The sequence below is a fragment of the Coregonus clupeaformis genome, chromosome 7, assembly GCF_020615455.1.
Source record: "Coregonus clupeaformis isolate EN_2021a chromosome 7, ASM2061545v1, whole genome shotgun sequence".
Taxonomy (NCBI): domain Eukaryota; kingdom Metazoa; phylum Chordata; class Actinopteri; order Salmoniformes; family Salmonidae; genus Coregonus; species Coregonus clupeaformis.
This window is the reverse complement of record NC_059198.1, coordinates 38,914,511-39,058,689: the sequence shown is the minus strand read 5'-3', so window position 1 is coordinate 39,058,689 and position 144,179 is coordinate 38,914,511. Positions and strand designations below refer to the sequence as shown.

Here is a 144,179-nt window from a genome sequence, read left to right as displayed (position 1 = left end):
CACAACAGCTACCGGTGGTTCCATGATGACTGAAAACACAACTGTGGGACGAACGAGTGACAAATTTCCGGCCAAGGGCGGTCCATTTAAAATTAATTAATTATTCCCTCGCCCTTTGCCCTGCAAACGTCAACTCATAATATGTCATGATAAGTCATCAGAAGCGTCCACTTAATTTGAGGGCTGCGGGTGTCTTTTATGCATTTGGAATGCAGCCACGTGTATATGTCAATGTTATTCTGAGGCAACCTGGAACATACAGTGGGGGGAAAAAGTATTTAGTCAGCCACCAATTGTGCAAGTTCTCCCACTTAAAAAGATGAGAGAGGCCTGTAATTTTCATCATAGGTACACGTCAACTATGACAGACAAATTGAGAGAAAAAAAATCCTGAAAATCGCATTGTAGGATTTTTAATGAATTTATTTGCAAATTATGGTGGAAAATAAGTATTTGGTCACCTACAAACAAGCAAGATTTCTGGCTCTCACAGACCTGTAACTTCTTCTTTAAGAGGCTCCTCTGTCCTCCACTCGTTACCTGTATTAATGGCACCTGTTTGAACTTGTTATCAGTATAAAAGACACCTGTCCACAACCTCAAACAGTCACACTCCAAACTCCACTATGGCCAAGACCAAAGAGCTGTCAAAGGACACCAGAAACAAAATTGTAGACCTGCACCAGGCTGGGAAGACTGAATCTGCAATAGGTAAGCAGCTTGGTTTGAAGAAATCAACTGTGGGAGCAATTATTAGGAAATGGAAGACATACAAGACCACTGATAATCTCCCTCGATCTGGGGCTCCACTCAAGATCTCACCCCGTGGGGTCAAAATGATCAAAAGAACGGTGAGCAAAAATCCCAGAACCACACGGGGGGACCTAGTGAATGACCTGCAGAGAGCTGGGACCAAAGTAACAAAGCCTACCATCAGTAACACACTACGCCGCCAGGGACTCAAATCCTGCAGTGCCAGACGTGTCCCCCCTGCTTAAGCCAGTACATGTCCAGGCCCGTCTGAAGTTTGCTAGAGTGCATTTGGATGATCCAGAAGAGGATTGGGAGAATGTCATATGGTCAGATGAAACCAAAATAGAACTTTTTGGTAAAAACTCAACTCGTCATGTTTGGAAGACAAAGAATGCTGAGTTGCATCCAAAGAACACCATACCTACTGTGAAGCATGGGGGTGGAAACATCATGCTTTGGGGCTGTTTTTCTGCAAAGGGACCAGGACGACTGATCCGTGTAAAGGAAAGAATGAATGGGGCCATGTATCGTGAGACTTTGAGTGAAAACCTCCTTCCATCAGCAAGGGCATTGAAGATGAAACGTGGCTGGGTCTTTCAGCATGACAATGATCCCAAACACACCGCCCGGGCAACAAAGGAGTGGCTTCGTAAGAAGCATTTCAAGGTCCTGGAGTGGCCTAGCCAGTCTCCAGATCTCAACCCCATAGACAATCTTTGGAGGGAGTTGAAAGTCTGTGTTGCCCAGCGACAGCCCCCAGACATCACTGCTCTAGAGGAGATCTGCATGGAGGAATGGGCCAAAATACCAGCAACAGTGTGTGAAAACCTTGTGAAGACTTACAGAAAACGTTTCACCTGTGTCATTGCCAACAAAGGGTATATAACAAAGTATTGAGACATTTTTGTTATTGACCAAATACTTATTTTCCACCATAATTTGCAAATAAATTTATTAAAAATCCTACAATGTGATTTTCTGGATTTTATTTTCTCATTTTGTCTGTCATAGTTGACGTGTACCTATGATGAAAATTACAGGCCTCTCTCATCTTTTTAAGTGGGAGAACTTGCACAATTGGTGGCTGACTAAATACTTTTTTCCCCCACTGTATCCCAGTCCGCGTGATCAAAACAATCTTAAAGCATGGATTCCGATTGATCAGACCAGCGTTGAATAGACCTTAGCATGGGTACTTCCTGTTTGAGTTTCTGCCTATAGGAAGGGAGGAGCAGAATAGAGTCGTGATCTGATTTGCTGAAGGGAGGGCGGGGGAGGGCTTTGTAGCCATCCCGGAAGGGAGAGTAACAATGGTCGAGAGTTTTTGAAGCACGAGTACTACAGGCAATGTGTTGATAGAACTTTGGTAGTGTTTTCCTCAAATTTGCTTTGTTAAAATACCCAGCTACAATAAATGCGGCATCAGGATATGTGGTTTCCAGTTTGCACAAAGTCCAGTGTAGTTCCTTGAGGGCCATCATGGTATTGGCTTGAGGGGGAATATACACGGCTGTGACTATAACCGAAGAGAGTTCTCTTGGGAGGTAATACGGTCTGCATTTGATTGTGAGGTATTCTAGGCCGGGTGAAGAAAAGGACTTGAGTTCCTGTACGTTATCACAATCTCACCATGAGTAGTTAATCATGAAACATACACCACTGCCTGTCTTCTTCCCGGAGAGTTCTTTATTCCTGTCTGCGCGATGTACTGAGAACCCAGCTGGCTGTATGGACGGGGACAGTATACCCGGAGAGAGCCATGACTCCGTGAAACAGAGTATGTTCCAATCCCTGATGTCTCTCTGTAAGGAGATCCTCGCCCTGAGCTCGTCTACTTTATTGTCCAGGGACTGAACATTAGCGAGTAATATACTCGGAAGCGGTGGATGGTGTGCACGCCTCCTGAGTCGGACTAGAAGTCCACTCCGAATACCTCTTCTCCACCGGCGGCATCTTGGAGCAGCCTCTGGGATAAGTTAAATTGCCCTGGGGTGTACGAACAAAGGATTCAATTCGGGAAAGTCGTATTTCTGGTTGTAATGCTGGTGAGTTACCGTCGCTCTGATATCCAATTTTTTTATCCGGCTGTATGTAATAACACAAAATACGTTCTGGGCTAAGAATGTAAGAAATAACACACAAAAAAACAAAATACTGCAAAGTTGCTTAGGAGCTAGAAGCAGAGCTTCTATGTCTGTCGGCGCCATTCTAATAAATGTTTGTCTATGGAGATTGCATGGCTGTGTGCTTGATCTTATACACCTGTCAGCAACGGGTGTGGCTAAAATAGCCAAATCCACTAATTTGAAGGGGTGTCCACATACTTTTGTATATATAGTGTACTTTAGAGCTCTTTTTGTGAGAAATGACCATAATATATGCTGTATTTTCAGCGCAAGAAGAGCCTGTTAACCCAATGGTTTTGGGGATTGTAGGAGCAGGAGGAACCTTGGGAGTAATTTTGCTAATCATCCTGATCGCTTTCTTTGGATGGTAAAAACTATTCCTAGCCTCAATGCAAAACTGTGTATTTATCTTGTGTTTGTGCTTTTGTATATGAAATCCTTCTCAGTGCATTCAGAAGACCTTTCTAAATGTCTTCCAGGAGGAGAAAATCTACGCTCCCTGATGGACTTGAAAGGAAACAAAGTGCAATGAAGGCAGTACAAAAAAATTATTTCATAGGAAGTTTAGGGTGATAAGACCACACTGATAGCAATGCCAAATCCTGTAAAAACAACAAATAATAACAGCATAGTTGTTGAACTTTGTACTTCTGTCAGTTTACAGCAATTGAAATCAGTATGTTACACATCCTATGTGTAATGTGTTGTATAACTTGATGCCTTTAAAATGATCAGCTCATTATTCTTACAAAGTATGGTTCCTGACACCTTTTCCTCTCTGTTCTCTCCACAGAACTCCCCAGTTGGGATGGTGCACACTAACCAGGCCACGGCTGGAGAGGAACCAGAAGAAGACCAGCCTGAAGAGATCTGTAGTGTCGAGAACGATGCTGAGATGCTGTGATAACAAGAAATCCGCTGACACTGTCCTCGATTATGATAGTTTATTACATCTTTACTTTCAGTGTCAATTTACAGATTTCTGCAGAAAATCCGGAGAACAACCAGCCCAATCTCTAATATGTTGTTTTCTCCCCATCCTTTGTCCCAACCAAGGTATATATATCCTATGTAACCTGATATGGGTGTTTTCCCCCTGTTAAGTTGCGTCAATTCAAATCTGGTATTAGGAACAAAAGAGGTCAATACACGTCTTCTAAAATAGACTAGTATTTTAATTAATGCAAAACACTTCAATGGTAAATATGATGTTCGTATATACGGGTCCACTGAAATACCACGCAGGGCACTCAGAGAACTGATCCATTGTTCTAAGTTCTTCTTCAAATACTCTGACAGAGATAGATCCCTGCTGGGCCTATCAGAGTAGAGACTGAGCGTGGTTTAGACTTACTCAGCCTATCCGTTGGCGCACAGGCTGGTCCCAGGCCCTTGGCGCTCCACTGTTGCACACTGTTGCCAGGCATAAGTTGTTATCATCACAACCTGTAGAGTCAGCACCCATAGACACTGTTCCCCTGTACTCCTTGTACCTACGTCCTTGGACGGTTCACAGATCACAAAGAGGCAGTGTTCGTGTCTTTGAGAAATACAAGTCTTATCTCATCCTACCCCCTAACGTTCCTCACATGAATCACAGCTTGTTATGTGAAACAATTTATATCAGTACAGTACAAACCCATTATGTTTAATCATTAATGCATTCCTTCTAAGCTAGTCATCACATCTAGTTATGAGAAAATAGATCCCCACACCCCACAGACCAATCCCAGGACGCCACATAACATACTTCCTCTGTTTTAGGGTGCCCCTATAGAAATGCTCTCCAGATGCTTCCTCAAGCTGAGTCAACTTCCTCTAACACACCATTTGCAAACATCAGCAAAGTCATAAATTGTCTAGATACTACAGATCCACTACGGTGAGATAGAGTTCTCCAAACTACAGCCCAATGAGACCCCAGCTGCAGCCCAGGACAGGGACCAGGGGCAAGAGAGTGAGTACGCTGAAGTCAGTGTGACCGGGAGAGGGGCCCAGGAACCTAGATGGGCTTTACGCTCAAGTGAATAAGAAAAATGCGTTTGAAGTATTTTGCCAATGGGTATTAAGTGTTTTTATGGACAGTATTGGTATTGGTATTTAGTTGTTACATTTATCATTTTGAGCTCTTTGATTATCTGCATATTTGTAGAATTTTCTGGGATGCAAAGTGTTTAACTATAACTACAGTGCTTTGCAAAGTTTTCATCCCCCTTGGCGTTTTTCCTATTTTGTTGCATTACAACCTGTAATTTAAACTGATTTTTATTTGGATTTCATGTAATGGACATACACGAAATAGTCCAAATTGGTGAAGAAAAAAAAACGTGTTAAAAAAAATTCTAAAAAATAAATAACGGAAAAGTGGTGCGTGCATATGTATTCACCCCCTTTATTATGAAGCCCCTAAATAAGATCTGGTGCAACCAATCACCTTCAGAAGTCACATCATTAGTTAAATAAAGTCAACCTGTGTGCAATCTAAGTGTCACATGATCTGTCACATGATCTCAGTATATATACACTTGTTCTGAAAGGCCCCAGAGTCTGCAACACCACTAAGCAAGGGGCACCACCAAGCAGAAACTTTGAACATCTCACGGAGCACCATTAAATCCATTATTAAAAAATTTAAAGAATATGGCACCACAACAAACCTGCCGAGAGAGGGCCGCCCACCAAAACTCACGGACCAGGCAAGGAGGGCATTAATCAGAGAGGCAACAAAGAGACCAAAGATAACCCTGAAGGAGATGCAAAGCTCCACAGCGGAGATTGGAGTATCTGTCCATAGGACCACTTTAAGCCGTACACTCCACAGAGCTGGGCTTTACAGAAGAGTGGCCAGAAAAAAGCCATTGCTTAAAGAATTTTTTTAAAAAAAAAGCCATTGCTTAAAGGCATGTGGGAGACTCCCCAAACATATGGAAGAAGGTACTCTGGTCAGATGAGACTAAAATTTAGCTTTTTAGCCATCAAGGAAAACGCTATGTCTGGCGCAAACCCAACACCTCTCATCACCCAGAGAACACCTTCCCCACAGTGAAGCATGGTGGTGGCAGCATCATGCTGTGGGACTGGGAAACTGGTCAGAATTGAAGGAATGATGGATGGCGCTAAATACAGGGAAATTCTTGAGGAAAAACTGTTTCAGTCTTCCAGAGATTTGAGACTGGGACGGAGGTTCACCTTCCAGCAGGACAATGACCCTATGCATACTGCTAAAGCAACACTCGAGTGGTTTAAGGGGAAACATTTAAATGTCTTGGAATGGCCTAGTCAAAGCCCAGACCTCTGTAGCTCAATTGGTAGAGCATGGCGCTTGTAACGCCAGGGTAGTGGGTCGATCCCCGGGACCACCCATACGTAAAAATGTATGCGCACATGACTGTAAGTTGCTTTGGATAAAAGCGTCTGCTAAATGGCATATTATTATTATATTATAATCCAATTGAGAATCTGTGGTATGACTTAAAGATTGCTGTACACCAGCGGAACCCATCCAACTAGAAGGAGCTGGAGCAGTTTTGCCTTGAAGAATGGGCAAAAATCCCAGTGGCTAGATGTGCCAAGCTTATAGAGACATACCCCAAGAGACTTGCAGCTGTAATTGCTGCAAAATGTGGCTCTACAAAGTATTGACTTGGGGGTGAATAGTTATGCACACTCAAGTTTCAGTTTTTTTGTCTTATTTCTTGTTTGTATGCAGTTGCCGGAATAACAATATTATTTATTTTTAATGTATATATCTATGTTGGACTTATCATGTCAGTTTTTATGTTGAATGTTGAGCAAGAGAAGAAATTGAGGCTGTATTTGAAGTTGTTTATTAATTGCATTGTAATAAAAACCTTCACATTAAACGTCCATGAAATCTCTTGCTCTTATTGGTCCAACATTTCACATACAGTATCTCATGTCTAAACATAATATCATAATTAAACCATGTCATGATTAGAGATTATTCTTTGGGCGATAGCTTGTAAACATCCAATGCCTTTATACTTCATTACAAGATGTCAGTAAGGCAAGGCTACACGTTGGTTTTGCTCTATCACCTAATACCAACTCACATATCCACTGACAGTGTGTGGTGGCCTGACTGCATACAGTCATTTAAAGGGGAATTTCAGCCTGGGTGAATCTGGGCTTGTTTTCATCATGCCCGATGCATTTCTAGGACAGTGAGATGTGTTTCACACATAATTGCCCAGCAGAAACGCAGGTCTGGGCTTCGCACGCTGAATGATACACCCTATGACGGCTTCGGGTGTATTGATGGGGGGGGGGGGGATCTAAAAATAAATGTAATCCTGCTTTGTGGCATTTCACGATACTGTTCGCATCATACGTTTTTGTGCATGTAGATATGATTGTCCTTGTTCGGTAAGGCCATTGGACGTCTTTCAGCAATGTTCCTATCAGCGAATTCATTGCTAAATATGCAAGCAGACACATTTTTTCCAGTATCTGAAAGACTACAACTTGTGTTGGGCGGTGCTTCGTGCTCTTGCCCTGTCCCTCCCCAAGGCAGTCTTTTTTGAAAAGGAGGCATACACCAACAACTCAAGCCTTTGGGCAAAACTAAAAGAACTGATCAGACACAATGACTTAAAGTGATTCCTCTCATCAACACAAATTCGACCATTGAGCATTTTTGTATGTTCTATTAACTACATGGTGACATTCAACCATACATGTTTCAACCAGAATATAGCGAAGAAGATTTGAAACCAAAAGTTGGATTTAGCTAACGTTAGAAGCTCAGCTACAGTCGATGCCAGCACCAAGAGGGCAGATGACAAATATCGTGCCTAGCTAAGTACTGTAAGATATTTTTCCTTTAAGCCACCTAACTGTTTGCTAACTTAGCTAGGTAGCTAAGTTAGCTACCCTAATGTTGATGTTATGCTTGCACAGTCCAACTGTCGTTCAAACTACAATAGAGTATATATTTTTATTTGTTTTTGTCTTGCAGACAATACCGTGGTGGGCTCTTCCTAGAGTGAATTCTAGATACAGAAACAGAATACCTTTGCCTGCATGTGTCATTGTAGCAGAACTGTATCCCATGAACTGTATCCCTCTCCAGGGATTAGACATTACGCTGGATTTCAAGCAGATGACTCATGAGGAGCTGACTGGCAGTTTGATTATGACAACACTCCTCCCACAGCTTTACAAGTATTCCCTGACCTTACTGTACTTACTGTATGACCACCTCTCCCATCATCTGCTGATCACCAGTTCTCTTAGCTACAGATTGTTACACCAGATAATGTGATTTAACCAAAGATTGTTGGTATCCATTACTGGGAGTTACAGGATAGGTACTGTTTGGTGTAGCACAGATACTTTTTTACCAACCTTAGCAATGCCTACCTTTTTCTTCCTCGATTCGGGCAAACAGGAGTCTCATAAAATATCTGTGTCCAGTTGCAGGGGGTCAGTTTAAATTGAATTTAAAATAAATCGTTTTTTTTGCTCCATGAAGTAATCCAACAATGTGTACGCTGCCATCTTGTCTATTTCAAGTCTTCTCTCATTGATCGAGACAGGTCTCTGTCATCATGACATGCAGCACTTTGGGGTGGACACCCACTTGTCTCGATCAATGAGAGAAGACATGAAATAAACAAAATCTTTGGGTAAATCACATTATCTGGTGTAACAATCTGTAGCTACAGTTCTCTGCACTTATATGTCTCTACACCTGAGACACACTCGAACACACTGAACTGTACTACACTGTTCATAAAAAAAAAAGTGTATGTTAATTTTATCATATAAAATGTTTGTTGAATATACAGTTCTCTTGAGTTAGCATTAAATAGTGTCCTGTTTAGATTTGGACAAATAAACGTTATTTGGATATCTGAAGGTCTAGCATCTGTTTGATGCTACAGAGCCCTTGACAGCTTATATAAATATATTCTGTGACTCCATAAATGCAGAAAAATGTAGAAGATTGATAGAAAATATCCATATTTATTTTATGGTGGCTACATCAGGGCTCTCCAACCCTGTTCCTGGAGAGCTACCGCCCTGTAGGTTTTCACTCCAACCCTAATCTAGCACACCTGATTCTAATAATTAGCTGGTTGATAAGATGAACCAGGTTAGTTACTGGGGTTGGAGTGAAAACTTACAGGAGGGTAGCTCTCCAGGAAGAGGGTGGGAGACCACTGTTCTACATGGTCTTATGCTGAGCCAGACTAGCTGCGTTTACACAGGCAGCCCAATTCTGATTTTTTTCCCACTAATTGTTCTTAATATAGATGATTTTCAAGTACATATGTTGTAGAATTAAACACCTATATGCCTTAAAATGTTTATGGATTGAGAACCAGTTGAAGGGTTAATACAGAGCAGAGACATTTATGTGTTTTTCATAACTCCCTGCAGCTGGTCTGGGTATGTCAATGACATGTGATGGAGATACAACTCCTCGTGGTGGCTGTGTGGAGATTGGAGTAACAATGGAACTAGTGTTATCATTTGTTTGTGCTTATGACCTGACACATAGCCACATGCACATAATCTCAAGGGCCAGGGAGGATGGTAAATGATAAATGCTTAAATGTATGTGGTTGAGAATGGGTTATGGATGACATGTTTAAACCATGTTTAAGTATTAATTGATATGTTTTATAATGTGTTATGAAATGATAAAGGTAAAACAGAATGAACATGATTGATACTTTGTACTTCAGATATATGTCTGGATAGTGAATATAGTCAATACAGAGTGTGATTGTTCTTTAATGTACGTATGTACATAATTTTTTGAGTCACGCCACTAATAAGATACAGAGGCCCCATTTAGAGAAGCGCAAGTAGCCCTCGTGAGTAGCCAACATGTGATACTGAAATATGTTATTCATTCACATAGAGTGGAGTGACTATGTATGTTGTATCAGTGTGACTATGCATTTGTGTCTGTATAAAAGGACAGCTCCGGTTCAGGGCAAGCAGTTGCTCCATGGAGCAAGCTCGGCTTTGTTTTGCAAATAATAAAAGTCAAATTTTTGAATTCACAAGTTCCAGTCTCTTGAGAAATATTTTTAAGTTGACTACTTTTTGAGTCAAATATTTCTACGACATTAACCACGTCAGATATTTTTCAGAACTGATCTGATTGGTCAAAAGACCAATTAGTGAAAAGAATATCAGAATTGGGCTGCCTGTGTAAACGCAGCCATAGTCCTTGATCCGGCTTCGGTACACTGGCAATGGTGTTCGGCATGGTGGGCTGGGGAAGCTGAGACTCTTTGTGCTTACGGCGAATGGTCTTGTCCTGTCTGCGGTGAACGGCCAGCTGGATAAGACTGACAAAAGTGGTGTAGAGCTTCTTAACCACTAACTGTTTGGTCCTCTTGCAGAAGATTTGCAGGTACTGCACGTCTCCTGGAAAGACATGGTTGTCCTGTTAGCATTTTACACTTTTTGTGGAAGGGACGTAGGGCAACACGCCTTTGTTGGTAATCAACCGAACGGGACCGGCTAGCGTATTGTTTAGGGACAATGAGAGGACATCGGGAGCTGCTTTTGAGAGGAAAGATCAGTCAACAAAGAGAATGGGCTTGGCGGCTGCAGAAGGTGTGAAAAGTCTTAGGAGGGCAGTTCTTACACAGTATGAATTGTTGTGTATAGGAGATTGAGGAGAAATGGCACCTCAATTGCTCTCATACACAACAATACATTTACTGTCTAAGCCAACGTTTCCCAAACTCGGTCCTGAGGACCCCAAGAGGTGCACGTTTTGTTTTTTGCGCTAGAACTACATAGCTTGATGAAGAGTTCATTATTTGAATCAGCTGTGTAGTGCTAGGGCAAAAACCAAAATGTGCACCCCTTGGGGTCCCCAGGACTGAATTTGGGATACGCTGGCTTAGACAGTAAATGTATTGTTGTGTATGAGAGCAATTGAGGTGCCATTTCTCCTCAATCTCCCAAGCGCTGGTCTAACACAACCCTGCACAACCGTAACCCCCTTCCTCATCTCAAAGTACTGTCTATAAACCTCCCCCAGCCCATTGACTTTGACAAATCATTCTTGTCAATAGTAGCCCTTTGCAGGGGCTTTTTGTAGACATATCTGTATTGTTTTTTGAGAATCTGCAGAGAGAAGAATGAGGTGGTTGTGTCATTACTGTTGTAGTCTTGATTTTATACCTTTCAGTGTCCCTTGCTGGTTTCTGTCCCACAATCTTGTTGTGCTCCATAACTGCAAGGTGTGTCCACTCCCTCATGCTTGTGTACCCAAAATTCCGCCACTGGAGTGTTCTTCAGCAGGGCACTGTGGAATGACTCCAGATAACCAGAGTTTTACAAAGAGAAAAGGTAAAAAGAGAAAAGGGGTAGACTAAATTGATTACATGGTCTGGAAGGTACTCCGTGGTCCTCAGGCTACCTCGAACCACCTGTAACCCCATAACACAAACACAAACCATACAAACACTACCCAATTCATGTTTATACAATGCTTACTGTAAATTGAGCTTTCTTAGCCGTCAGCTTGTAAATATTTTTCCCAAATCTGTCACGGTTTACTAAGCCAGAACCCAGAAGCAGACCAGGACAAGGTGAGTTGAAACGAAGGTGAGTATTTATTTAACAGATTCAACAAACGATGCAGAATAATCCAGGGGACAGAGCAGGCGGCGGAGATGAGTTGGTGGAGGTGCAGTGGCAGATCCAAGAATGGCTCGGCAGCCGCCGACAACCAGGCAGGGGTTGGGTGAAGGTTCCGGGAGATTGACTGCAGATAGAAACAAAACGGAGGTAAGTACACGGCAAGCCAACAAGGTGCAAAACAACAAACTAACGCTAGAAAACTCCAAGGCTGATACACTGACAAACATACTGTTCATGGCTAACGATCCGGCAGGGAATGGAAGTCAGGTCAGGGCTTAAGAAGGGTGATGATCAGGACCAGGTGTGCAGACCGCTGATGAGATGCAGGTGCGGTTAATTGGGAGATCTCCCGCCTAGCAACGTCGCCCGGCAACCAGGCCGGGAGCGTTCACGAACCCTCAGGAAATTGGAGATTCCGAGCAGAAAAATGGCAACACAGGCAGGAACCGACTCAGGATGCAGGGTTCGTGACAGTACCCCCCCTCCGACGAACGCCACCGGGCGGACTACCCGGAGCGCCAGGATGGAGGCGGTAGAAGTCACGAAGGAGGTCAGCATCAAGGATCTGGCACCGAGGAATCCAACTCCTCTCTTCAGGACCATACCCCTCCCAGTCCACGAGATACTGGAAACCCCGGCCCCGCCGTCTGGAATCCATAATGCGGCGCACCGTGTAGGCAGGATCACCTCCGATCATCCGAGGGGGAGGAGGAGGAGGCGGAGGGGGTAACAGAGGACTGAGGAGAACAGGCTTGAGGCAGGAGACATGAAAGGTGGGATGGACTCTGAGCGTTCTAGGTAACTTGAGTCGAACCGCAACAGTATTGATCACCTTCTCCACCACAAACGGACCAATGAACTTCGGTGACAGTTTCTTAGACTCAGTCCGCAGAGGAAGATCCCGTGTGGCCAACCAGACCCTATCTCCGATGGTATAGGTGGGGGGCGGGAATCCGGCGCCGATTCGCCTGGAGCTGATACCGGTCAGAAACTCTAAGGAGGGCCTTTCTGGCCCGATGCCAGGTCCGGTGGCAACGACGAATGTGGGCCTGAACAGAGGGCACTGAGAGATCCTTCTCCTGAGAAGGAAACAAGGGAGGTTGGTAGCCATACAGGCACTGGAAGGGAGACATCCCAGTGGCAGATGTAGGGAGAGTATTGTGGGCATACTCAACCCAAGGCAACTGAGAGACCCAGGAGGTGGGGTTGGAGGAGACAAGGCAGCGTAGCGTGGATTCCATCTTCTGGTTGGCTCTCTCCGCCTGACCATTAGATTGGGGGTGAAAACCAGATGTGAGACTGACTGTAGCTCCAATGGCCAAACAGAAAGACTTCCAGACAGCAGAGGTAAACTGAGGGCCACGGTCGGAAACTATGTCACTGGGCAACCCGTGGACCCTGAAAACCTCCCTAACCAGGATCTCGGACGTCTCAGAGGCCGAGGGAAGCTTGGAAATGGGCACAAAGTGGGCGAACTTGCTGAACCTGTCCACGATAGTCAGAATGACCGTGTTCCCCTCAGAAGAGGGCAACCCAGTGACAAAGTCCAGGGCCAGATGCGACCATGGTCGCCGGGGAATAGGGAGGGGGTGAAGCAGTCCAGAGCTGGGCCGGTTGGCACTCTTATTCTGCGCACACACTGGACAGGCAGCAACAAACCTCCGAGTGTCTTCTCCCATGGCCGGCCACCAAAATCGTCTGCGAAGTAACGCCATCGTCCGAGCCACGCCAGGGTGACAAGCCATCTTGCTGGCGTGGGACCATTGGAGGACAGCAGAACGAACCGACTCCGGCACAAACAAACGACCGGGTGGACCGTTACGGGACCGGGCTGCGTCCGAAGGGCCGCCATAACCTCCTCCTCAATCCTCCACTAACTGCTCCCACGACACAGTTCCGGGGAAGAATCGTCTCGGTCTTGGCCCCACTCTCCTCCGTCTTGGAGAACATCCGGGACAAGGTGTCCGCCTTGCCGTTCTTAGACCCAGGTCGGAACGTCAGGGAAAAAATTAAAGTGTCCGAAAAACAAAGCCCACCTGGCCTGGACGGGAGTTGAGACGTCTAGCCGATTGCACGTAAGCAAGATTCTTGTGGTCGGTCCAGACAATAAACGGTTGCTCCGCCCCCCTCCAACCAGTGGCGCCACTCCTCCAAGGCAAGCTTCACCGCGAGAAGCTCCCGGTTACCCACATCGTAGTTCCTCTCCGCAGACGAAAGACGACGAGAGTAGTAGGCGCAGGGATGGAGTTTCCCGTCAGTGGAGCATCGCTGGGACAGGATGGCGCCAACCCCCACATCAGACGCATCCACTTCCACGACGAACTGACGGGCCGTGTCAGGTTGAGAGAGAATCGGTGCGTTGGTGAATCGCCTCTTCAAATCCAGGAACGCTCGGTCCGCCTCAGGATTTCAACTGAAGGTCCTGGTACTGGAAGTCAGGGCAGTTAAAGGAGTGGCCACACGGCTGTAATCCCGGATGAATCTGCGATAGAAATTTGCAAACCCCAGAAACCTCTGGAGCTGCAATCTCGTACCGGGCTGGGCCCATTCCAGAACCGCCCTAACCTTCTCCTGGTCCATCCTAATCTCTCCCCTGGAGATGATGTACCCGAGGAAGGATGTAGTGTGGGCGTGAAATTCGCACTTCTCGGCCTTCACGAACAGGCGATTCTCCAACAATCGCTGCAGAACCTGCCTGACATGCTGGACGTGGCTGGAAGGTTCCTTCGAGAAGATAAGAATGTCATCCAGGTAAACAAACACAAAGAGACCGATCATATCTCTCAGGACATCATTCACCATACTCTGGAACACTGCTGGAGCATTGGTCAGTCCAAACGGCATCACCTGATACTCGAGTGACCCATCGGTGTATTGAAACCCGTCAACCACTTGTCCCCCCTCTCTGATCCGGACCAGGTGATACGCATTGCGTAGGTCTAGCTTGGTGAACACAGTAGCACCCTGTAAGGAGTCGAAGGCAGAGCTCATCAAGGGCAGGGGATACTTGTTCTTGACCGTGATATCATTCAACCCCCGATAATCAATACACGGTCGAAGAGAGCCATCCTTCTTACCCACAAAGAAGAATCCTGCCCCCAGGGGTGATGACGAGGGACGAATGAGACCAGCAGCTAGGGACTCCTTGGTGTAGGTCTCCAAAGCCTCACGTTCAGGTCGGGAGATGCTGTATAACCGTCCCCTTGGGATAGACAGCTCCAGGGAACAGGTTTATGGCACAATCATATGGTCGGTGGGGAGGGAGTGACAGAGCCCTCTGCTTACTGAACACTTCCCCCAAATCGTGATATGTCTCGGGAACCAGGGACAAATCTGGGGGTTTAGCCTCAATCACCTGACTGGGAACAGAATGGGAACAGGCAGTCTTGAGGCAGTTAGCATGACAATCAAGGCTCCAACTAGTTACCTTGCCAGTCACCCAATCGAACGTGGGATTGTGTTCTTTCAGCCAGGGGTATCCAAGGACCAGAGGAACATGGGAAGAAGGCAGAATGGAGAATGAGATCACCTCAGAATGATTCCCTGACAACAGCATCTTGACCGGTTCAGTCCTCATCGTGATACGTGCCAGACTACTGCCGTCCAGAGTGGTAGCTTCAATGGCTTCCGGTAATCGCTCCTTGGAAAGCCCCAGCTGTTCCACCACTTCGGCATCAATAAAGCTTCCATCGGCACCTGAATCGACGAAAGCGTTAATCGCTAAACTCTGATTCCTGTTCATGAGGGTAGCCGGGAAACGGGGTCTGACAGAGGTATTGAGAGGTTGAAACTGGCTCGCTAAAAGTCCTCCCAACTTTAACGAGCCGAGCAGTTTGACGACCGCCGGGAACAAGTGGAGATGTAATGTCCCGAACTACCACAGTAGAGGCAGCAGTTGGTCTTACGTCTATGTTGGCGCTCCTCCTTGGTTAACCCGTGCCGCCCCACTTGCATGGGTTCAGAATCTGGAGGCAGGACCTCGCCACTAATCCTGTGTGGTGGACAATGATCAACGTATTCTGGTCCACCCCCTGACCCGACTGGGAACTGAGAAGCTGATTGATTGGACGGGCCCCATTGCTTCTCCCTCCTTCTCTCTCGAACTCTGTTATCCACCCGAATAGACAAGGCTACCAAGCTGTCCAGGTCACTAGGCTCCGGATAGGAGATCAACTCATCCTTGAGCTGCTCCGACAGCCCCTGGTAAAAGGCCGCTTGCAGAGACTCCTCATTCCACCCACTCTCCACAGCCAAAGTCCTGAACTCGATCACGAAGTCGGCAACGCTGCGAGTTCCTTGGCGAAGCGAAAACAGGCGCCTAGCTGCGTCCATACCTCGGACGGGATGGTCAAATAGCTTCCTCATCTCGGCCGTGAACTCCTGGTATGAAGCCATGCAGGTGTCCTGTCGTTCCCAAACGGCTGAAGCCCACTCCAGAGCTCGACCACGCAGCAACTCAATGACAAAGGCTATCCTAGCCTTGTCTGTGGCATAAGAGTGGGGCTGTAGATCGAACACTAAACCACACTGCATAAGGAAAGAACGGCATCTTCCCAACTTCCCCTCATATTTATCAGGCGTCGGAACCTTGGGCTCACAGAAGGGCACAGCTCCAGAAGCGGCAGGCGAGATGGGTGAAACCGGTCGTGGATTCTCCACCGGCAAACTGAGCTGAGCCTGGATCTTCGTCAGACTGGTAGAAAAGTTCCGAACGGACAATGCTATCTCCTGTAGTGCCGTGCTATGTTGTCCCAACATCTTCTCCTGATGGGTAATGGCATGGCGAACAGAGTCCAGGTCCGCTGGGTTCATTTCTGGCCGGATCGTTCTGTCACGGTTTACTAAGCCAGAACCCAGAAGCAGACCAGGACAAGGTGAGTTGAAACGAAGGTGAGTATTTATTTAACAGATTCAACAAACGATGCAGAATAATCCAGGGGACAGAGCGGGCGGCGGAGATGAGTTGGTGGAGGTGCAGTGGCAGATCCAAGAATGGCTCGGCAGCCGCCGACAACCAGGCAGGGGTTGGGTGAAGGTTCCGGGAGATTGACTGCAGATAGAAACAAAACGGAGGTAAGTACACGGCAAGCCAACAAGGTGCAAAACAACAAACTAACGCTAGAAAACTCCAAGGCTGATACACTGACAAACATACTGTTCATGGCTAACGATCCGGCAGGGAATGGATGTCAGATCAGGGCTTAAGAAGGGTGATGATCAGGACCAGGTGTGCAGACCGCTGATGAGATGCAGGTGCGGTTAATCGGGAGATCTCCCGCCTAGCAACGTCGCCCGGCAACCAGGCCGGGAGCGTTCACGAACCCTCAGGAAACTGGAGATTCCGAGCAGAAAAATGGCAACACAGGCAGGAACCGACTCAGGATGCAGGGTTCGTGACAAAATCACCTTCACCTTGTGCAGAGCTAGGGGTTGGAAGCGCATGTTGGTGGAATCAGATTCTGTACCACCTACAACAAAATACAGAACAATACAACATTTATCCACCCCACTTGTATTGATATCTATTACACTGGCTAGCTTACCATACCTAACATGGACATTTTAATACTGTCTGCTTGCTGTTAGCTAACTAGGGTGACTAATTTGGCTGAGACTGGCTGAGAAGCAACTAACCAACCATAGACGATTCATACTCATTTTCGCGCTTGTTTGTAATTAGCACAGCCAGGCACAGAACACCACACAGGCAAAGACAAACATTAGTGAAAAACAAACATTGTCCAAAAACATCTTGTCTACAGAAGTTCTGAGATTGCTATGTGTTGTTCGTTCGAAGTACACAGTGCCGTCGTCCAAGTTTGTGGGCATGCCCCATCTACCTTAGCGGGTGGTATCTGCATTCGCTATGAATGCTGGACTGTGATTCACTATGAGCAGAAGTCGAAACTTCCCGATTCTACCAGTGAAATGAAAATGTTCTAGATTGTGGTTTGGATAATTGTGATGTTTTTGATAAAAACTTAATGTTTTTAATATAGTAATGACTATATGCTGTGGCAGAGCCAGGGTGAAATTCCCCTTTAATTGTATTTTCTTACATTTTAGAATCTTTAGTTTACATATACCTACATATGCACAATGCAGTTTCCACAAAACTGCTATGAGCTTGTCAGTCACTGTTTTTGTCAGACCCACCCTAACCCCATCATAATGCAGCATGAGCATAATGTAGTGTCCAATAGTCCTAGCTTTCTCTCTTCAAACATCCCTGTCTGATTCAATTATTTTCCATTCCTGACCCTGTCCTCCAGAGCCTTCAGCTCTCCCTCTAGCTAAGCCTTCAGCTTCCTCCACCTAAAATTGGGGCACTATGTTCAAAAAGTGCTGTAATTTCTAAAAGGTTCACCCGATATGGATGAAATACACTCAAATTAAAGCTGACATTCTGCACTAACCTCATAGTCATTGTTTGATTTCAAATCCAATGTTTTGAAGTATAGAGCCAAAATAATAAAAAATGCTTCACTGTCCCAATAATTATGGAGGGCACTGTAATGTAACATTCAACCTCATAATGACACATCCATGGCCACATTTTGAGGTTACTGTAACTATACATTTCTTCTTATTTAATCATATAAAGTGTGCACTTTGAACATAGCATGCTGATATGAAGAGTGTTTGATCCAATATTATAAAGATTGTAAATTTTATGAGAGAGCGAGGAAAGCCATGTGTTAGTGGTATCACGAGTGAGGAGCAGAGGGTTGGTGTGCCAAGATAGATTGGGGGCCACTAGTGCTAATTTTAGGATTGGTGCGTTATGGAATGGCCTGGCTAGGATGAGATATGACACCAAGGAGAGGAATGATATGTGGGAAGTGAGTGGCAGCTAGTAATAGTTAGCAACTGGGTAGGATAAAAGTAGACTGGAAGAGCACTATATAGGCTTAGAGAGAGTCTATGTAATTCAGTCATATGATAAGAGGCAAAGCACGTTAATCTTATTATGTGATCCAGTACTGAATTACATTTACATTTACGTCATTTAGCAGACGCTCTTATCCAGAGCGACTTACAGTTAGTGAATGCATACATGTTTTGTTTTTTTAAATATATATTTTTTAATTGTTATATATATATATATATATATATATATATATATATATATATATTTTTTTCATACTGGCCCCCCATGGGAAACGAACCCACATCCCTGCCGGCCAAACCCTCCCCTACCTTGGACGACGCTGGACCAATTGTGCGCCGCCCATGGGTCTCCCGGTCGCGGCCGGCTGCGACAGAGCCTGGACTCGAACCAGGATCTCTAATGGCACCACTGCGCCACTCGGGAGTCAATACATGTAAATAAATGTAAATCAAACTTCCATCTGAGTGTCTGCTGCTTTCTCTTACATCCTGCACTTCTTCATACCAGAAACCCATCATAACACATGCATAGGCCGTTGCAGGTCTGTGGAGAGCTTCACAATTGCTGTATTAATCTGTGCAGAATTTCGAATGGCATTGATCAATTGCACCATATACTTTTAATGTAATCTCAACTGCAATCCAGATAATTTGGTTCTGCTATTAGAGGAAGAACAGTCATAACACATTAATCTGTTGTATAACTACAGTAAATAAAATATCTGACATTGTATTTCCATTTGTTAGACATTTGGGTGACAGTGATAGACATTTGCGTGACAACTAAACCCAAATCAGACATTGTTTTTTCCATTGAAATGTTGTTGTGCTTTTAGATTACATTTACATTTAAGTCATTTAGCAGACGCTCTTATCCAGAGCGACTTACAAATTGGTGCATTCACCCTATAGCCAGTGGGTTAACCACTTTACAACAAATTTTTTACTTTTTTTTATTTTTATTTATTTATTTATTTTTATTTTTTTTGGGGGGGGCTAGACGGATTACTTCATCCTATCCCAGGTATTCCTTAAAGAGGTGGGGTTTCAAATGTCTCCGGAAGGTGGTGAGTGACTCCGCTGTCCTGGCGTCGTGAGGGAGCTTGTTCCACCATTGGGGTGCCAGAGCAGCGAACAGTTTTGACTGGGCTGAGCGGGAACTATGCTTCCGCAGAGGAAGGGGAGCCAGCAGGCCAGAGGTGGATGAACGCAATGCCCTCGTTTGGGTGTAGGGACTGATCAGAGCCTGAAGGTACGGAGGTGCCGTTCCCCTCACTGCTCCATAGGCAAGCACCATGGTCTTGTAACGGATGCGAGCTTCAACTGGAAGCCAGTGGAGTGTGCGGAGGAGGGGGGTGACGTGAGAGAACTTGGGAAGGTTGAAAACCAGACGGGCTGCGGCATTCTGGATGAGTTGTAGGGGTTTAATGGCACAGGCAGGGAGCCCAGCCAACAGCGAGTTGCAGTAATCCAGACGGGAGATGACAAGTGCCTGGATTAGGACCTGTGCCGCTTCCTGTGTAAGGCAGGGTCGTACTCTCCGAATGTTGTAGAGCATGAACCTGCAGGATCGGGTCACCGCCTTGATGTTAGCGGAGAACGACAGGGTGTTGTCCAGGGTCACGCCAAGGCTCTTCGCACTCTGGGAGGAGGACACAACGAAGTTGTCAACCGTGATGGCGAGATCATGGAACGGGCAGTCCTTCCCCGGGAGGAAGAGCAGCTCCGTCTTGCCAGGGTTCAGCTTGAGGTGGTGATCCGTCATCCATACTGATATGTCGGCCAGACATGCAGAGATGCGATTCGCCACCTGGTTATCAGAAGGGGGAAAGGAGAAGATTAGTTGTGTATCGTCAGCGTAGCAATGATAGGAGAGGCCATGTGAGGATATGACAGAGCCAAGTGACTTGGTGTATAGGGAGAAAAGGAGAGGGCCTAGAACTGAGCCCTGGGGGACACCAGTGGTGAGAGCACGTGGTGCGGAGACAGCTTCTCGCCACGCCACTTGGTAAGAGCGACCGGTCAGGTAGGACGCAATCCAGGAGTGAGCCGCGCCGGAGATGCCCAGCTCGGAGAGGGTGGAGAGGAGGATCTGATGGTTCACAGTATCAAAGGCAGCAGACAGGTCTAGAAGGACAAGAGCAGAGGAGAGAGAGTTAGCTTTAGCAGTGCGGAGAGCCTCCGTGACACAGAGAAGAGCAGTCTCAGTTGAATGACCAGTCCTGAAACCTGACTGGTTTGGATCAAGAAGGTCATTCTGAGAGAGATAGCAAGAGAGTTGGCTAAAGACGGCACGCTCAATAGTTTTGGAAAGAAAAGAAAGAAGGGATACTGGTCTGTAGTTGTTGACATCAGTGGGATCGAGTGTTGGTTTTTTTGAGAAGGGGTGCAACTCTCGCTCTCTTGAAGACGGAAGGGACATGGCCAGCGGTCAAGGATGAGTTGATCAGCGAGGTGAGGTAGGGGAGAAGGTCACCGGAGATGGTCTGGAGAAGAGAGGAGGGGATGGGGTCAAGCGGGCAGGTTGTTGGGCGGCCTGCAGTCACTAGTCGCAAGATTTTATCTGGAGAGAGAGGGGAGAAAGAAGTCAAAGCATAGGGTAGGGCAGTGTGAGCGGGACCAGCAGTGTCATTAGACTTAACAAACGAGGATCGGATGTCGTCAACCTTCTTTTCAAAGTGGTTGACGAAGTCATCCACAGAGAGAGAGGAGGGGGGGGAGGATTCAGCAGTGAGGAGAATGTGGCAAAGAGCTTCCTAGGGTTAGAGGCTGATGCTTGGAATTTAGAGTGGTAGAAAGTGGCCTTAGCAGCAGAAACAGATGAAGAAAATGTAGAGAGGAGGGAGTGAAAAGATGCCAGGTCGGCAGGGAGTTTAGTTTTCTTCCATTTCCGCTCAGCTGCCCGGAGCCCTGTTCTGTGAGCTCGCAATGAGTCATCAAGCCACGGAGCTGGAGGGGAGGACCGAGCAGGCCGGGAGGATAGGGGACACAGGGAGTCAAAGGATGCAGAAAGGGAGGAGAGGAGGGTTGAGGAGGCAGAATCAGGAGATTGGAGGGAGAAGGATTGAGCAGAGGGAAGAGATGATAGGATGGAAGAGGAGAGAGTAGTGGGAGAGAGAGAGCGAAGGTTGCGGCGGCGCGTTACCATCTGTGTAGGGGCAGAGTGAGTAGTGTTGGAGGAGAGCGAGAGAGAAAAGGATACAAAGTAGTGGTCGGAGACATGGAGGGGAGTTGCAGTGAGATTAGTAGAAGAGCAACATCTAGTAAAGATGAAGTCAAGCGTATTGCCTGCTTTGTGAGTAGGGGGGGACGGTGAGAGGGTGAGGTCAAAAGAGGAGAGGAGTGGAAAGAAGGAGGCAGAGAGAAATGAGTCAAATGTAGACGTAGGGAGGTTGAAATCCCCCAAAACTGTGAAGGGTGAGCCATCCTCAGGAAAGGAACTTATCAAGGCGTCAAGCTCATTGATGAACTCTCCAAGGGAACCTGGAGGGCGATAGATGACAAGGATATTAAGCTTAAATGGGCTAGTGACTGTGACAGCGTGGAATTCAAATGAGGAGATAGACAGATGGGTTAGGGGAAAAATTGAGAATGACCACTTGGGAGAGATGAGGATTCCTGTGCCACCACCCCTCTGACCAGATGCTCTCGGGGTATGCGAGAACACATGGTCAGACGAGGAGAGAGCAGTAGGAGTAGCAGTGTTTTCAGTGGTAATCCATGTTTCCGTCAGCGCCAGGAAGTCGAGGGACTGGAGGGTAGCATAGGCTGGGATGAAGTCAGCCTTGTTGGCGGCAGAACGGCAGTTCCAGAGGCTGCCTGAGACCTGGAACTCCAGGTGTGTGGTGCGTGCAGGGACCACCAGGTTAGAGAGGCAGCAGCCACGCCGTGTGAGGCGTTTGTGTAGCCTGTGCGGAGAGGAGAGAACAGGGATAGGCAGAAGCATAGTTGACAGGCTGCAGCAGATGGCTACAATAATGCAGAGGAGATCGGAATGAAATGAACTAAACATCTGGGAAAGGAGAGAGCAGGCCTCCCTCACCAAAAAAAATATAACTCTCCCAACTTCCACCTCAGAAACTATAATTGTTTCACTGAACCACCCGAATAAAACTCTCCCAACTTCCACTTTAGAAATTAGAATTGTTGTAAACTACAGCAGACTGTTATCAGTAGCTGTAATTAAGTACAGCAGCTACCAACCACCTAACGTTAATGCCTCGGATAATGAGGTTAGAAAAACAGCTGAATGGTGGCAGCTAGCTGGCTCAATCACAGGTACTCTTAAGCATGAAATAACATTGGAAACAACTAACCACAGTTGCTAAAAGTTACCAGTAGCTACCCGCTAGCTAGCTAGCTAGCTTTGTTGGTCCAAGTAGTGGGTAAGCTAGCCTCGTGCTTCGCGGGGTCCGCCGAATACAATACTTACCTACAATAATTACCTACAATAACCTACAATAACTACCTGAGTAAGCTACCTATAATACCTAACTACAATACCTACCTACAATCTAAATACATGGTTTAAGCTTTACTCAACACCATATAAGAAGCCAAGCTTACCTTTCATAACGCAGCAATGATTAAACGTTGGGTAGCTAGCACAAAGATATTGTATTTAGCTACTACAGTACAGCCAGCTGGTAGTGTTGGCTAGCTAGCAATGGCTGCTGTGTTGACTTTGTTTGAAAAACGGCGTCGGTGCTGAACGAATGTAGCTGGCTAAAAGGATATTGTTTTTAGTTGCTACCGTTGCTAATAGCTACTCGCCAGCTAATCCAGGAGGTGAGTTAGCTAGCTAGCTTCGTGCTACACCCGGCACCGCCGAATACAAAAGTAACCTACAATAACTACACAACAACTACCCACAACAGCCCACGATGCCTACCTATACTACTTAATAATATACAGCCCACGATGCCTACCTATAATACCTAACTACAATCTAAATACATAGTTTAAGCCTTACTCGACAAAGCCCAAGCTATGTATAAAGCCAAACTGGCAGACTGCAATCAGTAGCCGTAATTAAGTACAGCAGCTACCAATCATCTAACGTTAATGATAATGAGGTTAGAAAAACAGCTGAATGGTGGCAGCTAGCTGGCTCAATCACAGGTACTCTTAAGCGTGAAATAACATTGGAAACAACTAACCACAGTTGCTAAAAGTTACCAGTAGCTACCCGCTAGCTAGCTAGCTAGCTTTGTTGGTCCAAGTAGTGGGTAAGCTAGCCTCGTGCTTCGCCGGGGTCCGCCGAATACAGTCCTTACCTACAATAATTACCTACAATAACCTACAATAACTACCTGAGTAAACTACCTATAATACCTAACTACAATACCTACCTACAATCTAAATACAGTCCTGCTGCTGGATTGTTGCCCTCCTACGGCCTCCTCCACGTCTCCTGATGTACTGGCCTGTCTCCTGGTAGCGCCTCCATGCTCTGGACACTACGCTGACAGACACAGCAAACCTTCTTGCCACAGCTCGCATTGATGTGCCATCCTGGATGAGCTGCACTACCTGAGCCACTTGTGTGGGTTGTAGACTCCGTCTCATGCTACCACTAGAGTGAAAGCACCGCCAGCATTCAAAAGTGACCAAAACATCAGCCAGGAAGCATAGGAACTGAGAAGTGGTCTGTGGTCACCACCTGCAAAACCAGTCTTTATTGGGGGGTGTCTTGCTAATTGCCTATAATTTCCACCTGTTGTCTATTCCATTTGCACAACAGCATGTGAGATTTATTGTCAATAAGTGTTGCTTCCTAAGTGGACAGTTTGATTTCACAGAAGTGTGATTGACTTGGAGTTACATTGTGTTGTTTAAGTGTTCCCTTTATTTTTTTGAGCAGTGTATTTTAATTTTAGTGTTCAAATTAAATGAAGGAAATTCATTACAAGTAATGAGATTCAAAATTTTCAAAGTACTGCTGTTAGTTCATGTATTTGCTTCACAACTGAAATACCTATTTGCTATTTGATATGGGCAATGGTGTAAAGTACTTAAGTAAAAATACTTTCAAGTTCTACTTAAAGTAGTTTTTTGGGGGGTATCTACTTTACTATTTATATTTTTGACAACTTTTACTTAACTACATTCCTAAAGACAATAATGTACTTTTTACTCCATACATTTTCCCTGACAGGCAAAAGTACTTGTTCCATTTTGAATGCTTAGCAGGACAGGAAAATGTTCCATTTACGCACTTATCAAGAGAACATCCCTATTGCCTCTGATCTGGCGGACTCACGAAACACAAATGCTTTGTAAATGGTGTTGGAGTGTGCCCATGGCTATCTGTAAAGAAAAAAAACGAAACGTGTGTTGTCTGGTTTGCTTAATATAAGCAATTTGAAATTATTTATACTTTTACTGTTGATGCTTAGGTATATTTTTGCAATTACATTTACCTTTAATACTTTTAGACTTTTACTCAAGTATTTTACTGGGTGACTTTTACTTGAGTCATTTTCTATTAAGGTATCTTTACTTTTACTCATGTATGACAATTCGGTACTTTTTCCACCACTGGATATTGGGATGGTTCAATGCAGTACACTAACCTCCCTAATCCTGATAATGCCACGATTAAGAATGAGTCATGAATAATGATGAGTGAGAAAGTTGGAGGCTACAACAAAACACCAACATGAAAAAATACTATAGTATTCACTGTAGTGTTTGCGCAGACTACTGTAGTATGTCATGTTTTTGCAGACTAAAGTCTTGAGGAAACCTACCGGAGATCAACTGTTCCATAACCTGTTGGTCGGTAGGACTGGGATCTGAACAGATAGTACAGCACTTCTGCCCTTTTCTATAACCTGTAGAGAACACAATATATGGTCTATATTGACATGTTTTTTTATTTCACCTTTATTTAACCAGGTAAGCCAGTTGAGAACAAGTTCTCATTTACAACTGCGACCTGGCCAAGATAAAGCAAAGCAGTGCGATAAAAACAACAACACAGAGTTACATATGGGGTAAACAAAACATAAAGTCAAAAATACAACAGAAAATATATATACAGTGTGCGAATGTAGTAAGTTATGGAGGTAAGGCAATAAATAGGCCATAGTGAAAAAGAGTTACAATTTCGTATTAACACTGGTATAAAAGATGTGCAAAAGATGATGTGCAAATAGAGATACTGGGGTGCAAAATAAATAACAATATGGGGATGAGGTAGTTGGGTGGGCTAATTTCAGAATGGCTGTGTACAGGTGCAGTGATCGGTAAGCTGCTCTGACAACTGATGCTTAAAGTTAGTGAGGGAGATAAGTGTCTCCAGCTTCAGAGATTTTTGCAGTTCGTTCCAGTCATTGGCAGCAGAGAACTGGAAGGAATGGTGGCCAAAGGAGGTGTTGGCTTTGGGGATGACCAGTGAGATATACCTGCTGGAGCGCAGACTACAGGTGGGTGTTGCTATGGTGACCAGTGAGCTAAGGTAAGACGGGGATTTGCCTAGCAGTGATTTATAGATGACCTGGAGCCAGTGGGTTTGGCAACGAATATGTAGTGAGGGCCAGCCAACAAGAGCGTACAGGTCACAATGGTGGGTAGTATATGGGGCTTTGGTGACAAAACGGATGGCACTGTGATAGACTACATCCAATTTGCTGAGTAGAGTGTTGGAGGCTATTTTGTAAATGACATCGCAGAAGTCAAGGATCGGTAGGATAGTCAGTTTTACGAGGGCATGTTTGGCAGCATGAGTGAAGGAGGTTTTGTTGCGAAATAGGAAGCTGATTCTAGATCTAACTTTTGATTGGAGATGCTTAATGTGAGTCTGGAAGCAGAGTTTACAGTCTAACCAGACACCTAGGTATTTGTAGTTGTCCACATACTCTAGGTCAGACCCGCCGAGAGTAGTGATTCTAGTCGGGCGGGTGCAAGCAGCATTCGGTTGAAGAGCATGCATTTAGTTTTACTAGTGTTTAAGAGCAGTTGGAGGCTACGGAAGGAGTGTTGTATGGCGTTGAAGCTCGTTTGGAGGTTTGTTAACACAGTGGCCAATGAAGGGCCAGATGTATACAAAATGGCGTCGTCCGCATAGAGGTGGATCCGAGCTTCACCAGCAGCAAGAGCAACATCATTGATATAAACAGAGAATAGAGTCGGCCCGAGAATTGAACCCTGTGGCACCCCCATAGAGACGGCCAGAGGTCCAGACAACAGGCCGTCCGATTTGACACATTGAACTCTATCTGAGAAGTAGTTGGTGAACCAGGCAAGGCAGTCATTAGAGAAACCAAGGCTATTTAGTCTGCCAATAAAAAATGCGGTGGTTGACAGAGTCGAAAGCCTTGGCCAGGTCGATGAAGACGGCTGCGCAGTACTGTCTTTTATTGATCGCGGTTATAATATCGTTTAGGACCTTGAGCGTGGCTGAGGTGCACCCATGACCAGCTCGGAAACCGGATTGCATAGCGGAGAAGGTACGGTGGGATTCGAAATGGTCGGTGATCTGTTTGTTAACTTCACTTTCAAATACTTTCGAAAGGCAGGGCAGGATGGATATAGGTCTGTAACAGTTTGAATCTAGAGTGTCACCCCCTTTGAAGAGGGGATGACCGCGGCAGCTTTCCAATCTCTGGGGATCTCAGACGTTATGAAAGAGAGGTTGAACAGGCTAGAAATAGGGGTTGCGACAATTTCGGCAGCTAATTTTAGAAAGAAAGGGTCCAGATTGTCTAGCCCAGCTGATTTGTAGGGGTCCAGACTTTTCAGCTCTTTCAGAACATCAGCTGTCTGAATTTGTGTGAAGGAGAAGCGGGGGGGGCATGGGCAAGTAGCAGCGGAGGGTGCAGAGCTGGTGGCCGGGGTAGTGATATTCAGGTGGAAAGCATGGCCAGCCATAGCAACATGCTTGTTGAAATTCTCGATTATTGTAGATTTATCGGTGGTGACAGTGTTTCCTAGCCTCAGTGCAGTGGGCAGTTGGGAGGAGGTGCTCTTATTTTCCATGGACTTTACAGTGTCCCAAAACTTTTTGGAGTTAGTGCTACAGGATGCAAATTTCTGTTTGAAAAAGCTAGCCTTTGCTTTCCTAACTGATTGTGAATATTGGTTCCTGACTTCCCTGAAAAGTTGCATATCGCGGGGGCTGTTCGATGCTAATGCAGTACGCCATGTAGGTTTTTTCACTTATGGGTGGCACAAATTGGGATATTGGAGAGAGGAGTGGGCAGGGTATATGCAAATTAAATAATGTAGTATTTACTATAGTTAAAAAACTACTGTTTTTCCGGACTGTAGTGATTTTGGGGAAATTATTGTAGTATTTACTACAGTGTTTAAAAAAAAGAATACACACACACACAAAAAAGGTGACATTCTCTACTGTCACCTCATATGAAACATTTTATCTAAAATAGAGCTAAATGTAAAATTTTAGCTTCGCTGTCCAAATACAGACAGGGGAGTGCATGTGTGGTCCTCTGTAGCTCAGCTGGTAGAGCACGGCGCTTGTAACGCCAAGGTAGTGGGTTCGATCCCCGGGACCACCCATACACAAAAATGTATGCACGCATGACTGTAAGTCGCTTTGGATAAAAGCGTCTGCTAAATGGCATATTATTATTATTATTATAAAGCGTCAAAAGAGTCCAGTGTGCCAAATAGGCGCACTGAAACCAAGAAGGCACACAGGGAAAATAACCCGGTGATACAAAATATAAGGAGCTCCACCGAGCTTCACTAATCTCACAATATACAATCACACACAAAGACAAGGGGGCAGAGGGAACACTTATACAGGTACTGATGAAGGGATATGATCCAGGTGTGTGTAATAAACAAGACAAAACAAATGGAATGAGGAGCGGCAGTGGCTAGAAGGCCGGTGACGACGAATGCCAAAGCCTGCCTGAACAAGGAGAGGAGGCAGCCTCGGAGGAAGTCGTGACAAGATGTTTCTACAACTTGATTGGAGTCCACCTGTGGTAAATTCAATTGATTGGACATGATTTGGAAAGGCACACACCTGTCTATATAAGGTCCCACAGTTAACAGTGCATGTCAGAGCAAAAACCAAGCCATGAGGTCGAAGGAATTGTCCGTAGAGCTCTGAGACAGGATTGTTTCGAGGCTCAGATCTGGGGAAGGGTACCAAAAGATTTCAGCAGCATTGAAGGTCCCCAAGAACACAGTGGCCTCCATCATTCTTAAATGGAAGAAGTTTGGAACCACCAAAACTCTTGCTACAGCTGACCGCCCGGCCAAACTGAGCAATCGGGGGAGAAGGGCCTTGGTCAGGGAGGTGACCAAGAACCTGATGGTCACTCTGACAGAGCTCTTGAGTTCCTCTGTGGAGATGGGAGAACCTTCTAGAAGGACAACCATCTCTGCAGCACTCCACCAATCAGGCCTTTATGGTAAAGTGGCCATGGGGGTGGCAGCATCATGCTGTGGGTGTTTTTCAGCGGCAGGGACTGGGAGACTAGACAGGATCGAGGGAAAGATGAACAGAGCAAAGTACAGAGAGATCCTTGTTGAAAACCTGCTCCAGAGCGCTCAGGACCTCAGACTGGGGCAAACGTTCACCTTCCAACAGGACAACGACCCTAAGCACACAGCCAAGACAACGCAGGAGTGGCTTCAGGACAAGTCTCTGGTTGTCCTTGAGTGACCCAGCCAGAGACCGGACTTGAACCTGATCGAACATCTCTGGAGAGACCTGATATAGCTGTGCAGCAACGCTCCCCATCCCACCTAACAGAGCTTGAGAGGATCTGCTGAGAAGAATGGGAGAAAGTCCCCAAATAAAGGCGTGCCAAGCTTGTAGCGTCATACCCAAGAAGACTCAAGGCTGTAATTGCTGCAAAAGGTCCTTCAATAAGTAGTAAAGGGTCTGAATACTTATGTAAATGTCATATTTCCATTGATTTATTCTCATAAATTTCCAAACATTTCTACAAACCTGTTTTTTCTTTGTCATTATGGGGTATTGTTTGTAAACAATTTAATCCATTTCAGAATAAGGCTGTAACCTAACAAAATGTGGAAAAAGTAAATGGGTCTGAATACTTTCCGAAGGCACTGTATGTCACTGATGAGATGTGAGATGTGACACATGAATTTCAGAACTTTAGTTTGTCAGAGCACAGTATGGGTGTGTGGTAGTCTTTCCTGTGGACCGTTTACATGATTGTAAGGCAAGTGTCCACTTCTACACTATTTTTAATTTACATTTTAAATCTTTAGACTACATTTTTTTTAAATGCTGAAGTCCAATCAGACATGCTCACAATGATTTTAACCTAAAAGTCCACAGTTACTTTTTTTATGCAACAAAAGACACATCAAACCACACGTGCAATTTCAATACAGGACTAAGATACAGGACTAAGATCGAATCGTACTACACTGGCTCTGACGCTCGTCGGATGTGGCAGGCTTGCAAACTATTACAGACTACAAAGGGAAGCACAACCGCGAGCTGCCCAGTGACACGAGCCTACCAGATGAGCTAAATTACTTCTATGCTCGCTTCGAGGCAAGTAACAATGAAACATGTATGAGAGCATCAGCTGTTCCGGACGACTGTGTGATCACGCTCTCTGTAGCCGATGTGAGTAAGACCTTTAAACAGGTCAACATTCACAAGGCCGCAGGGCCAGACGAATTACCAGGACGTGTACTACGAGCATGCGCTGACCAACTGGCAAGTGTCTTCACTGACATTTTCAACCTCTCCCTGTCTGAGTCTGTAATACCAACATGTTTCAAGCAGACCACCATAGTCCCTGTGCCCAAGAACACTAAGGTAACCTGCATAAATGACTACCGACCCGTAGTACTCACGTCTGTAGCCATGAAGTGCTTTGAAAGGCTGGTCAAGGCTCACATCAACACCATTATCCCAGAAACCCTAGACCCACTCCAATTTGCATACCGCCCCAACAGATCCACAGATGATGCAATCTCTTTTGCGCTCCACACTGCCCTTACACACCTGGACAAAAGGAACACCTATGTGAGAATGCTATTCATTGACTACAGCTCAGTGTTCAACACCATAGTCCCCTCAAAGCTCATCACTAAGCTAAGGACCCTGGGACTAAACACCTCCCTCTGCAACTGGATCCTGGACTTCCTGATGGGCCGCCCCCAGGTGGTAAGGGTAGGTAATGACACATCCGCCACGCTGATCCTCAACACGGGCCCTTCAGGGGTGCGTGCTCAGTCCCCTCCTGTACTCACTGTTCACTCATGACTGCATGGCCAGGCACAACTCCAACACCATCATTAAGTTTGCCGATGACACAACAGTGGTAGGCCTGATCATCAACAACGACAAGACAGCCTATAGGGAGGAGGTCAGAGACCTGGCCGTGTGGTGCCAGGACAACAACCTCTCCCTCAACATGATCAAGACAAAGGAGATGATTGTGGACTACAGGAAAAAGAAGAGGACCGAGCACGCCCCCATTCTCATCGACGGGGCTGTAGTGGAGCAGGTTGAGAGCTTCAAGTTCCTTGGTGTCCACATCACCAACAAACAAACATGGTCCAAGTACACCAAGACAGTCGTGAAGAGGGCACACAAAACCTATTCCCCCTAAGAAGACGGAAAATATGTGGTATGGGTCCTCAGATCCTCAAAAGGTTCTACAGCTGCACCATCGAGAGCATCCTGACTGGTTGCATCACTGCCTGGTATGGCAACTGCTCGGCCTCCGACCGCAAGGCACTACAGAGGGTAGTGCGTACGGCTCAGTACAAGCTTCCTGCCATCCAGGACCTCTATACCAGGCGGTGTCAGAGGAAGGCCCTAAAAATTGTCAAAGACTCCAGCCACCATAGTCATAGAATGTTCTCTCTGCTACCGCATGGCAAGCGATAGCGGAGTGCCAAGTCTAGGTCCAAGAGGCTTCTAAAAAGCTCTAACCCCAAGCCATAAGACTCCTGAACATCTAATGAAATGGCTACCCAGACTATTTGCATTTCCCCCCCTCCCCCACTCTTTTACGCTGCTGCTACTCTCTGTTTATTATCTATGCATAGTCACTTTAATAACTCTACCCACATATTACCTCAATTACCTCAACTAACCGGTGCCCCCGCACATTGACTCGGTACCGGTACCCCCTTTAATTATTTGTTACTTTTATCTTGTATTATTTTATATTGTTTATTTTTGTGTGATTTATTTTGGTATTCTTTCTTAACTGCATTGTTGGTTAAGGGCTTGTAAGTAAGGATTTCACTGTTGTATTCGGATCATTGTGACAAATAAAATAGGTGCAATAACTGGGCTACTGTATGTGCAATATTTGGATTATGTGTTTTACAACTAAAATATGATCAGGTCCAATAGCAATGAGTGTCATGTGCAATGTCTTGACTTCTGTATTGAAACACGTCTGTTTGTCCTGACTTTGTTTTTTTACATGTCTGACAAAACATTAGGAACACCTGCTCTTTCCATTACATAGACTGACCGGGTGAATCCAGGTGAAAGCCATGACTCCTTATTGATGTCACTTGTTAAATCTACTTCAATCAGTGTAGATGAAGGGGTGGAGACAGGTTAAATAGACATGGATTGAGACATGGATTGTGTATGTGTTCCATTCAGAGGGTGAATGGGCAAGACAAAATATTTAAGTGCCTTTGAACGGGGTATGGTAGTAGGTGCCAGGCACACCGGTTTGTGTCAAGAACTGCAGCGCTGTTGGGTTTTTCACGCTCAACAGTTTCCCGTGTGTATCAAGAATGGTCCATCAAGAATGGTCCATAATATTGCAACTCAATATTAGGAAGATGTCCTTAATGTACACTCATGTTTTGTATGTTGTCTGTTTGTATGTGTTCATGTTTTCACGTGCCTGGGGACTGCAGATGGAAATGAGCTGTTTGTCACGCTCTGGCTCCGGGACTCTGTAATTTGAGCCAGGGTGTGTTCATTCGTTGGGTGTATTTCTATGTTTGTATTTCTGTTGGGTTTATTTCTATGTTTGGTCAATGACTCCCAATCGGAGGTAACGAGTGTCAGCTGTCGGCTCGTTATCTCTGATTGGGAGCCATATTTAATCTGTATGTTTTCCTGTGGGTGTTGTGGGTTTTTGTTCCGTTTCGGTATGTTTAACCGTTGGACTTCACGAGTCGTGTTTTGGTTTGTTCGTTAATTAAAATAAAGTCATGTTTGTATCACACGCTGCGCCTTGGTCCGCTTCCTGTAACGACGATCGTGACAGAAAAACCCACCAAGATGGGACCAAGCAGCGTGTCCAGGAGCCATCGCCGGGGAGATCCCTCACAGATCTCCTTCACCTCCTGGACTGGGTCAAGCCGAGTGAGGAAGAGAGGGGCTTGACATTATGGCAGAAGGGCGAGAAGCTGGCGAGGGACATGGAGACCTGGGCCACGGGTAGGAGAGACGGCCCGAAAATTTTTAGGGGGGCTCACGACGGCGGACCAGCAGGAGGCCGCGAGTAGAGCGGTCCAGTGGGTTGCCGGAGAAGGCCGCCGGGTTACGGGGGCCACTGGTCAAAGAGGGGATGGAGGAAGTAGAGGCACGGCGAGAGGTACTGGCGTGTGTTGCCAGTCCGGTCCGGCCCGTTCCAGATCCCGGTGTAGGGCCAGTGGTGTGTGTCCCCAGTACAGTCCGGCCCATCCAAGCTTCCCGCACCAAGCCAGTGGTGTGCGTCGTCAGTCCAGTCCGGCCCATTCCTGCTCCCCGCATCAAGTCTGTGGTGCGTCTCGTCAGCCCGGCTCTGCCCGTTCCTGCTCTCCGCACCAGGTCTGTGGTGCGCGTCGCCAGTTCAGCCCGGCCTGTCCCTGCTCCCCGCATCAAGTCTGTGGTGCGTCTCGTCAGCCCGGCTCTGCCCGTTCCTGCTCCCCGCACCAGGTCTGTGGTGCGCTTCGTCAGCCCTGTCCGGCCCAGTCCTGCTCCCCGCACCAAGTCTGTGGTGCGTTTCGTCAGCCCTGTCCGGCCCGGTTCCGCTCTCCGCACCAAGTCAGGGGTGCGCCGTCAGCCCGGTCCGGCCCATTCCTGCTCCCCGCGCCAAGGCAGTGGTGCGCGTCGTCAGCCTGGTAAGGCCCGTTCGTCCTCCACGCACCAAGCCAGGGGCGCGTGTCGTCAGTCCGGCTCCGGCCAGCGGGGCTAGACAGGACCAGGGGTACTTTGGGGGGTGGGAGAGGAGGTGGGGATCAAGGCCAGAGCCAGAGCCACCGCCGAGGAGGTATGCCCACCCAGCCCTCCCTTGTTTAGCCCGTATTGAGGCGCGGTCGCAGTCCGCGCCTTTAGGGGGTACTGTCACGCTCTGGCTCCGGGACTCTGTAATTTGAGCCAGGGTGTGTTCATTCGTTGGGTGTATTTCTATGTTTGTATTTCTGTTGGGTTTATTTCTATGTTTGGTCAATGACTCCCAATCGGAGGTAACGAGTGTCAGCTGTCGGCTCGTTATCTCTGATTGGGAGCCATATTTAATCTGTATGTTTTCCTGTGGGTGTTGTGGGTTTTTGTTCCGTTTCGGTATGTTTAACCGTTGGACTTCACGAGTCGTGTTTTGGTTTGTTCGTTAATTAAAATAAAGTCATGTTTGTATCACACGCTGCGCCTTGGTCCGCTTCCTGTAACGACGATCGTGACACTGTTAGCTAAATCTGGTGCAACACACCTCCTCTCTCTGTTCTGAGAAGTATGTTTTTGTTATACAGTACATTGTCCCTGTACAAATAAAAAATACGAATAAAATTCAAGGAAATTCATAACAAGTAATGAGATTCAACATTTTTTAAGTACTTCAATAGTTCATGTCTTAGCTTCACAGCTGAAATACCTACAGTTGAAGTCGGAAGTTTACATACACTTAGGTTGAAGTCATTAAAACTTGTTTTTCAACCACTCCACAAATGTCTTGTTAACAAACTATAGTTTTGGCAAGTCGGTTAGGACATCTACTTTGTGCATGACACAAGTAATTTTTCCAACAATTGTTTACAGACAGATTATTTCACTTATAATTCACTGTATCACAATTCCAGTGGGTCAGAAGTTTACATACACTAAGTTGACTGTGCCTTTAAACAGCTTTGAAAATTCCAGAAAATGATGTCATGGCTTTAGAAGCTTCTGATAGGCTAATTGACATCATTTGAGTCAATTGGAGGTGTACCTGTGGATGTATTTCAAGGCCTACCTTCAAACTCAGTGCCTCTTTGCTTGACATCATGGGAAAAGACCTCAGAAAAAAAATTGTAGACCTCCACAAGTCTGGTTCATCCTTGGGAGCAATTTCCAAACGCCTGAAGGTACCACGTTCATCTGTACAAACAATAGTACGCAAGTATAAACACCATGGGACCACGCAGCCGTCATATCGCTCAGGAATGAGACGCGTTCTGTCTCCTAGAGATGAACGTACTCATCTTGCAAACTCCCGCCCTTCTCTGCTAAAAGCATATCGAGAGCCAACCTATTCTGCGGTCATGAGTGAGGTGGCGGATAGTTGGTCTGAGATTCTCTTCACTGCATCCCTTGTCTAATTAACTAACCTTTGTAGATGTAATTAATCCAGTCAACATTTTTATCAATTGTAACCCACCAGAAAAACGTTGTTGTAAACCCTTCTCCAATTTGATCTGTGATTCGCATTACTTTGGTGTCTATAACATTGATAATCTCCGGGGGTCATGGTGAATTGGGGTGCCTTAGTATTATCCTTTTTAAGAGTGGTTATTTTAATATCAGAACAATTAGGTGAGGTTTGGTTTGATCCCAAATCTATCACACAAGAGAACATGGTCTGAGGCATAGGTGCAGTTAGAAGGGTTGGCCTACCTGTTGAACAGGCATAACAATTAGCTTGACCCAACGCCCTAGATGTGTATTTCATCCACCTTACCCAGAAGTTCTCATTTGAAATTCCTTCTACTTCTCCTTGGCTCATTTCCTGCAAGAGGAAATATTCTACCCTTGGTGGTTTAGTGCTATTTAGGATTCCTTCTGAGGGCCTTCCAAGGGGTATTAAACTATTTTTTGATACCTCTGGTGATAACATTAGATCTACCTGCTGTTCTGTCTCGGGGATGGAAGATTAATTTCTCTCCTGAAAAATGAGCCTCACACATGTATTTGCCCCGACATCATCAACACAGACCCAATAGTTCCTTGCTATGTCATCATAATTGACTTTACCGTTATTACCAGTTCCGTTTTACATTTATCATGGGTTTGTTTAATTCCCCATCGGTGTGCTGCGTCCATTCCATTCTCATAGTATGTTCCCCAGGTATGTTTAAACACCCGTGCCCAAGGACATGAGCGTTCCCCAGTGCAAATGTATTTACCATACCTTCTAGGACCTAACTTTCTTGTACACGCCCCCTTCTTACCAAAGCCCCCAAAACCTCCTATCTCTTCATGGGAGAAGTCGAATGGTATCTTGAATCCCCCATCTTGTCCTAAACTGACTTTAACTATAAAATAATAATTCCCCCAATAGTCTTTCTTGGTTTCAGTATTTCTACGAAATCGAATCAGTGCCTTGGTATTATTTTGTTCATCATTTCCCTGTTTAGGTTGACCTGGATTAATCCATAATATGGTTAACACGATGATGCAGCTCAGAGTCCCCCAAAATCCCAAAAACCGCCATCCCAATCATGTCCCTGACCCACCTGCCTGGTACTTCCCCATACCCACACCTCTATAAACACCCCACAGTGATGAAAGGTTGGGGTAGGGTTTCTTCGTTAACAGAGTTTACCCCCGAACCCTAGTGGTTCAGTTCTTCTCTTTAACTCTGTGTGTGTGTTCAACGGGGTTGGTATGTGGGCCTACCTTTTTGCAGTGGGTAACGTGGACCCAAGTGGCTCTCTCAGCTATTCTTATAGCGAAGGCAGTTACCAATAGGACTTGGTATGGTCCCTCCCAGCATGGCTGCTTTCAATCCTTTTTCCTCAACGATTGGATCCACACCCAGTCTCCAGGTTGTATACTATGAGTCACCTTCTCCTTTAATTCTCCTGTAGGACACAAATTCTTAGACATACGGGTATGGTTAACAAACAATTTTCTCATGTGTTCTGCTAGTGTATTCTCTAGTTCTATGTCTGTCTGTTCTGGTCCTGCCAACTGTGGCATTCTGTAAGGTCTTTCAAACACTTTCTCAAAGGGGGACAACCCAATTTATTTGGTGTTACCCTAATCGTCATTAATACTATCGGTAGACATTGTACCCAATTTCTTCCTTTCACTCCGTGATAACTCTATAAAATCAATTTCCAATTGCTGGACTGGATATTTTGACAGGGGGATATTCCCCCTGGGGTGCTCTCTGTCTATCTTGGTGATTATTTTGCACACAGATGACACATCTGGAACCCAAACATTTTTTTTTTTTTAGTAATTCATTATACCATAGGCCACAAAGTGTTTCCTAACCTGCTCTACCATCTAACCTGCTCTACCATCTAACCTGCTCTACCATTCCCCCTATTGACACATTGTTTTACCCATGTGTCAATATTTCTGCCAGACATTATCTCGTAGGATTGCCCCTTTCTTTACAGTATGAAAATGTATGCACTCACTAACTGTAAGTCGCTCCGGATAAGAGCGTCTGCCAAATGGCCAAAATGCTAAATGTAATCAAGAACATAGGAAATATCTGTTTCCTCATATATTGTTCCTGTCACCCTTCTTAATGTCATATTTCACTCATTTGTCAATATAATCCCTTACTTCATATAAGTAAGCAGTGATATTTTATACCAGGTATCTATTTTTTTTTTTTATGATACGTTGTCTCCTACTGTCCCTTAACATATACTGTAGGGGATTTTCCTCAGTCCTGGCAAATAAAGAAAAAACTAAAGAACTCCCCCCTCAGAACACATCGGATAACTCCATGTTTCATTAAATTCACAAACCTATAAATAACAAGCCCATAACCACCTTCCGGTAATCTACTGATTTAAACCTGTTGCATTCATTTATTAAGATATAAACCTATTGTTTACTTTGGGGCCCTAGTTCCACTTCCACTGCTGCGTGGGAGTTCATAGTGAAACCATTTTAGTGCATCTCTGGTCTGGCTCGGGTTTGCCATTGTTTGCGTTAAACACATCTTTAAGCCTCTCTAAGTACTGGCTAATAGTCTCACTATTCTCTTGTTTACACTCATGTACTTTAGAGAAGTCTGCATGACGATGGTAATGTTCTCTGAGGCTATTACACAATTCAGTTATTTTCCCAACATACTCTCCGTGATCGGCCCATGGAAAAAGTGCCCTCTGGGCATCCCCTGAAACCCACTGCCCTCTAACGGCAGCCCAAACCTTACTATTCCTGTTTTGGGGTGGGTCATTCCTTCTACCGCTCGGGCCACGTCCCTCTGTGTTCATGGCCTGTATACATCTAAGGTTGCTGGGGCCCCTTCATTCCCTGCCAATAGATTAGGTAAGGCTATCAGTGGGTACTGGCCCCCTCCTACTCTCTCATCTCCTGACTCATACTGACTCCCTCCTGAGCTCAGCTCCTAACTGGACTTTTGATGTGGGGTTCAAGTCTCCTCAGGGACCTGGGTCTTCCACCCTTCGGTCCCTTGACCCCCCTATTGTACCCTAGTACTCTAGTTACTTTCTTAGCCTTCTCTTTCTGGCTTTCTGCTCTTTAACTTCCTTTTTCTGTCTCTTCTTCTCCCTTTCTCTTGGCCTCAGCCATGTACCTCTCTAGCTTTCTCCTTGTCTCGTCTTTCTCTCTTTTCAACTCCTGTCTGACTTTCTCTGCCCTTGTCCTGTACTCCTCTACCTTTTGCTCTTCCTCACCTTGGTCTTCCCTTCCTCCTCCAGCCCCTCCTTCCTCATAGGGAGGTGGGGCCGGTGGGGGGGGCGACGTTGTTCCCCTGCACTCTCCTTCTCCTCACTACGTACTCATCATCTGGATTTTCTCCCCATGCCTGGTCTGCCAAGTTTGGATATACCCTTTCTTGCTCAGCTTTTAAAGGGGCTGGCAAGATCTTAAACTCTTCTTCACTGCTCTTCCTACCCCCTTCTATTTTCTTGCTGCCTTATTCCCGCTTTCTAGCTTCTGCTAGCCATATCCTGGCTGTTTCTAAGCCCTCTCTTTTCTGTTTCTCTAGATCAGTACCACAATTTACATGCATTTGTTTAATAATGGATTCCAGTTTAATTACATCAAGACGCCCAATAAATCCATATTTCTTTCTCCAAATAGGTCCATAATACACATTCCGTTTGTCTCGCATTTCCATACATTTCTCATCCCCAGTTAATTCTGGGACCTCTTGTGAGGATTTGCCTCCCATGGCTGGTACTGTTAAAAATCCCTTAGCCACCTTTTTTATATAACAAGTTGTTCAAAACAGTTTCACACAACAATTGGAATCACCCCTTCCTGTATAGGTAGTCTTGACTAGTCCCCCAGAATTATCTCATACTGTTACCGAGGAATTTATCCCCTCAAATGTAATGTTGACAATTCCGTCAGTCTCATACAACAGAAATGGGTTCTCCCTCCTCTAGCCACCTCTTCTATATAACAAGTTACTCAAAACAGTTTCACACCACACCTGGAATCACCCCTTCCTGTATAGGTAGCCTTGACTAGTCCCCCAGAATTATCTCATACTCTACGGAGGAATTTATCCCCACAATGTAATCTTGATAATTCCTGACAGTCTCATACAACAGGAATGGGTTCTCCCTTTCCTGGTGATCTTAACCGTCCAAATTTACTCAATTATATCCTCTCTTTTACTTTTTGTATTTGTTTAACCCAGATTATTTGTTGGACATCACTGTTCTATAATCTACTACAGGTTCCATCCCTTAGGTGTACTTTTAATAGTTCCTTCTATTTCAACACCGGGTAGTTTCTTTTGGTAATGGCCTATTACTGTGAATCGTTACGGACCCACCAACATTTCACTTTAAATTGGCTACGCATTGATCAATTTGCTACTTTAAATTATGACGTTTAACCTTCAGTCAATATTTTAGCAAGTTCTCAAATCAATTTCCCCAATTAATGAATAAAGTCTACCGACCTTTTCCTTGCAGCCGAGATTCAATGTAGGTTTGGATTCCGTCACCGTCTCTGTCATTAATCAGGTGTCCTCTGGCCTGTTTTAACCCTTAATGCCAAAGGGCAGGTCTTTCTATTTACGAATGTATCATTCGCCCGTCGACGGTTTTCAGAGTTACCTGGAATGACAGAGGCAGGTATTGGAATCCGTCTCGTAAGGACCAAGTTGTTATGAGAATGTTTTACTCTCAATGGTTGAACTCAACTATTTCAGTGTCTCTGTGCGTCTCCCAAAAGGTTGTAAGGCTTTTGGATCAAGAAACGGACAGAGCTCCCAGTTGCAATAGTCAGAGATCTTTATTCATTGAGAATTCTGTTATCACAATTTCAGAGTCCATCTTTTATACACACACGTCATACAAAATCCCACCCCGCTTTAGGCGGGTTGTAGTTTTCCACTTGAAAACTGCTCTCCTGACCATCAGGTCACACACACACACACACACACACACACACACACACATACACATACACATACAGTGGGGAGAACAAGTATTTGATACACTACCGATTTTGCAGGTTTTCCTACTTACAAAGCATGTAGAGGTCTGTAATTTTTATCATAGGTACACTTCAACTGTGAGAGACAGAATCTAAAACAAAAATCCAGAAAATCAAATTGTATGATTTTTAAGTAATTAATTTGCATTTTATTGCATGACATAAGTATTTGATACATCAGAAAAGCAGAACTTAATATTTGGTACAGAAACCTTTGTTTGCAATTACAGAGATCATACGTTTCCTGTAGGTCTTGACCAGGTTTGCACACACTGCAGCAGGGATTTTGGCCCACTCCTCCATACAGACCTTCTCCAGATCCTTCAGGTTTCGGGGCTGTCGCTGGGCAATACGGACTTTCAGCTCCCTCCAAAGATTTTCTATTGGGTTCAGGTCTGGAGACTGGCTAGGCCACTCCAGGACCTTGAGATGCCTCTTACGGAGCCACTCCTTATTTGCCCTGGCTGTGTGTTTCGGGTCGTTGTCATGCTGGAAGACCCAGCCACGACCCATCTTCAATGCTCTTACTGAGGGAAGGAGGTTGTTGGCCAAGATCTCGCGATACATGGCCCCATCCATCCTCCCCTCAATATGGTGCAGTCGTCCTGTCCCCTTTGCAGAAAAGCATCCCCAAAGAATGATGTTTCCACCTCCATGCTTCACGGTTGGGATGGTGTTCTTTGGGTTGTACTCATCCTTCTTCTTCCTCCAAACACGGCAAGTAGAGTTTAGACCAAAAAGCTATATATTTTTGTCTCATCAGACCACATGACCTTCTACCATTCCTCCTCTGGATCATCCAGATAGTCATTGGCAAACTTCAGATGGGCCTGGACATGCGCTGGCTTGAGCAGGGGGACCTTGTGTGCGCTGCAAGATTTTAATCCATGACGGCGTAGTGTGTTACTAATGGTTTTCTTTGAGACTGTGGTCCCAGCTCTCTTCAGGTCATTGACCAGGTCCTGCCGTGTAGTTCTGGGCTGATCCCTCACCTTCCTCATGATCATTGATGCCCCACGAGGTGAGATCTTGCATGGAGCCCTAGACTGAGGGTGATTGACAATCATCTTGAACTTCTTCCATTTTCTAATAATTGCGCCAACAGTTGTTGCCTTCTCACCAAGCTGCTTGCCTATTGTCCTGTAGCCCATCCCAGCCTTGTGCAGGTCTACAATTTTATCCCTGATGTCCTTACACAGCTCTCTGGTCTTGGCCATTGTGGAGAGGTTGGAGTATGTTTGATTGAGTGTGTGGACAGGTGTCTTTTATACAGGTAATGAGTTCAAACAGGTGCAGTTAATACAGGTAATGAGTGGAGAACAGGAGGGCTTCTTAAAAAAAAACTAACAGGTCTGTGAGAGCCGGAATTCTTACTGGTTGGTAGGTGATCAAATACTTATGTCATGCAATAAAATGCAAATTAATTACTTAAAAATCATACAATGTGAATTTCTGGATTTTTGTTTTAGATTCCGTCTCTCACAGTTAAAGTGTACCTATGATAAAAATTACAGACCTCTACATGCTTTGTAAGTAGGAAAACCTGCAAAATCGGCAGTGTATCAAATACTTGTTCTCTCCACTGTACATATGTTCTTATCATAGTCTCTCTCCTCCCTAAATTGGGAGGCCTCTTTATCTTGGTTTCTCAGTTGTCTGTAGACAGTTCTCCTTGTCCTTTGTTGTCTGGTCTAACTCCTACTCACATTGCTAAATAGTAACACAATGTCATAATCTTTACTGGTCCTACACTCACACATTACCAGGTAGTAGATTCTAACACATCTCACACAGTTTCGGAGTGTAATAATTAGTCACTACTAAGAAAGTACTAATCATACTTAAAACAATAACATTTCACGACTATATTTAAGGGTGGAACATTTAGTCATTACTTTTAACCTGTATATATTTTAATTTCTATATCAGCAAGGAAGAAGCCACTGCTCCAAAACCACCATAAAAAAGCCAGACTATGGTTTGCAACTGCACATGGGGACAAAGATCGTACTTTTTGGAGAAATGTCCTCTGGACTGATGAAACAAAAATAGAACTGTTTTGCCATAATAACCATTGCTATGTTTGGAGGAAAAAGGGGGACGCTTGCAAGCCGAAGAACACCATCCCAACCGTGAAGCACGTGGGAGGCAGCATCATGCTGTGGGGGTGCTTTGCTGCAGGAGAGACTGGTGCACTTCACAAAATAGATGGAATCATGAGGAAGGCAAATTATGTGGATATATTGAAGCAACATCTCAAGACATCAGTCAGGAAGTTAAAGCTTGGTCACAAATGGGTCTTCCAAATGGACAATGACCCCAAGCATACTTCCAAAGTTGTGGCAAAATGGCTTAAGGACAACAAAGTCAAGGTATTGGAGTGGCCATCACATAGCCCTGACCTCAATCCTATAGAACATTTGTGGCCAGAACTAAAAAAGCGTGTGTGAGCAAGGAGGCCTACAAACCTGACTCAGTTACACCAGCTCTGTCAGTAGGAATGGGCCAAAATTCTGCCAACGTATTGTGGGAAGCTTGTGGAAGGCTACCCGAAACATTTGACCCAAGTTAAACAATTTAAAGGCAATGCTACCAAAAACTAATTGAGTGTATGTAAACTTCTCACCCACTGGGAATGTGATGAAAGAAATAAAAGCTGAAATAAATAATTCTCTCTACTATTATTCTGACATTTCACATTCTTAAAATAAAGTGGTGATCCTAACTGACCTAAGACAGGGAATTTGTACTAGGATTAAATGTCAGGAATTGTGAAAAACTGAGTTGAAATGTATTCGGCTAAGGTGTATGTAAACTTCTGACTTCAACTGTATGTGATTTCTTTAGTGTATCATACTTCTGTCAGTGCCATCACACATCATTTAAAAGCTCACTTCATAGAGAATGTTACAAACTGGGACTATATGTAGTAAGTTACTTTGAAGAGATGGTGATTAGGTCTAAATAGGCGTTTGGTGATTGGTAGGCTAAATTCCGTTTACTTCTCTTTAACTGCCATTTCCCAAAAGTTAGAGGTTGCGTTCCCCTGCTCAGACATTGCATGCATCAACCAATGGTTGCTTACCACATCATCGACTGTGCCGTCGGGCACCAGATTGCTATAATATATGTGGTTAGCTGATACGTAAAATACCTATCCAGGCGGTATAAGATCTGGCATGCATCTGCAACGCCTGAGCAAAGGATATCTCTTCCCACACGCCAACAAATAATTTATTTTGGCTTTAAAACATCTAAATTCACCAAAGTTTGTGTGGTTATCCTTAGATATATTATCCAGACTTTTACTGAGGGAATTGTTGATATGTTGTCAATTTAATTTTTCTAGATAACATTTTATTTGGAAAAATGTGGCCAAAATTAGTATTTTAGAGATAGAAAGATGAACAAGTATTTATCCATAATCTGCTCTGTAAAAGTCAGGTCCTAAAGTGTCTTAACAAAATGAACATAATATTTAGATTGACTTCTTCCAGTGTCCAGAAAGATGGATTTGCAGTATATGCGCATAGTGAATGCATTTCTACCTAATTTGCATATTTTTATGTAATATTTCAACAACAAAAATCATTTAGAAAAGTATTACATTTGTGTTTACATTCAACTGGTAAAAGCTGATTGTAATATGATTAAGGGAAAAAAATGACTCTATTAGGGTATGGTGTTTGACCTTAGTCTGAATTCAAATACTATTATTATTTGCTCCAGATATGTGTATGCTCCAGTCTAGGGCATGCAGTCACGACATATCATGAATCACCCGTACATTGAAATAAATTCATATTTTGGGCTGCAGAGGCAGGTTATTGGGAGAGACTGTACTGAAAGATCACATAACCTCAGGATATGACCCAGATGCAGACACTGGAGGTGTATGGTTTGGTTCTCTGAATATTTATTATCACAAAGGGCCAGGCAAACAGGCAGGTCGAGGGCAAGCAGAGGTTCACAATCCAAGGGAGAGTCAACAAGGGACAGAACGGCGATCAGGGCAGGCAGAAAGGTCGGAACAGGGAAGACTACAAAACAAAACTAGAGCGACGGTCACACATGGAAAACACGCTGGGATGACTTGACAAGACGAACTGGCAACAGACAAACAGAAATCGCAGGTATAAATACACAGGGGACAATGGGGAAAAATAGGAGACACCTGGTGGGGGGTGGAGACAAGCACAAGACAGGTGAAACAGATCAGGGTGTGACACCTCCCTGATGTTGACCTTGATGTTGCAGGTGTTTTGGCCTGTTTTGGCCAAAGACATTTGATCACCACAATTCCAGAGAAATTGGATGTACTGAGTGGCTCCTGTGTGAAAATCCCATGTGCATTTGATGTTCCTCAAGATCGCTATACATTTAACAGCACAATACTTACCCCCGGAGTGAGGATTAAAGAATCACCGTACTTTGGTGTCAGTCCGGACAATGTGATATTTAACAATAGTAAGACAGACAACAGCTATCAAGGGAAGATAACTGGAAACATGTCCCAGAACAACTGCACCATGGTCTTCTTCAATGTAACCACCAGTTACACTAATAGCTACTTCTTCATAATTGAGAGTAAACCATTCAACGCAACGGACCATGAAAATTCTGTTCGTATAGCTGTCAGGGGTAAGAGACAATTTAAAAATGTGTCAACTATTTTTTCCAGTTTAGATTCCAGTCCTTGCATCAAATGATAAAAGTATGATAAGAACAAGTGGACAGTTTGGCTGTCAGTATAAAATATGTTTACAGTATGTGCAGTGTATTACAGATTTGCCTCCAAGTCCCATCATTACTGTCTCAGGTGAGGTGAAGGAAGGGACCCTAGTCAGTTTGAACTGCTCTGCTGTCACATCTTGTCCCGACTTGGACTGTCCCAACCCTGTTTACACCTGAGCACCAACTGCAGGAGAATCCAGACCAAACCAAATCAGTTTTATCCACGGTGACCTTCACTCCTTCATCAGGAGAAGAAAATCACTTGTACTGCAGTCTATCCAGTAGGGGCAAGCTACAAGACATCTGAACATACCATGACGCTTCACGTTTTATGTAAGATTTATGTCATAGCTTAGTTTATTAGCATCCCCATTAGCTACAGCACATGTAGCAGCTACTCTTCCGGGGGTCAACATAAAACGTACAAATAAATGACAAAGTACAGAACAGTAATAGACAAGAACAACATAAGACATTATATTAAAGAAAAAAAATTACAAATGTAAAAAAATACGAGTTCTATATATAGGAAAGACACAGAGACAACAAAAATACTATATACAGTACAGTTAAATGAGAACATGAGAAAGAGGAGAGGCGCTGTGATACAATATGTTTTTTATCTGTTTTTTAAAGCTAAACTTGCTTTTTGCCTGAGTAACCTCTTGTGGCAGAGCATTCCACAATGACATGGCTCTATACATAACTGAACTATGCATTAAATCAGTTTTTGGTTTTGGTGTCTGGTGGGGTGTCTGGTGTGGTCTGTTTGAAGTGTATGCAAATAGATTATACAAGTGGTCAGCCATTTTCAACACACAAATGTTTCTTAAAAAGACTAGAAAATAAGTAGTGAATTTCTCCTCAACCCTCAACCATTAAAGACTGTCATGCATGTTGTTGATGTTAGTTCTGTGTGTACAGTTAAGGGCAAGGCGTGCTGCTTTGTTTTGAGCCAGTTGCAGCTTTGCTAGGTCTTTCTTTGCTGCACCTGACCATATTACCGGACAGTAATCAAGATGGGTTAAGATCAAAACCTGAACAACTAGTACACTTTGTTGAAGCACCTTTGGCAGCAATTACAGCCTCGAGTCTTCTTTGGTATGACGCTACAAGCTTGGCACACCTGAGTTTCTCCCATTCTTCTCTGCAGAACCTCTCAAGCTCTGTCAGGTTGGATGGGGAGCGTTGCTGCACAGCTATTTTCAGGTCTCTCCAGAGATGTTAGATCGAGTGCAAGTCCGGGCTCTGGCTGGGCCACTCAAGGACATTCAGAGACTTGTCCCGAAGCCACTCCTGCGTTGTCTTGGCTGAGTGCTTAGGGTGCGTCTTTCTTTTTCCCAACGCAGTTAAGCCAAAACCATGCCCCGTTATTCAGAGGGGCGTTCTACAACGCTTTGAGCGCTCTCCAAGTCTCCAAGTCTGGAAGTGAATATCACGTAGCGCGAAATTTCAGTCACTGATTAATAACATTTGCCCTTGTATTTCAAGATTGAAAAATATTTCAGTCACTGATTAATAACATTTGCCTAAATCCTTAATACATACCTATTTTTTAAATGCCAGTGGCTAACCACTCCCCTTGAGCATTTTGTATTTTATTGAGACAGTAGGAACTTCAAGGGGAACATAATTTTACTTCATGTGCTTTATTCACTTTGGGTGAGAACTATTTGCATACACTGAGTCAGACAACTTGTGATGTCTAATTTCTGAATGCCTTTTCCTTTTAGCATGTGAACAGTATGGGTGCTCAGAGCCACTATTCTGGCCTTTTGGTCATCCAGTCGTGAGACACCGTTTTGTACCAGCCTTGGTGGAACGATGGGCATCAGCTGTAGGCTGACAGGAAATCATAGGGCCTGGTCGTCTGGCAGCTCTTCAGAGTGCTACTGCGCTGTTGGCCACTGGGCTGATGTGAGACTTCCCAAAGCAATGGATGGCTGACACAAGCCTTGATGGATTGCCTTTAATTGCATGAAATTGCTTCGCCATTGCCACCAGTGCCTCACTGAAGTTGTCATCGATACTCAGCCTGTTGAGGTCATCCAGCATTCCAGCAACCAGGTCAGTTGGTGATAATTCAAAGGATATGTCTGTAAAATAAACAAACATATTTTTTTGTGCAATGTAAAAGTCTAGTAATTCATCCCTTTGTTAGGGGACAGACAACTGAAATTACAGAAAATGTGTCACTGTCAAAGTAATTTCAGTGCTGAATGTGAACGGCTTAGATGTACAATTCACTTACCCTCATCATTGTCACTGGGCACAGGCTGTTCGTCAGTAGCACTTTGTTTGTTCCTCCTGCAAGTGAACATAGAAACTACTAAGATATGACAACTAAGGTACAATGAAGGTTGTATATTTGGATGGTTCAACTGCACTCAATATGGATGACAACACCATATACCATTATTTGAAAACAACAGTGGAAAACGATAACCCAAACTGAATTCAAGTGCCAGTCTAAATACTTTTCCTGTATTAATTCATGAAGTGCAGATGTACTGAACATTGATGTTTTATGCTTCATACCTTTTACTGGTGAGCTTGAATCCTCAAGTTGTTGATTGGAATGAGCTGTAGGTAATAGTTAGAATCATGCTGGTAAATGATATGACAATCTATTTTAGTGGTTGTGGTATGTCTGTGAAACAGTGTAAGTACATGTTGAGTACAGGCATGTTACCTGTGTCTGACTTACCTCTTAGTTGATTTTGCTGACTTTTGTCCCTCAGGGGTTGCAGGAACTCCCGGAAAATATTAGCTATAACAGGTATTCAAAGTACATACAATGAACACTGATGCATGTATTTATGTACATTAACAGTACATTAATTTCATGTTGTGTTTTATAATGTTTTGTTAGCACTGTATTACCTCCTGATGTTATTTTAAAGAGCTCAGCCCGCATCTCCGGTGTTATGGGAAGGAAGTTGCTGGAGAAGCATCCAAAGTTCTGCATCACTGCAGCCTGGTGCCTACATGGTGCTGCTGTATGGCCTACTGGGCAGGTACACAGCTCCACCTCCATATCAACTGTGTAGACAGTGTCTGGAGTGGTGCCCTTCACACTAAACTTCTTCTCTTCAATCTAGGATATGATATCAAAATGTATATGAGAAGATATCAATCAAATTTGGTAAGATATGTATAAGGCCTGTGATAGTAATATGCTTTTATTTACCTGGCAGATGGCTGACCGTTGAAGATTGCTCTACAAAGCAAGGAATCTAGACTTATGGAAAGCCTCCCAACGTCCAAGTGCCACGTCTGTCACCTTGGCTTCATAGTAGGTCTCCAAGCGGGATGTGAGGAGATCAAACAGCTGCGGCAGGTTGAAGGCTTTGGTCCTCTGAAGGATTTTGTCTTTCAGGACTCTCATGGCAGCTTCCACGTAGTTGTTGGTGTCATTCCCACGGGTAAGCATGTCCTCTCTGAAACTCAGGGCCCAACACTCCCTACGACCATAGAGTTTCTCCAGGTAAGCCAGTGTAGTGTATTAGGATTATGTCTTTGTTAATGTTTTTCATGTGGAACTGAACAGATGTTTATTTTAGTTCAAAAGTAGCCATTTGTAGGGTGACGCCCCAGGGGAGACAGGTGATTGGACAGCAGAGGGAGCAACCCATATTTTTGCATTGTTTATAAGTATATGCTGGAGGCAGGGGGGGTTAGAGCGGCCATTGCAATTCGGGGGATGCCGTTCTCCGGGTGATCTTGACACCTGTAACTCATGCTGAAAGCTTGTGATATGAATAAACTTATGATCAAGGTTCAGTATGAGCGGACTCCTTTGTTTATCAGCAATAATTTCCAGCATTTACTCGATACTACAAATGGCGTCACGAAAAGGGAAGGACTGCATCTCTTTGTTCCATTCAAGCGCCAAGCTAACTCCTTCTGAAGTCATGGCCAGATAAGGGTGAGTTTTTCCTCACCGCTTTGGGAGTTTGTTAGTTTGGATGCTATTTGGGTGTACTGGAGAGATGTACCGTTAGAACCGATGTGCTTTATGTTGCTTTATTGCTGAGAACTGGGGGTCTGGCTAATCATTATAAATTTCTTTGCACTGGTAGACAGTGCAAAAGGGGGGAGAGTAGGCTTGGAATTTTAGAGCAATCGATGGTAGTGATTAAGGCAGATATTGGCAGATATAATACAAGGCAGATGTACAAGGCAGATATACGTATACAAAATTAGGGCATTGCATCTTGTAAAGACCCCAGATGGGGCCATCCAGGATGGGCCGAAAATCCTCATAACGCGTTAGGTGTTTTTAGGTCAGTCTAAAGACTGGGGTTGATGGGATTTATTTGATTGTGGTTACTGCTCATCTTTTATTCGACGGGATATCTGCGTGGGGGAACCTCTCAGTAGATAGCCATTGAACTCACGGCATCATAAACGGTAGAGAATAAGACAAAGAAAAGGGCAATGCAGGTTACTGGTTACGTGTTGCAAGCCACAGGTTAGATACATGCTAATGCTAAATGCTAATGCTAATTGTGTTGCATGCTACATGCTAACGTGTGACCTTAGAGGGCCATTGCGATGGAATAAAGCCTCTTAAATTATGTTTGTGTGTGTAGAATTCAGGTTCTATGCGATTGTGAGCTCTGTTAAGTGTTATTGTTTGACTATAAGGGGAAAAGAGAGGAGCTGTAGCAGAATGCTAACGTTCTGTTGTCTGGAAATCGTATCGTTAAATGTATTTGCGCATGCGTTTAATTTTACGACACTACACTACAAAACGGGGGATTATGGCACGAGATTATGACACGTTTGATTTTACGGTACTAAACTACAACACGTTGTTTACTAAAACTACAACAAGGGGGATTTTGGGTAAATTGGTCATATTTCTGTTAGACTGTGCTGCAGGGGGAGACAGAGAAACAGACGAGAGGGAACAAAGAGAAAAGATTTGAAAATGAATGAAATCTTCTAGTTGTTAAAGCGGCTGTTGGTTAAAGATGAAACTGGTTTTGTGACCTATTGAATTGATAAATGAGAGAGATATATGTTGACTGATTAAAATAAATAAAATAAAATGACGGATTAAAATAAAATAAAAATGTTATTGAGCTATCTATATTTATTCCTGAGTTGATTCTTAGAGCGAATGTGAACGAAGGAATATTGAATGCTGGAAGTAACTCAGTGATTGCATAAACTACTAAAATATTTTTCTGTGTCTCTGTTCTTTTGTCATATGAGAGGAACGATAGGACGAGAGGAGAGAAAGAGGAAGAGATACAGGAAGTGCTGACGTATACATCACGGGAAAGGTGTGACGCGATAGAGGATCGAGTCATATCAGGCTGGTTCTGTTTACAAAATCTTCCCCTACAGGATATTTTATGTTATGACAATTTCACAGAGGCTTGGCAAATACTGATTCATTAAAAATTGCATTTTGGAGTTTCTGTGCATCACTTGGGTTTGATTACAGTTGTGTTGGGAATCGAGGACTGACATTCTGTAAAATTAAAATAATTAGGTGCTTATAGAGCAAGGGGGTTTATGGGTATTGTAGTGATTGTAGGGTTAGAGGGCTTTGTTTTTAGGATTGCTGTGAAGTGGACTACTTGCATTTACTTTCCTGATGGGTTGTGGTAAGATAGCCACTAATTGATAAATTGGTAAGATAGGATATAGAAATAAAAAATTGGTTTTAATTATTCATAATTTTTAATAGATTTTTTAATTGTTTTTATTTTATTTTATTAAAAATATTTTTTGAATAAAATTTTTAATAGAATTTTTTAAATATTCATATTTTTGTTGAATTTTTTTTTATTTTATTTTTTTGGTTGTTTAGTTTATATTAATAATTAAAGGGGGGAAGCCATAGGCTATATAGTCTAAAATAAAATAATTCACAATAAAGGAATATAAAAGGGTTGTTACAATGGGGAAAAACGACATCAAGGCTATGAAGGTAATTACACCTGTTGATATAGTACAAAATAGTAATCCTTTAACTAAAGTATTGCTAGGTTATCCGGCAAATGAAACAAAAGTTGCCCTTCATTCTCAAACAAAAACTGATAAAAGATTCCAGCGATAAGATAAACAAAGGTATAGAGAAAAGGCTAAAGGAAGAGAAGGCGACAGAAAAACTAATGGCAGAAGTTAGTACACCTTTCTCACATACGGATTCAGCAAAAACACCCCCACCTTATGAGAAGGAAGTAGAGCTTAGGGATGTTTATCCTCAGCTTCCGGTGATCATCCAGGAGGGTGATTATTGCATCAGAGATGAAGATGAACGAATAATAGATAGAGGACAAGCAGAAACGACCAGAAAGATGAATCCAAACCTCCAGAAGTAAGAAAAACCGAGATGTCTGGAAACTAAGAGAAGAATACAGTGAGGCCAAGGAAAAAGGCCACTAGCAAGAAGATGATGGAAGATGATATTTCGAGGACAGAACTTAGAATATAAGCTGTTGAAGAATCCTGATATGTCAACAACAAGAAAGAACAGGACGAAGAAACTCTCAGAAAACTCAATCAAATGCAACTGGTGAGAAGGAGAAGAGAAGCTTTGGTTATGAAGAATCAGGGTGAACCAAATCAACAATCACTGCTACAGCTTCAACTGAACAAGGTCAAATGCAATTGTACCAGCCACCAAGGGCGGTACCAGGTGTTTCATATCCACAGCCAGTTTCTGGACAGACACAGAATTGGAGAGGAAGAGGACGATAAGGCTTAGAAGGAGGAGGAAGATTTCAGCTACACTTCCAGCAACTTTCAGAAGAGTGTTATAATTATGGACAGGTTGGTCACTTTACCTGTGAGTGCAATGCGCCAGGAGGAAACAACAGAGGAAATTTCTGAGGAAGATAAAGGAGCAAGTGAAGATCACCTGTTCTCTAGGTGAACCCTTCAAGGATTCTAGAGTGCCTAGAAGATACGAAGGGGGGTGTCAGCTGATAGCACCGATTAGAGAAGAAGAGAAAATATCTAACAATTGAAGTAAAAACAGAGGACTATGAGAAGTGATGGTGAATAGTGGAAAAACTTTTATCTGTGTTGAGCCTAAAGAGGTTAAACATCTCACTATGTAAAATTAACTAATTAGGATAGGGATTTGAGGTAGTAAAAGAGCTAATTACTCTTAAGGAACCAATTGAGCTCTGCTATAAAAAATCAAAGAGAAATTAAAATAGACATACTAATATTAGAACATATACCTATTGCATTGTTGGAAAGAGATGCATTGTGTAAATTGAACTGTACAATAAGATGTACACTAGACGACTGTCTGGTAGAGGATTTAAAAAAAGTAGGGGTTTGGGAATCATATTTGCTTAAAAAGATAATATCATAGGAAGGATGATAATCTATTAGACTGCCTATTAGACAATCTGTCTGAAAAATTAAGTTAAAAGGGGTGACTGTTATTCTGGGTTACATTCCTACACCAAGAAATTTCAGGCTAGGCTGAGGGATGTTTAGTCGTTTGCCAAGTCTGTGTGTAAAGAAGTCAGAAGCAGGTGGGGACTTCCCAATCACATATTCTAAAAATTAGTGGTAAAGGATTTTGTGAATAAATCAGTGGAAAAAGGTTTTTAAAGGTTAGGAGAAAAGATTAGATTAAAAAAAGTTAGGAGAACTAGGGTTGAAGGAACTCTAAGACAGTAAGCTAAGTTTCAAAGTTAGTAGTAAGAGAGAGAGAACAGTGGTGAAGGACATTTTAGAGTTTAGTGGGAAGATAGATATGGTAGGAGTTTAGATCTGTTAGGAGCAGATGCATTGAGAAAGTATGCGTTGCTGAATGATAAGAGAAGATTGAGGGTGATTGAGTATCTATATTTACAATTCCCAGCAGGAAGATCAAGGTAATTGTGGGTGTATTTTTATAATCAAAAGTTTGAAAGTCAGGGATTAGAGGTAGGACTGAGAGTTTAAAAAAAAGTGACACTAGTGGTGATAGAGGGAAATACAAGTAAGGAGTTAAAAGTCTTAGGGAAAATAGGTGAAGTAACAACAATGACATTAACACTTCAGCATAGTAAAACAACAGTGAGAAGCAATTTAACTCTTTCAACATTGATAGTTATTAAAGCCATAAATATATCGCATTTGATTATAAGGGAACCAATAGCTCCAGCACCAATTTTAGGGGGAAAAGACTGTTATTAGGGTTAGGATGGGGATGTTCCTCCCACATGGAGAGATAATTATGGAGAAGAAGTATTGTTATCAGGACCAGAAGTAGAAGCTGTTGCACCTAGTCAAAGGAGGTATAGTTTGTACAACGATATGAAGTGGAAGAGGGTTATGAGTGATTGTTCACTTATTTTGCGTAATGTTACAGAGAAAGATCAGGGAGAATATATGTGTACTTATCTAGTGCAAGCATTAAAATTTGTTCCGGTTAAGAATGATTGGTTAAAAGGCTATGTAATTCGTAAAGTGACGCTTATAATGGAAGATTTGAAATCTGTTGAAGCTTCCACAGTCACCGAAGGAGTTCAGGAGAAGTATATTACAGTAGTCACTCCAACAGTAAATAATACACAGAGGATATCGGTAGCTTTCCCACTAGAAGTAGTTAAGGGTGTTAATACATCAACTAAATCAACTACTTTAATGGTAACTTTGAAAGGGATTAATGGTGCGACGGCAATGACAAATGTAGGAAGTATGACACCGACACCGACAACAACTTTTCTGAAATTAAAGGGGGTAGCAAGAGGGACTCAGGGGTTTATGGTACGGATGGAGAGTGCTGTCAATGGTAGTAAGGATATGGTTAAAATAGGAGAGCAGATAGTGGTAGAGAACAATATAGATTCATCTGAAATAGTGAAGGATACTATCATGGAGGTACAGGATGAGGTTTTTGATTTTAATGACAGACAAGGAGAGGTATCTGATCAGTACCGCTCGTTAGGGAAGAGAGAAACTAAATGGAAGGCATGTGGTTTGATTCTTCTGTTGTGAAAATTAAAAATGGATGGGCAGGTAGGAATCTGTGGTTCCAGCAGCTAGCTAATTCTGTAAGATCAGGGAGGAATCTTGAGGGTCCATGTCTGTTGAGAATTCCAGCACCAGACACGTGGGGTTCGACCTCTATTGAGTATGTGTCAATCTTATGCTTTGTCATGGCTGTTGTATCAGCAACAATCATTAACAGATAAAATAATGTCGTTGTCAAAACATTTGTTTAGGCCTAGGTTTAGGTGTTCTTGGTTAAATGAATTACCCTATGTGAATTTGTTAGATGGGAAGGAAAATCAGGTAACAGCGAACCCTGAAGCATTGGAGGTGAAACCATTGAGGGCTAAAAGTTGTTTTTGTTCTAATAAAACATATGATGTAAGGGGTATGTTTATGGGAATATCAGATTGTGATGATTATATGATAACTTTGGGTATGCATGACCTTAAGGGTAGTAATGAGAAATATAATGTTACTTTTTATGTTCCAGTTAGTAAGAAGAGCAGGACTTTGATGGTTAAAAGATTAGCTTTTGCCTGACAATGTGACTATTGGGAATTTTAGAGATATTTGGAGGGTTTGTGGTGATGAAGCGTATATATTCTTACCCTATGGATGGACAGGATGTTGTTACATGTCAACGTTGAAGCTTCCATATGAGGCTTTTACCATTAAAAGAGGGGTAGCACCGGACACAGATAAATCTGATTCTAGGTTTGGAAATAGGGTGAAAAGGGACATGGCGACATTTCATAGTCTTGAAGCCTATCATTGGAGGATAAGTCTAAGAGAGAAGGGGGGACTTTTTCCATGGTATGGGGTAACATTTTTGGCAGATCATATTGATAATATTACCTATACTTTGCAGGGGTTTGCGAATGAAACAATAAGAGGGTTTAACCTTCTGTCAAATACTCAAAGAAGTCACAGACTGACGCTGTTGAAACATGACATGGCTCTTGACTATATTTTAGCAAAACAAGGTGGCTTATATTTGGCTATGAATCTGACGGGGGATAATTGTTATACTTTGATCCCAGATAGTTCCGATAATATCACGAGTGTTATAGATGCGTTGAAATATATAAGGGATGCGTTTGGTAGATCTGAAGGAGCTGGATGGTCAGCGAAGACTTGGTTGCAAGATCAGTTAGGCCCAGTAGGAGCAGTAATGGTTCAGATTTTAATAGCAGCTTTGATAGCACTGTGTGTGATGTTTGTAATTTGTTACTGACCTTTGAGAAAGCTATGATATTGAGATAGGTTGGAGTAGTGATGCCTGGAGACAACACTCAGATGCCGTTGTTGACTGTTCCTGATCTGGATGAAGAGGGACAAGTGGAACTGGATGGAGTATTGATGATAAATATCCTTTTTGAATATTTGATCATTTTTCAATTTTTTTTTCAATATTAGTGTGATTTTAGTATGATGTTATGAATCAAAGGGGGGAAGTGTATGAATGAATCACATTATCCTATTTCATTATTCTATTATTTATATTGATTCATACATCATTTATATATAATTTTTATATTCTTAGTTGATATTGATGTTTAATTTGAAAGTGTTGTTTTGCAAAATATACTGTTTGGTCTTTTCTTTTCTTCCAGAAGCGTTTGGGGGAAAATGTAAAGATTGAAATACTCAAACAAGGATAATATGAAAGGAGAATGACTGGAGGAGATGGAACAAGGAAGGTGTGGAAAGATTCCGATTCCATCATCAACGATGCATTGGAAGAGGAGACTACGGGGGAGATGAAGTGTAGTGGACTACATTCCATTGTCTGCAATGAAATATAGACATATTTGCATGTGTAATACATAATTTGCGTCATAGTCTTAGGTATTAATTTTTGTAGAATGATATTTGATGTTATTGGATACATGTGGGGAACTTAGATGTTTTTGTTTATTTTGTGAATGCTTAGGGACAGGGAGTCTAGGCAGGGATAGAGGTCCACTATAGGGTCCGATGGGTTGACCAGCCTTAGAGTGGACATTTTGGATAGTATTTTGTTTGCAGGGGCTTACATGTGTATTTAATTGCATCATAGTTTCAAATGCATTGATAAAGATTTATGAATTCATCGGGAGTACCTAGGTGGTTGCCTGGGGCAGCGGGACCGTGAGAGAATTTTACTGTCTTGATTGATGGATGGATTTGGAACGAAGGTTGCCAGACAGTTTTTCGCTCTCACACTCCATAAAGATTTGTTCATATTTCATAGTAATGTATTCACACTCCATAAAGATTTGTTCATATTTCATAGTAATGTATTCACACTCCATAAACATTGGTTCATAGTTCATAGAAAGGTATTTACACTCTAGAGAAAAATGTTTTTTTGGTTTAATGTTAAAGATACTCAATAAGATAAATTGTTACTTGTCATAATCCTATTCTGTTTGTTTTCGAGACTTTTAGTTCGTCTCGAAGGGGGGAATGTAGTGTATTAGGATTATGTCTTTGTTAATGTTTTTCATGTGGAACTGAACGGATGTTTATTTTAGTTCAAAAGTAGCCATTTGTAGGGTGACGCCCCAGGGGAGACAGGTGATTGGACAGCAGAGGGAGCAACCCATATTTTTGCATTGTTTATAAGTATATGCTGGAGGCAGGGGGGGTTAGAGCGGCCATTGCAATTCGGGGGATGCCGTTCTCCGGGTGATCTTGACACCTGTAACTCATGCTGAAAGCTTGTGATATGAATAAACTTATGATCAAGGTTCAGTATGAGCGGACTCCTTTGTTTATCAGCAATAATTGCCAGCATTTACTCGATACTACACCAGGAATTTGCTGTACCTGCAATTGTTCAATGAACACACATAAAACAACTGACATGTATTGCCTCACTGTTAACATTTGTGCGGGTAAAACAATTCTGTTCTGTGAATACCAGTATTGAAGAGTTTACTTTTGTTACATCGTGTGAGGAGGACAATTGTTCTTGTTATTCTATGCTGAACACTGACATAACTTTACTCAACACTGACCTGACTGCAACTGGGTTGACAAGGGCCAGATGATGGAGTTGTTTCACCTTGTCCATATCCCTAGCATAAAGCATGTCCTTGACAATGCTAAAGAGGGCCTGCCTGTCCTTCATCTCAATGCCATGTTCTTTGCTCCATAGCCACCCCCAGACTGCTTGGAGCAGGTGAAAAACACAGAGGGAAGGCCTAATGCTCCTCTCTCTGCTTTGCAGTCGTCGGATAGAAAAAGACGAGGCCCTGCCTGACTTCTCCCAGCAAATGCATCCTCCGCCAATGTCTCCTTCAGGAGCTGGAGGCCCTCAAAAATGGTGGCCTCATCTTCTGCCTGGGCGAAGATGATCCCAAGAGGAAGACCACCTGCACATGTGTGCATCAATAGTAAAAACACTCTGCAGTTTTCTCTGTCCATGTTTCCGGATGAATCAATGAACCATAGTTCCCCACTGTGTTTGAGCTGATGGACCTGCTTCATAAGGGGGAGCATATGGCCACGAGAGGAGTTCCACCTGAAGATGTTGCTATCTTAGCACAGGTGCTGCTGCATTTTAGATTGTACTCCTCTATCTGCCTCTCTAGTGCTGACATAATGGAAGGCCCACTCTGCTCTCCGTACTCTTTCCTAAAGACTTTCTGATACAATTTGTGCCAAAAACATGGTGAAAATGTCAAATAAACCTTGTTTCTAAAAATATATTCTACAGAAGCGTATTTTATTTTATTTTGGCTCTGTAGTCTCCCAAGATTTGCAATCTTACACTGTATATGATATGAATATACACCGTTATAGCCACTTTCCTAAACACAGATAATATATGAGATGTATGTGGGTGAGACCAATGTATCTGAAACGTGTGTATCTTGTATGGCTTTGATCATTTCTCTAGGGAGCAGCGTTTCTTACACACTGGATCATCCCCTGTGAGTCCACAGCAAAAACACTTACATTGGTCTCACTCACATATGTCTCATATAGTACTGTATCTGTGTAAAAACAGTTACCACTGTCATAGTGTACACACAGGTCAATCTGAATTACCTTAAATATGTTTAAGAAAGAGAGAAGATGATGTTGGTGCTGGGAATAAGGCATACGTACCAGTAACAGAACTTCAGGTCTGAACAGAGAGCTCTATTTGCAGAGGCAAATATGTAATTCTCCCCATGTTCCATCTGCAGATCACTTTTTAGCACATCCAAAGCTGATGAAGGGGAGTGCCCAATCTCAAATAGCCTTGACAAGGTCTCTGTGGCTTCGGCCCCAACATCCCGGAGTTTAAGTGCATCAGCCACAAAGAGATTGTGGTTGTGGACATTGGACACTAGAACAAACATGTTATTGTCTTCAGCTAAATCAAAGTTAGAGAACAATTAACCACAATGGGCAGGCTTGTATATGTAAATAAACCATTCACACACCTGCTCAGCCTCCCCTTTCCGGTGACACAGCGTATCAGAGTGATACTCATTTTGGATGGACAGCAAGTGTTTTTTGATGTTCCCTTGTTGTCCGCACTGGGGGATCTACTGTAAATATTGTGTTAACACCTGTAATCAGCCTAAACAGAAGGTGTATTGTATTTATTATCTGAATGTCTGCATGCCTTACATTTGCTCTATCCCACTGACGAAATATCATTTTACCCAAATAATTGTAAATACCTTTAAAATACCGAGCTAGTAAAGTTAAGTAGCCTAGGTTAACTTAGCTGACCTTCAATTGATGGAATTCAGCAGAGTTCTCTGAGACATTTTTACAACTCATTGAAACTCTGAAAATAAATACATGTGCAAATGTTACCAAACATGCCAATAATAGGCCTGTATTACGGTAGGCAGCGAATTGTCTCTCAGGGGTGTGTGTTCATCCATGTCTCTCAACAGGCTGTGAGGCAACAGCTGTCGCGAGCCCTGTGAGGCAACAGCTGTAGCGAGCCAACAAACGCTAGCGTAGTAGAACGCGTGGTTTTGGCTTAACTGCGTTGGGAAAAAGAAAGACGTGAAATGCCCAATTACAATCGCCCACTCTCCTCCCCTTAACAGTCGTAATTTCTGGTTCTCGGTGCATGTGCAGTTTGAGTTTTCCAATAATCACTCTATTGCGGCATTGCCTTATCAGTTGTTAGTTGAATATTACACTTTACAATCAAGGTATAGACACATATAATGCCTCATAGTGAATAGCATCCCCCCCCCCATGTACACTACCGGTCAAAAGTTTTAGAACACCTACTCATTCAAGGGTTTTTCTTTATTTTTTACTATTTTCTACATTGTAGAATAATAGTGAAGACATCAAAAATATGAAATAACACATATGGAATCATATAGTAACTAAAAAAGTGTTAAACAAATCAAAATATATTTAAATAGCCACCCTTTGCCTTGATGACAGCTTTGCACACTCTTGGCATTCTCTCAACCAGCTTCATGAGGTAGTCACCTGGAATGCACTTCAATTAACAGGTGTGCCTTCTTAAAAGTTAATTTGTGGATTTTCGTTCCTTCTTAATGCGTTTGAGCCAATCTGTTGTGTTTTGAAAAGGTAGGGGGGGTATACAGCAGATAGCCCTATTTGGTAAAAGACCACGTCCATATTATGGCAAGAACAGCTCAAATAAGCAAAGAGAAACGATAGTCCATCATTACTTTAAGACATGAAGGTCAGTCAATACAGAACATTTCAAGAACTGAACGTTTCTTCAAGTGCAGTCGCAAAAACCATCAAGCACTATGATTAAACTGGCTCTCATGAGGACCACCACAGGAATGGAAGACCCAGAGTTCCCTCTGCTGCAGAGGATAAGTTCATTAGAGTTACCAGCCTCAGAAATTTCAGCCCAAATAAATGTTTCACAGAGTTCAAGTAACAGACACATCTCAACATTGACTGTTCAGAGGAGACTGTGTGAATCAGGCCTTCATGGTCGAATTGCTGCAAAGAAACCACTACTAAAGGACACCAATACAAAGAAGAGACTTGCTTGGGCCAAGAAACACGAGCAATGGACATTAGACCGGTGGAAATGTGTCCTTTGGTCTGGAGTCCAAATTGGAGATTTTGGGTTCCAACCGCCGTGTCTTTGTGAGACGCGGTGTGGGTAAACGGATGATCTCTGCATGTGTATTTCCCACCGTAAAGCATGGAGGAGGAGATGTTATGGTGTAGGGGTGCTTTGCTGGTGACACTGTCTGTGATCTATTTAGAATTCAAGGCACACATAACCAGCATGGCTACCATCTCTCTCTGTGTTCGTGCCGTGAAAGGAGGGGTTTCTTCTTTGTCTGAAAGCAATGGCTAGCTAGTATGCTAACTATTCTAGCTAACTAACTGGCTGAATAAGTTGACGACGGACTCGCTCAAGCTGTCGGGACTAACCCACAACGTTAGACACGGACATGAACGATCTGCTTGGCGTGTTGACACACTGGTGGTTTGTTGTGGCCGAGTATTGGTGCTAAACCGTGTTGTTGGAGTCCGGCATGCTAGCTGGCTGTGGCGTCTTATGACTAGGTGCCCTGGACGATTTTCACGGAAGAATACTGTACCTAGTTAGCTAGCTGAATAAACTAAGTTAGTCTATTCCTAGAAAACATTGAACTGCTGTAGTTTACAACAATGATAGTTTCTGAGGTGGAAGTTGGGAGAGTTATATTTGGGTGTTGTGGTGAGGGAGGCCCCGCTCTCTCCTTTCCCAGATGTTTAGTTCATTTCATTCCGATCTCCTTTGCATTATTGTAGCCATTTTCTGCAGCCTGTCAACTATGCCTCTGTCTATCCCTGTTCTCTCCTCTCCGCACAGGCTATACAAACGCCTCACACCGCGTGGTTGCTGCCTCTCTAACCTGGTGGTCCCTGCACGCACCACCCACGTGGAGTTCCAGGTCTCAGGCAGCCTCTGGAACTGCCGTTCTGCTGCCAACAAGGCAGAGTTCATCTCAGCTACCCTCCAGTTCCTCGACTTCTTGGCGCTGACGGAAACATTACATTTACATTTTAGTCATTTAGCAGACGCTCTTATCCAGAGCGACTTACAGTTAGTGAATACCATTTTTTTTTTATACTGGCCCCCCCGTGGGAATCGAACCCACAACCCTGGCGTTGCAAACGCCATGCTCTATCAACTGAGCTACATCCCTGCCGGCCATTCCCTCCCCTACCCTGGACAACGCTGGGCCAATTGTGCGCCACCCATGAGTCTCCCGGTCGCGGCCGGCTGCGACAGAGCCTGGATTCGAACCAGGATCTCTAGTGGCACAGTTAGCAATGCGATGCAGTGCCTTAGACCACTGCGCCACTCAGGAGCATGGATTACCACTGAAAACACTGCTACTCCTACTGCTCTCTCCTCGTCTGACCATGTGTTCTCGCATACCCCGAGAGCATCTGGTCAGCGGGGTGGTGGCACAGGAATCCTCATCTCTCCCAAGTGGACATTCTCTATTTTTCCCCTGAACCATCTGTCTATCTCCTCATTTGAATTCCATGCTGTCACAGTCACTAGCCCATTTAAGCTTAATATCCTTGTCATCTATCGCCCTCCAGGTTCCCTTGGAGAATTCATCAATGAGCTTGACGCCTTGATAAGTTCCTTTCCTGAGGATGGTTCACCCCTCACAGTTCTGGGGGACTTTAACCTCCCTATGTCTACCTTTGACTCATTTCTCTCTGCCTCCTTCTTTCCACTCCTCTCCTCTTTTGACCTCACCCTCTCACCGTCCCCCCCTACTCACAAGGCAGGCAATACGCTTGACCTCATCTTTACTAGATGCTGTTCTTCTACTAATCTCGCTGCAACTCCCCTCCATGTCTCCGACCACTACTTTGTATCCTTTTCTCTCTCGCTCTCCTCCAACACTACTCACTCTGCCCCTACTCAGATGGTAATGCGCCGTCGCAACCTTCGCTCTCTCTCTCCCGCTACTCTCTCCTCTTCCATCCTATCATCTCTTCCCTCTGCTCAATCCCTTCTCCCTCCAATCTCCTGATTCTGCCTCCTCAACCCTCCTCTCCTCCCTTTCTGCATCCTTTGACTCTCTATGTCCCCTATCCTCCCGGCCGGCTCGGTCCTCCCCTCCAGCTCCGTGGCTTGATGACTCATTGCGAGCTCACAGAACAGGGCTCCGGGCAGCCGAGCGGAAATGGAGGAAAACTAGACTCCCTGCGGACCTGGCATCTTTTCACTCCCTCCTCTCTACATTTTCTTCATCTGCTTCTGCTGCTAAGGCCACTTTCTACCACTCTAAATTCCAAGCATCTGCCTCTAACCCTAGGATGCTCTTTGCCACCTTCTCCTCCCTGCTGAATCACCTCGCTGATCAACTCATCCTTGACCGCTGGCTATGTCCCTTCCGTCTTCAAGAGAGCGAGAGTTGCACCCCTTCTCAAAAAACCAACACTCGATCCCTCTGATGTCAACAACTACAGACCAGTATTCCTTCTTTCTTTTCTCTCCAAAACTATTGAGCGTGCCGTCTTTAGCCAACTCTCTTGCTATCTCTCTCAGAATGACCTTCTTGATCCAAACCAGTCAGGTTTCAAGACTGGTCATTCAACTGAGACTGCTCTTCTCTGTGTCACGGAGGCTCTCCGCACTGCTAAAGCTAACTCTCTCTCCTCTGCTCTTGTCCTTCTAGACCTGTCTGCTGCCTTTGATACTGTGAACCATCAGATCCTCCTCTCCACCCTCTCCGAGCTGGGCATCTCCGGCGCGGCTCACTCTTGGATTGCGTCCTACCTGACCGGTCGCTCCTATCAAGTGGCGTGGCGAGAAGCTGTCTCCGCACCACGTGCTCTCACCACTGGTGTCCCCCAGGGCTCAGTTCTAGGCCCCCTCCTATTCTCGCTATACACCAAGTCACTTGGCTCTGTCATATCCTCACATGGCCTCTCCTATCATTGCTACGCAGACGACACTCAACTAATCTTCTCCTTTCCCCCTTCTGATAACCAGGTGGCGAATCGCATCTCTGCATGTCTGGCAGACATATCAGTATGGATGATGGATCACCACCTCAAGCTGAACCTTGGCAAGACGGAGCTGCTCTTCCTCCCGGGGAAGGACTGCCCGTTCCATGATCTCGCCATCACGGTTGACAACTCCATTGTGTCCTCCTCCCAGAGTGCGAAGAGCCTTGGCGTGACCCTGGACAACACCCTGTCATTCTCCGCTAACATCAAGGCGGTGACCCGATCCTGTAGGTTCATGCTCTACAACATTCGCAGAGTACGACCCTGCCTTACACAGGAAGCGGCACAGGTCCTAATCCAGGCACTTGTCATCTCCCGTCTGGATTACTGCAACTCGCTGTTGGCTGGGCTCCCTGCCTGTGCCATTAAACCCCTACAACTCATCCAGAATGCCGCAGCCCGTCTGGTGTTCAACCTTCCCAAGTTCTCTCACGTCACCCCGCTCCTCCGCACACTCCACTGGCTTCCAGTTGAAGCTCGCATCTGCTACAAGACCATGGTGCTTGCCTACGGAGCTGTGAGGGGAACGGCACCTCCGTACCTTCAGGCTCTGATCAGTCCCTACACCCAAACGAGGGCATTACGTTCATCCACCTCTGGCCTGCTGGCTCCCCTACCTCTGCTGAAGCACAGTTCCCGCTCAGCCCAGTCAAAACTGTTCGCTGCTCTGGCACCCCAATGGTGGAACAAGCTCCCTCACGACGCCAGGACAGCGGAGTCACTCACCACCTTCCGGAGACATTTGAAACCCCACCTCTTTAAGGAATACCTGGGATAGGGACATGTTGAAAATGTCAGTGAAGACACTTGCCAGTTGGTCAGCGCTTGCTCGGAGTACACATCCTGTTAATCCATCTGGCCCTGCGGCCTTGTGAATGTTGACCTGCTTAAAAGTCTTACTCACATCGGCTATGGAGAGCGTGATCACATAGTCATCCGGAACAGCTGATGCTCTCATGCATGCTTCAGTGTTGCTTGCCTCGAAGCGAGCATAGAAGTGATTTAGCTTGTCTGGTAGGCTTGTGTCACTGGGCAGCTCGCGGCTGTGCTTCCCTTTGTAGTCTGTAATAGTTTTCAAGCCCTGCCACATTCGACGAGCGTCAGAGCCGGTGTAGTACGATTCAATCTTAGTCCTGTATTAACTCTTTGCCTGTTTGATGGTTCGTCGGAGGGCGTAGCGGGATTTCTTATAAGCGTCCAGGTTAGAGTCCCGCTCCTTGAAAGCGGCAGCTCTACCCTTTAGCTCAGTGCGGATGTTGCCTGTAATCCATGGCTTCTGGTTGGGGTGTGTACGTACGGTCACTGTGGGGACAACGTCATCGATGCACTTATTGATGAAGCCAGTGACTGATGTGGTGTACTCCTCAATGCTATCGGAAGAATCCCGGAACATATTCCAGTCTTTGCTAGCAAAACAGTCCTGTAGCTTAGCATCTGCGTCATCTGACCACTTCCTTATTAACCGAGTTACTGGTGCTTCCTGCTTTAGTTTTTGCTTATAAGCAGGAATCAGGAGGATAGAGTTATGGTCAGATTTGCCAAATGGAGGGCGAGGGAGAGCTTTGTATGCGTCTCTGTGTGTGGAGTAAAGGTGGTCTAGAGTTTTTTTTCCTCTGGTTGCACATTTAACATGCTGGTAGAAATTAGGTAGAACGGATTTAAGTTTCCCTGCATTAAAGTCCCCGGCCACTAGGAGCACTGCCTCTGGATGAGCATTTTCCTGTTTACTTATGGCCTTATACAGCTCATTGAGTGCAATATTAGTGCCAGCATCGGTTTGTGGTGGTAAATAGACAGCTACGAAAAATATAGATGAAAACTCTCTTGGTAAATAGTGTGGTCTACAGCTTATCATGAGATACTCTACCTCAGGCAAGCAAAACCTTGAGACTTCCTTAGTATTAGATTTTATGCACCAGCTGTTGTTTACAAATATACACAGACCACCACCCCTTGTCTTACCGGAGTCAGCCGTTCTATCCTGCCGATGTAGCGTATATCCCGCCAGCTGTATGTTATCCATGTCGTCGTTCAGCCACGACTCGGTGAAACATAAGATATTTCAGTTTTTAATGTCCCTTTGGTAGGATAACCTTAATCTTAGGTCGTCCAATTTATTTTCAAATGATTGAACATTGGCTAATAGGATTGATGGAAGAGGCAGTTTACTTGTGTTATGAACAGAGTGGACTACGTTTTGTAGACTTTACCCTTTGCCAAAGTTTCAGAAAATTGCGTTGTTTAGAAGGAGTGCAAGGGCGAATTGAGTTATTGCACACGCGCACTTCACAGAGTAGGCGTTCCATAACATAAATATGCAAATACATGTTAGAACGCGCCAATAGGATCTCGCTAGCTCGTGCTTGGCTCTGCCCACTTCCTTGCTTGTTCTGCCCACTATGATCAATTTGCTCCCATTTTGCTCCCAGGCTGTGGTCTATCTTGGGTTAGTTATAAAAAATCTTTGCTTCGACTGAGCCTGCAACACTGCTGGCTTCCTAGGGAAGTGGAATCCCATCAGGCAGGGTTTCGTAAACTCTATCCTGGGGTCCCCTCTGGGTGCACGTTTTTGTTTTTGCCCTAGCACTACACAGCTGATTCAAATAACCAACTCATCATCAAGATTTGATTATTTGAATCAGCTGTGTAGTCCTAGGGCAATAGCCAAAACGTGCACCCAGGGGGGACCCCAAGACCGAGTTTGGAAACTGCCATAAGGCACTGCTTTATTTTTGGAGTTTGCACAATTTCACTCAAAAAAATTGAGAGGCGTTTCTAATTATATGATATGTGCATTTGTTTATGTCTGATGTCGAGACTTAGCACATGTAAAAAGATGAAATACCTCCCAAATTAAATATTTTTTACGTTGGTTTATATTTTGTAAAACGACAGGGGGGATTTGTTCATTTGAATTTCACGCTCGTTTTATTTTTTTAAAAGTGGAACATGAATTGTATCATTAAAGTCACGAGTGTGTCCCGAAGTTGATGGGTTTATTGATCCCCTTGCCACACTCTGGAAGTCACCCTCTGAGTTTCATTAGCAGCACGTGACAACAGAGGGCCCTCCAAGCGAGTTGGTAGGGGCAAGGCGGTGCTTTGGGATTCACTGTCTCTCTATGCTTATGAGCGAGTGAAGTGAGTTCAGAAAAACTAAAAGTATGCATCCTAGAAATTGTTCTCACATACAAACTTTAGGTAACACTTCATTTTAAGGGTTCCTTATTACAGTGTAATTACATATGTAATTACACTGTAACAAGTATTGAAATTCATTGTAATAATACATAGTTATTAACTGGTGGTAATTGCAGTCTGTAATTACAGACGTGTAACAACGAATGCTTGTTACCATGCTTGTTACAAATGTTAAAGTTTCCGATAGCATCCCAACCAATATCCCAATTAACCATATTTCAGTCTGCACATTTCAGCCTGCACAAACCCATAGCCGCGGCAATTAGGGGTGCAGAACCCCCTGAAAAATCTGAAAGAAAAAAAATATATATATATAGAGTACCAGTCAAAAGCTTGGACATACCTACTCATTCCAGGGTTTTTCTTTATTTTTACTATTTTCTACATTGTAGAACAATAGTGAAGAAATCACAACTATGAAATAATACATATGGAATCATGTAGTAACCAACAAAGTGTTAAACAAATCAAAATATATTTTATATTTGAGATTCTTCAAATAGCCACCCTTTGCCTTGATGACAGCTTTGCACACTCTTGGCATTCTGTCAACCAGCTTCACCTGGAATGCTTTGCCAACAGTCTTGAAGGAGTTCCCACATATGCTGAGCACTTGTTGGCTGCTTTTCCTATTCCTGGCCTATTTATTTATGTTGTGTTTGTGCTTTGTATATTAAAACCTTCTCAGTGCATTCAGAAGACCTTTTCTTCCAGGAGAAAATCTAGGACGTTTAGGGTGATGTGACCACACCAATAGCAATGCCACATCCTGTAAGAACATCGAATGATAACAGCATAGTTATACTGTATCTTCTTTGACTATTAAGCATTTAGATTGTAGCTCATTTATTAGCAAAATGCCAGTCAAGAATGTAATTCTCTGCTTCTGTCAAATTTAATTGACATTTTTATTAACATACCCTCAGCATGTGTTGTATAACCTGCTGTAAGGACCTTAGAGCTTTACAAATGAATGAGCATAGAGCTTTGCACTTAGAGCTCATTGTTCTTACAAAGTATGGTTCCTGACACCTGTTCCTCTCTCTGTGTTCTCTCCACAGAACTCCCCAGTTGGGACGGTGCACACTAACCAGGCCACGGCCAGAGAGGAACCAGAGGAACCTGCAGAAGGCCAGCCTGAGGAGATCCATGATGGTGAGGAACCAGAGGAACCTGCAGATGACCAGCCTGAGGAGATCCATGACGGTGAAGAACCTGCAGAAGACCAGCCTGAGGAGATCCATTACGGTGAGATAGACTTCTCCAAATTACGTCCCAAAGAGACCCCCGCTGCAGCCCAGGACAGGAACCTGGGTCAGGAGAGTGAGTACGCTGAAATCAATGGGCCAGCAGAGGGGCCAAGGAACCTCCAGTTAACATCCTAGATGGGCTTTACTCACAAGTAAATAAGAAAAGTGCATTTTAAGTATCTTTGGTATGTACAGTATGTATTGAGTATTTGCTTTCTATTGGCAGATTTTTTATTTATAAGTTTGTGCTACTCAATTATTTGCATATTTGTTGAATTTTCTGGTATGTGTGGGTTCCACTAGCAATGGCGGAACCACCTGATTGTACAACTGAAGGCAGTTTAAGGCCATATAAAGTCAACGATGACTGCATTGCTTGCTCTCTGGGGTTTTAGGGTCGGTTTCTGTATATAGTGCCTTCGGAAAGTATTCAGACCCCTTGACTTTTTACAGCCTTATTCTAAAATTGATTAAATAGTTTTCCCCCCTCATCAAACTATACACAATATCCCATAATGACAAAGCAAAAAACTTGTTTTTAGAAATTTTTGCAAATGTATTAAAAATTAAAATACGTTAATATCACATTTACATAAGTATTCAGACCCTTTACTCAGTACTTTGTTGAAGCACCTTTGGCAGCGATTACAGCATCGAGTCTTCTTGGGTATGACGCTACAAGCTTGGCACACCTGTATTTGGGGAGATTCTCCCATTCTTCTCTGTAGATCCTCTCAAGCTCTGTCAGGTTGGATGAGGAGCGTTGCCGCACAGCTATTTTCAGTTCTCTCCAGAGATGTTCGATCGGGTTCAAGTCCGGGCTCTGGCTGGGCCACTCAAGGACATTTAAAGACTTGTCCCGAAGCCACTCCTGTTTTGTCTTGGCTGTGTGCTTAGGGTCGTTGTCCTGTTGGAAGGTGAACCTTCGCCCCAGTCTGAGGTCCTGAGCGCTCTGGAGCAGGTATTCATCAAGTATCTCGCTGTACTTTGCTCCGTTCATCTTTGCTTCGATCCTGACTAGTCTCCCAGTCCCTGCCGCTGAAAAACATCCCCACAGCATGATGCTGCCACCACCATGCTTCACCGTAGGGATGGTGCCAGGTTTCCTCCAGATGTGACGCTTGGCATTCATGCCAAAGAGTTCAATCTTGGTTTCATCAGACCAGAGAATCTTGTTTCTCATGGTCTGAGAGTCTTTACCTTTTGGCAAACACCAAGCGGGCTGTCATGTGCCTTTTACTGAGGAGTGGCTTCCGTCTGGCCACTCTACCATAAAGGCCTGATTGGTGGAGTGCTGCAGAGATGGTTGTACTTCTGGAGGTTTCTCCCATCTCCACAGATCTGTGCCTCGACACAATCCTGTCTCGGAGCTCTACGGACAATTCCTTCAACGTCATGGCTTTGTTTTTGCTCTGACATGCACTGTCAACTGTGGGACCTTATATAGACAGGTGTGTGCCTTTCCAAATCATGTCCAATCAATTGAATTTACCACAGGTGGACTCCAATCAAGTTGTAGAAACATCTCAAGGATGATCAATGGAAACAGGATGCACCGGAGCTCAATTTCGAGTATCAAAGCAAACGGTCTGAATACTTATGTAAATAAGGTATTTCAATTTTTTATTTTTAATACATTTGTTAACATTTCTAAAAAACAGTTTTCGCTTTGTCATTATGGGATTTTAATTTTTTTTATCAATTTTAGAATAATGCTGTAATGTAACAAAATGTGGAAAAAGTCAAGGGGTCTGAATACTTTCCGAAGGCACTGTAAGCACTTGTGACAACTGCTGTTGTAAAAAGGGCTCTATAAATACATTTGATGGATTGATTGAGGAAAGAAGACACAAGGGTTTGTAACAAGACAGGAAGTTGGTCAAGTAAGTGTAAATAGCCAGACTGATGATCAAATCTACTGGTCACTGTTCCCCTTTTCTTTAATACAGTTATCTTTATAATGATATTGTATACAGTCCATGTATCTTTTTAGGAGTTATCATGTCCGTTTTTATGTTGTGTTGATCAAAAGACACAATTGAGGCTGATTGAGGTTGTTTATTAATTGCATTGTAATAAAAACCTTTAAATTCAATTTCCATTCAATCTCTTGCTCTTATTGGTTAAACATTTAACATTTCTTAAACATTATATCATAATCATGCATTTTTAATGGAAACAATACAAGTTGCCAAAAAATGCGAATGAATCTTTCCCCCAATGGAATTCAGTTAAAATGTTTTGGTTTCCCTGAGCCAATCAGATGTATTTCCTCCACATGTTCCAAGCCAATGGCCATTCAGTAATCCCAGTGACTAGTGAGAGGCCAGCAGAGCATTTCAAAAGATGTTGTTAATATTCTGCAAAATGTTACAATTAATATGGATATTAAACCTTGTTATGATCAGAGATGATTATTTGGGCTATAGCTTGTAAACAAACATCCAACGCCTTTATTGCAAGATGTCAGTAAGGCACTACTACACATTGATTCTACTCACATATCCATTGACAGTGAGTGACGACTGATCTGCATTCGTCAGTGATGCAGTCGCATCATATCATTGTATTTTCTTACAATTTAGAACCTTTGCTTTACATCTACCCACATATACTCAATGCAGTTTCCACCAAACTGCAATCAGTTGGTCAGTCACTTTTTCTTACCCCCCACCCTACCCATCCCCACCATATTGCAACATCAGTGTAGTCCAATAGTCTAAACTTTCTCTCTTCAACTCTGAGTCATCTGGGCCGCCGCCTCTCCATTCCTGACCCTGTCCTCCAGAGCCTTCAGCTCTCCCTCCACCTGTTGGGGGAGGTCTGCTCCCACCTGCTGGGTAAAGTATGCCCGCAGCTCCTGGGTCTCCTTCTCCCAGAAGGCCTTGGGCAGGTCGAAGAGGGCCCCCATGTCCACATTGCTGCCCAGGCCCTGCAGGTTGATGGCTCCCTCCTGTGGCACCCAGCCCACCATGCTCTTCTTTGCTGCCTCGTCCTCCCTCTCGCGGCCGCAGCGTTTGAAGATCCACTCCAGCACGCGGGCATTGTCCCCGAAGCCTGGCCAGAGGAAGGAGCCCGACGTGGGGTCCTTACGGAACCAGTTGACGTGGAAGATCTTGGGCAGGTGGGTGGGGCCCTTGCGGGTCTCCATGCTGAGCCAGTGGGCCAGGTAGTCGCCGAAGTTGTAGCCGAAGAAGGGGCGCATGGCGAAGGGATCATGCATGATGACCTTGCCTGGGGGAAAAAAAGCATTTTAATGAAAAGGTCATTGCTTTATACATTGTCACTGCTGGAGAGGAATCAGGGAATACAGTATACCACCAAATCAGGTGATATTAGTCCTAGATATGTTTTTACTGTTCTATTCTATTATTTTATTTTGTACTCTATAGACAGCTCATATCCATTTAAATTACGTTATAACTAATGTAATTCTCTTTAATGAGGTTTATGAGGTACTGTACCTTTGTACTCAGCAGCTGCTGTTGCCTCAGACCTCATAGAAGCTCCCACAAACACACCGTGCCGCCAGCTAAACGACTCGTACACCAGAGGGACACCTGGGAAAAAGAGAGGTCAGAGGTCAGGACATGGCCAACAGTGTGACATGGAGTGTCCCACAGTGACACACTGGGAGCAAGAATATTAGAACATACAATTTCAAAACAGTTATAATACAGAATCATTTATATTCCAGTTACATCAACCAAACTGAAGCCCCGTAGACCCGTGTAGCTCAGTTGGTAGAGCATGGCGCTTGCAACGCCAGGGTTGTGGGTTCATTTCCCACGGGGGGCCAGTATGAAAAAATGAATGCACTCACTAACTGTAAGTCGCTCTGGATAAGAGCGTCTGCTAAATGACTAAAATGTCAAATGTAAACTGTATAATTTGTAACACTGGATATACCACCAGAGGCTTGCTGTATAGGAGTGTCTGCTACATGAATAAAATGACAATATAATATTATTATTGTGGTAAATGACAATAAACCAGTATTTTAGTAATTGGATCAGTAGATGGCACTCACCCTCTGGCCTTCTACCCCCGAAGATGATGGCATCGATGGGCACTCCCTCGTCACTCTCCCACTGTGGGTCGATAATGGGGCACTGGGCCGCCGGGGTACAGAACCTGGAGTTGGGGTGGGCACACGGGGCAGAGTCTCCTGTGGAAGAAGAGAAAGAGGGTGAATACTATTAACAGAATAAAACATTATGACAGTATAGAAATTAGTACATTAAACATTTCTACAACATTTGATTTGATGGTATGCATATAAATAACTTAGAAACATGATTACATTGTTATTAATGCTACTAGACTCATGTATAAATGCTATGTAGTGATTTACTAAGTAGTTTATGAGCAGATGTTATACTTAAGTGTTACTGTGTACTTTCTCTACCCAATGACAACAAAAGGACAGTGTCACACCATGTCACCAGGTGGCACTAGTGAGTCACCTCTACCTGCCCACTATTAACACAATTCTTTAATTTTTTAATTTATTTAACCTTTATTTAACTAGGCAAGTCAGTTAAGAACAAATTCTTATTTAGAATGACGACCTACCAAAAGGCAAAAGGCCTCCTGCAGGGACAGGGGCTGGGATTAAAAATATAGGACAAAACACACATCACGACAAGAGAGACCCCACAACACTACATAAAGAGAGACCTAAGACAACAACATAGCATGGCAGCAACACATGACAACACAGCATGGTAGCAACACCACATGGCAGCAGCACAACATGGTAGCAGCACAGAACATGGTACAAACATTATTGGGCACAGACAACAGCACAAAGGCAAGAAGGTAGAGACAACAATACATCACGCGAAGCAGCCACAACTGTCAGTAAGAGTGTCCATGATTGAGTCTTTGAATGAAGAGATGGATATTAAACTGTGGGTCAACTACAGTGAGTCAACTCTACCTGCCCACAGCCCACTGTTTACACTACAGTGAGTCAACTCTACCTGCCCACTATTAACACTACAGTGAGTCAACTCTACCTGCTTTCCAGGATTTGCCATGCCAGTCAGTCAGGGAGACCCCTGCGGCAGGGGGGTCCAGTCCCTCCCACCATACCCCTCCGTCGCTGGTCTCTCCCACGTTGGTGAACACTGTGTTTTTGGCGATGGTCGCCATGGCGTGAGGGTTGGTCTTCAGGGACGTGCCGGGAGCCACGCCGAAGAAGCCGTTCTCTGGGTTGATGGCCCTGAGTTTACCTGAGGAGAAAGTGACAAGGTGAGTCACAGAGATACATTAAAGGATTTGTTCCTTGAAGGAAGTGATGTTCTCAACTTAATAATTTCCTCTCTAAGAAAAGGAGGGGAAAGGACTTGACAAGTGGGAGTTGCTGGTTATAGTTGCAATGGGTTGTACAATTTGTCTGGCCATGAAATGAATAACATGAGTGTGAAGCTCTAGTATGTTACTGTTTGAGTCTTTACTAGTCGGTCATTGTCTTTACTCTACAGAAGCTCTGAGTCTCAGAGTGTGTTGAGCGTGTATCCCTCCTTTCACCCTGGCTGTCAAACTTCATCCAGGCGATGTCGTCTCCCACACACTCCACAGTCCAGCCAGGCAGCGCAGGCTTCATCATGGCCAGGTTGGTTTTCCCACAGGCACTTGGGAACGCCGCCGCCACGTAACGCTTCACTCCCCAAGGATTGGTGATGCCCAGGATCTGGTGGGGGAGGAGTGACAGAAAAGAGAGAAAGAGGGAGATATTTTCAGAGAGGGTGGGTGTTGCATTGACTGGGCAGTTTCTCCAGTAATGTAGGAACATCAGAAGGAACTAACTAACTACTCACTGCTACTGTATGAGGCACTGACTGTGTCACATATGCTAAGATCTGAATCTTGCAACCCATCTCCTGATATTGCAGGTCAGCACAGAAATCACTATTTTACTCACTATGATCCCTGTCTTTGATCCCCGTCTGCTCTTCATGTCTAAGATACAGTATTCCTGTTGGAACCACTCCAAAAAAGGGAATACAGTCCTGTCTGTGCACCCCTATCGGGTCCCTGTTCTCACCAGCATGTGTTCAGCCAGCCAGCCCTCATCCTTGGCGATGCGCGAGGCGATCCGCAGAGCGAAGCACTTCTTGCCCAGCAGGGAGTTGCCTCCGTAGCCGCTGCCGAACGACAGGATCTGCCTGGTGTCTGGCAGGTGGGAGATCAGCACCTTCTCTGGGTTACACGGCCACGAGTTGACCAGGGGAGCTGGGAGGAGAGGAGGAGGAGGTGGGGAGCATGGGAGGAAGATGGTGATGGAAGGGTGACTATGGAAGCAAGGGATGGAACGAGGTGAGGCAAATGATGCTTGAACGGCATGTATGGCATACTGCTGAACATGTTAAATTATAATTATGTATAATTATGTAGGAGATGTGATATGCAACAATGTTGTTGTTTTCTAAGTTTATGATATAACTTACAAGATGGAGATAGAGAGACAGTCTCTGGGCAGTGGTACCTTTCAGTGGGAGAGGTTGCCCGAGGGAGTGCTGGCAGCGCACAAACTCTGCCCCCTGTGCCAGCTTGTCCATGACTGGGGTGCCCATGCGTGTCATGATGCCCATGCTGGCCACCACGTAGGGCGAGTCCGTCACCTGCACGCCAAACTTAGACAGCGGAGAGCCCACCGGGCCCATACTGAAAGGGATCACATACATGGTTCGACCTGAGGAAGAATGAGGAAATTAAGTAATTAAAATGAACATTGAGAGTTAGACATTATTTCCCATTACAGACAACTCTCAGTTGGCTAGTTGAAAGCATTGGTGTCTCAATAGAATTTGACCCTTTCAGAGAATCATTTAACCCCACACTTTATTCCTAAACTCTACCATTTGATACGGAATGACTCTTGGCCCTCTTACTGTCTAAGTTGTCTAATTAGTCCAAATTGGACTTCAGTAGTGTAACATTATAACACTTGACACAACGATGATAGTCAACTACAACACTTGCCACTGACGTCTTAGCTAGTTATTTTGGAGGTTTAGGCCCGGTTTTCTGTTAGGCAAAAAAAGGCATTTAAAAAAGTGATAAACCCAATTTGAATGAAGACTGACACTCCATTACAGACAACTGATACAGACAGCTGAAACTATAGAGGGGTTGTGTTAGCCTCTTGTCTGAAAGCCCCAGAGTAGAAAAGTGTGTTGTGTACAGTACAGTACCTGCCATGCAGCCTGGGAAGCGGTCCTTTCTGGCCTTCTGGAAGTCACCCTCACTCATCCAGCTGCCCAGCTGGCTCTTAGCCCCCCCATCGGGGATGGGGATGGTGTCCCTCTGGTTCTTGGTGACGATCACTGTCTTACTCTCCACGCGAGCCACATCCTTGGGGTCTGTGCGTGCCAGCCAGCTGCCCAGAGAGAAAAGCCATAAACAGACTATTAATTACCTTATCATTCTTTATGGCAGTGAGTATAACAGGCCTGGAGTCTTTCGTTGATCTCCAGGGCCACAGTGGAAAAAGTGACCCAAGAGATTCTTTGATGTATGACTAATATTGTTTCAGATTAATATTACCGAGCCATACAGATTACTTTGTTTGACAGACTTACTCTCAATAACGTACATTCAATTTAAGAATTCTTCACTAACCAGAATAATATTAATGTATTCTGCTCTACATTAACTTAGCTCGCTAGCTAACTTAACCTGCTTTGTGACATAAAGACCCAGATTCCTACTGTTCACAAAGATCACAGCAGCACTCACCAGTTCTCATACTTCGGTAGCTTCTTCACCATGCCCCCTTTCTCCAAGCCAGCTAGGATGTGAGCCGACTCTTCTGCAGTCCCCGTCACCACATGCACATTGGCCGGCTTGCACTCATCCATCGCCCCCTTCACGAAGTCAGCCACCGCTGGGGGCAGAGAGGGGATCGAGGCCAGGGAGCGGACCCCCACGGATGCCCCAACGCCACCCCGTCTGTACCAAGACACAGGGTGGTAATAGTGGGTGTGTTACGGAGGCTTACAGGGAGGGAACTGTATTCAAACATACTGTATCATACAGACATGATATTAGGTTGCTGGCTGATATCAGCTGTAAGAGGAGCAATACTATGATAATTTAGCAACTCGCAGTTATCAAATAAGATGTGCTCCAAATGGATATCAAATTTAAATCTGGTGTTAAAATAGGCAACACAATAGGAACAACATTTAAACACTAGGTAGCAAGATGCACAATGGTAGCAAGATACACAATGGTAGCAAGATACACAATCAACCTCTTCAGTATGGTTTCAGGGATGCAATTCTATGGAGAGCAGATTAAAGGAAAAAGTGTCACTACATTCCTACTATTACTGCTAGTATTAGAGCAATCCACACGTAAATAATGCAATGGTGTAATCTACTAATGTAGTGTCACTGAGGAGTAGACTTCGGTTCTTCTCCAATCGCATTCTTGGGAATTTTGTTTTACCTAAACCACGGCAAGCACTGTGAATGTGTTACTTCTGAACATAATCTAGAATAACATTTCATTATCAGATGTATAGTTAGAAACAAATAATATCCATACATGTTCACTATTATTCAATCATCTGCGCGAGACACAGACATCACTATGACCTAAAACTCAAATGACTTTTAAGAGGAAAGGCCATCGACAGACCAGATATATCCCAAACCAGCTTGGTTTTCCTGCTCTTCCTTGGGCTCCTTAATTATATAAATGAGTGGCAGGAAGTTGCCATTGGGATGCAAACTACAGCCTAGGGCACTGCAACCTGAGACTTCAGCTCAGAGCTCTTTATAATGTTGGGGGCACATAGGGGGGCTTTCTTTTGTTTGTTAACAGCACAGTGTTCACAAACAAGGGCAAAACACAATCAGTTACAACATGTGTTAGCGCTCCGACTAGCTGACTAGAAACACCAGGCACGATGGTCAATGGTTTGACTCCAAAAAACTCTGAGGAGGATTCTGTGTCCTCAGATGCACTCTTCAATTGAAACTTTGTTTAAAAAAAATAAAAAATACTCCTTATACTGACGTGTCTAGGAACCTCTGGAACTGGTTTGGCTACCTCTTTGTCTCTAGGAGCTGCATTATAATTTGACTCACATTCCAACTCATGGCTAGGTCTATTGACTAATTTGGCTATGAATTTAAATCACACTATTCTACCTTGGTAGCTAGTTGAAAGACAGGTTCCGTTAAAAGTGCTGACAAAGTCTGTCCCAATTGGCTGCATTGTGGGTGTCATTAAACTTCCCGTGTACACAACAACTGCCATTTCTAAAGGAAGGGGTAAAGGCTGCCCAGTGTCCTATTTGCAAACTGAGAATATAGATTGTTGTTGATGGGAAAATGCCCAATGTCACAGGGAACAAGTATTGTTTAAACACTGTTTAACCATTTATGTTATGAGAAGTCATCTTAGATCTTCTCCAGTTTATGAAGTCTATTATAAGTGACACATTTCTGCATGCAGTCGACCAGATGTGTGTATTGAGAAACTTCAGACTGGGAGGGAGGGAGAGAGAGACCTTTTGCCCACAAAGTACTGGGCAGGAAAAGAGAGAGCAAGCAAGCTGACAGAAAATGAACCAGGAGAGGAGAACGGTTAGGCTTTCCACCCTTTCCTCTGTGTATAATGCCATTCTCAGGAACAGGTCACTGCAAGCAGACTAAACTGAAAATCTATTGAGTACATACTGTAGGAGCGTTTGTCCTGTCATGCAACCAATGATCTAAACTATACAAGTGCTGTTCAATATTACCAGAATATAATTACTTAGGAGCCCAATCGTTAGAGTAATCACTTGAGTGTCTGTCTATAACTTAACTAACGGTAAATAAGAATTAGGGAGCCGAGAGTGAGTGGTTGGTTTCTATTTTTCCTTTAAACCAGGGATCATCAACTAGATTCAGCCACGGGCCAATTTTTTCTTGAGCAGATGGTCAGGGGGCCTGAACATAATTACAAATAATTTGTTGACTGCAAATTGACCGCAAGAAGCCCAAAAAGATATAATATTTGACTAAAATATAATCATTTCAAAACATACTTACATTTGTAATATAATGCTTGGGAATTCTTGAGAACAGATTTCCAAAATATAAATAACTTGGAGCTGATTTCCTGGTGTTTTTACAGTCTTTTATGTATGTCCAACAATGAAAAAATATATATATATACAAATATGTTTTTTTTTTGCTCAGAAAACTTTGGGGCCAAATAAAACTACCCCAACTAGCGGCCTGAAATAAATCTCCCTCTCCTCCGTTTCACCTTTGACCTCTGAAAGCTCCCTCTCTCTCCCTCCCTCATCACTCCTCTTTACCCATCACCCACTTTTGACAGATTGTCATGGTAGATGTATAAGGTAAAGGGAGAGAATGTGCTCAACATAACGTTTGCTCGTATGTATTGTATAAGCTCCAAAAGTCCCAGCTCCCACTACAAGTACCATAGCAGCACTTCTGTACAAATCTACTTGTGTAATTTTGCAATGCAGCTCACCATACCTAAGTATGATATGTTACGAATTGCAATTTGTACAATGTTACGAATTTGCTAAAAGTATGATATGTTACGAATTCCAATTTGTTGTGGCTAACGTTAGCTAGGTGGCTAACGTTAGCTAGGCTAGGGGTTAGGGTTTAAGGTTAGTTAGCTGCTGCTACTCTGTTAAGTATTTATGCATAGTCACTTTAACTCTACCCACATGTACATATTACCTCAACTACCTCAACTAGCCGGTGCCCCCGCACATTGACTATGCAACGGTACCCCCCTGTATATATAGCCTCCCTACTGTCACTTTATTTTACTGTATATATAGCCTCCCTACTGTCACTTTATTTTACTTCTGCTCTTTTTTTCTCAACACTTTTTTGTTGTTGTTTTATTCTTACTTTTTTTGTTTAAAATAAATGCACTGTTGGTTAAGGGCTGTAAGTAAGCATTTCACTGTAATGTCTGCACCTGTTGTATTCGGCGCATGTGACCAATAAAATTTGATTTGATTTTGATTTGATTTGATTTGATTAACCTCTTAAGGATCGGACCCTTTCTTTAAATTTTCGCCTAAAATTACAAATCTAAATGCCTGTAGCTCAGGACCTGAAGCAAGGATCTGCATATTCTTGATACAATTTGAAAGGAAACACTTTGAAGTTTGTGGAAATGTGAAATTAATGTAGGAGAATATAACACATTCGATCTGGTAAAAGATAATACAAACAAAAATTATATGGTGATACAAAATGTAAGTTTACACACTCCCATATATGCAAATATCTTTATCTTGGCCAGGTCGCAGTTGTAAATGAGAACTTGTTCTCAACTGGCTTACCTGGTTAAATAAAGATGAAATCAAATAAATAAATAAAAAATAGACCATCGCCATTATATGGATCTGTGCCATTCACTTTGAACTGGACTGTTTTTACAGCATGAGCGGTCGTGAGTAGATGGGCTTGTTTTAAGATCAAAGCAAGAGCTAGACGTAGCGACGTATGCACATTTGTACATTCATATCCTTTGCTAATTAGTGAGTTATTAGCCCAGTTATAGATCATTTGTAGTCAAATTAGTGGGGGAGTGACTGCTTCCTGCATTTCTAGACACCTTTGAAAAGTGAGTCAGGCAAAGATATTTTTTTTGTCTTAAAGGGGCAGTGTTTTGAGACAGGCTTGAATACGTTGTTTTTTTGTTGTTGTACTTTTTTGCCCTTTTCTCCCCAATTTCGTGATATCAAATTGGTAGTTACAGTCTTGTCCCATCGCTGCAACTTCCGTACGGACTCAGGAGAGGCGAAGGTCGAGAGCCATGCGTCCTCCGAAACACGACCCTGCCAAGCCGCACTGCTTCTTGACACTGCTCACTTAACCCGGAAGCCAGCCGCACCAATGTGTCGGAGGAAACACCGTACAGCTGGCGACCGAAGTCATGCGCCCGGCCGCCACAAGGAGCCGCTAGAGCGCGATAGGACAAGGACATCCCAGCCGGCCAAACCCTCCCTTAACCCGGACAACGCTGGGCCAATTGTGCGTCATGGGTCTCCCGGTCGCGGCCGGCTGCGACACAGCCCGAGATCGAACCCGGATCTGTAGTGATGCCTCTAGCACTGCGATGCAGTGCCTTAGACCGCTGCGCCACTCGGGAGGCCCAGGCTTGAATAAGCTAAGTAGCCAATAGGCGAGGGTAGCATAATTTGTCTGATTCTCTGTAATAATGATATGGGAATAATTATGCATTTTATTTTGTAAAGTGGTTTCTTGCATTAAACACCACAACAACATTTTCAGTCACCTCCTTGTCTGAAGGATAAGTGGATAAACAAGTTAGTTTATGGAATGAAGGCCTACATTGAACATCACACATTGGCTGCTACTGTAGGCTGAACGATAGAACACCTATTTCCATGTTAAAATGTTATGGGATGCATTGTTTTTTATGGTAGGCCACTCTGGTAGGCCTACATTATGATCAAATAGCCACAGTAGCCTACTTAACCACTGTTAAAACTAACTTAAAGCGGGTGCAGCCTCATTGTTCACAGTAAACATGCACCGGAAGTTGCACAGAATTTTCATAATGTTCAAGTTTGCGCTCAGCAGACCAGAAATTTGCTCAGTGACCAAAAACATTTGAGGGAACATTGCTTGTGACTACTGTGATATTTACAGTCAAATTGAGCTGCGGAGCAGAATGTCGGTTACCAGCCACAACAAAAGGTAAGGCAAGGATGTAATGTCAATTGAAAAAGTAGAATTATCTTTAGCCACCACGCTCCTCAGACTCTCCTTCATATCTCGTAGTGGGAATAGGGCCTAGTCAGGGAGAGATATGTGAGAACAAAGATAGCCATGAAAATGTATAATTTCTCAACCTCTGTGGCCCTCTCTTTGGGTTCCAGCTGGGCTTTGCTTAGTCTCATTTCCACAAGGACAATGCAACACACCTCCAAAAATGTAGACGAATCACCATGCACCACACACAGTCACACCCACACTGCCCCAAAATGTAATGTTAATAGCTTGGTCCATAGGGCATTTTCAGGAACTGAACAGAAATGCACGTAGCACAGTAAACATACAGTAAACATTCATTCATCATACATAAACATGCAGAAGTAAGGCATTGAAACGTCTATGTCAATTAGGCAGCTACACAAATCCTGACAGTGCACTCTCTTGACAATCTCGAATTTACTATGATGCTGTTTCAACACACACATATACACACACACCAATAACAAATGCATAGTAGACACAAAACATAGAACCCTCTCAAGTTTGTAAGACTGACAGACAGTGTCATGCAGTTCATTCTGAAAAGTAAGACAAGATGCACTCAAGACTGCTCACATACTTGTTAGTCTCTGTGTGACGTCACCAAACAGCCTAGAGAAAGAGTGGTGAAGAGAAAGTGGAATGACAGAGATTCAAATCAATAGGATCTTGAAAATCTGTCCGTCATTTTCTATCTCAGAGGTGAACAGCTTTTGAAATCTGGTCAGTCAGGTTTGTGCACCTCCAAATCGGTCAGACACAAACCAAAACCCACAATGTTGTGTGTGCTGTGCTATATGTCTGTGGCATTTTCTATTAAGATCTTTCTTTATAGTTCAGTGACATTGGGGTCATTCCATGTCATTTCAGCAAGCCATTACACCCACCATCTCAGATTGTTTTGAAATCATTTCTGTAGTTAGAAACAGATACGATTAGCATTCCTGAACCATTATTTTGTTGAAATGTTATTTGATTTATGAGAAATAATAAAAACGAATTGATGCCACCCAAATTGTCCCTTTTAATTTATAGGATTCACATAATATTCAACAAATTATAGTACCCAACAACTGATTTGAACCAAACTTCATCCTATCATTGAGTAAGACATGAGGAATCCAATAAAATGGTCAAAAGCCACCCACCGATCCCCAACACTCCACGCCAATCCCACCCTAACAACCAGTATACAGTATCAGTTCTCTATGTTTGACAAGTAGTATGGTTCTGCTTCTTGGAGTATTGTCTCTTCACCTTTTGTAATGTACTCCCTGTGAATCTGGTGATGTTTTATTGCACCTGTTTAGAGAAATTAGCCATTGAATTCGCTTGCATTATTTACCATAAATTAGTGTGAAAGTAACAGGTTTTGCAAATAGGAAAAACAAAGTACAGCATTTCATACAACTATCATATCCTGTCCCTGCTTCTCCATATCCACTGTTTACAGCCCATGCAACAAAAACGCCTCTACCGGCTGATGCAAGTTCTAAAGTTCCTATATCAGCCAAGACAGAACAGCCACGGTGGTGACTGGCACCGACGGCATATGGATGGAGAATCAATTGTTTAGGAAGATAGTTGTCCGCTTTTGGTGTGTGCTCGAATGGGACATGCAGAGTCAGCTGAATAAATGCAAAGTCGCTTAAAAAGTAGTACAGCGGAAGGATATCTCATATTGACAATTGGCTACTGAAATTATCTTGACCCAGTTGGTCTAGGTGAGGGCAATCCAAAAGTGTTATTTATAATGGCCATAATATGGTAGGCCAACCTGCGTTATTACACCCACGCCATATGCCAGTGCTTAATTTGAGCCGGATCCTGCCGGAACAGGATCAGCCAACACTCCGCTTAGGCCTGTTTCGTTCCGGAACCTATTTGGCCGGATCCGGTACCTCTCGTGGCATGAAAAATAATTGTCACTTTTTGAAATGTAAAAATTGTAATAAACGCGATCAAAGTTCATTCGAGTTGCCTCTTCGTTAATTCCAAATATTATTTAACAAAGTAAAACGAGAGAGAGAGTCTTGGCACGGGAGCGGCGCTCATATGCCATCACTGAGCGAGTGAGCTGCACATTATTAGGTGAGTCAGTGAAACTAGAAAGCATTTTTAGGACTATAATTTCCTCCTCATATTGTAGCATATAATATGTCTCCACAGACCTAGGCCTAGGCTATTGATGGATTCAAGGTCGTTTTCATTGTCAAAGTAGCCTATTTCGATCATGTGTGCGGTATTATGGTACTTTCAAGACAACTGGTCGGAAAGTCGGAGCTCTAGAAAGAGGCCAGAGTTCCCCACTTGGAATTCCGAGTTGGATGACCGAATTTTCCCAGTAGGAGCTCGTTTTTTACCAGTTGTCTTGAATGCAGTTAAATCGGAAGTCGGAGATTTCCCAGCTCCGAGTTCCCAGTTGTTTTGAACGCGGCATGAAAAAAATATTACGCTTCATTAACCTAGGGCATTATAGACAATAAAAGCACAGTGCATCGATCTACTAGACTTCAAGCAGGGCCAGCCTACTTTCTGATACAAAATGCAATGATGTGTACTGAGCCTATTGCCCGTAATAAAGAGCAATGCGCTATGATAAACTGCGTCAGCTGCATTCATATAGACCAGGGGTCCCAAATTACATTCAGCTGTGGGTCGATTTTTCCTTGAGCGGATGGTCAGGGGGCCTGAACATATTTATACATTATTTGTACACTGCAAATTGACTGCAATAATTCCAAAGATATAGTATTTGACATAACAGAATAATGTCAAACCTTGATTACATTGGGATAAGATCGCATATGCCCCTATTTATGCGTGGGAATACTTGGGAAAATCACTTTGAGCTGTATTCCTGGTGATTTGACAGTAATATAATAATAATAATAATATGCCATTTAGCAGACGCTTTTATCCAAAGCGACTTACAGTCATGCGTGCATACATTTTTGTGTATGGGTGGTCCCGGGGATCGAACCCACTACCTTGGCGTTACAAGCGCCGTGCTCTACCAGCTGAGTCTTTTTTTGTATATATCTGAAACCCTATTTTTATTCTTAATTTCTTAACTCATCAGCATGCTTTTTGAAAGATAGCTTTTAATCAATCCAGATCAGTGGAGGCTGGTGGGAGGAGCAATAGGAGGATGGGCTCATTGTAATGGCTGTAATGGAATCATGGAACGGAGTCAAACATGTGGTTTCCATATGTGTGATGTGTTTGAGACCGTTCCATTGATTCCATTCCAGCCATTACAATGAGCCCGTCCTAGGTCCTCCAACTAGCCTCCACTGATCCAGATGCCCAGATATTTATAAGTGGGGACACGATCAATGAGGGCACCATCCAAAGTATGCATGCATAAATCATCAGAAACATTTTTACGTGATTTGGAAAATAACGTACACTTGCTTTTACCTGCATTTAGTACCAATTTCAGTCCGACAAATGCTTTCTGCAGGGCAATAAAGGCAGATTTAAGCTGTGAAAGAGCCTGGTCAGCTGTGGGGGCAATATCATACAGGTGAACATTTTTTAAATTTAATTTTTAATTTATTTTTTACAGATAAACCAATATTGTTAATGTAAATAGTGAAAAGAACCAGACCAAGAAACGATCCCTGTGGGACACCCTTTGTTATGTCCTGATTTAACACCATCAGTAAATACACACTGTGTTCTGTCCTTTACATTTTTTTCAAACCAGCTACATGCAGCCTGGTCCAGGCCAATTGATGAAAGCCTCTGAATAAGTAATGAGTGGTCCACAGTGTCGAAGGCTTTGGACAGGTCAATAAAAAGGGCCATAAAAAGGGCCGCACAGTGTTTCTTCTTATCCGAACAATTAAGAACATTATTTAAATCCAAAGAAGAAGCAGAGATGTTGCCTTCTGTGCATTTGTAGTTTGATTTTGATATGTTATTTTTGTACCTTCAGTCAAAGTTTAGTAGGCCTGAACTGTATTAGCGGATGGGACCAAAAGCTGCTGAACTGCAATCAGTTCTGTCCACAAAGAGATTGTCTCCCTTTTCAGAATCTACAAAAGCAATGCAATGTCTGAGCCTGGTCTGAGAATGATGCAAATTATACATTTCCTGTTAATGTTTCCAAGTTAGAGAGAGAAGGAGATAGGAAAACATGAAGGGGGAGGGGACATTGTATGGACAATGAGAGAGAGAGACAGAGAGAGACACTGACAGGTGGGTAGACAGGGGTCAAAGTAAGATAAGCCAACAGTGCCTCTGGTTAAACTTCAGCCTGTAAACAGTGACATGGCCTACAGAATCAGCAGCCATACGCTTTTCAGGCACCCACAGATGCAGTCCTCGGTTATCAAAGAGAACATTCAGAAATGCTGCTGCTGGCAGAAAAGGCATTTGAAGCTCAAGTAATGGTTGCAGTGTGGGTTAATACACTCCTCTTATCTTACATTGAGAGTCCATGAGCGAGGCCTAAAGAGGCCCATCATAGAAGGTTACATGTAGGCTGATAAGGGATCACACATTGGCTGCTACTGTAGGCTGAACGATAGAACACCTATTTCCATGTTAAAATGTTATGGGATGCATTGTTTTTTATGGTAGGCCACTCTGGTAGGCCTACATTATGATCAAATAGCCACAGTAGCCTACTTAACCACTGTTAAAACTAACTTAAAGCGGGTGCAGCCTCATTGTTCACAGTAAACATGCACCGGAAGTTGCACAGAATTTTCATAATGTTCAAGTTTGCGCTCAGCAGACCAGAAATTTGCTCAGTGACCAAAAACATTTGAGGGAACATTGCTTGTGACTACTGTGATATTTACAGTCAAATTGAGCTGCGGAGCAAGAATGTCGCGTTACCAGCCACAACAAAAGGTAAGGCAAGGATGTAATGTCAATTGAAAAGTAGAATTATCTTTAGCCACCACGCTCCTCAGACTCTCCTTCATATCTCGTAGTGGGAATAGGGCCTAGTCAGGGAGAGATATGTGAGAACAAAGATAGCCATGAAAATGTATAATTTCTCAACCTCTGTGGCCCTCTCTTTGGGTTCCAGCTGGGCTTTGCTTAGTCTCATTTCCACAAGGACAATGCAACACACCTCCAAAAATTTAGACGAATCACCATGCACCACACACAGTCACACCCACACTGCCCCCAAATGTAATGTTAATAGCTTGGTCCATAGGGCATTTTCAGGAACTGAACAGAAATGCACGTAGCACAGTAAACATACAGTAAACATTCATTCATCATACATAAACATGCAGAAGTAAGGCATTGAAACGTCTATGTCAATTAGGCAGCTACACAAATCCTGACAGTGCACTCTCTTGACAATCTCGAATTTACTATGATGCTGTTTCAACACACACATATACACACACCAATAACAAATGCATAGTAGACACAAAACATAGAACCCTCTCAAGTTTGTAAGACTGACAGAAAGTGTCATGCAGTTCATTCTGAAAAGTAAGACAAGATGCACTCAAGACTGCTCACATACTTGTTAGTCTCTGTGTGACGTCACCAAACAGCCTAGAGAAAGAGTGGTGAAGAGAAAGTGGAATGACAGAGATTCAAATCAATAGGATCTTGAAAATCTGTCCGTCATTTTCTATCTCAGAGGTGAACAGCTTTTGAAATCTGGTCAGTCAGGTTTGTGCACCTCCAAATCGGTCAGACACAAACCAAAACCCACAATGTTGTGTGTGCTGTGCTATATGTCTGTGGCATTTTCTATTAAGATCTTTCTTTATAGTTCAGTGACATTGGGGTCATTCCATGTCATTTCAGCAAGCCATTACACCCACCATCTCAGATTGTTTTGAAATCATTTCTGTAGTTAGAAACAGATACGATTAGCATTCCTGAACCATTATTTTGTTGAAATGTTATTTGATTTATGAGAAATAATAAAAACGAATTGATGCCACCCAAATTGTCCCTTTTAATTTATAGGATTCACATAATATTCGACAAATTATAGTACCCAACAACTGATTTGAACCAAACTTCATCCTATCATTGAGTAAGACATGAGGAATCCAATAAAATGGTCAAAAGCCACCCACCGATCCCCAACACTCCACGCCAATCCCACCCTAACAACCAGTATACAGTATCAGTTCTCTATGTTTGACAAGTAGTATGGTTCTGCTTCTTGGAGTATTGTCTCTTCACCTTTTGTAATGTACTCCCTGTGAATCTGGTGATGTTTTATTCCACCTGTTTAGAGAAATTAGCCATTGAATTCGCTTGCATTATTTACCATAAATTAGTGTGAAAGTAACAGGTTTTGCCCACTAGCTGCCGCTGTTCCTGCTACTACCACCACACGCTTTTAACAATTTTGCTGGTTTAAAAAAAGAATCACAACATTTTCTTTGCAACTTTGGATAGAAAACCAAAAGCTTTTGCTCATGGTGAAAATAAATTGTGTGGGCAACTGTGTTGTCAAGCCGGTCCTCCATGAAAGCAATTCAGTTTGTCGTTCTCTTAGCAACCTAATACCCAACTCGCCTTGAATAGTCCAACAACTGGCAGCTCTCTGAGGGCTATCCTTATGGTGCAAATCTCATATGAAGACTTTGCCTACAAGCCCAAAACTTTCATCGAGAAATGGGCTAGTGAATAACATTTTGTGAAAACCCTAATAAAATAAAACAATTATCGGAAATGGCCAAGTTGGGTGCAATCAATTAGCTTATTTTCTCAGAGATCAAATTATATTTCAACAAAATAATGTTTCAGGAATGCTAACCTTATCTGTTTTTAAGTACAGAAATGATTTCAGAACAATCTGAGATGGTGGGTGTGGAAATCCTCTTTCTTGTGATTTTTGGAGGTGGAATGACTACTCATTGGCTATCTTGGATATATTCTTTCCTCTGATCATTTTAAAACGAGACTGTCAATTTCACAACAAATGACAATCAAGTTGGAGATGATGAATGGCTAATTGCAGTGCTTTGAATAGTCTTCAATAGGATTTACCATTCAACAATGAGGATATTTAATCCTTAGTTTATGGACATGTAATCTCTAGTTCATGTATCCTTAACATTTGGTTACAATGGATCTCTGATATTCCCTGAGTTTGCCATCATAAACATATACCCTATCATCATAAGAAGGATGTTTGCATAGGATTGCTGCCAACAGCCATATCATGAGCGAGATTGCGATAACTGGTAAAAGTATCCTATCCACGATAGTGATATTACTAATTCATGACAATTAATTTTATACCATCATCACCATTCCATGATTTGCCTACTGCAGTTGCAACATTTTAAATATAGCAAGGCTGCGAACAGGTCAAATAGACATCAAGTACACTATATACATCATACTGTGCCATGGTTAGTCAAAAAGGAAATATGATGTTTCAAATTGCAATACGCTAGATACTCACCTTCTGATAACTCCAAGCAAAAGACACGACATATTGTAAAATACTAAAATGGGTTAATAAAATAAAAATAAAATAGATATCTTTACAAAAAGACGAGAGACGTATGCGCTTTAGGACCAACCACAACTCATATCTGATTGGCCTATGAAGAAGAACTCCAATGTTGAGGTAACCTGGTGTAGGCTAATGAGAGAACCCTGTACTTTGCAACACGTGTAACTTATCCGAGAGGCATACGCCTTGATCCAGGTTCTGCGCTTCGTTCTCCAAACCGCAGCCTGTTGATGATGCCTGATAACTTCAATGCAAACAAATAGCCTACCGATTGCTTACATGCACCAAGCTAAATGTATTTTTCTTTCGTCAAGTAATCCAGCAGTAGTCTAGGCTATTGATAACGTAGTTCTTCGTTAAATCCGTTCAGCAAAGGTTAGCTATAAAACAGGACTGCCTGAAAACAAATAATGAAAACAAATAAAAGGTCTGCGCGGTGTTTCTCATGTTAAACGTAATTGCTTTCAATAACACAGCAAATAGGAAAAACAAAGTACAGCATTTCATACAACTATCATATCCTGTCCCTGCTTCTCCATATCCACTGTTTACAGCCCATGCAACAAAAACGCCTCTACCGGCTGATGCAAGTTCTGAAGTTCCTATATCAGCCAAGACAGAACAGCCACGGTGGTGACTGGCACCGACGGCATATGGATGGAGAATCAATTGTTTAGGAAGATAGTTTTCCGCTTTTGGTGTGTGCTCGAATGGGACATGCAGAGTCAGCTGAATAAATGCAAAGTCGCTTAAAAAGTAGTACAGCGGAAGGATATCTCATATTGACAATTGGCTACTGAAATTATCTTGACCCAGTTGGTCTAGGTGAGGGCAATCCAAAAGTGTTATTTATAATGGCCATAATATGGTAGGCCAACCTGCGTTATTACACCCACGCCATATGCCAGTGCTTAATTTGAGCCGGATCCTGCCGGAACAGGATCAGCCAACACTCCGCTTAGGCCTGTTTCGTTCCGGAACCTATTTGGCCGGATCCGGTACCTCTCGTGGCATGAAAAATAATTGTCACTTTTTGAAATGTAAAAATTGTAATAAACGCGATCAAAGTTCATTCGAGTTGCCTCTTCGTTAATTCCAAATATTATTTAACAAAGTAAAACGAGAGAGAGAGAGTCTTGGCACGGGAGCGGCGCTCATATGCCATCACTAGCGAGTGAGCTGCACATTATTAGGTGAGTCAGTGAAACTAGAAAGCATTTTTAGGACTATAATTTCCTCCTCATATTGTAGCATATAATATGTCTCCACAGACCTAGGCCTAGGCTATTGATGGATTCAAGGTCGTTTTCAGTGTCAAAGTAGCCTATTTCGATCATGTGTGCGTTATTATGGTACTTTCAAGACAACTGGTCGGAAAGTCGGAGCTCTAGAAAGAGGCCAGAGTTCCCCACTTGGAATTCCGAGTTGGATGACCGAATTTTCCCAGTAGGAGCTCGTTTTTTACCAGTTGTCTTGAATGCAGTTAAATCGGAAGTCGGAGATTTCCCAGCTCCGAGTTCCCAGTTGTTTTGAACGCGGCATGAAAAAAATATTACGCTTCATTAACCTAGGGCATTATAGACAATAAAAGCACAGTGCATCGATCTACTAGACTTCAAGCAGGGCCAGCCTACTTTCTGATACAAAATGCAATGATGTGTACTGAGCCTATTGCCCGTAATAAAGAGCAATGCGCTATGATAAACTGCGTCAGCTGCATTCATATAGACCAGGGGTCCCAAATTACATTCAGCTGTGGGTCGATTTTTCCTTGAGCGGATGGTCAGGGGGCCTGAACATATTTATACATTATTTGTACACTGCAAATTGACTGCAATAATTCCAAAGATATAGTATTTGACATAACAGAATAATGTCAAACCTTGATTACATTGGGATAAGATCGCATATGCCCCTATTTATGCGTGGGAATACTTGGGAAAATCACTTTGAGCTGTATTCCTGGTGATTTGACAGTCTTTTTTTGTATATATCTGAAACCCTATTTTTATTCTTAATTTCTTAACTCATCAGCATGCTTTTTGAAAGATAGCTTTTAATCAATCCAGATCAGTGGAGGCTGGTGGGAGGAGCAATAGGAGGATGGGCTCATTGTAATGGCTGTAATGGAATCATGGAACGGAGTCAAACATGTGGTTTCCATATGTGTGATGTGTTTGAGACCGTTCCATTGATTCCATTCCAGCCATTACAATGAGCCCGTCCTCCTAAGGTCCTCCAACTAGCCTCCACTGATCCAGATGCCCAGATATTTATAAGTGGGGACACGATCAATGAGGGCACCATCCAAAGTATGCATGCATAAATCATCAGAAACATTTTTACGTGATTTGGAAAATAACGTACACTTGCTTTTACCTGCATTTAGTACCAATTTCAGTCCGACAAATGCTTTCTGCAGGGCAATAAAGGCAGATTGAAGCTGTGAAAGAGCCTGGTCAGCTGTGGGGGCAATATCATACAGGTGAACATTTTTTAAATTTAATTTTTAATTTATTTTTTACAGATAAACCAATATTGTTAATGTAAATAGTGAAAAGAACCAGACCAAGAAACGATCCCTGTGGGACACCCTTTGTTATGTCCTGATTTAACACCATCAGTAAATACACACTGTGTTCTGTCCTTTACATTTTTTTCAAACCAGCTACATGCAGCCTGGTCCAGGCCAATTGATGAAAGCCTCTGAATAAGTAATGAGTGGTCCACAGTGTCGAAGGCTTTGGACAGGTCAATAAAAAGGGCCATAAAAAGGGCCGCACAGTGTTTCTTCTTATCCGAACAATTAAGAACATTATTTAAATCCAAAGAAGAAGCAGAGATGTTGCCTTCTGTGCATTTGTAGTTTGATTTTGATATGTTATTTTTGTACCTTCAGTCAAAGTTTAGTAGGCCTGAACTGTATTAGCGGATGGGACCAAAAGCTGCTGAACTGCAATCAGTTCTGTCCACAAAGAGATTGTCTCCCTTTTCAGAATCTACAAAAGCAATGCAATGTCTGAGCCTGGTCTGAGAATGATGCAAATTATACATTTCCTGTTAATGTTTCCAAGTTAGAGAGAGAAGGAGATAGGAAAACATGAAGGGGGGAGGGGACATTGTATGGACAATGAGAGAGAGAGACAGAGAGAGACACTGACAGGTGGGTAGACAGGGGTCAAAGTAAGATAAGCCAACAGTGCCTCTGGTTAAACTTCAGCCTGTAAACAGTGACATGGCCTACAGAATCAGCAGCCATACGCTTTTCAGGCACCCACAGATGCAGTCCTCGGTTATCAAAGAGAACATTCAGAAATGCTGCTGCTGGCAGAAAAGGCATTTGAAGCTCAAGTAATGGTTGCAGTGTGGGTTAATACACTCCTCTTATCTTACATTGAGAGTCCATGAGCGAGGCCTAAAGAGGCCCATCATAGAAGGTTACATGTAGGCTGATAAGGGATCAACAACTGTAAAAAGTAAAGTCTCGACCAGACCCTGGTCAGGCCAAGGAATGTCTGTTGTTCATTTGTTTGCATACTCAAATCAGGTCACAGAACCAGGATAGAAACTCAAATGTAATCTTCAAATGCACATTCAAAAAGAGAAGGCAGACAATGCTTTTATGATACTGGTTTGGTTGAAATATTTTAGAAATGTTTCCCCTTTGTTTTGAACCAAAATGAAAGGTATTGGGCTGACGATCAAACAATAATTATTGATGCTTGTTCTTTCATAACGTGACTAATGTGTCAACAATTAAACTTGATTCAGAATTGTATTTTTTGTTTGAACTTATACCATTTAATGGAACACGTTTATGGTACAGAACACAACTTCTATTAACATGTCAGTCAACCTTTGCCACTCTCCTTTGTTTCTTTCCTAAATGCTCCCCTCCCCTTTCTCGTCTGTCATCCATTGAGGAAAGACCTTTGGTCAGTATATTTCGCAAGTAGGCAGAAGTGAAAAACAACTCAAGTTTTAATCACTCACTCAATCACATCAATCAATAATTAGTGGTTTTGCAAACACTTCAGGGTGACTTTTCCCTTTTGGATTAAATGCATCACAAGCAATGTCTAACTAAAAGTTCTGGGCCATTTTGTGTAAATCTTCATTGACTGTAATGGAGATACACTGAGTGTACAAAACATTAGGAACACCTGCTCTTTCAATGACATAGACTAACCATGTAAATCCATGTCAAAGTTATGATCCCTTATTGATGTCACCTGTCCACTTCAATCAGTGTAGATGAAGGGGAGGAGACAGGTTAAATAAGGATTTTTAAGCCTTGAGACATGGATTGTGTATGTTTGCCATCCAGAGAGTGAATGGGTGAGAAAATACTTAAGTGACTTTGAACAGGGTATGGTAGTAGGTGCCAGGCGCACCAGTTTGACTGTGTCAAGAGCTGCAACGCTGCTGGGTTTCCTGTGTGTATCAAGAATGGGCCACCACCCAAAGGACATTCAGCCAACTCCTCATATTGCAGCATATAATGACACAAATGTGGGAAGCATTGGAGTCAACATGGGCCAGCATCCCTGTGGAACGCTTTCGACACCTTGTAGAGTCCATGCCTCGACGAATTGAGGCTGTTCTGAGGGCAAAAGGGGGTGCAACTCAATATTAAGAAGGTGTTCCTAATGTTTTGTACACTCAGTGTACACGTGAAGTACATATCCAAGAGAAAATTCAATAAATTTTTGTGCATTTTCCTTGCGTGCTCGTAATGGTTTGCATCTTTCGCCTTTGACTGAAATTGATTATGAATGTCTCAGCAGCCAAATTAGATAATTCCATCATTGCAACACACCAAAGCAAAACAGGGACCCTCAGACAATACAGCCCTATATGATAAGTAACTAAACTATTGATGCTTTATTGGAGGTCTGGAGCAGAGAGGGGGTTGTAATCAGTGTAAATACTGGATGTCTGCAACACTGATACACTCCCACAAACATGTTTGAATACACTCTTAGAAAAAATGGTTCTTAAGCTGTCCCCATAGGAGAACGCTTTTGGGTTCCATGTAGAACCCTATGTGAAAAGGGTTGTACATGGAACCCAAAAGGGTTCTACCTGGAACCAAAAAGGATTCTCCAAAGTGTTCTCCTATGGGGACAGCCGAATAACCCTTTACGGTTCTAGATAGCTCCACGGATATAAAATCAAATCAAATTGTATTTGTCACATGTGCCGAATACAATGCAGTTTTAAGAATAATAAGTGTTAAGTAAAAAATTGATAAGTAAAAATAAAAAAAGAAGAAAAATAGCAAATAACAAATAATTAAAGAGCAGCAGTAAAATAACAGTAGCGAGGCTATATACAGGGGGTACCGGTACAGAGTCAATGTGCAGAGGTACAGGTTAGTCGAGGTAATTGAGGTAATATGTACAGTACCAGTCAAAAGTTTGGACACACCTACTCATTCAAGGGTTTTTCTTAATTTTTACTATTTTCTACATTGTAGAATAATAGTGAAGACAACAAAACTATGAATTTATTTTTATTTTTGTATCTATATTTATTTATTTATTTCACCTTTATTTAACCAGGTAAGCCAGTTGAGAACAAGTTCTCATTTACAACTGCGACCTGGCCAAGATAAAGCAAAGCAGTGTGATAAAAACAACAACACAGAGTTACATATGGGGTAAAACAAAACATAAAGTCAAAAATACAACAGAAAATATATATACAGTGTGTGCAAATGTAGCAAGTTATGGAGGTAAGGCAATAAATAGGCCATAGTGCAAAATAATTACAATTAGTATTAAGACTGGAATGATAGATGTGCAAGAGATGATGTGCAAATAGAGATACTGGGGTGCAAATGAGCAAAATAAATAACAATATGGGGATGAGGTAGTTGGGTGGGCTAATTTCAGATGGGCTGTGTACAGGTGCAGTGATCGGTAAGGTGCTCTGACAACTGATGCTTAAAGTTAGTGAGGGAGATAAGTGTCTCCAGCTTCAGAGATTTTTGCAGTTCGTTCCAGTCATTGGCAGCAGAGAACTGGAAGGAATGGCGGCCAAAGGAGGAGTTGGCTTTGGGGATGACCAGTGAGATACAGTGGGGAAAAAAAGTATTTAGTCAGCCACCAATTGTGCAAGTTCTCCCACTTAAAAAGATGAGAGAGGCCTGTCATTTTCATCATAGGTACACGTCAACTATGACAGACAAAATGAGGAAAAAAAATCCAGAAAATCACATTGTAGGATTTTTAATGAATTTATTTGCAAATTATGGTGGAAAATAAGTATTTGGTCACCTACAAACAAGCAAGATTTCTGGCTCTCACAGACCTGTAACTTCTTCTTTAAGAGGCTCCTCTGTCCTCCACTCGTTACCTGTATTAATGGCACCTGTTTGAACTTGTTATCAGTATAAAAGACACCTGTCCACAACCTCAAACAGTCACACTCCAAACTCCACTATGGCCAAGACCAAAGAGCTGTCAAAGGACACCAGAAACAAAATTGTAGACCTGCACCAGGCTGGGAAGACTGAATCTGCAATAGGTAAGCAGCTTGGTTTCAAGAAATCAACTGTGGGAGCAATTATTAGGAAATGGAAGACATACAAGACCACTGATAATCTCCCTCGATCTGGGGCTCCACGCAAGATCTCACCCCGTGGGGTCAAAATGATCACAAGAACGGTGAGCTAAAATCACAGAACCACACGGGGGGACCTAGTGAATGACCTGCAGAGAGCTGGGACCAAAGTAACAAAGCCTACCATCAGTAACACACTACGCCGCCAGGGACTCAAATCCTGCAGTGCCAGACGTGTCCCCCCTGCTTAAGCCAGTACTTGTTCAGGCCCGTCTGAAGTTTGCTAGAGTGCATTTAGATGATCCAGAAGAGGATTGGGAGAATGTCATATGGTCAGATGAAGCCAAAATATAACTTTTTGGTAAAAACTCAACTCGTCGTGTTTGGAGGACAAAGAATGCTGAGTTGCATCCAAAGAACACCATACCTACTGTGAAGCATGGGGGTGGAAACATCATGCTTTGGGGCTGTTTTTCTGCAAAGGGACCAGGACGACTGATCCGTGTAAAGGAAAGAATGAATGGGGCCATGTATCGTGAGATTTTGAGTGAAAACCTCCTTCCATCCGCAAGGGCATTGAAGATGAAACATGGCTGGGTCTTTCAGCATGACAATGATCCCAAACACACCGCCCGGGCAACGAAGGAGTGGCTTCGTAAGAAGCATTTCAAGGTCCTGGAGTGGCCTAGCCAGTCTTCAGATCTCAACCACATAGAAAATCTTTGGAGGGAGTTGAAAGTCTGTGTTGCCCAGCGACAGCCCCAAAACATCACTGCTCTAGAGGAGATCTGCATGGAGGAATGGGCCAAAATACCAGCAACAGTGTGTGAAAACCTTGTGAAGACTTACAGAAAACGTTTGACCTGTGTCATTGCCAACAAAGGGTATATAACAAAGTATTGAGAAACTTTTGTTATTGACCAAATACTTATTTTCCACCATAATTTGCAAATAAATTCATTAAAAATCCTACAATGTGATTTTCTGGAAAAAGAATTCTCAATTTGTCTGTCATAGTTGACGTGTACCTATGATGAAAATTACAGGCCTCTCTCATCTTTTTAAGTGGGAGAACTTGCACAATTGGTGGCTGACTAAATACTTTTTTTCCCCACTGTATACCTGCTGGAGCGCATACTACGGGTGGGTGTTGCTATGGTGACCAATGAGCTAAGATAAGGCAGGGATTTGCCTAGCAGTGATTTAAAGATGGCCTGGAGCCAGTGGGTTTGGTGACGAATATGTAGTGAGGACCAGCCAACAAGAGCGTACAGGTCACAGTGGTGGGTAGTGGGTAGCTTTGTTGCGAAATAGGAAGCCGATTCTGGATTTAACTTTGGATTGGAGATGCTTAATGTGAGTCTGGAAGGAGAGTTTACAGTCTAACCAGACACCTAGGTATTTGTAGTTGTCCACATACTCTAGGTCAGACCTGTCGAGAGTAGTGATTCTAGTCGGGTGGGCGGGTGCCAGCAGCGTTCGATTGAAGAGCATGCATTTAGTTTTACTTGTGTTTAAGTGCAGTTGGAGGCTACGGAAGGAGTGTTGTATGGCATTGAAGCTCGTTTGGAGGTTTGTTAACACAGTGTCCAATGAAGGGCCAGATGTATACAAAATGGTGTCGTCTGCGTAGAGGTGGATCTGAGAATCACCAGCAGTAAGAGCGACGTCATTGATATACACAGAGAAAAGAGTCGGCCCAAGAATTGAACCCTGTGGCACCCCCATAGAGACTGCCATAGGTCCAGACAACAGGCCCTCCGATTTGACACATTGAACTCTATCTGATAAGTAGTTGGTGAACCAGGCGAGGCAGTCATTTGAGAAACCAAGGCTATTTAGTCTGCCAATAAGAATGCAGTGGTTGACAGAGTCGAAAGCCTTGGCCAGGTCGATGAAGACGGCTGCACAGTACTGTCTATTATCGATCGTGGTTATAATATTGTTTAGGACCTTGAGCGTGGCTGAGGTGCACCTATGACCAGCTCGGAAACCGGATTGCATAGCGGAGAAGGTACGGTGTGATTCGAAATGGTCGGTGATCTGTTTGTTAACTTGGCTTCTAAACACTTTCGAAAGGCAGGGCAGGATGGATATAGGTCTGTAACAGTTTGGATCTAGAGTGTCACCCCCTTTGAAGAGGGGGATGACCGCGGCAGCTTTCCAATCTCTGGGGATCTCAGACGTTACGAAAGAGAGGTTGAACAGGCTAGTAATAAGGGTTGCGACAATTTCGGCGGCTAATTTTAGAAAGAAAGGGTCCAGATTGTCTAGCCCAGATGATTTGTAGGGGTCCAGATTTTGCAGCTCTTTCAGAACATCAGCTGTCTGAATTTGTGTGAAGGAGAAGCGGGGGGGCATGGGCAAGTTGCAGCGGAGGGTGCAGAGCTGGTGACCGGGGTAGTGGTAGCCAGGTGGAAAGCATGGCCAGCCATAGCAAAATGCTTGTTGAAATTCTCGATTATTGTAGATTTATCGGTGGTGATAGTGTTTCCTAGCCTCAGTGCAGTGGGCAGCTGGGAGGAGGTGCTCTATTTCTCCATGGACTTTACAGTGTCCCAAAACTTTTTGGAGTTAGTGCTACAGGATGCAAATTTCTGTTTGAAAAAGCTAGCCTTTGCTTTCCTAACTGCTTGTGTATATTGGTTCCTAACTTCCCTGAAAAGTTGCATATCGCGGGGGCTATTCGATGCTAATGCAGTACGCCACAGGATGTTTTTGTGCTGGTCAAGGGCAGTCAAGTCTGAGGAGAACCAGGGACTATATCTGTTCTTAGTTCTGCATTTTTTGAATGGTGCATGCTTATTTAAGATTGAGAGGAAAGCACTTTTAAAGAACAACCAGGCATCCTCTACTGACGGAATGAGATCGATATCCATCCAGGATACCTGGGCCAGGTCAATTAGGAAGGCCTGCTCGCTAAAGGGTTTTAGGGAGCGTTTGACAGTGATGAGGGGTGGTCGTTTGACCGCGGACCCATTACAGACGCAGGCAATAAGGCAGTGATCACTGAGATCCTGGTTAAAGACAGCGGAGGTGTATTTAGAGGGTAAGTTAGTCAGGATGATATCTATAAGGGTGCCCATGTTTACGGATTTAGGGTTGTACCTGGTAGGTTCCTTGATAATTTGTGTGAGATTGAGGGTAACTAGTTTGGATTGTAGGATGGCCGGGGTGTTAAGCATATCCCAGTTTAGGTCACCAAGCAGTACGAACTCTGAGGATAGATGGGGGGTAATCAATTCACATATGGTGTCCAGGGCACAGCTGGGGGCTGAGGGGGGGCTGTAGCAAGCGGCAACAGTGAGAGACTTATTTCTGGAAAGGTGGATTTTTAGAAGTAGGAGCTCAAACTGTTTGGGCACAGACCTGGATAGTATGATAGAGCTCTGCAGGCTATCTCTACAGTAAATTGCAACTCCACCCCCTTTGGCAGTTCTATCTAGACGGAAAATGTTGTAGTTGGGGATGCACACTGAATTTTTGGTGGCCTTCCTAAGGCCTTCACCCTTTGCCTTTATGACAGCTTTTCACAAAATGCAAATAGTCCGGGTAGCCATTTGATTAGCTGTTCAGTAGTCTTATGGCTTGGGGGAGAAGCTGTTAAGAAGCCTTTTGGACCTAGACTTTGTGCTCCGTTACCGCTTGCCGTGTGATAGCAGAGAACAGTCTATGACTAGGGTGGCTGGAGTCCTCTGACACCGTCTGGTATAGAGATCCTGGATGACAGGAAGCTTGGCCCCAGTGATGTACTGGGCCATTCGCACTACCCTCTGTAGTGCCTTGCGATCGGAGGCCGAGCAGTTGCCATACCAGGCGGTGATGTAACCAGTCAGGATGCTCTCGATGGTGCAGCTGTAGAACTTTTTGAGGATCTGAGGACCCATGCCAAATCTTTTCAGTCTCCTGAGGGGGAATAGGCTTTGTCGTGCCCTCTTCACGACTGTCTTGGTGTGTTTGGACCATGATAGTTTGTTGGTGATGTGGACACTAAGGAACTTGAAGCTCAACCTGCTCCACTACAGCCCCGTCGATGTGAATGGGGGCGCGCTCGGTCCTCCTTTTCCTGTAGTCTACAATCATCTCCTTTGTCTTGATCATGTTGAGGGAGAGGTTGTTATCCTGGCACCACACGGCCAGGTCTCTGACCTCCTCCTTATAGGCTGTCTCATTGTTGTCGGTGATCAGGCCTACCACTGTTGTGTCATCGGCAAACTTAATGATGGTGTTGGAGTCGTGCTTGGCCATGCAGTCATGGGTGAACAGGGAGTACAGGAGGGAACTGAGCACGCACCCCTGAGGGGCCCCCGTGTTGAGGATCAGTGTGGCAGATGTGTTGTTACCTACCCTTACCACCTGGGGGCAGCCCGTCAGGAAGTCCAGGATCCAGTTGCAGAAGGAGGTGTTTAGTCCCAGGGTCCTTAGCTTAGTGATGAGCTTTGAGGGCACTATGCTATTGAACGCTGAGCTGTAGTCAATGAATAGCATTCTCACATAGGTGTTCCTTTTGTCCAGGTGGGAAAGGGCAGTGTGGAGTGCAATAGAGATTGCATCATCTGTGGATCTGTTGGGATGGTATGCAAATTGGAGTGGGTCTAGGGTTTCTGGGATAATGGTGTTGATGTGAGCCATGACCAGCCTTTCAAAGGACTTCATGGCTACAGACATGAGTGCTACGGGTCGGTAGTCATTTAGGCAGGTTACCTTAGTGTTCTTGGGCACAGGGACTATGGTGGTCTGCTTGAAACATGTTTGTATTACAGACTCAGTCAGGGACAGGTTGAAAATGTCAGTGAAGACACTTGCCAGTTGGTCAGCGCATGCTCAGAGTACACGTCCTGGTAATCCATCTGGCCCTGCGGCCTTGGGAATGTTGATCTGTTTAAATGTCTTACTCACATCGGCTACGGAGAGCGTGATCACACAGTCGTCCGGAACAGCTGATGCTCTCATGCATGCTTCAGTGTTGCTTGCCTCGAAGCAAGCATAGAAGTAATTTAGCTTGTCTGGTAGGCTCGTGTCACTGGGCAGCTCGCGGCTGTGCTTCCCTTTGTAGCCCGTAATAGTTTGCAAGCCCTGCCACATCCGACGAGTGTCAGAGCCGGTGTAGTACGATTCAATCTTAGTCCTGTATTGACGCTTTGCCTGTTTGATGGTTCGTCGGAGGGCATAGCTGGATTTCTTATAAGCGTCCGGGTTAGAGTACCGCTCCTTGAAAGCGGCAGCTCTACCCTTTAGCTCAGTGCGGATGTTGCCTGTAATCCATGGCTGCTGGTTGGGGTATGTACGTACGGTCACTGTGGGGACAACGTCATTTATGCACTTATTGATGAAGCCAGTGACTGATGTGGTGTACTCCTCAATGCCATCGGAAGAATCCCGGAACATATTCCAGTCTGTGCTAGCAAAACAGTCCTGTAGCTTAGCATCTGCATCATCTGACCACTTCTGTATTGAGCGAGTCACTGGTACTTCCTGTTTTAGTTTTAGCTTGTAAGCAGTAAACAGGAGGATATAATTATGGTCAGATTTGCCAAATGAAGGGCGAGGGAGAGCTTTGTGCGCGTCTCTGAGTGGCGCAGTGGTCTAAGGCACTGCATCGCAGTGCTAACTGTGCCACTAGAGATCCTGGTTCGTATCCAGGCTCTGTCGCAGCCGGCCGCGACCGGGAGACTCATGGGCGGCGCACAATTGGCCCAGCGTCGTACAGGGTAGGGGAGAGAATGGCCGGCAGGGATGTAGCTCAGTTGATAGAGCATGGTGTTTGCAACGCCAGGGTTGTGGGTTCGATTCCCACGCGGGGCCAGTATAAAACAATATATATATATATATGTATTCACTAACTGTAAGTCGCTCTGGATAAGAGCGTCTGCTAAATGACTAAAATGTAAATGTAAAATGTCTCTCTGTGTGGAGTAAAGGTGGTCTAGAGTTTTATTCCTCTGGTTGCACATTTAACATGCCGGTAGAAATTAGGTAAAATGGATTGAAGCTTCCCTGCATGAAAGTCCCCGGCCACTAGGAGCGCCGCCTCTGGATGAGCATTTTCTTGTTTGCTTATGGCCTTATACAGCTCATTGAGTGCGGTCTTAGTCCCAGTATCGGTTTGTGGTGGTAAATAGACAGCTACTCTCTTGGTAAATAGTGTGGTCTACAGCTTATCATGAGATACTCTACCTGAGGCTAGCAAAACCTCGAGTTTGCACAGGTCATTGATTGAACAAGTGGATGACTCATTCAGGGGTGTCAGTTGGGTATGGCAGTCGGCTATTTAGCATATTGTTAGCTAGCTTTAGGACCATGTGGAGCATCGGTCGGAGAGCAGCTGCCAGTATGCTGCCTTTTCTCTCACTTTTAGAAAGTAGAGACAGTGCCAGTTTGCTTTGCCGGTCAGCCATTCAGGCAGCGCATCCATTGCTTTGAATTTGATGTCGGCATTTGAACTCTGTATAAGCACTGCGTGACATCTGCTGATGTAAAAAGGGCTTTATAAATTGATTTGATTTGATCTCTGCCTTGTAAGCCTTGTTGTAATCTAATAACCAGGGGTTAATTGAATTGGGAATTGGGCGGTGGAGGAGCCCTCCTTTTTGATGACCATTCATTTTACATTCGAAACCAAGAGCTATTCTATTTCTATTAAAATATAGATTTTGATAGCTGTAGGCCTAATTTATATTTTAATTCATATGCCTAGTAGGCTAGTGCAATTTTTGTTTCAAGTATTGGTATAAAAATAAGCACAATTGAACTACTTTCCCCAAAATCGTCCTACACGTCCTGTTTTTGGCTTCAAAGACAATAACAATTGTAGGCTACACTCTTTAAAAAAAGGTTCAGAATAGAACCAAAAGGGGTTCTATGCTTGCTTCATATATGGTACCCTTGGGTTCCTATAAAGGGTTTTATATGGAACCAATTTTAGTTCTAGAACCTTAAGGGGTGCCATATATGAATCAAGCATAGAACCCTTTTTTATAACCATCTCACAAATGTTCCTAGAGCACAACTACTGAGCAAGCCCAGAAGCCCTAGAGCTAGACCCTTCATCCAACTGGTCACTACCTACACCCTGCAAAGTCCAGAACTACTAGGCATCATCAAAAACATTGGGATATTCTACGCTCAGACCCAGCTCTAGGTAATACATTTCAGCAGCCTCCTGCAGTGCTTACTGTAGAGCTAAAAACATTAAAGACAGGGCAACCTGGTCTCAGAGCATTTCATATTATTCTGTACGTAAATCCGTGACACTCCATTTAACGTTTTAGCTAATTAGCAACTTTTCAACTACTTACTACTTTTTAGCTACTTTGCAACTACTTGGCATGTTAGCTAACAATTCCCCTAACCCATTTAGCTAACCCTTCCCCTAACCCTAACTTTAACCCTATAACCTAACTCCTAAACGTAACCCTAACCTTAACTCCTAACCCCTAGCATTTTACATTTACATTTTCGTCATTTAGCAGACGCTCTTATCCAGAGCGACTTACAGTTTAGTGAGTGCATACATTTTTCATACTGGACCCCCCGTGGGAAACGAACCCACAACCCTGGCGTTGCAAGTGCCATGCTCTACCAACTGAGCTACAGGGGACCCTAACGTTAGCGAGCTAGCTAACGTTAGCAACCTAGCTAGAATTCGTAACATATCATAAGCTTTGCTAATTCATAACATATACTGAACAAAAATATAAATGCAACATGTAAAGTGTTGGTCCCCTGTTTCATGAGCTGAAATTAAAGATCCCAGAAATGTTCCATACACACACATTTTGTGCACTAATTTGTTTACGTCCCTGTTAGTGAGCATTTATCATTTGCCAAGATAATCCTTCCACCTGACGGGTGTGACATAAAGAAGCTGATTAAACAGCATGATCATTACACAGGTGCACCTTGTGCTGAGGACAATAAAAGGCCACTCTAAAATGTGAAGTTTGTCACACAACACAATGCCACAGATGTCTCAAGTTTTGAGAGAGCGTGCAATTGTCATGCTGACTGCAGGAATGTCCACCAGAGCGGTGGCCAGATAATTGAATGTTCATTTCTTTACCATAAGCCACCTCCAACGTTGTTTTAGAGAATTTGGTAGTACGTTCAAGCGGCCTCACAATCGCAGACCAAGTGTAACCATGCCAGTCCAGGTCCTCCACATCTGGCTTCTTCACCTGTTGGATCGTCTGAGACCAGCCACCTGAACAGCTGATGAAACTGTTGGTTTGCACAACCAAAGAATTTCTGCACAAACTATCAGAAATTGCTCACCTTCGATGGCCACTGACACGCTGGAGAAGTGTGCTCTTCACGGATGAATCCCAGTTTCAACTGTACTGGGCAGATGGCAGACAGCATATATGGCGCCGTGTGGGTGAGTGGTTTGCTGATGTCAACGTTGTGAACAGAGTGCCCCCATGGTGGCGGTGGGGTTATGGTATGGGCAGGCTTAAGCTACGGACAACGAACACAATTGCATTTTATCTATGGCAATTTGAATGCACAGAGATACCGTGATGAGATCCTGAGGCCATCACCTCATGTTTCAGCATGATAATGCATGGCCCCATGTCGCAAGGATCTGTACACAATTCCTGGACGCTGAAAATATCCCAGTTCTTCTGTGGCCTGCATACTCACCAGACATGTCACCCATTGAGCATGTTTGGGATGCTCTGGATCGACGTGTACGAGAGCGTGTTCCAGTTCCCGCCAATATCTAGCAACTTCGCACAGCCATTGAAGAGGAGTGGGACAACATTCCACAGGCCACAATCAACAGCCTGATCAACTCTATGCGAAGGAGATGTGGCGCGCTGCATGAGGCAAATGGTGGTCACACCAGATACTGACTGGTTTTCTGATCCAAGCCCCTACCTTTTTTTTAAAGGTATCTGTGACCAACAGATGCATATCTGTATTCCCAGTCATGTGAAATCCATAGCGTAGGGTAGGGCCTAATTAATATATTTCAATTGACTGATTTACTTATATGAACAGTAACTCAGTAAAACCTTTGAAATTGTTGCATGTTGAGTTTATATTTTTGTTCACTGTACAATACGAATTGTAATTTGTAACATATCATACGAAATGGGTGATGGACATCCCCAAATTAATACATACCATACGAAACGTAACATATACTAAATGGACAGTCTCGGATTTACATTGTGACGTCACGAGAGGCTACACAGCTTTCAGCGGGATTGCTCAAGTAGTGCAAGGAGACAAGGTTCAAACAAAACAAGGATTTTATTATAGGTCTTGGGAAATTAACGAAAATATAACAAAATTCTGTTCTCTTGTGGCTCTTTAAGGGTTAACAGTTCAGGGATGTCTCTTCCACATCCAAAGTCATAATTCTCACTCGCTCAGATAACTTTTCCCCAGCCTTACTGTAGTCCACGTTGCAGCTAGTGGCCAACCCAGCAAAAAGTCCTTCCAAATGTCTCTCACGTATTTCCACAGGTGCATATATCCAAAGGTGAGTATTTCCCAAAGGTAAGTATCTCCAAATCCTTATATTCCTCATGGAAGTGGACGTGCAGCCCTCTTGTCCTCCAGAGAGCCCAGGTTGGAGACTGTGTCTCTTCCCTTCCCAAACCTTCAGCTCATCAGCTCCTCATTTGTTTCAGCTGCGTGGGAAGATTGGCCATAGAGGGGTGGAGTTCCCGACCATACCAGCAGATGGAGCCATAGCTGTCTGGGTTTGCAGCCACCTCAGGGGGATGTAACGTCCCTCCAGGACACAGCCTCTCGTGACATCACACATCCCCCTCCTCGGGACCGACGTCCTCGTCGGGGTAAAGGCAGCGAAGAAGGCATCACGCCGGGAGAGGGCGTCCGCATTGCCGTGGTGCTTGCCAGACTGCTCTCTCTTCAACTCCTCCAACTCTAGGACCAGGGACTCAGCCTCCTGTTGTCTCTCCTTGAGTTTCTTACTGAACGCATCAGCCTTGGTTTTAGCAGAGTTTAGCTTCTGTTGAGCAGCTTTCAGTTCCTTCTCTCTCTCTGCCTCCGCATTCTTCATCTTGTTCTCCAACACTTTGTACTTCTCCTCTGCCTTCTTCTGGACCTCCTTACTACTGCGCAGGGTCTCCTCACACTCCTCGATGGTCCTGCGCAGCCTCTCCAGCTCCTCCTGTTGCTTAGGGAAGGAGCTCTGTTGGAGGTTAGCCTGGAGGATATCTAACTCTTCTGTCTTCATGTCTAACTGTTGCTTTAACAAACGATACCTCTCAGCGGTCCCCTTCAGACCAGACAGTTCTTTGTCCAGATTCTGTAGCTCCGTCTCTGTGTCGGTCTGGGCACCTGCCATCCCTATCAGAGCCCGGGCGGGAGTGAGTAACTCGGAGGATTGCACCGGAGCCTTCCCAGGATGAGTCTTGCCTCTCCGTTTCCGAGGTACTCGGGTTATCCTCTCCTGAGACTCTCTCCAGAGTGGGTAAAAGGCTGGGCAGTCTCGTCCAATTAGGACAGGGACGGGAGGGAATCAACCACCCCACGCCGTCGTGTGTATGGTTCCCCGTGTGCTGGTCATTGTAAGTTCAGTAATGGGGTATTCTCTGGTGTCCCCATGGACACAGGAAACTGGGAGGACTTTCCCGGGGGTCAGACACGTTGGGCCCACCAAATCCTTACGCACCAGGGTGGCCCGGCTACCAGAATCCAGTAAGGCCTCCACATCATGGTGATTCACAGTTACCGGGCAGGTGGGGGGTCGATCTGGGCCGCCATCTACGACTCCCAAGAGCGAGGCAAAAACGGTGTGTGGGTGCTGAGCTGGAGGACTCCGCAGTGGGCATAGGTTCCTCGGCTGGTTTCCCACACTGCCAGGAGATATGTCCCATCTCCCCACACCGGTAACACTGTCGAGTTTCCCCCCTCCTGGTGTACTCTTCTTGGACCCGCCTGGTTTCTGGCTCCCCCTGGAGCCGGGATAAAGTCCTGACGTGGCTGGGTTCGAGACCTTGGGGTCCTTTGGACGGGTTCTTCCCATTTGTGGTGGGGCCGCACTCCTGGGGTCTTTTCGGGAAGCATTCAGCATCTCCGCTGTGGCCTGGTACTTTTCCACAGCTTCCACGGTCAGATCAGCCGTGGTCAAGGCCTGTTGACTGATGAACCGTTTTGCCTCATAAGGCAGGGCGCGTAGGTAACGATCCACCACAACGGCCTCCACCACCGCCGCTGCTGTATTCCTCTGCGGATCCAGCCATTTCCCTTGCGATTCGGACAAGTTCATGCATCTGCGCCCGAGGAGGTTGGTCTGGTTGGAAGGTCCAGCTGTGAAAGCGCTGGGCCATACCAAACTTTGTGAGTCCATATCTGCTGAGGATCTCAGACTTCAGGGCATCATAGTCAGTAACCTGGTCAGGGCCCAGGTCCCGGACAGCATTCAGCGATTCCCCGGTTAGAAAGGGGGCTAACAGACCAACCCACTGTTGCTTGGGCCAGGCTTCCCCTAGTGGCCGTGGCCTCAAATGCATGCAGGTATGCCTCAATGTCATCGGTAGCTCCCATCTTAGATATAAAGTCACTTGCCTTTATTGGGCGGGTATTTTGGACCACCCTCTGTCTCTGCAACTGCAATTCCTCTGCCTTCAGAAGGTTGGCTTTCTTTTGCTCCTCCAAGAGAGCCACGTTTGCTTGCATCTGGGCTTGCTGGCCAGCAACAAGGGCTTTCAATATGTCCTCCATTTCAGTCGGCGGGAGCCTACGGCCAACTTGGAAAACTGGGTGATCAAACCTTCGGTATCCTCCTCTGACATGCACTATTAACGCTTGAGCGAGCCCGTATTCTCCACCATCTGTGACGTCACGAGAGGCTACACAGCTTTCAGCGGGATTGCTCAAGTAGTGCAAGGAGACAAGGTTCAAACAAAACAAGGATTTTATTATAGGTCTTGGGAAATTAACGAAAATATAACAAAATTCTGTTCTCTTGTGGCTCTTTAAGGGTTAACAGTTCAGGGATGTCTCTTCCACATCCAAAGTCATAATTCTCACTCGCTCAGATAACTTTTCCCCAGCCTTACTGTAGTCCACGTTGCAGCTAGTGGCCAACCCAGCAAAAAGTCCTTCCAAATGTCTCTCACGTATTTCCACAGGTGCATATATCCAAAGGTGAGTATTTCCCAAAGGTAAGTATCTCCAAATCCTTATATTCCTCATGGAAGTGGACGTGCAGCACTCTTGTCCTCCAGAGAGCCCAGGTTGGAGACTGTGTCTCTTCCCTTCCCAAACCTTCAGCTCATCAGCTCCTCATTTGTTTCAGCTGCGTGGGAAGATTGGCCATAGAGGGGTGGAGTTCCCGACCATACCAGCAGATGGAGCCATAGCTGTCTGGGTTTGCAGCCACCTCAGGGGGATGTAACGTCCCTCCAGGACACAGCCTCTCGTGACATCACAACATACAGAATAATACGAAATGCTCTGAGACCAGGTTGGACAGTGTTGTCAGATCTGATGTCAGTCAAAGCTCAAACAAGACCAGACTCCTGCCTATTTCCCCGGCAACTACAAGTGTGGCAATTGTACCCAATGCCAGTACACCAGATGTATGAAAAGTTTCTTGCAGTGGTGGAAAAAGTACCCAATTGTCATACTTGAATAAAAGTATAGATACCTTAATAGAAAGTTGCTCAAGTAAAAGTGAAAGTCACCCAGTAAAATACTACTTGAGTAAAAGTCTAAAAGTATTTGGTTTTAAATATACTTAAGTATCAAAAGTAAATGTAATTGCTAAAATATACTTAAGTATCAAAAGTAAAAGTATAAATAATTTCAAATTCCTTATATTAAGCTAAGCAGACGGCACCATTTTCTTGTTTTTAAAATGTACGGATAGCCAGGGGCACACTCCAACACTCAGACATTATTTACAAAATATGCATTTGTGTTTAGTGAGTCCGCCACAAAGGAGGGGTTCGTGCTGATTGTACGGAGATTGTGACAGCCGGTTAAATGGCATCCCTTGAGAAGGCAAGAACAAAATGTACAGTGGGGAGAGCAAGTATTTGATACACTGCCGATTTTGCAGGTTTTCCTACTTACAAAGCATGTAGAGGTCTGTCATTTTTTATCATAGGTACACTTCAACTGTGAGAGACGGAATCTAAAACAAAAATCCAGAAAATCACATTGTATGATTTTTAAGTAATTAATTTGCATTTTATTGCATGACATAAGTATTTGATACATCAGAAAAGCAGAACTGAATATTTGGTACAGAAACCTTTGTTTGCAATTACACTGCAGCAGGGATTTTGGCCCACTCCTCCATACAGACCTTCTCCAGATCCTTCAGGTTTCGGGGCTGTCGCTGGGCAATACGGACTTTCAGCTCCCTACAAAGATTTTCTGTTGGGTTCAGGTCTGGAGACTGGCTATGCCACTCCAGGACCTTGAGATGCTTCTTACGGAGCCACTCCTTAGTTGCCCTGGCTGTGTGTTTCGGGTCGTTGTCATGCTGGAAGACCCAGCCACGACCCATCTTCAATGCTCTTACTGAGGGAAGGAGGTTGTTGGCCAAGATCTCGCGATACATGGCCCCATCCATCCTCCCCTCAATACGGTGCAGTCGTCCTGTCCCCTTTGCAGAAAAGCATCGCCAAAGAATGATGTTTCCACCTCCATGCTTCACGGTTCGGATGGTGTTCTTGGGGTTGTACTCATCCTTCTTCTTCCTCCAAACATGGCTAGTGGAGTTTAGACCAAAAAGCTCTATTTTTGTCTCATCAGACCACATTACCTTCTCCCATTCCTCCTCTGGATCATCTAGATCGTCATTGGCAAACTTCAGACGGGCCTGGACATGCGCTGGCTTGAGCAGGGGGACCTTGCGTGTGCTGCAGGATTTTAATCCATGACGGCGTAGTGTGTTACTAATGGTTTTCTTTGAGACTGTGGTCCCAGCTCTCTTCAGGTCATTGACCAGGTCCTGCCGTGTAGTTCTGGGCTGATCCCTCACCTTCCTCATGATCATTGATGCCCCACAAAGTGAGATCTTGCATGGAGCCCCCAGACCGAGGGTGATTGACCATCATCTTGAACTTCTTCCATTTTCTAATAATTGCGCCAACAGTTGTTGCCTTCTCTCACCAAGCTGCTTGCCTATTGTCCTGTAGCCCATCCCAGCCTTATGCAGGTCTACAATTTTATCCCTGATGTCCTTACACAGCTCTCTGGTCTTGGCCATTGTGGAGAGGTTGGAGTCTGTTTGATTGAGTGTGTGGACAGGTGTCTTTTATACAGGTAACGAGTTCAAACAGGTGCAGTTAATACAGGTAATGAGTGGAGAACAGGAGGGCTTCTTAAAGAAAAACTAACAGGTCTGTGAGAGCCGGAATTCTTACTGGTTGGTAGGTGATCAAATACTTATGTCATGCAATAAAATGCAAATTAATTACTTAAAAATCATACAATGTGATTTTCTGGATTTTTGTTTTAGATTCTGTCTCTCACAGTTGAAGTGTACCTATGATAAAAATTACAGACCTCTACATGCTTTGTAAGTAGGAAAACCTGCAAAGTCGGGAGTGTATCAAATACTTGTTCTCCCCACTGTATGTCAGGAGAAGTGCAGTATTATCATAAGGAGACGTATACTTGGAATACGTAGCAGGAATGGAGGGAAAAGGGGAGGCAGAGGAGGTCTAAGAGAGAGAGGGAGGAAGAGCTTGAGTCGGTTAACAATGGCGAAAAAAGGGAGATGGTTTGTTAAAGAAGAATGGTAGAAAGTATAAGCAGAGTGAGCTGAAGACAGGAGGAGAAATGGAAGTGAATGAGAGCGAAATATCGGAGGATGTAGGTGTGGTGAAGTTCTCGGAGCCTGAGGCTTGCACTGAGGGTCAGGATAAAGATGTGTCTGTGACCGTAGGTTTTTGGAAAAAGTGGACCCTTGCCTTTTGGCTGATCCGTTTGTGGTTTCAGCATGGGTGAAAACAGAGTTGGGTGAGTGGAATCGGTGAGGGTAACCAGAAGTGGTCTGGTGATAATTCTTTGTTTCTGCTGGTCAGAGGGAGCAGGCGCTCTGCGTTAAACGAATGGGGGCAAGAGATGTGAATTGTTTTGCGCTCAAGAAAAGGGCGCCATTGAAAGGAGTGATTACTGGGGTAGCAGTACATGTAAAAGTTGACCAACTCCCGGTGTTTGTGATGCTCGTCGTTTGGTGCGACGCAGACAGGGTGGCGTGAGTGGTGAAACAGAAGAGTCATTGTCTGTTCTTTTGAGTTTTGATGTTGAGTCTTTGCCCTACAAAGTGATGTTAGGATATATAAGTTATCCTGTACGAGCTTTTGTGCCGAATACATTACGTTGTTACAGGTGAAGCTTATGGGCATGTGGCAGCAGTGTGTAGGAGGGAGGTTCCTAGGTGTGAGAAGTGTGCAGAAGGGCATGAGACAAAGGAATGTGTAGCATTGGGGAAAGTAGTGGTATGTGTTAATTGTAGGGGTGCCCATGGGGCCGGGGATCAGAAATGTCCCGTGCGAGAGAGGCAGGTTGAGGTTTCCAGGGTTAGAGTAGTGTGGAAGTTGACATATGCTGAGGCAGTGAAGAAAATAGAGGAAGATGGGTCAAGGGGGAGGGATCATGAGAGGATTGGTGTGAGTAGTAAATCTGTACCAGTACAGAGGGATAGGTCAACAAGCAGGGGCGGTGTGTTCATTAGGGCGATATGGGCGACGCACTGCCAAACGGGAAAAGGAAGGGATTTTTTTTCTAATCAATTATATCACGGCAACAGTAGTTATCAGTGTTCTAATCTAGACGTCTGATCTGCCACTAAATGTCCAATCAGGCTAAAGTCGTGCTTCAAATGTCCCCGCCCGTTTTGGGGCGATTTCAGTCAGGTTGAAAATCGCCCAGAAGTCTCTCATAGCCTCTAACGTAAAATAATTTTTTTTCAAATATCAGAGCTTTCAATACAATCTCTATGGGTTTCTGAGGGCTTGCACTTACGCGCTTTCGTCATACGTAACATAACCATGAACGTAACTAAGAAAAGAGCGGGTAGCCTCATCAATCAATTCACTACTACTGTCAAAATGGCTAGCCTTCAGTGCAACTCGATTGTCTCTTTGAAAGAAGTTCCTTTTTGTCGGCGAACAAATCAAGATAAATTGGCAACGAAACAATTAGGACCTCCCAGACCAAATTTAATAATTCAACAGGTTTCTACTAAGCAGAGTCGTGAACACTGTCTCACGAGAATCGAGACGACCTCATAGAATGTTTTGAAGCCATTCGGACGGGTTCATTGGGTTCATTTGACCAGCCCACCGTGAGAGAGGCATCTGGCTACGTGAGGATGCTACATGATGAAGATTTTATTTTTTTTCCTGCGGCTTTTTCACAAAATCATGCCCCAACGTCGACATTCTGTACCAGAAGCTACAGAAGAAGGACATCGATGCTGTCTTTATCAAACGTGCCCTCGACAGCTTCACAAGCAGTGTGCAGGCCATAAGGTAAGATTAAACAATATCATTCGATCTTTCTCAAAGCAGAGCTTTATTTGAAAATGTATGCATGAAAGGAGACTGCATTTGTGTTTGAAATTACATTATTCTCATTATATATGGCCAGTGGTGTAATCTAGCTTATTTTATATACTATGTGTACTGTACAGTGGTGCTCATAAGTGTATGAACACATTCTAAAGTTGACTAAAAGAGGAATACAAAAATAAAAAAATCATCTTTTGGAAATTGATCTTAATGACTTAATTAAAAAGTTGGAAAATCCAACCTTTAAGGACACCAATTTTCTTTTCTTTTTTATTCCTCTTTTTAGTCAACTTTAGCATGGGATCATAAGCTTTATGAGCACCACTGTATACTGTGCTGAACATCCAGGCTATGTGAGACACAAAGGCTAACTTAAACACTAAAGACTTTATGCATCCCTGCCCATTTTAAGTGGAACTGAAGTATTTGTACTATACATGGATACATTGCATATACCTGTGCATCACATAGACAACAGTACTGTACAAAGCCAACAAACACATTGGTCTGTTTGCCTTCAGGGACTCCTCTCAACAGCAGCTGCAAGAAGCAACAGGAGCCAAAAGACCCAGAACAGCTTTGAGAGAAGAGGAGAAGCAGAGGCTGTCTGAAGAGGTCTGCAACACCATCCTGGATCACACCAAAGAAAGGTTCTCTTTCTCTGGCCACCTTGTGAGTGCTACCTTACTGCAAGCAGACATGTTTGAAAGGTACTGCCATTCATTTCCTGATGAGGCTCTGAATGCCACTGTGAATGCATACCCCATGCTGAGCAAGGCAAAGCTCAAGACAGAACTATCTCTGATCTATGAGAATCCTGAATTCAAGGGATGCTGTGGTCCACTGGCACTGTACCAGGTTCTCATGAGCTACAACCTCCAGGAGACGTTCTCTGAGACTGTGACTCTGTTGAACATCCTCATAACTACTCCCATGACAACAGCTGAAGCTGAGAGATGTTTCTCAACTTTGACACGAGTTAAGACATTCCTGCGAAATTCAATGGGCCAGGAACGTCTGAATGCACTGGCCATGCTTTCCATGGAGAGGGAACTAGTCCTCAGCATGCCTGATTTCAATGAGAAAGTCCTGTAGCCTCTCTCTCTCTTTGTCCCTCCCTGTCTGTCTCTTTAACACACACACGCCCAAATCAGTTCACAGTTGATGTTGTTTAAAATAGTTATTTTTCATTTAAAAAAAAGTTTTTTTTTAAATAATCTGTTCATTTTTACAAATCTATACAATTGGCCAGAATATGGTTGTTCATATTTACAAATCTATACAATTGGCCAGAATATGGTTGTTCATTTTTACAAAGCCATACAGATAGCTGTGTTTACCTTTTCTAGAAATTACTTTCAAATTCTGTTTTCAGGCAAAATGTCTATCACTGTTCATTTTCACAAATCTATACAAGAGGGCAGAATATGGAAGTCTATAAAAATGTCTTATTACCAATAACTTGCATCAATGTTTTCAGTAGCCTCTATCAAAAGCTCCTGCTTGCTTGTTGTGAATTATGCTCAGGTGCACATATTTCCAATTCAACCAAGAGGCAAAAAATGTGGTAAAAGCTCTTGTTGATCCTGCAATCTGAACAAATACCAAGATGCTGTATTTTCAGCTGATATTTCATTTGTTTATGGAAATGCATATTGTTTATGCAGTGTTGAGGAATGTGAAAGAACACCCTTGATTATTTTTACTGTGATAACTTATTTTGATTTTGTAAGCCAACACTTTTGAGATCAGTCAATAAATGCTTCTGGTATTGACTTATATGCTGCCCCTGTCTTCATGTTGTTGCTGGACATATCTTTTTAAAAATGTGTGTAGGTCACCTAAATCATCAGAAAAATTGCCCCCCCTGAGAATTTTTTCAGGAGCCGCCACTGTCAACAAGTGATATATGTTTCAGTAAGATTGGATTTTTAGCATTTATAGCAATGGTTATCAACTGTACTGCAGGGATGGAACGTAAGTCGCAGAAAATTGCGGTTGTGGTGGCAGCTGCAGAGAGGTATTTGGGTGTGCGAGACTTGACATCAGAAGAGTTACAGGGTGTGTTTAGTGGTGGTGTCCCATCCTTTCAGGTTGTTGGCCTGAGGTAGGACTAAATAGATTTAAATAGTGGAGTAGGGTGGTTTTATTTTTTTGTGAGTGTAGTGTTAGATGGTAAGGTATTTGTTTATTTATTTATTATTTTTTTCAAGCAAAGTATAATGTGATCTATGCGATTCACTGCCCGTGCGGGTTATTTTGTGTAGGAGAGACCTCAAGAGAGTTACACACTAGAATGTGTGAGCACCGAAGTGCCATTCGAGGTGCTGACCCCAACAGCCCAGAGGCCCTCCATTTCATTTCCCCATAGGCTTTTTGCGAACGAGCCATGGCAGCGTTAGTGCCTACAAAAAGACGCCATTACTATTGCTCAAACTCATTCCATGGATGGCCTAGTGTCTGCTGATTATTAAAGCCATAATAAACTACAAATTCCACGATGCTGCATCTTGATCTTCAAAACTGGAAAGTACGGAACACTGAAACGAGTTTACTTACTTTCATTTTCACTTTTTGTGCTGACTAACTGCGGCTGTTTTCCGCGTTGTGCACTATTAGACATTTAGGATAATCGCGCATTCTTTCAACTATTTAGTTGTTGCCTATTATTGCATTGAAACGGTTATTCTTTGACTATCAAATAAATATATTTCCATCACACAAGATGACTTCCATAGACATTCGCCCGGAGTCCAAGAAGATGGTAGGTTGTCAATTTAAATAGTGTAATAACAAACAGAAGCCAGGTAACTTATCAAATGTAACCTAGAATAATTAATGGCTGTAGCCTACCAATTTCATGTGTGTTTAGATAACTCACCAGCCCTGATAATCGTCAAGGCGTTTTGATAATTAGACCAACAAAAGAGCCAGGTGAGGTCACATCAGGTGACCTTACCCCGGCTATGATAGTCAGATAGTCAGGTGTAAAGTAGAGACAGTGGGAGTTGGGTTTGCTGCTGTGACTTGAATACGGTTTCATTTACAAAAATAAATACATCGTATTTCTTTGGTTTCAATTTCCTAGGTCGATTACTTCTGCACTCAGCTCGCTAAAGAGGTAACGGCCATATTTATTTTGATAGTCTAGTAAGCACATTTTAGATGGTAATCATGACTATGTCCATCTTTGGTAACTTATGTATTTCCTGTGCGTTATAGGCAGAGACCTTGGTCACATCATTCTTCCCTCAGAAGATTGCAGAGATGGAGATGATATTGAAGGTATGGACAGATGTGAGGCCATGAAAAACACAAGCACACATTTCGATCTCAGTCCAAATACATTGACACAATGCTATTGTAAGTAGGCAAATACGAGCTGTTTGTCAATGCTTTGTTTATAATTCATACCCTTTGAAATGGTCCCCAGAAATCCTTTAGCACTGATGGCCTGGCAGCTCTGAAGTCACCTCTGGACATCCCAATACCAGACCCAGCTAAAGAAGAGGCAAAGAGAAAGAAGAAAGAGGAGGTCCAGACATTTCACTAATTCAGCATTCTATCATGATTAACCCCTTGGATTACATTGGAATCATTCAAAGTAGTATCAACCATGCATACGGGCACGTGGCTGAATCTTGCAAATCCTTTACCCCATTCCTCTTTTCACTTTTTTTGTCAGAAAGAGGCAAAGGAAGGTAAGAAAGACAAGGACGTCGAGAAAGAAGATGAAGACGCAGGTAAACAAGACACAATACCACCGATGTACCACCACGGTTAGATGTTAAATTGCCCCCAATCCTAATCTTAAAAACGTCCTCCAGAGATTTTTTCACTTTTACTGTTGAAAAGCGATATCCCCACTTGTGCTATGTCAAGACATACACTACCGTTCAAAAGTTTGGGGTCACTTAGAAATGTCCTTGTTTTCGAAAGAAAAGCAATTTTTTCGGCCATTAAAATAACATCAAATTGATCAGAAATACAGTGTAGACATTGTTAATGTTGTAAATGGCTATTATAGCTGGAAACAGCTATTATTAGTGGAATATCTACATAGGCTTACAGAGGCCCATTATCAGCAACCATCAGTCCTGTGTTCCAATGGCACGTTGTGTTTGCTAATCCAAGTTTATCATTTTAAAAGGCTAATTGATCATTAGAAAACCATTTTGCAATTATGTTAGCACAGCTGAAAACTGTTGTGCTGATTAAAGAATTAATAAAACTAGCCTTCTTGAGACTAGTTGAGTATCTGGAGCATCAGCAATTGTGGGTTCTACCTTTTAACCATTAGAGGGGACACACAAATCAAATCTTAGATCAGTGCATTGGGATAGCTTCATCCTACTTTGGATTTTCTCATGGTGTTTCTCCCTAGGGCCTTCTTGTGGTCCAATCCCTTGCAACGAGAGAGTGGAAAGTCTTCTGAAGGAGATCAAGCCTCAGATCCAGATACTGAAGGAGAAACTCAACACCGTCAGTCAGCCCTTTGTCTCTATTACTCTGTATTGGCCAAACTGTTATTTTACATCTAAGATTCACTAGCAGATCTCTATTGCTAAATAGGTGAGAAGGCATGTGAATTGTAAGGTAAGTGTGTAGAGAAATACATAAATACTATAATCTCTTGCTCTGGCAGGTGTCAATGTGGGTGCAACTTCAGATTCCCAAAATTGAAGATGGGAACAACTTTGGGGTAGCTGTTCAGGTCAGTCTTATGACTTTCTGAGAATAATAAGATATTATTGTCATATCTGTTATACATTGATATATATTATAGTCATACCTCAGTTATATTATGTTTGTTACCTTTATAGGCCTATGTTCATGAATGTTGTTCCACAGGAAAAAGTGTTTGAATTGTTGACCAATACTCGCACAAAGATCGAGGGATTCCAGACACAGATCTCAAAGTAAGAGACTTAGACCAAAATATCAAATCATTACAATTAGTTGTGTAATTACTCTTTACCTACATACTGTCTAATTAGTTATGTAATCAATGTGTTAATGTGACTAACACACACCTTCATTATTTGTGATATGTTGTCAGGTACTACAGTGAGAGAGGGGATGCTGTTGACAAGGCCTCAAAAGAGCCACACGTGGTTAGTATCCCTCTGTGTTTTGTGTGTGTGTGCATGTACATGCATGTGCTCACTTTCGATGGTGTGTGTGTGTTAACCATATTGCGTGTACTTATACCTCAAGGGAGACTACAGGCAGCTGGTGCATGAGCTGGACCAGTACCAGTACTGTGAGCTGCGCATCGTGGTTCTGGAGATCCGCAACACTTATGTAAGCCAAGATGCCTTATGTATCATTCATTTTTTCCCTTCATTAGAGATCAAGTGCTCAGCATCCCCATAATGTTCAACCCTAAGTTGAATAACCTTTACCAGTGTGAAGAAGTATTAACCTCAAAGAGACCTCAAGTTGTCATCGGAAACCAAACCCTGTTAACAAGTGAACAAATTGATTGAGTCAATAATTTACAATGCCTCTCCTGCTATTTGCATTGTACTTACCTACCCTGACATCTTCCACTGTTTGATGCCCTTGTTGTCATGAAAGGATGGTGTAAGTGATGATGATGAAATACTTTCAGTGATGTAATTACCCTGCTATTTCTGTCACCCACTCACCAGGCCGTGCTGTTGGACATCATCAACAAGAACTATGACAAGATCAAGAAGCCCAGAGGGGACTGTAAAGCCCTCATCTACTGATCAACTGACTGTTGTATGTGCACTGGAGACAGCAATACACACATACTCCTACTCAACCATTCACTGGTTATGATACAAATCGTGTAGTGTAACATGTTCATTGATTGTTGGGTAACTGAATACTTTAGACAGTTCATTTAAAAACGTTTTCATTATTCATCAATGATAAAAAATAACCCTGCTGTATTACACAATCATTTTTATTCAGATTTCAAAATAAAGCAGTGATAACTGACATAACATGAAGTGAGTTGTGCTTTTTTGCATCAAGGTGAGATTTGAAAGTATTTTAATATTTTGCTTAGGAAACATGATGTGAAAAGTTTGAGATTTTACTCAATCATGTTGTAATGTACATCATGTGTACATCATGTGGTTCCTGTTATCATCCAATTCAATCGTCTTGGTGTTAGGAGTTATCCCATTGAATATAAAGCACCAGAAAAGCACGAACAAAAATTATAACTATTACAGTTTTTATAAAATATCAAGCAGAGCCTTTTTTGCTGTGGAGTGTCATCCATTCTTATCCAAAGACATCAATCCTTTGGTCGGTGCCTCCACACGTCATGGACATCTCTCTCACTGCTCTCTGAGTGGGGGTGAGAAGTCCCTCTCCAGGCCACCAAGGCCAGCACCAGCTTGTTTGCAGCGTTACAAGCCCTGCTACAGCCCCCTCCAGCCCAGACAGCCTAGAGCTCCCCCCAGCAGCTGGGAGGGGAACTGTGGTAAGTGAGCCAGCAGACAGAGCAGCATGAACAGCCACAGGCCCAGCAGGGGGAGACAGAGCAGGAAGAGCAGGCCCCATGGGGCCCTCCCAGGGCCAGGTAGGGCCCCAATATGGCAGTCTCCTCGGCCAGGAGCAGGCAGCAGAGGCAGAGGAGGAGGGTGTCCTCTGAGACCTCCCAGCCTCGCCACAGCATGCCCGATTTCAGGCAGGAGGCCTTGCTCTCGCCCTCATGGAGCAAGAGTAAGGACTGCCCTGTGACACTGGCTCCCTGGCCCAGATTCAGGCCCCCATCTGGGCTAGCAGGCATGGGCTTGTAGCAGCTACCTGTTGCGTTCTCCAGCAGAGTCAGGAGATGGTGACAGCATCACCACAGCGCTCCCATGACAGCTATCCGTGGGAGGTGGCGAAGGGAGAGAGAGGGGGATCAACGGATGGAGAAGAGGAAGATGAAGGAGCCTGTGAAGACACAGGCCCAACCCCAGCACGATCACAGGGACATCCTGAGAGAGAATTCAAAGCAGACTTATACAGTAAATGTAAGATGGCTATAAAGCTCAGGACAGAACTAGATGGTATGTATACTGGGTGAATATTATCTGTGTGAAGTCAGGTAGCATAAACAATACATTCATTATCACAAACCAACAATAAGAGAGAAAGAATGTAACTTTTACAGTGAGGGAAAAAAGTATTTGATCCCCTGCTGATTTTGTACGTTTACCCACTGACAAAAAAATTATCAGTCTATAATTTTAATGGTAGGTTTATTTGAACAGTGAGAGACAGAATAACAACAAAAAAATCCAGAAAAACGCATGTCAAAAATGTTATAAATTGATTTGCGTTTTAATGAGGGAAATAAGTATTTGACCCCCTCTCAATCAGAAAGATTTCTGGCTCCCAGGTGTCTTTTATACAGGTAACGAGCTGAGATTAGGAGCACACTCTTAAAGGGAGTGCTCCTAATCTCAGCTTGTTACCTGTATAAAAGACACCTGTCCACAGAAGCAATCAATCAATCAGATTCCAAACTCTCCACCATGGCCAAGACCAAAGAGCTCTCCAAGGATGTCAGGGACAAGATTGTAGACCTACACAAGGCTGGAATGGGCTACAAGACCATCGCCAAGCAGCTTGGTGAGAAGGTGACAACAGTTGGTGTGATTATTCGCAAATGGAAGAAACACAAAAGAACTGTCAATCTCCCTCGGCCTGGGGCTCCATGCAAGATCTCACCTCATGGAGTTGCAATGATCATGAGAACGATGAGGAATCAGCCCAGAACTACACGGGAGGATCTTGTCAATGATCTCAAGGCAGCTAGGACCATAGTCACCAAGAAAACAATTGGTAACACACTACGCCGTGAAGGACTGAAATCCTGCAGCGCCCGCAAGGTCCCCCTGCTCAAGAAAGCACATATACATGCCCGTCTGAAGTTTGCCAATGAACATCTGAATGATTCAGAGGAGAACTGGGTGAAAGTGTTGTGGTCAGATGAGACCAAAATCGAGCTCTTTGGCATCAACTCAACTTGCCGTGTTTGGAGGAGGAGGAATGCTGCCTATGACCCCAAGAACACCATCCCCACCGTCAAACATGAAGGTGGAAACATTATGCTTTGGGCGTGTTTTTCTGCTAAGGGGACAGGACAACTTCACCGCATCAAAGGGACGATGGACGGCGCCATGTACCGTCAAATCTTGGGTGAGAACCTCCTTCCCTCAGCCAGGGCTTTGAAAATGGGTCGTGGATGGGTATTCCAGCATGACAATGACCCAAAACACACGGCCAAGGCAACAATGGAGTGGCTCAAGAAGAAGCACGTTAAGGTCCTGGAGTGGCCTAGCCAGTCTCCAGACCTTAATCCCATAGAAAATCTGTGGAGGGAGCTGAAGGTTCGAGTTGCCAAACATCAAGCTCGAAACCTTAATGACTTGGAGAAGATCTGCAAAGAGGAGTGGGACAAAATCCCTCCTGAGATGTGTGTGCAAACCTGGTGGCCAACTACAAGAAACATCTGACCTCTGTGATTGCCAACAAGGGTTTTGCCACCAAGTACTAAGTCATGTTTTGCAGAGGGGTCAAATACTTATTTCCCTCATTAAAATGCAAATCAATTTATAACATTTTTGACATGCGTTTTTCTGGATTTTTTTGTTGTTATTCTGTCTCTCACTGTTCAAATAAACCTACCATTAAAATTATAGACTGCTCATGTCTTTGTCAGTGGGCAAACGTACAAAATCAGCAGGGGATCAAATACTTTTTTCCCTCACTGTATCTACTCTCTCCAATATTCTATATCATGCTCATGCCCATTGAATCTCCATAATACTGGTCCAAACAGAACCACAACAAGAGGTGAAAATGGTGTCTGAATATGGCACTACCAAGCAGTCCAGCCCAAAGGTCTGTCACAACCACCAGAACTGTGTTGAGGAACATCATGACGAGCTTCCCTGGTCGGCTCTGTTCCTTAGCCAATGGTGTAGTTTCTTTATGTTCATTTTCTATTGTTCCATTTGATTTGTTTTCAATCTTTCGGTCCATTGTTTTTATTCACTTTTCTTTTGATATTTTGTATCATCCTCTTCCTACCTCTCCTTGTTGGTCGAGAGTGTACTCTGTTATGGAGTATGTACTGTAACTGTATCTGTTCAGTGCTGTGCTGTACACTCCAGTGTTCCCTCTCCTTTATCTCTGTGGCTGTCATCTTGAGATAGGCTATTGTCCAGAGAAGCGCACCGGCCATCACTGTGAGTAGTAGCCTATGGCTTCATCTTCATCATTAGTTGAGTCAGTGTGCCACTGGAAATTGTATTTAGTAGCCTACTGTAGCCTATAAAATATACAGTGCATTCGGAAAGTATTCAGACCCCTTCCCTTTTTCCACATTTTGTTATGTTACAGCCTTATTCTCAAATTGATTAAATAAATAAAAAATCCTCATCAATCTACACACAATACCCCATAATGAAAAAGCAAAAACAGGTTTTTAGAATTTTTGAAAATGTATTAAAAAACAGAAATACCTAATTTACATAAGTATTCAGACCCTTTGCTGTGAGACTCGAAATTAAGCTCAGGTGCATCCTGTTTCCATTGATGATCCTTGAGATGTTTCTACAACTTGATTGGAGTCCACCTGTGGTAAATTTAATTGATTGGACATGATTTGTAAAAGCACACACCTGTCTATTTAAGGTCCCACAGTTGACAGTGCATGTCAGAGCAAAAACCAAGCCAAGGAATTGTCTGTAGAGCTCCGAGCCAGGATTATGTCGAGGCACAGATCTGGGGAAGGGTACCAAAACATTTCTGCAGCATTAAAGGTCCCCAAGAACACAGTGGCCTCCATCATTCTTAAATGGAAGAAGTTTGGAACCACCAAGACTCTTCCTGCCGCACTGCCAAACTGAGCAATCGGGGGAGAAGGGCCTTCGTCAGGGAGGTGACCAAGAACCCGATGGTCACTTTGACAGAGCTCCAGAGTTCCAGAAGGACAACCATCTCTGCAGCGCTCCACCAATCAGGCCTTTATGGTAGAGTGGCCAGATGGAAGCCACCCCTCAGGAAAAGGCACATGACAGCCCGCTTGGAATTTGCCAAAGGTCACCTAAAGACTCTCAGACCATGAGAAACAAGATTCTCTGGTCTGATGAAACCAAGATTGAACTATTTGGCCTGAATGCCAAGCGTCACGTCCAGAGGAAACCTGGCACCATTCCTACGGTGAAGGATGGTGGTGGCAGCATCATGTTGTGGGGATGTTTTTCAGCGGCAGGGACTGGGAGACTAGTCAGGATCGAGGGAAAGATGAACGGAGCAAAGTACAGAGAGATCCTTGATGAAAACCTGCTCCAGCACACTCAGGACCTCAGACTGGGGTGAAGGTTCACCTTCTAACAGGACAACGACCCTAAGCACACAGCCAAGACAACGTAGGAGTGGCTTCAAGTACAAGTCTCTGAATGTCCTTGAGTGGCCCAGCCAGAGCCCAGACTTGAAACTGATCGAACATCTCTGTAGAGGCCTGAAAATAGCTGTGCAGCGACACTCCCCATCCAACCTGACAGAGCTTGAGAGGATCTGCAGAGAAGAATGGAAGAAACTCGCCAAATACAGGTGTGCCATGCTTGTAGCATCATACCCAAGAAGACTTGAGGCTTTTATTGCTGCCAAAGGTGCTTCAACAAAGTACTGATTAAAGGGTCTGAATACATATGTTAATGTGATATTTCAGTTTTATATTTTTAATAAATATGCAAACATTTCTAAAAACTTGTTTTTGCTTTTTTATCATGGGGTATTGTGTTTAGATTGATGAGGCAAAAAAACATTTTAATCCATTTTCGAATAAGGCTGTAACGTAATAAAATGTGGAAAAAGTCAAGGGGTCTGAATACTTTCCGAATGCACTGTATATATATATTGCCTCCTAATATTGTACAATCTGTGTGTCGCTTCATTGGCCTGGGCTATTGTTGTTTGAATTCAAGACCAGATTGATTTCAGTCATTTGTGTGGTATTAAAAAAGATTCAGGTAATAATGTCTTTAGGGGGACCCTGCTAACAAATGTTCCCCATTTGTGGAAATCCTAAAAACGCCTCTGCTCAACTGTAGCCTATGCCACACTGCAAATGTTATTATGGCTTTATTCTAAAGGGCCTTTTTCTTCAACAGTCAATTTTACCACGCACCATAATTCTTAATCCGGCCCTGCACACAAGAGCAGCCTAATAGATTGTGAAATGTTTCCAACCAAAGTTGGTACTGTACTAATGCAATACAGTACAATACTCTTCATACACCAGTATTGTGATGTAAGTATAATCGTGTCATATCATGTCACAAATGACCATATCAAATTGTTAATACATTTAGAGTAAAAGCCAGTCTCTTTTTTTGGCCAAGTCCTCTTCACTAGGCCCTCCATTCAAAGGCTCAGATGTTGATGCCAAAGCTTATTTGAACACATCCCTGTTGTCTGTGTTTGTCACAAGCAACACATGCCTCACCGAGCGTTCTCTAAGACTCATTCCACCACTTAACGTTCCATTATATGCTGCTCCATGTATCCCACCACTTAGCATCTGCCTGTATTCATTCAGATATGAGCCCCTGGTGGTTTATCACACAGATAGACTTACTAATAGCCTCAGAGGCCAGTCCCCAGACCGACAGCTCCCATCCTCTATTTGTGTTATTTGTTCACTCGTTCTCCTCTCTCGTTCTCTGAGGGTGCCAAGAAATCTGACTAATATTAGAGTACTAACAACATTCCTGCCGTTACAATACCCCCCCCTGGAACTATGTTGTGGCTCTATGGCAGCTAATTGTCTGTTAGCTGGGGGGGGGGGGCTATCCACTAATTTAAAGCTGTTGATTGTGTTAAATTTTTTCCCCTCTTCCTTCCTATTGCTCAAGCAGCGACTTTGGTGAAAACCCATCTGTAAAGCAAATTACTGCAAAGACAGGTGGCTAAAGTAGTAACAATTCCAGTTGAGCTATCGGATAACCTTTCCTGATAGCAATCTGGCAATTTCCTTCATCTTATCTCTGATGACTGTATTTGGCAGGTTTTATGTACTTTTACAAAATAACTCCGGTGAATACATTCAAATAAATGTTTTATTGATATTGTAAAACAATTTAGAGATTGGAACACGAACATCGATATAAACACACACACATTAATATGTGTGTACCCACTGGGCAGACGTCATTTTAATGTCTAGTTTTGATTTACATTTGGTTGAGTCGTCAGCTAACGTGAAATCAACAAAGCATTTCATCATTGGATTTAGGTTAAAAGTTGTGAAAAAAACATGAAATTCCCTTACGTTGATGACTTTTTGTAAATCCAAATCAGTTTTCCATGTTGATTCAACATCACATAAATTGTTTTATTTTTTATTACATGGAAACCAGTTTTTGTCCAGTGGGTATCCACACGCGTACACACACACCCTCCCCCAAACCACACCCCGTCTTAAACCCCAACACACATTATTCACAAATTCAAATATTTGAATTGGAATTGTTTACATTGGACTACAAAATAAGTTATTCTTACCCCGTGACATTAATACCATTAAAGTATTATATCTTATACAGAATTATCATCATAAGTCTTTGTGGCCGTTCACAATTCGCCTGTAATTTATAACATTGTTTTCTTCTACATACAGCATACATTATTTGGGTGATGCTTTTTACTCAAAGCAACAAAAACATACTGTGGTTAAGAGGCTTGATGGGGGCTCTCAGAGCAAGCGTTTAGTTAGCGTTGAGCTTTAATAGGTCCTGCATAAAAGACTCCAGCTCAACTTAGAAAAGGCTTTAGCCTTCTTTAGCCTATACTTAGGTGCATGAGAAGAGACATCAACTCTCCTTAACTGTCATTGTCTTAAAGTCAGATAGCGTGGTTCTGTCTGCACTGTCGGTGGAGGGACTAGTGCTCTGTAGGAGTAACGCCACCTGTCAGAAGACAATGCCTCAACTGTCTCGCTAAAACTTTGCCGTTCTCTGCAGATTGGCGAATAAAGGGGGGGTAATAATGGCTTCTGCACGAACACAGAGAAGTAAGAAGGTAGAATTGGGAGATTAACACTTCACAATCACACTATAATTATTGTTTTCCAGCATTGAATCAATGAGATTTCACGGTTTGCTCTGTGAGCTTGTTCTTTCCCTCTCTCCCTCTGTTGTGGTTCCACCTCTCCTGAGAGTGATGTCACTGACTGACACAGTCAGGCTGTCCCACACCTATGACATCATCACTTCCCGTCCTTTTTTCAGTCCCTGTCCCTCTCCTCATCCAGCGGGTGGGTCTGCCTGTGCTCCCAAACACGCACTGCTCCGTCCCACTGTGAAGGATTTGAAAAAAAGAAAGAGATATAGTATGAGAGAAATAGAGAAAAAGAAAGAGATATAGTATGAGAGAAATAAAGAAAAAGAAAGAGATATAGTATGAGAGAAATAGAAAAAAAGAGAGGGAAGTGGGAAAGAGGGAGGAAAAGGAACAGTATGTTAAATGACAGGAAAGATAAGAGAACTTACAAGCACATTGATTTAATGAGATAGGTATTCTGAATGGTCTATGTAGACTTTTCAATTTATTCATATACATTTAAATGAATTGGAATTGACGCCAACCCCTCAGTGCTGTGGAGCAGAGCCAGCTAGAGAGACTTACCGAGCTGCTGATGATGTTGTCCTGGTAGGGATGCCAGCTGACGTCCCTCACACACGCATCATGGTCAGAGAGTCTGGTCACCACGCTGCCCGTCAGCACGTCATAGACTGGACACACACAGTCCGTTAGACCCCTCTACAATGCTTTTGACTCCCTCTAGCACACGTGTTGACAAACACACACAATATTTCTCTCTCCCACACAGATATGTACACACTTTACATTTTACACAAACAAACAGAATCCAACTATATTTCTCTCTTCAACACACACACGCAATGCACGCACACACACATCCACACCCAGGCATAGTGGGGCGGCAGGTAGCTTAGTGGGTAAGAGCGTTGTGCCAGTAACCGAAAGGTCACTGGTTCTAATCCCTGAGCCGACTAGGTGAAAAATCTGTCGATGTGCCCTTAAGCAAGGCACTTAACCCTAATTGCTAATGTAAGTCGCTCTGGATAAGAGCGTCTGCTAAATGACTAAAATGTAAAATGTAAATGTAGTGACTCACCGATGATCTTCCCAGTGGAGCAGCCGGTGTAGATGAACCTCTGTCCGGTGGTGAACTCCGGCGAGAAACGACAGCGTATGAGCGTGTGCAGAACACCGTGACCCCTGTAGGTCATCACCGAGGTATCGCCGGTCAGCTTGTGTCTCTTCAGGGCTGGGAGGACAGGCGGATAGACGCACAGCAGGCAAACGACAGGTCAGTCAACACTGCCTGCTATTTACACAGTCAAATACAGCTGCCTTATGGCTAAATATTTACAATAGGACGTGTAGTAGAGGATGAATGCTCAAAGATACTGTAGAGGCAATGTTCCCTCTAATTTCAGGTCTGCTGAGCGAAAACTTGAACATTGTGAAAATTCTGTGCAACTTCCAGCGCATGTTTACGGTGATCACTGATGCTGTACCAGCTTTAAATTACTGTTTTAACAGTGGCCATGTAGGCTACTGTGGCTATTTGATCATAATGTAGGCCTACCAAAGTGGACTACCATCAAAAACAATGCGAAAATGCATCCCATAACATTTTAACATGGAAATAGCTGGTCTATCATTCAGCCTACAGTAGCAGCCAATGTGTGGTGTTCAATGTAGGCCTACATTCCATGAGACTTTAAAAAAAAAAAAAACATGCAGGGCTTGACAAACTATTTATCCACTTGTCCTTCAGACAAGGAGATGACTGAAAATGTGTTGTTTGATGCAAGAAACCACTTTACAAAATAAAATGCATAATTATTCCCATACCATTATTAAAGAGAATCAGACAAATTATGCTACCCTCTGCCTATTGGCTACTTAGCTTATTCAAGCCTGTCTCAAAATACAACACTGCCCCTTTAAGACAAAAAAAAAAGCAATTCACCTGACTCGCATTTCAAAGGTGTCGAGAAATGTACATGTTTTGTGCTCTTGTAGGAAGCAATCACTACCCTATTGCTGACTACAAATTATCTATAACTGGGCTAATAACTCACTAACTAGCAAAGGAGAAGAACAAAATGTGCACGTGGCTACATGCAGCTCTCACTTTGATCTCAAAACAAGCGCATCTACTCGTGACCGCTCATGCTGTAAACACAGTCCAGTTCAACGTAAATGGCACAGATCCATATATGGCAATGGTCTATTTGCATATAGGCCTACTGCAGCTCTGATTGTTTATGCCGCACCAGTCTGTGTTGAGTACGGGCTGAGTAGTGCCTGTCATTGCAATAGAATCCTACTCGGATGCGGTCTGCCTACAACAACATTTCTTGCATAGTTCATTTTGTTTCGGTATGTTGCATTGGAAGTAGCTAATATTGCGTTGATTCGATCACAATTGCCACAGTTAAGGGAAACGTTGATAGTGTTAACAGGGAAAACTCTAGAACAGTGGTCACCAACCTTTTCTGAGTCAAGATCACTTTGAGTCAAAATATAAGCCAAGATCTACCACTCAGAATTGTTTTATAACATAAAAAACGTAAGCCTATGCAACATAAACCAATTAAAAACAGTACTGTAGCAATGAGGTTTGTGCAGTAAGCTATAGGCCCAACACATTATCACTGCATATTAGCTTTGCTTGAATTGCCCTGCATTTTTGTTTGGGCCATTTTTTAAAAAGATTTTTAAACATTTATGGTAGGCTATATGATCACACCGGTAATAGATCAGTTGTTGTATTACTTGTGAGGCACAGCTGAGTGAGCATACATTTAAATAATTTGCTTTTTATTGGTCAGTCTCAGCGGAGGGAGAGAGCAGCAGACTGAGGGTCCGCCTCTCAACATCCCTCCGCTCTCCCTTTCCTCCACTGACACTGACCAAAAAGGGACACAGTCTTCCAGCTGATGGCCAAACTCGAGTCGCACTGCATTATTTCTGCCTCATGCACAAATTCATGTTGTTACTCCTATGAACAGAGAAAGTGAAATAAATATTCCTCGATATTAAAAAAGACCCAAGCCGCTAATAATAACAACGCAAGCCTATAGATACACTTTTGTACTCATTCATTACTGCTGCAGTGTTTTTTTTAGCGCTGAGTGGAAATAGGAAGAATGCACATTTTATGGCTTATAAAAGTTTTTTTTTTTTAAGTGTTGACAGTGTTGAGTAAGAACTTAAACATGATCTCATGCATAAAAACAGCAGTTCTTTGCTGTATTCGTTGACAGTCTCTCTCTAGTCATAGTTTTAAATGTTTTGAAATATCAACTTTGCTGTAGCTTTATTTTATGTCTGCTACGTTACGGCAGACACGGTAATCTGAGCCATCGACTAGGAATGCCTTGGAGATCGACCAGTTGGTGACTACTGCTCTAGAAAGTTGAGTAAAGTTCAATCTCGTGCTTCTGTCTGTGGGCTGATATTTCTATGCGGCAGTCTCGGGGCTACTGAGTGGCGCAGTGGTCTAAGGCACTGCATCGCAGTGCTAGCTGTGCCACTAGAGATCCTGGTTCGAATCCAGGCTCTGTCGTAGCCGGCCGTGACCGGGAGACTCATGGGGCGGCGCACAATTGGCCCAGCGTCGTCCAGGGTAGGGGAGGGAATGGCCGGCAGGGATGTTGGTAGAGCATGGTGTTTGCAACGCCAGGGTTGTGGGTTCGATTCCCGCGGGGGGCCAGTATGAAAAATAAATACAAATATGTATGTACTCACTAACTGTAAGTCGCTCTGGATAAGAGCGTCTGCTAAATGACGTAAATGTAAATGTACTGCGCACGCGCACATGCACAGCTTAGAGGGAACATTGACTGTAGGTAGGGATGGGGGGAAAATGAATACAGTAGAGTATTGCGATATTATTTTTGGCCATTTTATATCGATACTGTGCCTCCAAATAGCGCATATTTTTTAAACGTATTTTTGCTTGGTTAACGTTAGCTATTCGGATATACCTGTGCCAAAATGCTGGTATTTAGCACCGTATAGCATAGAGATAGAGGACTCTAGTGCCCAAAAGCCTGTTATAGCATGGGCAGCGCCACTGAGGACTTTCACCATTTTCAAGCAGTCAACTGGGTGGGACTTCCTATGGGTTAAGGAAGGATCACATAATTCCATCCAGGTCATCAGGAGGGATCAGCCAATGGATTATACTCGTGAGGAAACATTCCATAACTGCAGGTGGCAGTAAATCACCAACCTTGGCTTTATACCGGTTCAAACAACACACTCTAGATGGCCGTGTGCACCCTTTCAGTTTGTTTACCAACTCATAGAAGTAGAAGAAAATGGACTACGGTACTTCAAAATAGAGATGGCCTCAATAGTGCCTCTAACTATCTCTATGTCCTATAGCTAGTTCTCAATCTTATTTTTAAAGATGGAATCCGCAGTAGGGGGAAACAGCGCCACTTGCCACCCCACCATCATTGTTTTTGTTGCCGAGCTGAGGAGCGTTGCGCAGCATGGTAAAATAAATTGCAGTACATACTGTGCTCTTCTATCACGCGTGCAATGATGTCAGAGGGGGAAAAACAGTGTTCGCTGTTAGCAGTAACTTCTTTGTTGTTGTAATATCACAAATGGACGTGGCTGTTTCATCATTAAGGATTTCAGCTTTAAATGGTGAGCCAACATGTTTTGAGCACTTTCACCTCCAAAAAACTTTTTTGTATAGCTTTGTCTTGTCCCTCGGCAGCAGACATATAATGAGCAATATGTTTGGAACATCGAATTGCAAAACATATAGAATTATGATACGTATAGAATCGCAATACATATCGTATCGGCACCTAAGTATCGTGATAATATCATATCGAGAGGTCCCTAGCAATTCCCAGTGTTAACTGTAGGTAGACCCATGTCATCAATACTTGATAAAGCAATTATGAGATGTTCTGAATGCAAATGTTAAATCTAGAGTAGTGATGGGAGCCAGGTTGCCAAACCCAGCCCAAAAGCCACTGCTACAAATCTTCAAATAAATGTTGCAATAATGGTTGGATCGGCCTCCCGAGTGGCACAGCGGTCTAAGGCACTACATCACAGTGCTTGAGGCATCACTACATACCTGGGTTCGATCCCAGGCTGTGTCGCAGCCGACCGGGAGACCCATGAGGCGGCGCACAATTGGCCCAGCGCTGTCCGGATTAGGGGAGGGTTTGGCCGGCCGGGATGTCCTTGTCCCATCGCGCTCTAGCGACTACTTATGGCGGGCCGGGCGCATGTACGCTGGCTTCGGTTACCAGCTGTACAGTGTTTCCTTTGACACATTGGTGCGGCTGGCTTTCGGGTTAAGCGAGCAGTGTGTCAAGAAGCAGTGCGGCTTGGCAGGGTCGTGTTTCGGAGGACGCATGGCTCGCGACCTTCGCCTCTCCCGAGTCCGTACGGGAGTTGCAGCGATGGGACAAGACTGTAACTACCAATTGGATATCACGAAATTGGGGAGGAAATGGGTTACAAAGTAAAAAATATATTATAATAATGGTTGGATCGATTTAATCATCCTGCATACTTGCATAGTACGTTATGATTGAAGATTGCAGTTGGAGTGGAGTTGGAGTGGCCCACTTGCTAATCTAAGATAGAAGAGGAACCAGTACTGTACAATAACCTTTTTGCCTCAAACGTCCATAATCCCCTACCCCAAACACCCTGACCCTCTTCCACCCCAGGCCTCTCACCTCTCTGGGGCACCTGCTGCCAGCGGTAGTCCCAGTTCTGCTGGGTAACGGCCAGCCGCGAGGCCGCCAAGCCCTCCTTGGGGGAGAACTTCCTCACATCCCACAGCTTGATGGACTGGTCCTTAGAGTTACTGATCAGATAACGTGCATCGCCCTGCAAGATGGAGAGGGCAGGTTAATAATGGATTTTCTTCCTGACAGAAATAGTTGTCCCTGTGGGTGATTTGTGCAGTCAACGGACACACAGAGAGGGTGTTGTTATCACAGCATGAGGGTAAAAATACTAATAATACATCCTTACTCACTGATCGAAACCCTTTCTGATTGGTGAAACAGCACTGCATAGCTTTGACCTGTCCAGTTATGTGTATAAACAGTGTATAAAAAATACATTTTACAATGTACAGTGCCTTCATAAAGTATTCATACCCCTTGACTTATTCCATATGTTGTTGTGTTACAGCCTGAGACCAAAATCGATTCAATATTATACTTTTTTCACCCATCTACAGTCGTGAAAAAGCTTTGAGAATGACACAAATATGAAATTTTCACAAAGTCTGCTGCCTCAGTTTTTATGATGGCAATTTGCTCCAGAATGTTATGAAGAGTGATCAGATGAATTGCAAAGTCCCTCTTGGCCATGAAAATGAACTTAATCCCAAAAAAAACATTTCCACTGCATTTCAGCACTGCCACAAAAGGACCAGCTGACATCATGTCAGTGATTCTCTCGTTAACACAGGTGAGCGTGTTGACGAGGACAAGGCTGGAGATCACTCGGTCATGCTGATTGAGTTAGAATATCAGACTGGAAGCTTTAAAAGGAGGGTGGTGCTTGAAATCACTGTTCTTCCCCTTAACCATGGTTAGCTGCAAGGAAACACGTGCTGTCATCATTGCTTTGCACAAAAAGGGCTTCACAAGCAAGGATATTGCGGCTAGTAAGATTGCACCTAAATCAACCATTTATTGGATCATCAAGAACTTCAAGGAGAGAGGTTCAATTGTTGTGAAGAAGGCTTCAGGGCGCCCAAGAAAGTCCAGCAAGCGCCAGGACCGTCTCCTAAATTTGATTAACTTGCGGGATCGGGGCACCACCAGTGCAGAGCATGCTCAGGAATGGCAGCAGGCAGGTGTGAGTGCATCTGCACGCACAGTGAGGCAAATAATTTTGGAGGATGGCCTGGTGTCAAGAAGGGCAGCGAGGAAGCCACTTCTCTCCAGGAAAAACATCAGGGACAGACTGATATTCTGCAAAAGGTACAGGGATTGGACTGCTGAGGACTGGGGTAAAGTCATTTTCTCTGATGAATCCCCTTTCCGATTGTTTGGGGCATCCGGAAAAAAGCTTGTCCGGAGAAGACAAGGTGAGCGCTACCATCAGTCCTGTGTCATGCCAACAGTAAAGCATCCTGAGACCATTCATGTGTGGGGTTGCTTCTCAGCCAAGGGAGTGGGCTCACTCACAATTTTGCCTAAGAACACAGCCATGAATACAGAATGGTACCAACACATCCTCCGAGAGCAACTTCTCCCAACCATCCAAGAACAGTTTGGTGACGAACAATGCTGTTTCCAGCATGATGGAGTGCCTTGCCATAAGGCAAAAGTGATAACTAAGTGGCTCGGGGGAACAAAACATCAACATTTTGGGTCCATGGCCAGGAAACTCCCCAGACCTTAATCCCATTGAGAACTTGTGGTCAATCCTCAAGAGGCGGGTAGACAAACAAAAACCCACAAATTCTGACAAACTCCAAGCATTGATTATGCAATAATGGGCTGCCATCAGTCAGGATGTGGCCCAGAAGTGAATTGACAGCATGCCAGGGTGGATTGCAGAGGTCTTGAAAAAGAAGGGTCAACACTGCAAATATTGACTCTTTGCATAAACGTTATATAATTGTCAATAAAAGCCTTTGACACTTATGGAATGCTTGTAATTATACTTCCGTATACCATAGTAACATCTGACAAAAATATCTAAAAACACTGAAGCAGAAAACTTTGTGAAGACCAATACTTGTGTCATTCTCAAAACTTTTGACCACGACTGTACACACAATACCCCATAACAACAAAGTGAAAACATGTTTTTAGAAATGTTTGCACATTTATTGAAAATGAAGTACAGAAACATCTAATTTACATAAGTATTCACACCCCTTTGCTATGACACTCCAAATTGAGCTGAGGTGCATCCAATTTCCCTTGATCATCCTTGAGATGTCACTACAACTTGAACAATTCAATTGTTTGGACAAGCTGAACCTCAGCAAGACAGAGCTGCTCTTCCTCCCGGGGAAGGACTGCCCGCTCCATGATCTCGGCATCATGGTTGACAACTCCGTTCTGTCCTCCTCCCAGAGTGCAAAGAACCTTGGTGTGACCCTGGACAACACCCTGTCGTTCTTCGCTAACATCAAAGCGGTGACCCGATCCTGTAGGTTCATGCTCTACAACATTCGCAGAGTACGACCCTACCTTACACAGGAAGCGGCACAGGTCCTAATCCAGGCACTTGTCATCTCCCGTCTGGATTACAGCAACTCGCTGTTGGCTGGGCTCCCTGCCTGTGCCATTAAACCCCTACAACTCATCCAGAACGCTACAGCCCGTCTGGTGTTCAACCTTCCCAAGTTGTCTCACGTCACCCCGCTCCTCCGCACACTCCACTGGCTTCCAGTTGAAGCTTGCATCTGCTACAAGACCATGGTGCTTGCCTACGGCGCTGTGAGGGGAACGGCACCTCCGTACCTTCAGGCTCTGATCAGTCCCTACACCCAAACGAGGGCATTGCGTTCATCCACCTCTGGCCTGCTGGCCCCCCTACCTCTGCGGAAGCACAGTTCCCGCTCAGCCCAGTCAAAACTGTTCGCTGCTCTGGCACCCCAATGGTGGAACAAGCTCCCTCAAGACGCCAGGACAGCGGAGTCACAAACCACCTTCCGGAGACACTTGAAACCCCACCTCTTTAAGGAATACCTGGGATAGGATAAAAGTAATCCTTCTACCCTCCCCCTCCCAATTTTTTTTTGTTATATATATATATATATATATATATATATATATATATATATACACACAGTGGGGAGAAAAAGTATTTAGTCAGCCACCAATTGTGCATGTTCTCCCACTTAAAAAGTAGAGAGAGGCCTGTAATTTTCATCATAGGTACACGTCAACTATGACAGACAAATTGAGAAAAGAAATCCAGAAAATCACATTGTAGGATTTTTTATGAATTTATTTGCAAATTATGGTGGAAAATCAGTATTTGGTCACCTACAAACAAGCAAGATTTCTGGCTCTCACAGACCTGTAACTTCTTCTTTAAGAGGCTCCTCTGTCCTCCACTCGTTACCTGTATTAATGGCACCTGTTTGAACTTGTTATCAGTATAAAAGACACCTGTCCACAACCTCAAACAGTCACACTCCAAACTCCACTATGGCCAAGACCAAAGAGCTGTCAAAGGACACCGGAAACAAAATTGTAGACCTGCACCAGGCTGGGAAGACTGAATCTGCAATAGGTAAGCAGCTTGGTTTGAAGAAATCAACTGTGGGAGCAATTATTAGGAAATGGAAGACATACAAGACCACTGATAATCTCCCTTGATCTGGGGCTCCACGCAAGATCTCACCCCGTGGGGTCAAAATGATCACAAGAACGGTGAGCAAAAATCCCAGAACCACATGGGGGGACCTAGTGAATGACCTGCAGAGAGCTGGGACCAAAGTAAACAAAGCCTACCATCAGTAACACACTACGCCGCCAGGGACTCAAATCCTGCAGTGCCAGACGTGTCCCCCTGCTTAAGCCAGTACATGTCCAGGCCCGTCTGAAGTTTGCTAGAGTGCATTTGGATGATCCAGAAGAGGATTGGGAGAATGTCATATGGTCAGATGAAACCAAAATATAACTTTTTGGTAAAAACTCAACTCGTCGTGTTTGGAGGACAAAGAATGCTGAGTTGCATCCAAATAACACCATACCTACTGTGAAGCATGGGGGTGGAAACATCATGCTTTGGGGCTGTTTTTCTGAAAAGGGACCAGGACGACTGATCCGTGTAAAGGAAAGAATGAATGGGGCCATGTATCGTGAGATTTTGAGTGAAAACCTCCTTCCATCAGCAAGGGCATTGAAGATGAAACGTGGCTGGGTCTTTCAGCATGACAATGATCCCAAACACACCGCCCGGGCAACGAAGGAGTGGCTTCGTAAGAAGCATTTCAAGGTCCTGGAGTGGCCTAGCCAGTCTCCAGATCTCAACCCCATAGAAAATCTTTGGAGGGAGTTGAAAATCCGTGTTGCCCAGCGACAGCCCCAAAACATCACTGCTCTAGAGGAGATCTGCATGGAGGAATGGGCCAAAATACCAGCAACAGTGTGTGAAAACCTTGTGAATCAAATCAAATTTTATTGGTCACATGCGCCGAATACAACAGGTGCAGACATTACAGTGAAATGCTTACTTACAGCCCTTAACCAACAGTGCATTTATTTTTAACAAAAAAAGTAATAAAACAACAACAAAAAAGTGTTGAGAAAAAAAAAGAGCAGAAGTAAAATAAAGTGACAGTAGGGAGGCTATATATACAGGGGGGTACCATTGCAGAGTCAATGTGCGGGGGCACCGGCTAGTTGAGGTAGTTGAGGTAATATGTACATGTGGGTAGAGTTAAAGTGACTATGCATAAATAATTAACAGATTAAGACTTACAGAAAACGTTTGACCTGTGTCATTGCCAACAAAGGGTATATAACAAAGTATTGAGAAACTTTTGTTATTGACCAAATACTTATTTTCCACCATAATTTGCAAATAAATTCATTAAAAATCCTACAATGTGATTTTCTGGAGAAAAAAAATCTAATTTTGTCTGTCATAGTTGACGTGTACCTACAGTGAGGGAAAAAAGTATTTGATCCCCTGCTGAGTTTGTATGTTTGCCCACTGACAAAGTCATGATCAGTCTTTGATTTTAATGGTAGGTTTATTTGAACAGTGAGAGACAGAATAACAACAAAACAATCCAGAAAAACGCATGTCAAAAATGTTATAAATGAGGTCCTCTGTAGCTCAGCTGGTAGAGCACGGCGCTTGTAACGCCAAGGTAGTGGGTTCGATCCCCGGGACCACCCATAAACAAAAAAAAATGTATGCACGCATGACTGTAAATCGCTTTGGATAAAAGCGTCTGCTAAATGGCATATTATTATTATTATTATTATTATAAATTGATTTGCATTTTAATGAGGGAAATAAGTATTTGACCCCCTCTCAATCAGAAAGATTTCTGGCTCCCAGGTGTCTTTTATACAGGTAACGAGCTGAGATTAGGAGCACACTCTTAAAGGGAGTGCTCCTAATCTCAGTTTGTTACCTGTATAAAAGACACCTGTCCACAGAAGCAATCAATCAATCAGATTCCAAACTCTCCACCATGGCCAAGACCAAAGAGCTCTCCAAGGATGTCAGGGACAAGATTGTAGACCTACGCAAGGCTGGAATGGGCTACATGACCATCGCCAAGCAGCTTGGTGAGAAGGTGACAACAGTTGGTGCGATTATTCGCAAATGGAAGAAACACAAAAGAACTGTCAATCTCCCTCGGCCTGAGGCTCCATGCAAGATCTCACCACATGGAGTTGCAATGATCATGAGAACGGTGAGGAATCAGCCCAGAACTACACGGGAGGATCTTGTCAATGATCTCAAGGCAGCTGGGACCATAGTCACCAAGAAAACAATTGGTAATACACTACGCCGTGAAGGACTGAAATCCTGCAGTGCACGCAAGGTCCCCCTGCTCAAGAAAGCACATATACATGCCCGTCTGAAGTTTGCCAATGAACATCTGAATGATTTAGAGGAGAACTGGGTGAAAATGTTGTGGTCAGATGAGACCAAAATGGAGCTCTTTGGCATCAACTCAACTCGCCGTGTTTGGAGGAGGAGGAATGCTACCTATGACCCCAAGAACACCATCCCCACCGTCAAACATGGAGGTGGAAACATTATGCTTTGGGGGTGTTTTTCTGCTAAGGGGACAGGACAACTTCACCGCATCAAAGGGACGATGGACGGGGCCATGTACCATCAAATCTTGGGTGAGAACCTCCTTCCCTCAGCCAGGGCATTGAAAATGGGTCGTGGATGGGTATTCCAGCATGACATTGACCCAAAACACATGGCCAAGGCAACAAAGGAGTGGCTCAAGAAGAAGGACATTAAGGTCCTGGAGTGGCCTAGCCAGTCTCCAGACCTTAATCCCATAGAAAATCTGTGGAGGGAGCTGAAGGTTTGAGTTGCCAAACGTCAGCCTTGAAACCTTAATGACTTGGAGAAGATCTGCAAAGAGGAGTGGGACAAAATCCCTCCTGAGATGTGTGCAAACCTGGTGGCCAACTACAAGAAACGTCTGACCTCTGTGATTGCCAACAAGGGTTTTGCCACCAAGTACTAAGTCATGTTTTGCAGAGGGGTCAAATACTTATTTCCCTCATTAAAATGCAAATCAATTTATAACATTTTTGACATGCGTTTTTCTGGATTTGTTTGTTGTTATTCTGTCTCTCACTGTTCAAATAAACCTACCATTAAAATTATAGACTGATCATTTCTTTGTCAGTGGGCAAACATACAAAATCAGCAGGGGATCAAATACTTTTTTCCCTCACTGTATGATGAAAATTACAGGCCTCTCTCATATTTTTAAGTGGGAGAACTTGCACAATTGGTGGCTGACTAAATACCTTTTCCCCCACTGTATATATATGTTGTAAAGTGGTTGTCCCACTGGCTATCATAAGGTGAATGCACCAATTTGTAAGTCGCTATGGATAAGAGTGTCTGCTAAATGACGAAAATGTAAATGTAAATTTAGAAAGAAACACCTGTCTATATATAAGGTCCCACGGTTGACAGTGCATGTCAAAGCAGAAACGATATGATGAAGTCCGAGGAAATGTCCGTAGATCACCAAGATATAATTTTGATGAGGCATATATCTGGTCCCGTGTGGCTCAGTTGATGGCGCTTGCAACGCAAAGGTTGTGGGTTCGATTCCCACGGGGGATCAGTACGAAAGAAAAAGTATGAAAATGTATGCACTCACTACTGTAAGTCGCTCTGGATAAGAACGTCTGATAAATGACTAAAATGTAAATGTAAAATTCAGAGGGGTTGGGTTAAATGCGGAAGACACATTTCGGTTGAATGCATTCAGTTGTGCAACTGACTAGGTATCCCCTTATATCTCGGGAAGGGTATACAACTATTTCTAGAGTGTTGAAAGTTTCCAAGAGCACAGTGGTCTCAATCATTGGGAAATTGATAAAATATGGAACTACCTAGAACTGGCCATCCGACCAAACTCTGCAACCGGGCAAGAGCGACCTTGGTCAGGGAGGTGACCAAGAACCCAATGACCACTCTGACAGAACTACAGAGTTCCTTGGCTGAGATGGGAGAACCTGCCAGAAGGACAACAGTCTCTACAACATGTCACCAATCTGGGCTTTATGGGAGAGTGGCCAGACAGAAGCCACTCCTGAGAAAAAGGCACGACAGCACGCCTGGAGTTTGCAAAAAGGAACATGAAAGACAGAGCATAAGGCAAAAGATTCTGTGGTCTAATGAGAATAATTTTACTCTTTGGCCTGAACGCATACCGCTATGTCTGGAGAAAACCAGGCACAGCTCATCACCCGTCTAACACCATACCAACCGTGAAGCCTGGTGGTGGCAGCATCATGCTATGGGGATGCTTTTCAGCAGCAGGGACTGGGTGACTGGTAAGGATAGAGGGAACAATGAATGGAGCCAAATACAGGCAAATCCTTGATGAGTACCTGCTTCAGAGTGCAAATGACCTTGGACTCGGGCGAAGATTTACATTCCAACAGGACAATGACCCCAAGCATACAGCCAAACCAACGCTGGAATGGCTTCAGAACAAAAATGTAAAAGCCCTTGAGTGGCCCAGCCAAAACCCAGACTTGAATCCCATTGAACATCTGGGCAAAGACTTGAAGATTGCTGTTCACCGCCACTCCCCATCTAACTTAACAGAGCTTGAGAAAATCTGAAAGGAAGAATGGGTGGAAGTCCCAAATCCAGATGTGCAAAGCTGATACAGACACCCAAGACGACTCAAAGCTGTAATCGCCGCCAAAGGTGCTTTAACAAAGTATTGACTTAGGGGTATGAATACTTATTTAAATTAGATATTGCTGTATTTCATTTTCAATACATTTGCTAAAACATGTTTTCACTTTCTCATTATGCGGTATTGTGTGTAGATTGCTGAGAAAAATATATTTAATCCATGTTGAATTCAGGCTGTAACACAACAAAATGTGGAATAAGTCAAAGGGTATGAATACTTTCTGTGGGCACTGTATGTATTCGAATAGAATTGATATGGATGATTACATACATTGTATCTTACTGTGTATGAGGGTGATTACAAATGCTGGACACATACACACACAGGTAGAGTTTTTTTCTATTACCTTGCTGTGTATGAAGGTGATGCCGTCTCTGTGTCCAGACAGCTGGCCCACGGGCTGGGGTCTGTCCTCCCGCAGCGTCCGCCTGTCCCACACCTTGCAGAGCGCGTCGTCGCTGCCCGAGAACAGCAGCTGAGACGAGCTGTCAGCAAACGCCACCGCGTTCACGTCGTCCTCGTGAGCATCAATCTGAGGAGAAGGGGAGGAGGGAAGAGGAGCGAGGGGGGAAGAAAGAAAGGAAGAGGGGGGGAGAGAGAGTGTGTGTAAGACAGAGAGAGAGCGAGAGAGAGGACAGATGGCAGAGGTCAACCCAGTGAGGTGGGTTGTGATATACACAGAGGGGTTCCAAGAGAGGAGGGATGGCTCTATCGTCAGCAAGGCGATGGTGTGAAGCTTGGTGGGCAGACAGAGGGTGACCAGGGTGTGACTAAATACTTGCAGTGCCAATGTCAACAGCAACAGCAAATATGGTCCATAAGCAGACACACACACACACACACACACAGACAGACACACAGACAGACCTTAAGGGTTCTCTTATTCTGTTCACGATCAAAGACGTAGAGGCAGCCATCGTTTGCTCTGTGAAGAAAATACAGAAACGGAGAGTGAGAGATGTACTGTATGCTTTAAACGCGGCCCTAAATTGATCTGAAAATTGGGATTAATAAATTGGGTGCATTAACCCTCCAAGGATCTCTTTTCCGTCTGTGGAGGCAGCCAGAGAGAAGACACAGAACCTCCTCTCGTCTGGGCTAAGAGGGAAGAACAGAACATTAACCAGCCTCCCCCACTGAGACATCTCCAATTATGGAACATCATCTACAACCCATGGAAATAACAGGCCTAAAATGGTGCTGCTCTCTTCAGAGAAACATGCGTGTAACTCAAAGTTCAGTGGAAAAGTAGCCTTGCGAGCCGCCCTGATGCAGCGAACCATTCATCAGGGTGGCTCACGAGGCTAGTGCAAGTCTCCCCTCGACATGAATTCATATAACTTAAGTAAAAGTTGAAGGTACAAAGAAGGCATTTAGTTAGGATTTGGCCCAAAGAGCAGGAAGTAAATGGAAAATCACATAAATGGAGGCGTTCAGCTTTCCATGTAATACATTATGAACTAATCTAATTTAAATGGTTCCTGTTGCTCCATTAGTGGCACACAAAATGAACAATGGACAGTTGAGATGATGGCTAGTTCCAAGGTCATGCATCCTTGTGAATGAAGAGGATTGCAGGTAGAATGGTTTATTACCTGATTGGTTAAGCTATAAGTACTATGAGGGGAAACACTAACTTGAGGTCCAGGGCGGTGTGGGTTTCACTGTCTCCATCTACACTGCAGACATGAACTAGAGGGGTACAAGAAAGCACACATCAGTACAAAATACACAACAATACACCCCAATGACATCATGACAAGAAGCCCAAAATAGACATATTCTGGTGAAGATCGTGATGGCAAAAAACATCAGTTTTAATGTTTAGAAATCATTTGTTTCAAAATGAGCAAGAATTTAGTTTTTTTCTTTCTTTCTTTAGATCGACATAGCTGTGATTACCGACTGCACCTCGTCTCATGTTGGTTGAAGCGCTGTCCTCCCACCTCCCTATCTTCAAATTAAGTTATAATCCTACACATCCCTTCATCTGTGGTAAGGTCAGGGTGACTGAAATATCAGCACCCCCCAGTGTGGGTGGTATTTTCACACTGGTGACCTAGCCTTACTGTAATCAGACCAGCTGGAGTAGAGCACGTTGTGGGAGTCGGGGGTGAAGCATACGTCCAGAACGCTCCAGCCCACGTCCCTGGCCTTCACAGTCTGCTTCAGATTAAAGCGCCCCCTACTTGTGTCATACAAACGGATGTTCTGGTCTAGGAAAGCCAGGGAAGGGATGCATGTGTTAGAAATCAGTGGTCACTACAAATACAAATTTGACATTGTTTTAATATCCATTTTGTAAATGTACATGTAAACACAGCGATGTGGTTAAGAACTAAAGGAATTTGAATCGTTTTCCCAGTCCACTGTAATGGTTGTGTTCACGTCCTTACCTTGGCAGGCAGAGAGGAACATGTTGCCATCGTCACTGTACACACCACAGAATGCTTTCTGCTGGTATGTGTCCTTGTGTGCCACATGATTGGGCAGGAAACTGAGGAGAAATGCAAACGGAACACCAAGGGATTTCAGCAACAACATTCAGGTCAATGGTCTGATAAATAAGGCTTTATTCATTGGAACTTTTAAGTGTAACAATTCATAAGACATCCCCTTTCACGCAATTAGTTTTAGCGTGTGGATGTGCAGCTTTTTGGTAATACTCACTGTGAGCGAATGCGACTGCACTCTCCGTGAGAAAAACTGGAGCCTCGACACCGGCCTTGTTCCCTCTAAAAGAATAACACAAATCAGAGTCACCCTCTAGACCTGAGGAACACAGCAGACCCAACATGACAATGCTTGCCCTCACCTCTGTCAGCATGTGGGTGAAGCTTTGCCTCCCTTTCAGGTCAGATGAGGCTGTGGTCAGGAGGATCTGAGTCCGGATTTCACTCCGGTCCAACTCCTGAGTGTCTGGCTGGGAGTCCACTGTCAAGACACAAGACACAGCAGCAGTCAGCAAGAGACCATTGGGGCATGCAAGTAGGTATACACACTTGTGAAACAAACATGCCAATACTTTTCATTTTAAATGTAACTGTGGCGTCAAGTGCATTGGAATATCTATATGAATAGCACTATATCAGATAAAAGGAATAGCATTATGTTTTTTGGTTGTTTTTCTTCCATTGCTTGCACACAAAATAAAAAGTAGGATTAATGTGACTAGTGCACACTCAAACAATGACACCCAGCTTGGTTTACCGGGAGGGTTGTAACGGTCTCCTAGGCGCCCCTCCCAGGCCCCATCGCTGTCCTCGTCAGAGTCCGAATACGACTGGACGAGCTGCAGGCCTGTTGCTCCACTCCCATGGACCAGCCTCACCTGGCCCCTTCATGTACACACAAAGATGGGGAGAGGGATGGGGAAACACTTGTGCTCATTGACATGAATTAGGACTAGGCTACACATAGAATACAACTCCAGAGGAGCAAGCACTCCATTCTGCATTGGCCTAATTTCCTTATAAGCGCTATGATGATGGAAAAAGTTTTGTTTTCCCTTCTGCTGAGAAGCAGTAATGTGAGTTTGTGTTGAGTATTTTTTTTTTTTACATGGAGCAAAGAGCACTTCTTTAGTGCTAGGTCTACTCTTTAGCTACTGTACAGGCTATGGTCAGACTGTCTCCCAGTCTCAGCTTCAACTTACCTCCTCAATAAGTAAGCCAGCACTTGAGCTAAATCGACGTCCTCCTCTGCTGTTGACTGCCTGTCACCCTGCTGTCCCTCAGCTGATCGGCGACCTCTACTGCTGTTACTGTTATTGCTGCTGCTGCTCTGGTTGGATTCCGCTTCAGACTGGTCAGGGTTGCCGCTGGAGCCCCGACCGCCGGACATCCCAGAACTAGACTGAGAGCCCATAGACCGAGAGCCTGCCAGGGAAGTCAATGTTGTTGTCTATGAGAAGTGAATAATGATGACAAATGCTGTAAAGGCCCAGTGCAGTAAAAAACATCATTTCCTGTGTTTATATATATATATATATTTCCCCACTATGCAGAAATCACTCCGCCATTGCCTAGTTGCAAAAATTCTAATAGTTCGATTAATTTCAGTTTATGTGACAAAACAAGCAAGTGTAGTGTATAGAACCATCTAAACCTCTGTGAAATATATTTTCCATAACCAAAAATATTGTATTTTCAGCTGTTTGAAGCTGGTGTACAAAAACAAAAACAAAAGACGCAAAAACGAAACTTAAGAACGGGAAGCATAGAAATAGCATACATAGAACAGATCTACCGCTTCTTAGACTTGCTTCCAATGAGAAAGACAGATTGGGCCTCCCGAGTGGCGCAGCGGTCTAAGGCACTGCATCGCAGTGCTTGAGGCGTCACTACAGATCCGGGTTCGATCCCGGGCAGTGTCGCAGCCGGCCGCGACCGGGAGACCCAGCGTCATTCGGGTTAGGGGAGGGTTTGGCCGGCTGGGATGTCCTTGTCCCATCGCGCTTTAGCGACTCCTTGTGGCTGACTTCGGTCGCCAGCTGTACAGCGTTTCCTTCGACACATTGGTGCGGCTGGCTTCCGGGTTAAGCGAGCAGCTTGTCAAGAAGCAGTACGGCTTGGTGGGGTCGTGTTTCAGAGGACGCATGGCTCTCGACCTTCGCCTCTCCCGAGTCCGTACGGTAGTTGCAGCGATGGAACAAGACTGTAACTACCAATTGGATATCATGAAATTGGGGAGGAAAGGGGGTAAAAAGTATAACAAAAAAAGAAAATGACAGGTCTATAAAACATTTCTGTGAATTTGTTTGGGTCGCCAAAAAGTGACATATTGCAGCTTTAAGCCTTGAGACAAATGAAACATGGATTGTGTATGTTTGCCATTCAGAGGGTGAATGGGCAAGACAAAAGATTGAAGCGCCTTTGAACGGTTTGATTGTGTCAAGAACTGCAACGCTGAAGGGTTTTTCACACAACAGTTTCCTGTGTGAATCAAGAATGGTCCACCAGCCAACTTGACACAACTGTGGGAAGCATTGGAGTCAACATGGGCCAGCATCCCTGTGGAACGCTTTCGACACCTTGTAGAGTCCATGCCCCGACGAATTCAAATCAAATCAAATGATATTTGCCACATGCGCCGAATACAACAGGTGTAGACATTACAGTGAAATGCTTACTTACAAGCCCTTAACCAACAATGCAGTTTTTTAAAGAAAAAGTAAAATAAAATAAAGTGTTAAGTAAAAAAATAAAAGCAAATAACTAAAGAGCAGCAGTAAAATAAAAGAACAGTTGGGAGGCTATATACAGGGGGTACCGGTACAGAGTAAATGTGCGGGGGCACCGGCTAGTCTAGGTAATTGAGGTAATATGTACATGTGGGTAGAGTTAAAGTGACTATGCATAAATAATAAACAGAGTAGCAGCAGCGTAAAAGAGGGGGATGGGGTGGGGGCTGTTCTGTGGGCAAAAGGGGGTGCAACGCAATATTAGGAAGGTGTTCCTAATGTTTTGGACACTCAGTGTATATGGCTCTGATGCTTGCTAATTCCTCATAGAGGATGATGTCATCATGAGGAGAATGAACTGCCAAATCAGCTGTCTACTTGCATAAATATTTTTCATGACATATAAAACCACACCATTCTGTAGTTGGGTTACACTCACACCATTCGAACACAGAAAAGCTGCTTATTAACATACTTAAAGGTGCAATATGCAGAAATCACTCTGCCATTTGCTGGTTACTAAGATTCTAATAGTTATATAGAGAAATATTGTACCATCTAAACCGATGTGAAATAGCTTTTCAATGTGAATTTGGTCGTGTCGCCAAAAAGTTACATATAACTTAGCTGCTTTAATTACCATTTTTTGGAAGGAAAACTATTTCACTGATGTTGTAATTAATTATAAGTCATACTTCATAGCAATATGGAAACACTGGATAGTTACTTTAAAATAAATATGTTAACCTGTGTATGGGTGAGCTGCCTGACGTGTAAGAGATTAACCGTGTCTTCTTGACACACATACAACTACTACCAAAATACTTAGCTAGCTAAGAAAATGCAGTGCCATAAATCATCAAGCTACTTGCTCTAACGTTAGTTACAAAAAACGAGCTAACCATCGGATGAATTTTCTGACTAGCTAGCTAGCTAGCTAAGCCAGCTAGCCTCGCCTAAACCTACACTGTTTTAAGTATAACGCGTTACACGCGCTTGACAGTTATTTGGTGCTGTTCTCTCCGGTGGTATATTAAGCTAAATAACTTGCCAATTATGTTGTCACGAGTCAGTTTAACAAAACGGTTGTTATCTGTGGATGATGCGCCGTTTTCGCTGCCGATGTTTTCAAGATAATACCAGACCGAAGTTGCTTAGTCCGTGATGCGCCATGTTGTTTACAACATAGAAATTCATTTTTTTTTCTATGGTTTACAATACTGGAGCACCCAGCGCGAGAACTCCTGCCCTTTTGGTGTCACATGACCTACTCCCGCGAGAACAAGCTACCAAGTCAGTGAACTTGTGCCAGTGCATGTTGACAAGACATGTTGAAACTTGGATGTGTAGACCTCTGAAAATTCACCATATGCCTTCAAAACTCTAGACATGGATGGCATTCTCCACAGGAAAACTCTGAAATGAGGACATCCATAAAACCGCAGGGATAGCAACACATTATAATATGAAAAAGTATTTTAAAAATACAATAAATCATTTACATTTACGTAATTTAGCAGACGCTCTTATCCAGAGCGACTTACAAATTGGTGCATTCACCTTATAGCCAGTGGGATAACCACTTTACAA

The 144,179-nt window shown here is 43.7% G+C and overlaps 3 protein-coding genes and 1 pseudogene across 6 annotated transcripts; 1 reads left to right on the top strand and 3 right to left on the bottom strand.

Moving 5' to 3' along the window:
- Positions 1 to 69,139: 69,139 nt before the first annotated feature.
- Positions 69,140 to 87,998, bottom strand: LOC121569155 (phosphoenolpyruvate carboxykinase [GTP], mitochondrial). 2 transcript variants are annotated; one of them, XM_041879831.1, is made up of 10 exons: positions 87,290 to 87,998; positions 74,843 to 75,055; positions 74,299 to 74,483; positions 73,590 to 73,796; positions 73,149 to 73,336; positions 72,632 to 72,794; positions 72,118 to 72,333; positions 71,127 to 71,264; positions 70,561 to 70,656; positions 69,140 to 70,330 (listed from the first exon to the last, which is right to left on the bottom strand). In XM_041879831.1, the coding sequence occupies exons 1-10, from the start codon at positions 87,319 to 87,321 to the stop codon at positions 69,831 to 69,833; spliced, it is 1,938 nt and encodes a 645-aa protein (XP_041735765.1). In that variant the 5' UTR covers positions 87,322 to 87,998; the 3' UTR covers positions 69,140 to 69,830. The 2 variants fall into 2 exon arrangements, with proteins under 2 accessions (XP_041735765.1, XP_041735766.1); XM_041879832.2 differs by lacking the exon at positions 87,290 to 87,998 and adding an exon at positions 83,302 to 83,319.
- A 463-nt stretch (positions 87,999 to 88,461) lies between these two features.
- Positions 88,462 to 116,399, top strand: LOC121570441 (proteasome activator complex subunit 1). Of its 2 annotated transcripts, none has more exons than XM_045221396.1 (11): positions 88,462 to 88,536; positions 113,513 to 113,545; positions 113,647 to 113,709; positions 113,858 to 113,959; positions 114,110 to 114,167; positions 114,809 to 114,906; positions 115,070 to 115,138; positions 115,276 to 115,343; positions 115,484 to 115,538; positions 115,642 to 115,728; positions 116,079 to 116,399. In XM_045221396.1, the coding sequence occupies exons 3-11, from the start codon at positions 113,692 to 113,694 to the stop codon at positions 116,157 to 116,159; spliced, it is 636 nt and encodes a 211-aa protein (XP_045077331.1). In that variant the 5' UTR covers positions 88,462 to 88,536; positions 113,513 to 113,545; positions 113,647 to 113,691; the 3' UTR covers positions 116,160 to 116,399. The 2 variants fall into 2 exon arrangements, with proteins under 2 accessions (XP_045077331.1, XP_041737835.1); XM_041881901.2 differs by lacking the exon at positions 88,462 to 88,536 and adding an exon at positions 112,927 to 113,188.
- Positions 116,400 to 116,794: 395 nt separating this feature from the next.
- On the bottom strand, positions 116,795 to 117,388 carry LOC121570440 (annotated as a pseudogene).
- A 5,119-nt stretch (positions 117,389 to 122,507) lies between these two features.
- dcaf11 (ddb1 and cul4 associated factor 11) lies at positions 122,508 to 143,834 on the bottom strand. Of its 2 annotated transcripts, none has more exons than XM_041879828.1 (15): positions 143,641 to 143,834; positions 141,063 to 141,310; positions 140,618 to 140,745; positions 140,223 to 140,341; positions 140,078 to 140,142; positions 139,804 to 139,904; positions 139,477 to 139,623; positions 139,045 to 139,099; positions 138,437 to 138,505; positions 138,275 to 138,332; positions 137,754 to 137,939; positions 129,225 to 129,378; positions 124,607 to 124,759; positions 124,093 to 124,199; positions 122,508 to 123,763 (listed from the first exon to the last, which is right to left on the bottom strand). In XM_041879828.1, the coding sequence occupies exons 2-15, from the start codon at positions 141,272 to 141,274 to the stop codon at positions 123,692 to 123,694; spliced, it is 1,626 nt and encodes a 541-aa protein (XP_041735762.1). In that variant the 5' UTR covers positions 141,275 to 141,310; positions 143,641 to 143,834; the 3' UTR covers positions 122,508 to 123,691. The 2 variants fall into 2 exon arrangements, with proteins under 2 accessions (XP_041735762.1, XP_041735764.1); XM_041879830.1 differs by having other exon boundaries at positions 141,063 to 141,285.
- Between the last annotated feature and the right edge of the window lie 345 nt (positions 143,835 to 144,179).

What these genes read in the sequence shown, in the direction of transcription:
- dcaf11 (XM_041879828.1), bottom strand. Translation starts at nt 141,274, where the DNA reads ATGGGCTCTCAGTCTAGTTCTGGGATGTCCGGCGGTCGGGGCTCCAGC. An exon ending in CTGGCTTACTTATTGAGGAG is followed by an intron (nt 140,746 to 141,062) that starts GTAAGTTGAAGC and finishes GTGTACATGAAG; the next exon opens with GGGCCAGGTGAGGCTGGTCC. An exon ending in AGACCGTTACAACCCTCCCG is followed by an intron (nt 140,342 to 140,617) that starts GTAAACCAAGCT and finishes GTGTCTTGACAG; the next exon opens with TGGACTCCCAGCCAGACACT.
- LOC121569155 (XM_041879831.1), bottom strand. Translation starts at nt 87,321, where the DNA reads ATGTCGTGTCTTTTGCTTGGAGTTATCAGAAG. An exon ending in TTGCTTGGAGTTATCAGAAG is followed by an intron (nt 75,056 to 87,289) that starts GTGAGTATCTAG and finishes GTCTTGGTACAG; the next exon opens with ACGGGGTGGCGTTGGGGCAT. An exon ending in TGGCAAATCCTGGAAAGCAG is followed by an intron (nt 71,265 to 72,117) that starts GTAGAGTTGACT and finishes CTTCTTCCACAG; the next exon opens with GAGACTCTGCCCCGTGTGCC.
- LOC121570441 (XM_041881901.2), top strand. Translation starts at nt 113,150, where the DNA reads ATGACTTCCATAGACATTCGCCCGGAGTCCAAGAAGATG. An exon ending in AGATGGAGATGATATTGAAG is followed by an intron (nt 113,710 to 113,857) that starts GTATGGACAGAT and finishes AATGGTCCCCAG; the next exon opens with AAATCCTTTAGCACTGATGG. An exon ending in TGGAGATCCGCAACACTTAT is followed by an intron (nt 115,729 to 116,078) that starts GTAAGCCAAGAT and finishes CCCACTCACCAG; the next exon opens with GCCGTGCTGTTGGACATCAT.